We start from the raw sequence: 144,179 nt of genomic DNA, 5'->3' as shown, positions 1-144,179 counted from the left end.
CGCGCTAGGCCAGAAGGAAGCATCTCCATGGGCCATCAAACAGAGGATGTTATCGGGTTTTGTGTTGACTTCATTCCTGGCCTTAAGAAGATAGGTCTCCCTAAATCGCGGTATGAGGGGAGACTGACTGGAAAAGGCACTCTTGGAAGTGACTCAATAATATGCAGGGACGGATATTCTTGGTCTCAAGCACACTACACAGTTCTACAGAACTCTACCTTGGTGACCCCGTATGTCGATGAACACAAGAACAGTCTGCGCTCCAAACACCCGGAGCAGTGCGACGACTGGATTACATGTGAACACATCAGGACTTTCAGCAGTTGGTTGGAAACATGTCTTAGAGGTGACAACACTGTTTGTGATGAGTTGTACTTGTTGTCCAGGGGACCATCTTTGACTGTATTGACTTACAAAGGATACGAGATAAATGGGAATACATTTACACGATCGCCCAAGATCAAAAGAGCACCAACCAAAACAGCGGTGTCCGCTTTGATGCAGCAACCGAGAGCGGAAAGGACACATATTATGGTTACATAGTGGACATATGGGAACTTGACTACGGACCTGATTTTAAGGTCCCTTTGTTTAAGTGCAAATGGGTCAATCTGTTAGGCGGCGGGGTACAGGTAGACCCACAGTACGGAATGACAACAGTGGATCTGAAAAATCTTGGGTACACTGACGAACCGTTCGTCCTAGCCAATGATGTGGCACAGGTTATCTATGTGAAGGACATGTCTACCAAACCGAGAAAAAGAAAAGATAAGGAAGCGAATACATCATACGATGAGCCAAAGCGCCACATAGTTCTTTCACGAAAAAGGGACATCCTGGGAGTGGACGGCAAGACAGACATGTCTGAAGATTATGAAAAGTTTCATGAAATTCCTCCCTTCAATGTCAAGGCTGACCCAAGCATCCTGATAAACGATGAAGATTATCCATGGTTACGGCGCAATAAGCAAATGACACAAGCGAAGAAAAAGTGAAGACTTTCTCCCGCAACTATTGTGATGATACCATGCCAACTTTGTAACACACGAGTATGCTACCATTGTCCGTTTTGTACATGCACATGCTATGTGGGTGAAATTATGATACCATGCCAACTTTCAACTTTTTCAGAGTTCATTTGAAATGCTTTAATGTCTTATGGTTCGGCCCTCGTAATACCATTATTCAAATTTTAACTATTCAAATTTGAAAACTAATGGCACTAACAGAAAGTTTATAATTTTTTCTAAAACTGATGGCACTAACAGAAAGTTTATAATTTTTCTGACCTAAAAGCAAAAAGAATTAAAAAATGCAAAAAATAAAAGAAAATAAATAATGCAAAAACAAAAAAAAAACTGGAAAAAGTAAAGTTAATCACAAACTTGTGATTCAAACAAATTTCAAAGAATTCAAATTTTAATTATTCAAATTTAAAAACTAATGGCACTAACAGAAAGTTTATAATTTTCTAAAACTAATGGCACTAACAGAAAGTTTATAATTTTGCTCCTCGCCCCTGGCCCATGACCATTAGTCCTGGTTTGTGCCACAAACCGGGACTAAAGGGTTTGTCCTCGTTGCGGGCAGAGTTTAGTCCCACCTCGCCAACCGAAGGGGGCTCATACCGGTTTATAAGCCCTTCCCTCTCTGCCTTGTTGAGCTCCTCTCAAAGTGAAAATATATGCCCTAATAGAGAAAAGTTTAACCTAAATTCAGAGTGAATTTCTCTGAAAATCATAGAAATTTACTATGAATTTAGGTTGAATTTTCTCTATAAGCGCATCTATTCTCATTTTTTAGTAAGTTAATCACAAACTTGTGATTCACACAAATTTCAAAGAATTCAAATTTTAACTATTCAAATTTGAAAACTAATGGCACTAACAGAAAGTTTATAATTTTTCTAAAACTAATGGCACTAACAGAAAGTTTATAATTTTGCTAACCTAAAAGCAAACAGAATTAAAAATTAAAGCAAAAAACAAAAGAAAATAAATAATGCAAAAAACAAATAAAAAAACAGGAAAAAACTATTTTATAGTAAAGTTAATCACAAAATAAAATAAATAAAGCAACAAAAAAAACAAAAAAACTATAGAAGTGTTTTCAAATTTGATAACTAATGGCACTAACAGAAAGTTTATAATTTTTCTAAAACTAAAAGCAAAAAGAATAAAAAAATAAAGCAAAAAACAAAAGAAAATAAATAATGCAGAAAACAAAACAAAAAAACTGGAAAAAATAGCAACAATAAGTATTTTGTTGTAAGTAGAAACAAAATAAAAGAATTAAAATAAAATAAAAGAATTAAAAAGTTTATAATTTTTCTAAAACTAAAAGCATAAAGAATTAAAAAATAAAGCAAAAAACAAAAGAAAATAAAATAAATAAAGCAACAAAAAAACAAAAAAGTGCCACCTACTGGGCCCCCACGGCCTGAATACGACTAGAAACCCATCCAAGGGCCAGGATTCAGGCCCGCAGGAGGCCCAGTAGGCCCACAGACATAGAAGTGACAATTAGGCCCGTAAGCCTGCAATGGAGAGAAGCTCGAGAGGGGTGCGGCAGTGGGGCTTATAAACCACTGCGCACCCCTCTCAACTAGCGAGGTGGGACTAAACTTTCGACGCCGCAGCAGCACAAGGCCTTTGGTCCCGGTTGGTGGCACCAATTGGGACTAAAGGGGGCATTGGTCACGGTTGGTGCCACGAACCGTGACCAATGCCCCCCTTTACTCCCGGTTGGTGCTACCAACCGGGACCAAAGGCCGCCGCTTCCCACCCTTTGGGCTGCTGAAAAGAGGCCTTTGGTCCCGGTTGGTGGCACCAACCGGGACTAATGCCCACCTTTAGTCCCGGTTGCTGCCATGAACCGGGACTAAAGGCTCTGCTCTATAAGCCCACACTTAGGAAATTTTCACTCTCATCTTGCAGTTGCCGCCCCCGACGACGCCGACGCCGCCCGCCCCTGCCCGCCCCCGTCATCGCCGTTGCCCGTGCCCCTGCCCCGACGCGCGCCGCCCTGGACTGCCCCCGTCACCGTCGCCCGCATCCCTGCCCCGACGGGCACCGCTCCGACCCGCCCTCACCGTCGCCCGCGCCGGCCACTTCCCCGAAGCACACCGCCCCGGCCCGCCGTCGCCGTCGCCGTCGCCCGCGCCCCCTACCCCGAGCGCGCGCCCATTGCCCCGTCGCCATGCTCGCCGCCGAACCCGCGGTCCTCCTGGTCCGGCCGGTGCCCTCCCTAGCTAGCATTTTTTTTTCATATATATGCTTTTTCCTTATATATGCTTGTTTTTTTATATATATGTATATATGTTCTCTGTGTATATATATGTTCATGTATATATGCAAAAGATAGTTTTTTTAGAAAAATTAGGATTTTTTTTCTGTTCATAGATTTTTTTGGTGATATTAATTATTGTAAATATGCAAATGTTTGTATATTCATATGAACAATGAATTAGGCAATACTACTTCATGTATTTTTAAGAAGGAAGAAGAAGAAAAAGAATGAGAGGAAAAAGGAAATAAGAAGAGGAAGAAAGGAGAAGAAGAGGGGAGAGGAAGACGAGGAGAAATATATAAGAAGAAAAAAGAAGAAAAAGAAGAGGAGAAGAAGAGAAAAATAGAATATATATTCTATTTTCTCTTTTCTCCTCTATTCCTTTCTTCTTCTCCTCTTTTTTCTTCTTCTTCTTTTTCTTCGACACGTGGGGGGGGGGGGTCGATATACCCCCTCCCGATAACTTCAACACGAGGGGGGTCGATATACCCCCTCCCCGATAATATTATTTTTTGTTCATATTTTTTTCATAGCATTATTTCCATGTATATATGTATGTGGCTATGTATGTATAGATGGATAGCATTTTTTTCCATGTATGTATGTCATTGTTGATATACCCCCTCCCCGTTAACTTCGATAGGAGGGAGGGTCGATATAACCCTCCCTGATAACTTCGACATGAGGGGGGTCGATATACCCCGTCCCTGATAACTTCGACATGAGGGGGGTCGAGAACTAGTTTAGGGGGTCGAGGGTTGAGAACTAGTTAGGGGGTCAAGAGTCGAGAACGTTGGACATTCATGAGAGAGGCGAGGAAGAAGGGGAAGAAGAGGGAGAAGAAGAGGAGAGGAAGAAGAGGAAGTCTTCTCCTCTATTCTTTCTTCTCTTCTTTTTTCTTCTTCTTCCTATATGTATTAGTTTTTTTTATTTAGGTTGTTAATTAGTAGATATTAATTTTGTTCATATATGTATGGATGCATGTGATATGTGTGTATGCATGTATGTATCGGGTATGTCGTTGTCGATATACCCCCTACCCGATAACTTCGACATGAGGGGGTCGAGAGGGGGTCTAGGGTCGCCAAGGGGTCGAGGGTCGTCGAACATGAGAGGAAGAAGAGGATAAAAAAAGAAGAGGAAGAAGAAAAAAAAGAGGAGAAGAAAGAATAGAGGAGTTCTTCTCCTCTTTTTTTTCTTCTTCCTCTTTTTTTTATCGGAAACGAGGGTCGTCGAGGGTCGCCGAACGGTAGAGGAAACCCTAAATAGCAAGTATCGTGGGTGTGAGATACATGTGGCCCTCGGTGTCGGACACTACATACATGTGGCCCTCGGCGTCACTTGTGGGACGTGGATGTAGTGTCCGACACCGAGGGCCACATGTATCTCACACCCACGATACTTGCTATTTAGGGTTTCCTCTACCGTTCGGCGACCCTCGACGACCCTCGTTTCCGATAAAAAAAAGAGGAAGAAGAAAAAAAAAGAGGAGAAGAAAGATTTCTTCTTCTCTTTTTTTTCTTCTTCTTCTTCCTCTTTATTTTATCGGGAACGAGGGTCGTCGAGGGTCAGGGTCGCCGAGCGGTAGAGGAAACCCTAAATAGCAAGTATCGTCGATGTGAGATACATGTGGCCGTCGGTGTCGGACACTACATCCACGTCTCACAAGTGACGCGGGCTTCGACGCCCACGTCACTTGTGGGACGTGGATGTAGTGTCCGACACCGACGGCCACATGTATCTCACACCCACGATACTTGCTTTTTAGGGTTTCCTCTACCGCTCGGTGACCCTCGACTACCCTCGTTCCTGATAAAAAAAAGAGGAAGAAGAAGAAAAAAAGAGGAGAAGTTCCTCTTCTTTTTTTATCCTTGAAGCGTTGTCGAGGCCACCCCAAACCCTAGAGAAGCAGCGTCGAGGCCACTAATTAATATTAGTTCTACGTTTGCCACTAATATATCCATCTGTCATGTTTGAATAATAATTGCCATGTTGTCAATATTTGTAGAAACTATGGACACCGCCCGAGACGAAGTACAAGAAGAGTTGTTGGGGGACATAATCGCACGAGGAAGTGATGCTGTCTGCTCGTTGTTTCTCAACGACACCGACGGTCTGGAAGCATCTGGCTATGATTATGATGGCTCCGGTGACCGTATGCCGGTGCAAGAAGGAGACCATGAGGACGGCTCCGGTGACCCAATGCCGGTGCAAGAAGGAGACCGTGATGACATCTCCGGTGACCGAATCAAGTCCGGCCAGGTATATATATTAGTTAAGCTTCTGCTGACTAGCTAATTAATGCATTCATTGTTTTGGTATGTACACATATTAATTAAGTATTTGTTCTTTTTTCTAGCCCTCCGGATCGAGCACAACTTCGGTAAAGAGACGAGGCCCGAAGAAAAAGTTGAGCTCGGATGAAAAGTTTGAGATCATAGCAATCGCGCCCGACGGCCAACCGATTGAACCACTCCGGACAAAGAGCGCATTTGTTGCTCAGTGCGGGGTTTTGGTTAGGGACAAGATCCCGATCAGCATCCAGCAATGGTTAAAGCCGGCTACAGAAGACCCTGAGGTGTCTTATGTCAATGATATGCAGAAAAATGATCTTTGGACTGAGCTGAAGTCAAATTTCACCCTACCGCCAGAGGATGATCCGGAGAAGCCAGTTAAAGAGCAATTAATCAAGTCTTTTGCTCTTAAGAGGATGGCAGAACTATTCAGGAGGTGGAAGAAAGAGCTGAATAAGTTTGTCGAAAATAAACAGACACCAGAATTCAAGGGCAGATATGAGAAGATCAGAGATCACTGGCCCGCATTTGTGGCCCACAATACATTGGAAAAGAGTAAGAAGATGTCGGCGACAAACAAGCAAAATGCTGCGAAGAAGAAGCATCACCATCGCACGGGGTCAGGTGGCTACCTCGTAGCCCGGCCTAAGTGGGCCAAGACTGAGAATGATCTGGTTGATAAAGGGATCGAACCAGAGACAATTAACTGGCTAGACCGTTGCCGGACTTGGTTCTTCAGGGCTGGCGGAACCTTGGACCCTGTATCAGGGAAGTGCATTTGGACGGACGAGCAAATGGAAATACCAGTCAAGAGGCTTAAGCACTATACCGAAGCAACGCAGCAAGGGACGTTCTTTCCAGACAGAGAGAACGACGAGCTCACAATGGCCCTCAGGAATCCTGAGCACCCTGGACGGACACGAGGCACGCCAGGCTCCATTCTGTGGAAGGTTGGGTTTCCGGATGCAGGCGGTTACAAATGCCACGAGAGGAGGAAAAAAGTGCAGCAGACCCAAATGCAGGCGCTGCAAGCAAGGGTACAAGCGATAGAGGAATGAGAAGCAAATCGCAGCAAACGAACTGCCGAAGCTTCCCCCGAAGCTACCCCGCCATCTCAGCGGAGAAGCAACATTTCTTCCACCGAGCTGCTTCAGCCGGAGCATGCCTTGACGGCTCCTGCTAGCTATCCCGTGGATGCTATCACGGACTCTCAAAATTGCCACCTTATGATGCAATGGATGAATTTGAAGGTCAAGGCGGCTGTTGGCTCTGTTTATCCTACTGAACCCGGCGCAACTTTTCACTGCCGACCGATTCCAGAAGGATATGCTAGGGTGATGGTGGATGAAATAACAGAGGGATTTGAGGACCTCCAGCTTGACCACCCTACCGGTGAAGGGAAGACTAGGCTGGGTTCTGCTCTGAAGACTCCATGCCTATGGCGGAAGGAGCTCATCAACCTTCCGAACTGGACGCCTCCGCCTCCTCCTCCTCCTCTGGCAAGTCAGGGCACTCTGCCTCCTCCATCGCCTCCTCCTCCGGCGAGTGACGACAGGCACTCGGCCGGCTCCTTCTCCGGTGTGTGGTGGCACTCCGCCTCCTTCTCCGCCTGCGCCGGCGCGCCCGAGCAGCCAGGCTCCTCCTTCTCCACCTCGTCAGCAAGGGCGGAAGAGACCTGCCGCCGCTCCGGCTGCTCCGGCGCGTCGTAGTCCTTCTCCTCCGCCTCGTAAGCAAGTAAAGAAGACAACCGCTCCGTCTGCTCTGCTGGCGTCTAGCAGTATAGCCAGAGGCGGGAGGACATACAGATTCGGTCCTTCTCTGGAGACTCTAGATAAGTTACCATATGAGAGGACCCTAGAGGAGAATGCTGAGATCGCGCGAGAAGAAGTGAGGAACTTCTTTGAAGGGGTGAAAGCAAAGAAACATCCACCTCCGGAGAAGAAGGTAGATCCGGTGAAAGTGAAGCACACTCTGGCTGCCCTGACAAAACCACCCAAGTCTCCGCCGAAAGGAAACTATGAGCGCATTATTGGAAAGGAATTTATCGAAGCGGAGCGGTCGGGAAGTACTGTCAGTGATCAAAGGCTGAAAGAACGACGAGCTGGGAAACAAATTGCACAGCTCAGCGAACAAGCGAAGAAATCGTGCCCCCCGCTCAAGGTGCCTAGCGACATCGTCGCTAATGATCCAAGGATGGTGCCCGGTTATAGCAATCTTGGAGATTATCTGCCCAACAATGTACATTATGATTTCATGGAGGTGCAGATACAAAGATACAAGTACGGGAAGCCTCTCGTCAAAGATGAAAGATCTCTATCAACAATGATGCGAAGATTGCATGATTGGTACTTGAAAATCTGCAGGGAGTCTGGGGGGAGGAGTACTTTGTATATGAGAGTTAAAAAGGAGCATGACCTCATTGGAATTGATCTGTTGCCTGTTCCATTTGAGGAGTTCTTTCAGTTTTTCAATCAATTGGCCCTCGATAAAGCAATGGTCACCTGCTACTGTCTGTAAGTAGTACTACTTCTGCCATTAAGTCTCTCTATATAGCTCAACTCTTTCATTGCATGTATTTATAATTATCCTCGCTATATTATGCAGATTGAAGATCGCCGAATTGAAGAAAAGACAAGTCGGTGATATTGGGTTCATTGACACATATCTCATAGATGAAACTGAGGTTAAATTTCATCCTGCAGATACCGAGGCCAACTTGCTACGATCGTTGGTAATAAATGAAAACAAAGATATAATACTCTTTCCTTACAACTTCAAGTGAGTGTTACTGTCTTGTGCGTATTCGGTTTCCCTTATATATTAGTCAAGGTTATAGTAATGTAATTGATGAGTTATGCATGTGTGTGCAGTTTCCACTATATTCTCCTAGAGATTAAGCTTGAGCAGGGACTAGTAACCGTCTTAGACTCAAGACGAAAAGATCCCTAGGACTATGCGGACATGACTCAAATGCTCGAGAAGTAAGTTAAATCGATCATTATCCACCACATCAGCAACTTTGTTCATTTCCTGATATATCAAGTAATTGTTTTCTTTGTCTGGCAGGGTTTGGGAAAAAATCACCAAAAAAGCTCCGGGACTCCCAAAGAAGCTGCAATTTAGACACCCGAAAGTAAGTACTATAGTAGCATGTTCCGCCCATCTCCTATTGATTCAAGCGTTAGTTTCATCAATACCATTTGGCATTCTTGCTTATCAGTTTGATTGACCCCTATTTCTTGTAAAGTGGTTGTGGAAGGAACAAGGGAATAATTTCTGTGGATACTACATTTGCGAGTCCATCCGCCACACGACCTGTGAGCGGGGCTACACTGACGAACAATATGAAGTGCGTAAATAACAACATTCACAATTTTATTTTATTACCATCATTTGTGTTGAGTTTCATTCATTCATATATATATATATATACGTATGTATGTATTGACCCCCTTCTTCAAATTAGATGTTTCGGAAGCGGGATGAACTCCTAGCACCAGCTCGCATGCGAGCAATTCAAGAGGAATTGGCGGCATTCTTTCTTGACCACGTGATCGCTGAAGACGGAGAATACTATGTGGACCATGAGTCCGTATGTTAGGAGATTATATTTGTAAGAGATAATTATGTTGGGTTTCGTAGTAATTTCAAAAAATTTCCTACGCACACACAAGATCATGGTGATGCATAGCAATGAGAGGGGAGAGTGTTGTCTATGTACCCTCGTAGACCGCAACGGAAGCGTTGACGCAACATAGAGGAATTAGTCGTACGTCTTCCCGATCCGACCGATCCAAGCGCCGTTACTCCGGCACCTCCGAGTTCTTAGCACACGTACAGCTCGATGACGCTCCCCGGGCTCCGATCCAGCAAAGCTTCGGGGATGAGTTCCGTCAGCATGACGGCATGGTGAAGATGATGATGTTCTACCGATGCAGGGCTTCGCCTAAGCACTGCAACGATATGACCGAGGTGGAACATGGTGGAGGGGGGCACCGCACACGGCGAAGGAACGATCACGATGATCAACTTGTGTCCTCTAGGGTGCCCCCTGCCCCCGTATATAAAGGAGGGAGGGGAAGGTGCGGCCGGCCCCAAGGGGTGCGCCTGGAGGAGTCTTACTCCCACCGGGAGTAGGACTCCCCTCTCTCTTGCCTTGTTGGAGAAGGAAAGGGAGAGGGAGAAGAGGAAAGGGGGGCGCCGCCCCTCCCTTCCTTGTCCTATTCGGACTAGGGGGGGAGGGGGCGCCCGGCCTGCCCTGGCCGGCCCCTCTCTTCTCCCTTATAGCCCATGTAGGCCCATCAACCCCCCGGGGGGGGGGGGGTTCCGGTAACCCCCCGATACTCCGGTAAAATGCCGATTTTCACCCGGAACAATTCCGATGTCCAAATATAGACTTCCAATATATCGATCTTTATGTCTCGACCATTTCGAGACTCCTCGTCATGTCCGTGATCACATCCGGGACCACGAACTAACTTCGGTACATCAAAATGCATAAACTCATAATAACTGTCATCGTAACGTTAAGCGTGCGGACCCTACGGTTCGAGAACAATGTAGACATGACTGAGACAAATCTCCGGTCAATAACCAATAGCGGGACCTAGATGCCCATATTGGCTCCTACATATTCTACGAAGATCTTTATCGGTCAGACCGCATAACAACATACGTTGTTCCCTTTGTCATCGGTATGTTACTTGCCCGAGATTCGATCGTCGGTATCCAATACCTAGTTCAATCTCGTTACCGGCAAGTCTCTTTACTCGTTCCGTAATACATCATCTCGCAACTAACTCATTAGTTGTAATGCTTGCAAGGCTTATGTGATGTGCATTACCGAGAGGGCCCAGAGATACCTCTCCGACAATCGGAGTGACAAATCCTAATCTCGAAATACGCCAACCCAACATCTACCTTTGGAGACACCTGTAGAGCACCTTTATAATCACCCATTTACGTTGTGACGTTTGGTTGCACACAAAGTGTTCCTCCGGCAAACGGGAGTTGCATAATCTCATAGTCATAGGAAGATGTATAAGTCATGAAGAAAGCAACAACAACATACTAAACGATCGGGTGCTAAGCTAATGGAATGGGTCATGTCAATCAGATCATTCAACTAATGATGTGACCTTGTTAATCAAATAACAACTCTTTGTTCATGGTTAGGAAACATAACCATCTTTGATTAACGAGCTAGTCAAGTAGAGGCATACTAGTGACACTTTGTTTGTCTATGTATTCACACATGTATTATGTTTCCGGTTAATACAATTCTAGCATGAATAATAAACATTTATCATGATATAAGGAAATAAATAATAAATTTATTATTGCCTCTAGGGCATATTTCCTTCAAATCATTGTATATATGTAGCCGGTAGTGTCGGATAGATATACGAGAACTTGTTGTTCGACCAATCTCTCGGAGAAGGAGAGGTGGTCGATATCACTTCTCTCTGTATGCATATATGTTCATGACGATCTTCTATTTCCTTCGTTTGCTTACTAGCTAGCTAGCGTGTCTAGTCCTCTCTATACGTATGTATAGTACGTAGCGTCGACCAAGCACGAACATAAGAGAGGACACTTCTCTCTATTAATTATAGCTAGCTAACACAATATATGAAACACCTAAATTAATCCCCCAAAACCCCTCAAAATTATGCTTGGACGAATCATGCAACTTACAATACCTTCGTCCTTGGATAGATGGCTTGACATGGTGATCAAGAATTCTAATGTAATTATTTTTCAACAACAAATCAAAGATTTGATCACACATGTTTGAATCGAAGGTATACCTTTTGTTTTCTAGCCGATCTTGTTGTGAAAACGGCTTTGGGGTTAAGCAAACGAATGGTTCAGATTTGGCATCTTCCCATTCGGCTATGAATTCTCTTTCGCATACTTTTTCCAATGTCCTTAAATAAGAAACTATACTAGCATCGGTTTTCACAAAAGATTTTAACCTTGGCTTTAAATTTCTGAAATCAAAGTAATTAGAACATACATGTCTTAATTGAGACCATGCGTAAGCCAAGTCTGAAGCAAGCAAAGATACCAAATTAGATATGAACTTTAAATAAAGCAATGGGAAAAGCTCTGGCTGCAGTAATAAGTCACTATCGGTCTCTTTGAATGGTACAATATATTGACCGATATGCTTAGTAACAATTTTATTGCTAACAAGTAAATTGCCCTTCTTCATTGGTCTTTCAAAATTACTTATTAGAATTTTTCTAATAGATGCATCAACAATAAAGTTGTGACTAAACCTGAAAATACGTAAATTACTTGCTAGACATACCTCTTCAAATATGTTGGGAGAGCATGATGATTGCATATGATGAATAATATTGTGCTTTGCTTCTGGATGACTTCCCAACACCATGTCACAATTTTCTTCTTGATTTCGTGCATCATAAATTTGAAGATCTTCGTCAACCAAACTTTTTTCGGCTACTTGCTCTTGTCCTTGAAGCTTGTCAATTTCCATGGCACGAAACTCATAGGGCATGAAGTAGGTTCCATTAACTTCAGAAAAATCAAGTATGGCTGTCTTGCTATACTTTCCATGCCCTTTCTCAACAATGTTTGCCTCTTTGTATTTGATGGATTCGGAATCTTTACTACTTGATTCGGCTTTTTCAACCGAAGCACTTTTAGTTTCCGAATCATCATTGTTTTCACCGGTTATATCAATTGGCAACACTTCTTTTCTCTAAGCTAATTCCCTATGAATTCTCTCCTGAAGTACTTGCACCCTATCGCGCAAAGCTTTAACTCCCCTCTCAATCTCAGCCCGCTCTAGATTAGTTTGCCCCCCAATGCTTTTAGAATCTTTCGACAATGAAGTGTCAGTTTTGCCGAAATTTTGCAATTTTGTAGGGGTCTATAATATGCTACGGTACTAGGTGGAGGTGTATGCACTGCTGTATAACCATATGCTCTCTCGCCAATTCTATCAATTGATGAAGTTTCATCTTCTTGCAAAACTCTAGCCTTTATTGCAGCATAATCAGGATACAACCCCTTTTTATATTGTTCAAGGCAAAGAGCACTAATCCTCTTATTTTGTGTCAAGCTCTTTTTTAATGCAGCCACAACCACTTCTGGAAGAGATTGCTCCGCAATACTATCAGGTTCTTTCGGCAATGATTCGTGAGTGTTGCCGAAATTCTTGAATTGCGTAGAGTATGCATTATACGCTACAGTATTTGATGATGGCACATGTGTTCCTGTAAATTTTTAACTTATTCGGTTATGACCATGAAGATGCAGGGCCGAATTATGAACATCCACAGTTGCATACGGTGCTGAAAAATTACTAACATGAGGTGTAGCATATGATGGTTGAGAGTAACCGGCCAAATAGTGTAACACCCCGTATGTAACATGCCATATTTGTATTCCAACTCTTGCCATTTCCGGCACTAAGTTATGATATTTCCTCATTTTCGGGTTTTTGTCTTCGTGTTGTTTTGTCTTTGTCATGCATCTCATATCATGTCATCATGTGCATCGCATTTGCATACGTGTTCGTCTCATGCATCCGAGCATTTTCTCCGTTGTCTGTTTTGCATTCCGGCGCTCCTATGTCCTTCGGTGTCCCTTTCTACCTCTTTTCGTGTGCGGGTGTTAAACGTTTTCGGCTTGGACCGAGACTTGCCATGCGGCCTTGCTTTACTACCGGTAGGCCGTCTGTCAAGTTTCGTGCCATTTGGACTTCGTTTGATACTCCAATGGTTAACCGAGGGACCGATAATGCCTCGTGTGTGTTGCAGCCCAACTCCCCTCCAAAGTGGCCCAAAACCCACCTAAACCTTCTCCATCATCTAGGTCGTTCGATCACAATCGCGTGGCCGAAAACCATGCTCAATTTGGAGCCTCCTAGCTCCCTCTACCTCTATATATAGATCTCCCCCCGAAATTTTCGGGCAAACCCTAGTCCCCTCCCTCTCCTCGCGCCGTCGGAAAAAATTCCGTCCGGCCGGACACGTTCGCTTCACCCTGCCGCCGCCACATGTCGGGCTGTCATTCGCTGCCACCCGGTGCCCACTTCGCCGTGCCGCCGGGCCTGGAGATCCCGCAACCGCCCCCCAAGGCCCGTATCCGCTCCGCGCCCGCGCCACTTCTCCTCTCCTGCGCCGGCGCCGCGCTCCGCCGCCTCCACCGCGCCCCTGCCGCTCCGGCCGCTGCCCAACATCGCCGGACTCCGCCGAGCTCGCGCCATCGCCGCCCCGGCCCGAGGTCGCCGCCGACCGGTGCCCTACCTCGCCGCCGCGCCGTCCCAGCCCGGATCCGGGTTCCTCCGGTCTTCCTCGCGCCCTCACCACCTCGCCGGAGCAAAAGCTCCCTCCGGCGAACTTCGGTCTCCGTGCCGCTACAGTGCCGATCTGATCCAGATCCAGATCCACCTCGGTTGACTTTCTCCCCGAAACCCTAATTTTTTTGCATTCTTCATCAGCTCATAACTCTGCAACCATGGCTCCGATACGTGTGTGTTGCATATCGAAATGGTCGTCTCGACGAGTACTTCATTTCATCTCATTGCATCATATTTATTTGAGCTCATCTTGATGTCATAAATGATGTTCGAATAGTGCTAGTTTCTGTTAGTTTCAGTTTCATATCAGTAATAGCACTTTTGTCATTTTTGCCATGATTAATGTGTGCCTCCTATGAACTTGAGCCCTTCATGTGTTTTGAAGTATGCCATGCCATGTTTACAGGGGTGTATGCCATGTATTTTTGTGATCTCTGTGGTGACTAGCACAAGCATGCAAAGTAGCCCTCTCAGTGTTGCTGATTTCAGGGACTTATAAATATTCTAAGTCTTGGCCCTGTCATTATTTTTATGCCATGTGTTTATGTTGCTACCGAGTGATCCGTGCCTGTTTTGAGCATGATCAGTAAGGATGTTTTGTAGATATTGTGGTGCTCTATCCATCCATGTCTTTGTTTGCATTTATTGAGCACCCTAGCTTGAGTCAATCGAGCTCTACTTTTGCTATAAAATGTTCCTGGCAGGATGTTTACATGTTAAGCAATTTTGTCGAGCTTGTTGTAGTTGGTCCATGCATGCTATGTTGTTGGTCTTGCCATGTTTAGCTTCTATGCCATGTCTACTTGCTGGGAGTATGCTTAGTTTATCATGCAATGTCTTGTGGTGAGTGCATCGAGCTCGTAAACATGCCTACTTGATATCTGTTTTGCCATGTTCTAGTTTTTCACTAAGTCTGAATCTGTTAATGATAATTGCTATGTTCACATGGTTGCCATTGTATTTTCTGATCCCTTTTGGCTTATGGTCAGTAAGGGACTTTTGTTCTATGCTTTGAGTAGCTTCATGACATGCCTTGCTTTGCCATGATATGTTCATGTAGCATGTTGTTATCTTGCACTAAACATTGCTTCCTGGTGTTAAATTCCTGACATGTTGCTATTTTCACTAAGTCTGTAACCAGTAATCTTTTGCACTTTTGCCATGCTTGTTTGAACCTGCTATTGAGTGCATTAGCCGTAGCTCAGTGTTCATCTTTTGTCGAGCATCTTGAGTGGATCCCTGCCATATATTTTGTTGTCATGTTAGAGTGCGGTAGCATGTTGTTCTTGATGCATTTAGGAGGCCTCGTGCTGTTAATCGCAGATCGGTGCCATATTTGTTTTGCTTGCCATTTGCAAACCGTGCATTCGATTCCGACGATCTTTATATTAATTTCGACCGAAATCAACTCCTCTTTCCAGTGGCACTCTTGGTTTTCCAAGTTGAGGCCAGGTTCAATATTTCCTTTCTGAAACATGCATATGCATCGCATTCCACTTCCCGCATATCATGCCATGTTTTGCATCATGTTGTTTGTGCATTGCACGTGGTTGATTGTGTCTCCCTTTGCTTTTTGTTCTTGCTTGGGTAGAGCCGGGAGACGAGTACGTGATCGAGGAGCCCGTTGAGTACATTTACGAGGGTCAAGCTAACGTCAACTCGGAGAACTTTACAGGCAAGATGACCATACCCTCGAAATCACTTCTATCTTTGCTTGCTAGATGCTCGCTCTATTGCTATGCCTATGCTACGATACCTAACACTTCCTTATCATGCCTCCCATATTGCCATGTCAAACCTCTAACCCACCTTGTCCTAGCAAACCGTTGTTTGGCTATGTTACCGCTTTGCTCAGCCCCTCTTATAGCGTTGCTAGTTGCAGGTGAAGTTTGGAGTTTGTTCCTTGTTGGAACATGTTTATTGTTGGGATATCATTATTATATCTTGCCTATTTTAATGCACCTATATACTTGGTAAAGGGTGGAAGGCTCGGCCTTATGCTTGGTGTTTTGTTCCACTCTTGCCGCCCTAGTTTCCGTCATACCGGTGTTATGTTCCTTGATTTTGCATTCCTTACACGGTTGGGTTATAATGGGAACCCCTTGACAGTTTGCCTTGAATAAAACTCTTCCAGCAATGCCCAACATTGATTTTACCATTCGCCACCTAGCCTTTTTCCCTTGGGTTTCGCGGACTCAAGGGTCATCTTTATTTTAACCCCCCGGGCCAGTGCTTCTCTAAGTGTTGGTCCAAACTGAGCGATGTCCGGGGCTACCAGAGGCAACTCTGGGCTGGCCTACCCGACGTCTTACTCATCCGGTGTGCCCTGAGAACGAGATATGTGCAGCTCCTATCGGGATTTGTCGGCATATCTGGGTGGCTTTGCTGGTTTAGTTTTACCATTGTCGAGCTCGTAACCGGGATTCCGAGTCTGATCGAATTGTCTTGGGAGAAGGAATATCCTTCGTTGGCCGTGAGAGCTTGTGATGGGCTAAGTTGGGACACCCCTGCAGGGTTATGATCTTTTGAAAGCCGTGCCTACGGTTATGGGCAGATGGGAATTTGTTAATGTCTGGTTGTAGAAAACCTGAAACTTAAGCTTAATTCAAATGAATCAACTGAGTGTGTGGCCGTGATGGTCTCTTTTTGGCAGAGTCTGGGAAGAGAACACGGTCTCGTGTTATGTTTGATCGTAGGTTGTTCTAGGATCACTTCTTGATCATAGTTCATCGTCCGTGCTTTGCCTTCTCTTCTCGCTCTCATTTGCATATATTAGCCACCATATATGCTAGTCGCTCACTGCAGCTCCACCTCATACCTTTTACCCTTCCTATAAGCTTAAATAGTCTTGATCGCGAGGGTGTGAGATTGTTGAGTCCCCGTGACTCATAGATTACTTCCAAAACAAGATGCAGGGACCGATGATACCGCTCCAGGTGTTTCGACTGAGCTCAAGTGGGAGTTTGATGAGGACTCAGGATGATACTACGTGTCTTTCCCAGATGATCAGTAGTGGTGCCCAGTTGGGGCGATCGGGGACTATGTTGCATTTGGGGTTTATCTTTATTTTGGTTCCATAGTCGGACCGTGAGTGTATTTGGATGAATGTAATGATATTTATGCTATTTTGTGTGATGTGGCGAGTGTAAGCCAACTATGTATCTTTTTCCCTTATTCATTACATGGGTTGTTGTGAAGATTACCTCACTTGTGGCATTGCTTTCAATGCGCTTATGCCTCTAAGTCGTGCTTCGACACGTGGGAGATATAGCCACATCGAGGGCGTTACAAGTTGGTAATCAGAGCCTTCCCCGACCTTAGGAGCCCCTGCTTGATCGAATCGCTGGCGTTGTTGAGTCTAGAAAAATGTTTTGAGTCATTTAGGATTTTATATATCGGAGAGTAGGATTCTTTTTACTCCTCAGTCCCTTCGTCGCTCTGGTGAGGCATCCTGACATAGAGTTTTAACTCTTCTTTTCTCAAATTTCACTAAATTTTTTTTAGGATCACGCGGGTATCTTGGAATCGTTCCGATGGATTTGTGACGAGAACATTGTTCTTGGTGCCTCCTGACATTTAGGGGTTGTGGCAGTGTCCCGGGGAGTTGAGCGCCGAGGTGTTGTCGTCACAATTTTATCGTTGCAATTCTGGAATACCTGAGTTTCGCCGACATCGAAAAACTCTTTTATGCAGTTGTTGGTGAGATAACCTCGACGCCACCCAATATTGGGGCGGGAGTTCGGGAGTATCGCCATAACTCGTATAACGGATGCTTTTTCGAAGGTTGAGGTAAATGATTTCCGAAGGTTTCTTGGTTATGTGTTGAAGGATGGATACAGCTGGATGTAGGATTTGCTAGCTTTGGGTGAGATATTATGCTTCCTCTGTATCCCCAACACCTGATTGCATAACCGGAAAGGTTCAGGAGTTTCATAGGTGGGAATTCGTGTAGCTCTAGTTTTTCTTCCACGGATATTTGGTTTGTGATTGGATAATCCTCACCAAGTATTTGTTCTTGTCCGTACCTTGTTGTTTTATTCTTCTACCTCTATCTAAGTGGCTTCTCAATTTATGGAAGTGTGACCATTTCAACTGGAACGCATTCGTTCATTTTGTTCGGATGTTAAGACTATATGTTGCATTTTGATCCATTTGATTCAGCTTGGATATATGTCTGTCAAGATGCTAACGGATGTCACCCTCTTTAGGATGGCTCCTCCTACGCATTCGAATCCTGAACCGCCACCACCACCTCCACCTCCGGAGGCATGGCAAGCTGTGATGGCCGCTACCAATGGAAACACGCAGCTGATCATGCAAATTCTGCAAGAGCGCAACCAAGGGAATCATGGCCATGTCAACAATCAGAATCAGTTTGCTACACTCAACCAGTTCCTCGCAAACCAGCCAAAGACCTTCAGCAACTGTGTCGAGGCAACAGACACTGATGATTGGCTCGTGGATATCTGCAAGCATTTCGAGTGCAGCAACGTCAGGCCTGAGGACTTTGTCAAGTTTGCCTCGTTCCAACTCAAAGACCAAGCTGCAGAATGGTTTCAGCAATACAAAGATTCCAGAGGAGGTCGTGTGATTACCTGGGATGAATTCCACAAAGACTTCAAAGCTCACCACATTCCTCAGAGTGTTGTTGAGAACAAGCGTGAGGAATTCCGCAACCTGAAGCAAGGCAGCTTGTCTATTTACCAGTATAACATCATGTTCCAGAAGCTCGCTCGTTTTGCCAAGCAGGACGTCCCCAACGAGAAGAGCATGATTTATTAGTTCAGAGGTGGCCTCAGAGAAGATCTCCAACTTGCTCTCGTGCTTTTTGAGCCTCAGAAGTACAATGAGTTTTACAACATGGCACTGAAACAAGAGACTGCTCAACTCAAGTGCGATGCTTACAAGAAGCGAGTCAGAGATGCAACTCCTTCTTCCTAAACTCAAGTGGTGACTAAGCAGCAAAAGTATTGGTTGCCTCCTCCTCCTCCGTTCCGCCAGCCTTATCAGCAGAAGAGCAAAGGTGGCAATGGATCTTCCCACCCACCCAACCCAGGCTTTCAGAACAAGACTTTGTCTCATGCTCCAAGATCAAGTGCTCCATATCACCGTCCTCTCTCGGAGGTCACGTGCAACAAGTGTCAGCAGAAGGGTCACTATGCCAACAAATGCTTCAATCAGAGGCGTCTTCCTCCTCCTCCTGTGAGGTCTGCCAGCACCGCAGTGGTCAAGCATAACCCCAAGTCTGCTAAGATCAACATGATGAACGCAGCTCAGGCAGAGGACTCTTCAGAAGTGATCATGGGTAACCTTCCTGTTAATGATATTCCTGCAAGAGTTCTTTTTGATACTGGTGCATCTTTGTCATTCTTATCGAAGCCTTTTGCATCCATGCATGATGTGCATATTGTTGATTTGCCTAAGCCGATAGCGGTTTCTTCTCCGGGTTTGTTCATGAACACCAAAATGATGGCTCCGGATGTTACTATCACGTTGGGCGACTATAAGTTTCTGTCTTCTCCAATGGTCCTTGGTAACTTGGATATCGATCTTATTCTTGGAATGGACTGGCTTTCTAAGCACAAAGCTCACCTTGATTGTGCTGCCAGGCAGATTCAATTGACACATTCGTCTGAGGATGTAATCGTCTTTGCCGCTCAGGATGATACCATTCGACTGTTTTCTCTAAACGAGAAGGGCGAGCTGGATGCCATCTCTTAGATTCTAGTCGTTTGCGTATATCAAGACGTCTTTCCAGAAGAGCTTCCAGGAATGCCTTCGCACTGGCCAGTTGAATTCATCATCGATCTTGAGCCTGGCACGGACCCTGTTTGCAAACGTCCTTACAAGCTTGGACCTGAAGAGTTGAAGGAGCTGAAGAAACAACTCAATATTCAAGAGCGTATGGGTCTCATCCGACCAAGTTCTTCTCCATGGGGTTGTGGTGTTCTTTTTGTCAAGAAAAAGGATGGAACGGACCAACTTTGTGTCGACTACCGTCCATTGAACAAGAAGACCATAAAGAACAAGTACCCACTTCCCAACATCAACGAGCTGTTTGAACAACTCAAAGGTGCTCAACTATTCTCCAAGCTTGATCTCCGTATGGGCTATCATCAGATTCGCATTCGTGAAGAAGATATCCCCAAGACAACATTCAGAACAAGCTATGGTTCACATGAATACACTGTCATGTCTTCCGGCCTCGTCAACGCCCCTCCAACATTCTCTCGTATGATGAACTTCATCTTCAACGCCTATACAAATGACTTTGTCTTAGTCTACCTCGATGACATTTTGGTCTTTTCCAAGAACAAGGAGGATCATGCCAAGCATTTGAGATTGGTGCTGGATAAACTCAGAGAACATCAGTTCTATGCGAAGTTTTCAAAGTGCGAGTTTTGGATCGATGAGGTTCTCTACCTTGGGCATATCATCTCCGCCAAGGGCATAGCTGTTAATCCTGAGAAGGTGTCTGCAATTGTGAATTGGGAACCACCTCAGAATGTGAAGCAACTCCGCCGCTTCCTTGGGCTCACAAGCTATTGTCGAAGGTTCGTTGAGAACTTCTCTAAGATCGCGAAGCCTCTTTCCAACCTCCTCCAGAAGCATGTGAAGTACGTCTGGTCGCCTGAATGTGACATCGCTTTCAACACCCTGAAAGAGAAGTTAGTCACTGCTCCAGTTCTGACTCCTCCTGATGAATCCAAACCGTTTGAGGTCTTCTATGATGCTTCCCTTCAAGGTCTTGGTGCAGTGTTGATGCAAGAGAAGAAAGTTGTGGCATATACCTCTCGCCAGTTGAAGCCCAACGAAAAGAACTACCCCACTCATGACCTCGAGTTGGCGGCAGTTGTCCATGCTCTTTTAACTTGGAGACATCTCCTATTGGAAAGAAAAGTGGACATCTTCACCGATCACAAGAGTCTCAAGTACATCTTCACTCAGCCAAACCTCAACCTCAGGCAGACTCGTTGGGTCAAGATGATTCAAGAGTATAATCCGAGTATTGAATATACTCCAGGCAAGGCCAATTTAATTGCTGACGCATTGAGCAGGAAGGCTTACTACAACAGTCTGATTCTCAAGCCTTACCAACCAGAGTTTTGTGAAGCTTTCCGCAAACTCAATCTTCAAGTTGTTCTTCAAGGATTTCTGGCCAACCTCCAAGTCTCTCCTACTATGGAAGATCAGATTCGCGAGGCTCAACTTCTTGATGCTATGGTGAAGAAGGTGAAGATTGGGATTGCCAAGAGTCAACCCAAGTACAAGTTCTATCATCTTGATGACAAGGATACTCTATTCTTCGAGGATCGCATTGTTGTGCCTAAAGGTGACCTTCGTAAAGTCATTATGAACGAGGCTCACAATTCACTCCTCTCTATTCACCCTGGAAGTACAAAGATGTACCATGACCTCAAGTAGTCATATTGGTGGACTCAAATGAAGCGTTAGATTGCTTAGTTCGTGAATGAATGTGATGTCTGAAGAAGAGTGAAAGCAGAACACCAACGACCAGCTGGTCTCCTCCAACCTCTTGCCATTCCAGAATGGAAGTTTGACCACATTGAGATGGACTTCGTGACTGGATTTCCAAAGTCCAAGCGTGGCAATGATGCTATCTTTGTTGTCATCGACAAGCTCACTAAAGTGGCTCATTTCCTTCCTATCAAAGAATATATCACATCAGCTCAGTTGGCAGAGCTATATACCTCCAGGATTGTCTCTCTGCACAGCATTCCGCAGTTGATATCTTCAGATCATGGCAACATCTTCACCTCCAAGTTCAGGGATTCTTTTTAGAAGGCCATGGGCACCAGCATTCGCTTCAGCACAACATTTCATCCTCAAACTAGTGGCCAAGTCGAGCGAGTAAACCAGATTCTTGAAGATATGCTCAGGGCATGTGTCATTTCTTTCGGTATGAAGTGGGAAGATTGTCTTCCATATGCCAAGTTCTCCTACAACAACAGCTTCCAAGCGAGTTTGGGCAAGGCCCCATTCGAGATTCTGTATGGCAGGAAGTGCCGTACCCCTCTTAACTGCTAAGAGACCGGTGAACGCCAACTTCTTGGCAATGACTTGATCACAGAGGCTGGAGATATGTGCAACGTCATTCGTGATAATCTCAAAGCCGCACAATCGCATCAGAAGAGTTACTATGATAGCAAACATCGTGACTTGGCTTTCGAGATCGGAGACCATGTCTACCTCCGCGTCTCTCCAATGAAAGGTACTCGTCGCTTCGGTATCAAAGGGAAGCTTGCCCCTAGATACGTGGGTCCCTTCAAGATCATTGGCAAAAGAGGCGATCTCGCCTATCAACTTGAGCTTCCATCCAACTTTGCAAACGTGCACGACGTGTTTCACGTGTCTCAACTCCGCAAGTGTTTCAAGACTCCTGACCGCACCGTCAACTTCGAAGACATTGATCTCCAAGAAGACCTGTCTTATCGTGAGCACCCAGTTGCTATTCTTGAAGGAACTGAGCGCAAGACTCACAACAAGTCTATCAAATTCCTGAAAGTCAAGTGGTCACATCATTCCGACCGTGAAGCCACCTGGGAACGCGAGGATCACCTCCGTTCTGAGTACCCGGAGTTTTTCCAGTCCTAGATCTCGGGACGAGATCCTTTCGTAGTGGTGGAGTGTTGTAACACCCCGTATGTAACATGCCATATTTGTATTCCAACTGTTGCCATTTCTGGCACTAAGTTATGATATTTCCTCACTGTCGGGTTTTTGTCTTCGTGTTGTTTTGTCTTTGTCATGCATCTCATATCATGTCATCATGTGTATCGCATTTGCATACGTGTTCGTCTCATGCATCCGAGCATTTTCCCCGTTGTCCGTTTTGCATTCTGGCGCTCCTATGTCCTCCGGTGTCCCTTTCTACCTCTTTTCATGTGCGGGTGTTAAACGTTTTCGGCTTGGACCGAGACTTGCCATGCGGCCTTGGTTTACTACCGGTAGGCCGCCTGTCAAGTTTCGTGCCATTTGGACTTCGTTTGATATTCCAGCAGTTAACCGAGGGACCGATAAGGCCTCATGTGTATTGCAGCCCAACACCCCTCCAATATGGCTCAAAACCCACCTAAACCTCCTCCATCATCTAGGCCGTTCGATCACGATCGCGTGGCCAAAAACCGTGCTCAATTTGGAGCCTCCTAGCTCCCTCTACCTCTCTATATAGATCCCTCCCGAAATTTTCGGGCAAACCCTAGTCCCCTCCCTCTCCTCGCGCCGCCGGACAAAATTGTCGCCAAAACATAAAACAAGTAGATCACATGATATCTCATTGTCACCACAGATAAGCACTTGCAAGACATGCATCAAGTGTTCTCAAATCCTTAAAGACTCAATCCGATAAGATAACTTCAAAGGGAAAACTCAATCCATTACAAGAGAGTAGAGGGGGAGAAACATCATAAGATCCAACTATAATAGCAAAGCTCGCGATACATCAAGATCGTACCACCTCAAGAACACGAGAGAGAGAGAGAGAGAGAGAGAGAGAGAGATCAAACACATAGCTACTGGTACATACTCTCAGCCCCGAGGGTGAACTACTCCCTCCTCGTCATGGAGAGCGCAGGGATGATGTAGATGGCCACCAGAAAGGGATTCCCCCTCCGGCAGGGTGCCGGAATGGGTCTAGATTGGTTTTCGGTGGCTTGCGGCGGCGAAACTCCCGATCTAGGTTTCTTTCTGAAAGTTTGGGGTTATATAAGATGTATTGGAGTCGGGAACAACTCAGGGCGGTCCCCGAGGCGGCCACGAGGCAGGGGGGGCGCGCCCAGGGGGTAGGGCGCGCCCCCACCCTCGTGGTGGCCTCGGGACTCTTCTGGCCCATCTCTAGTACTCAGTGGGCTTCTTCTGGTCCAAAAATGATCTCCGTAAAATTTCACCTCAATTGGACTCCGTTTGGTTTTCCTTTTCTGCAAGACTCAAAAATAAGGAAAAAACTGAAACTGGCACTGGGCTCTAGGTTAATAGGTTAGGCCCAAATATCATATAAAATAGCATATAAATGCATATAAAACATCCTAGATGGATAATATAATAGCATGGAATAATAAAAAATTATAGATACGTTGGAGACGTATCACATACTCTCAATGTTGTTTGGAATTATCGTTGCACTTAACCAAACACACATGATCAAGAAAACATGATCATCATACAACACTTGAACTAGTCTTAGAGGCAAGACTAAGAATCAGGTTTTACGGTTTTATCATTCCACGTGCTTATGAGTTTTTCTCCGAATCATATTCAAGAATTATAGCAATTATAGCATAGAATATAAACTCTTAGTTATAAACATGAAAACAAATAATACAAATATGGTTGTCTCTAGGGCATATTTCCAACATGAATATTCTTAGTGTAGAATCGATTTGATTGATATGTTTAGTGTAGAATCGATCTGATTGATATGTATAGTGTAGAACCTGATGATATATGTGAATTGAAGTGTATGCTTTTTTGATAATTGTGCATGACATGCTCATTTATCACATGGATTTGTTTTTAGATCCGTATGATATGCTTGCGAGTGTGTGTGTGTGTGTGTGTGTGTGTGTGTGTGTGTGTGTGTTTTCAAAAATTGCCTAAGAGGCTAGCTCCTAGTTGTGTCATCGAGGCTGATGAAGCAGGCTATGCTGGAGTACGCCTTACATGAAGGGGATCCATCTCCACCTGTGCGTACGTAGCAGATACGGATGGTTGCATTATCTTAAGCTCGGTGGGGTGGGAGAACTTCCTAGTTGGCAAGAATCTCCAGGTTGGACAGGCCGTCATAGTCACTATCATGAACACCAGACACCATGACTTGAGGAGGAGGATCGTCATCAACACATTTGAAAGAATGTGTGTGTGTCTGGGCCTTCGAAGCTGATACCAAGTTTTAAGTAAACTCGTTATTATATACTAGCAAAACGGGTACATGTGTTGCAATAGAATTTTTTTTTCATAATCTCCAATGTCCATCACCACATTTGCTGCATCACCGAGATACACTATCACTCTCATTTTCGTGAAATCGTCAACATTTTTCTAAAATCATGAACATTTTTATAAACTCATGAACATATCTAAGATCGTGAACACTTTTCAAATTCATGACCATTTTTTATAAAATTTCGAACATTTTCTATAATCATGAACATTTATTGAATTCATGAACATTTTATACTATTTGCAAACAATTTTTAAAAAAATTGTGAAGATTTTATTAAAAATATTTCTTGAATAGGTGAACATTTCTAGAGTCGACGACATATTTTGGGAAATTGGTGGAACAAATTTTAAATTCACGAAGATTTTTTGAATCAGCGAACATTTTATGAATCAATAAACTATTTTGTAAGTCACGAACAATTTTTGAATTTTTAGGATATTTTTCAATTCATGAATATATTTTTATTTGGGCAATTTTATTCAACTTCATTAACATTTTTAATACACAAACTTTTTTGAAAAATCGTGTGCATTTTTTGATTTCCGAAACATTTGTGTTCAAAATTGTGAACATCTTTTGAATATACAAACATTTTTTTAAAATCACGAACATTTTCTAAATCCACAAACATTTATGAATTATTTAAATATTTTACTTCAGAATTCTCATTTTTTTTATTTTTCTGAACTTTTCTGAAGTCCCAAATTATTTAAAGTAGAAAACAACAAAGACGGAAAAGGAAAACGATATTTTAAAAATAGGCTGCCCCGATATGGGCCGGCCCAAACTGGCGCGCTCTGTCATCTCCCAGCACGCAGAGCGCAGTATAGAAGTTTCCTACCGTATGGGCCGGCCGAGGCTTGGATTCCCCTGTGTCAAACGTTTTCTTTTATCACTTATAGATGACATCGGTGGATAATATTTTGCAACTTTGAGGGCAATTTCAATAATGGGCCACCAGAAGCAATAACCCCTTTATTATTAGGTATACTAGTCGTCAACCCGTGCGATCGCACGGGCTAGTCTATTTATATATAGATTTTTCTGATTTGTAGTTTTGTTAACTTTTGTTAAATGCAATATGTATAAGAATTGAAAAATAATAATATAATACAATTTTAAATCCTTGCAAACATACAACATTGCATATTCTCTAGCATGTGAAAAGGAGATATATATTCTTTTTAATGAATTCATGATCATATAATCTACAAAAATCTATTGTTCACATAAATATGTCCGAGTAATGTTTGATTGTCATGTTATATTTTTTTGGGAGTTGTTCATAGATCTTTACCCACACTACATATGAATTCATCTTTAGAAAAAAGAACACTACGCATCAATGAAAAATATACTACATGACAACATGGAAATATTCACAAATATCTTCATTTGCATATTTAATAACTGAGTGTCTTCAAGCCCTGAATATTAGGTAACATGTCTTACTTTGAAAAGGATATTTTTTAAGAAAAAAAATTACTATATTTTTTCTTTTATTAAGTGTGATTTGAAGTCTTGTGTGCTTTCTTATCAATTGCGAAAACTCCAAACTCATGATATCGTGCAGAAAATCCTAATTGCTCTTTTGATCTCAGTATTTTCAAATTGCATTTTAAAATAACAGAAAAATGTACATGCATATGTGCACTACCAAACTTTACACTACATCATATAATATTTTTATTTGTATGTTACGCTAGAAGTCCAATGCATGCACTATTTGCTATTTCAGATGCACTATAAGTAATTTTGCTTCATAACCCACTAAATATTTTTAGTGAATGTTACATATATGTGGACATTTGCATGCTGGAAAAATCCAGTTATTTGTCCGATTTAACAAAGGGATGTCATTCGTTTTTTATTTCTTTGGCTATTTCCCGCTATTTGTTTTTGGCTATTTGAAGCCGGAGAGCAATACATTTGCATTGTATATGGTTAGAATTTTGTTATGAAAGATAATGAGGAAAAACATAAAAAGTACATGTAATTTTTTTCCATCAAAAACATGTCAGCACATGTTTCTCCTCCATTAATAACTCCACACTTTTATTTTATTTATGCCCAATTAACTTGTAAAAATGATAACTTCCCATCAAGCCTAAATAATTTATATGTAATATAAATTATAAGGAATACTGTTTGATGTTTATAAGAAACAAATGGAAAGACAAAGATCTAATGGACAATGTTAACATCTTTTCGGAAAAAACAGTCGAGCACAACATCCGTACAGAGAAACACATAGCCATGAGGCATGTATGTACTACGTAACACGTTGCATTCATAAACAGCTACAGAGATTAAAAAATACATATAATTAGGAACAGAGTACCTGTGGTGAGTGACAACCATATCTGATAAGAAAATAGACAGTTTTTCGATTAAATTAATCCATGAATAAATCATGAGCATGACATTAACAGCATTGATAACACACTGGTTACGATCTAACAGAGCATGTACTACGCATATAGTAGAAACATCTACGCATATCGCTAGTACTGCTACAACAGAAAGAAACACGAGAGGGATAAACGATGTATACCCTCCAATCGGCCATGCGGCGGCGGTGGCGGTAGCCGCGGCATCCTCAGCGGCCTTCTTGTCGGCCTCGGCCTTCTCAGCGGCGGCACGGTCGGCGTTGGTCGACATGGTGATGACGAAGGTGATGTGGACGTAGATGAACAGAAGCGAGCAGTCGCGTAGTCGCTACCCAAAAACCTAATCGCCCCTCTCCCGTACAGGATCCGGAGAGGCGGGGTTTCGGAGGCCTACTCTCCCGTCAACCTGTACGCGGTGAACGGGACGGAGTCGCCGGCGGAGGAACAACGTGGGCATGGAGGCGGAGATGCGTTGTGTTTCGTGGCGGCTAGGGTTGGCAGCGCCCCACATATATATGTGCGGCTGCGCGTGGAGAGACGTGGGCTGAACCCACGTCCAAGTCGGTAGCCCACGATCCGATGTCTCAGATCGTGGCCCCACCTGTCAAAGACTCTCCGTTCCTGACCGGCAAAAAGAAGCGCATGGGAGTGAGCTCGGCTCGGCTCAATCCCGCAACCCGCGGCGCGGCGCGGCACGTCGTGGCGAGGCGTGGCGTGGCGAGGCGAGCGGAGGAGGAGGAGTGCGCGAGGGCCTCATCTCTTCTCAAGCTCCAATAGCATGAGGGAGAGAATCCCTTATAAACCACTCCAACTCTCCTTCCATTTTCGGGATGGGACTAAACTTCCCACCACCTTGCCATGACACCTACATGGGCCCTTAAAGATCAAATCTGAAATTGTCATATGGGCTCTAGGCCCATCTCATATTTCAACAATCCCCCACCAGATCTCAGGGGCCCAGTTTGTCCTTTGTTCCAATCGCTGTTTTGATATACCAGCATCTCAGTGGAGATCGATTAAGGCTGAGCTCCACCTAGACCAAGTAGTTACACTCCTTCACAACTGAACAATGGACTAAGCCTTGAATTGTCAGTTTGGCGTCAAGAAGTTTCACCACAAGTCTCACTGATACGAGGCTGCCGAAGGCCGACCCCTCGGGTGGAGCATATTAGTCACACTCCTGGCCTGTTCATGAGCTTGCTAGAGATCACCCCAATCTCATAGACTGTGACCAGCAGTCGGGCTCATATAGGTGTGTTCCTCCAAAGATCGCTCTGTAGGATAGCATCTTGCTTATGCATATAAGCCTTGGAACACATTAAGACAGTAGTCATCCTTCCATACAGTTTCCGAGAGTATTGCATCTCCAACGGAGTGGGTTAGTAAAGTTACTCTCCTCAGTTCACCACTGGCTTGTTTTCCCAGGTCCTACTTCACGGGATCTCCGATCACATAGGTTGGGTTACTACCATGGCAACTCATGTGGGTCTCATACCCATCTCCCTTGATGCGTTATCTATCACAACACGTGATAGCCCTTTAGTAAAGGGATCTGCCAGATTCTTAGCCGTTTGAATATAATCCAACGCTATCACTCCGGAGTTCCTCAATTTTCTGACAGCTTTCAATCTCATTCTTATGTGTTTGTTGGACTTCATGTTGTCCTTTGAACTCTTCACCTTGACAATAACTGTTTGATTGTCACAGTTCATAAGGATGGCCGGAACCGGCTTCTCAACCACTGGCAAGTCCATCAACAGATCTCGAAGCCATTCTGCTTCGCCACCCGATGTGTCTAATGCTGTTAATTCTGCTTCCATTGTCGATCTTGTTAAGATCGTTTGCTTGCAAGACTTCCAGGAAACAGCACCACCTCCAAGAGTAAATATATACCCAGTTGTGGCCTTCATCTCATCAGCATCAGAGATCCAATTCGCATCACTATACCCTTCAAGTACCGACGGGTATCCGGTATAGTGAAGTCCATAGTTCATAGTACCTTTCAGATAGCGCATAACTCTCTCAAGAGCACGCCAATGTACATCACCCGGTTTGGAAACAAATCGGCTCAGTTTGCTAATAGCAAATGCGATGTCAGGCCTCGTTGCGCTCGCTAGATACTGTAGTGAACCAACAATCTGAGAGTATCTCAATTGATCTATAGCTGTGCCTTTAGACTTTCGAATCAGCACACTAGAATCATATGGTGTTTGAGATGGTTTGCAGTCCGAATATCCAAAACGACTCAACACCTTCTCAACATAATGGGATTGCAAAAGTGTAATCCCACCTCATCATCTCTCAATAGCTTGATGTTCAAGATAACATCAGCCACTCCAAGGTCCTTCATCTCAAAGTTCTGAGATAGGAAAGACTTAACCTCCTCGATCAACTTGAGATTAGTCCCAAATATCAGTATGTCATCAACATACAAACACAGTATAACTCCTTCGCCCCCACCATAGCGATAGTATACACATTTGTCGGCCTCATTAACAACAAAGCCAACAGATGTCAACGTTTCATTAAACTTGTCATGCCATTGCTTAGGCGCTTGTCTCAGGCCATACAAAGATTTCACCAACTTACACACCTTTCCTTCCTGACCATCCATCACAAAGCCATCAGGCTGTTGCATATAGATTTCCTCCTTTAGCTCTCCGTTCAGGAAAGCCGTCTTAACATCCATCTGATGAATGAGAAGACCATGCGAGGCCGCCAACGAGAGTAATACTCGAATGGTGGTCAGTCTGGCCACAGGTGAATAAGTGTCGAAGAAATCTTCTTCTTCTTTCTGGGCGTAGCCCTTGGCCACAAGCCTAGCCTTGTACTTTTCTATCGTACCATCGGGCCTAAGCTTCTTCTTGAACACCCACTTGCATCCCAATGGTTTGCAACCATAAGGACGTTCAGTAAGCTCCCAAGTCCCGTTAGCCATGATGGAATCCATCTCGCTACGGACCGCATCCTTCCAGTAGTCAGCTTCTGGAGATGCATACGCTTCTGAAATAGAAGTGGGATTATCCTCCACGAGGTATATGAAGAAATCATCACCAAAGGTCTTTACAGTCCTTTGTCTCTTGCCCCTACCAAGGGATTCCTCATTATCCTCCTCAGGATTTTCATCATGTGTTTGATTATAATATTCCATCGGAATGGCAGGTTCAGGAGTCTCCTCAGATTCCTGTCTAGAAGTGCTTTGTACATCTCTCATGGGAAAAATGTCCTCAAAGAATGTAGCATCTTTAGACTCCATAATTGTACCGACTTTCATGTCAGGTACCTCAGATTTCACTACTAGAAATCTATAGCCAACACTATTCATAGCGTAGCCCAAATTAACACAGTCCACAGTCTTTGGTCCAAGCTTACGCTTTTTGGGGATCGGCACATTAACTTTCGCCAAGCAGCCCCAGGTACGTAAGTACGAGAGTGTTGTCCTTCTCTTGGTCCACTTCTCGTAAGGAGTGATCTCGTTATCCTTTGTCGGAACTTTATTCAGGACATGACAGGATGTCATTATAGCCTCCCCCCACCATGCCTTGGATAAACCCGACGTATCTAACATGGCGTTAACCAAATCAGTTAGAGTACGGTTTTTCCGCTCGGCAACCCCGTTTGACTGGGGTGAGTAGGGAGGCGTCCTCTCGTGAATAATGCCGTGTTCCGCACAAAAGGCATCAAACTCTTTCGAGAAGTACTCTCCACCACGATCTGACCGGACTCGTTTAATTTTCTTTTCAAGTTGATTCTCAACTTCTGCCTTATAGATTTTGAAGTAGTGTAGAGCCTCATCTTTAGTATTTAACAGATACACATAGCAATATCTAGTGGAATCATCTATCAAAGTCATGAAATATTTCTTTCCACCTTTAGTCAACACACCATTCATCTCACAAAGATCAGAATGTATGAGTTCCAGTGGCGCCAAGTGTCTCTCCTCTGCTGCCTTGTGAGGCTTGCGAGGTTGCTTAGATTGCACACACGAATGGCACTTAGAACCTTTGGCTAAAGTGAAACTCGGGATTAAATTCGATTTTGCTAGCCGCGTCATAACACCGAAACTAATGTGACAAAGACGTGAATGCCATACTTCAGATTCATTAACACTCAAATGAATATTGTTCACGACTTTATTACATAGATCTGCAAGAGAAAGGCGGAACATGCCTCCGCATTCATAACCCTTTCCAACAAATAGTCCATATTTCGTAACAACTAATTTATTAGACTCGAATACCAACTTAAACCCTTCTCTACATAGAAGGGAGCCACTAACGAGGTTCTTCTTGATGGCGGGGACATGCTGCACGTTCTTCAGCTGCACGATCCTTCCCGAAGTAAACTTCAGATCGACCGTGCCAACACCAAGAACAGAAGCACTCGCGCCATTCCCCATCAGTACGGACCCGTGACCTGTGGCCTGGTAAGAAGAAAACAATGAAATGTCAGCACACACATGAACACCTGCACCTGTGTCGACCCACCAATCGGTGGACGGCCAAACTGAAAATACAGCAAATAAATTACCGTACCCAGATGCACCACTCTCATTGTTGCTCACAATCATATTGACAGACTTGGAGTCCTGCCCTTGCTTCTTATACTTGTTTGGGCACTTGTTGGCCCAATGTTCAAGCGAACCACAAGTAAAGCAGCCCTCATCCTTCTTGTTCTTCTTGAAGGTCTTCTTACCCTTCTTCTTAAAGTCGGCACTCTGTTGGACACCGTTCTTTCCCTTGGGCTTGTGGGAATTGGAGTTCTTCTGATGCACCATGTTGGCCACAGAAGTTCCTTCGACCCCTTTTCCGTGCGAGTCCTTTGCCCTTGAATTCTGCTCAACACTCAGATGGCCAATGACATCCTCCACAGAGAATTCACGCCTCTGATGTTTCAGAGTGGTGGCAAAGTTCCTCCAGGAATTGGGAAGCTTAGCGATTATGCAGCCCGCGACAAACTTGCCCGGTAACTCGCACTTAAGAAGCTCAAGCTCCTTAACAATGCATATTATCTCATGAGCCTGCTCCAATACAGGACGGTTTTCAACCATCTTGTAATCATGGAACTGCTCTATAATATACATCTCGCTCCCTGCATCGGCAGCTCCGAACTTAGATTCGAGCGCCTCCCACAAGTCCTTGGCAGACCGCACATGCAAATATGCGTCAACCAGCTTATCTCCAATCACGCTCAGAACTGCCCCGAGGAACACGACAGTGGCCTCCTTGAACGCCTTCTCCTGATCAGGAGCGATCGTTCCTGTGGGAGTCACACCGGCGACCCAGAACACGTTCATGGCAGTGAGCCATAAGGTGGTTTTAGTCTGCCAACGCTTAAAGTACGTCCCCGTAAATGGCGACGGTTTCAGTGCAGCAGCAAAACCAGAATTCGAAAAACTCCTACACACATTAGGTTTTTGGATTGATAAGAAAATAGACAGTTTTCCGATTAAATTAATCCATGAATAAATCATGAGCATGACATTGACAGCATTGATAACACACTGGTTACGATCTAACAAAGCATGTACTACGCATATAGTAGAAACATCTACGCATACCGCTAGTACTGCTACAACAGAAAGAAACACGAGAGGGATAAACAATGTATACCCTCCAATCGGCCATGCGGCGGTGGCTGCGGCATCCTCGGCGGCCTTCTTGTCGGCCTCGGCCTTCTTAGCGGCGGCACGGTCGGCGTCGGTCGACATGGTGATGACGAAGGTGATGTGGACGTAGATGAACAAAAGCGAGCAGATCGTGGCCCCACCTGTCAAAGACTCTCCGTTCCTGACCGGCAAAAAGAAGCGCTCGGCTCACTCCCGCAAGGCAAGGCAAGGCAAGGCGCGGCGAGCGGAGGAGGAGGAGTGCGCGAGGGCCTCATCTCTTCTCAAGCTCCAATAGCATGAGGGAGAGAATCCCTTATAAACCACCCCAACTCTCCTTCCACTTCCAGGGTGGGACTAAACTTCCCACCACCTTGTCATGCCACCTACATGAGCCCTTAGAGATCAAATCTGAAATTGTCATATGGGCTCTAGGCCCATCTCATATTTCAACAATATCAACAGACATGGATGATGTCATCGCTCGACAAAACATTGTCGTTGCTGTTGCTTCTACCGCCATAGGGCATCAGTCGTAGCAGTTGCCACGAACAAAGTACGGCTTGTCTCTGCCGGCCAGATGTGTTTGTTGTCCTCTTGTACATCCCAATACGCAGGAATTATCTCCTGCGCAACAGGTCATTGCGCGGTGGTTCAACCTGAGTGCCAACCTGGAAAAGCTATAGAAGATCATCGGGTCTAGCGACAATAGCAAAAAGAGAAGCAGCGGAACGGTCGTTGTCCAGAGAGAGAAAGAGAGGACTGTTGGCACAGTTCCTGAATCATGTCGCACGGGTCCTAGGAACTTAATTTTCATCTCCGAAGAAATGTTCACACAGCCATGCTAAATTCCTAAGCAGCACGTAATCTAGATTGATTCACTTCTACATATGCACGTATGTACGCACAGGTAATCCAGATCGATTTCTTTAATCTGCTAAGACACACACATCAGAGATATGGTTGATGGCAAAAGGAACATGGATGTACTGGCCTCCGGCGTTGACTTGTGAACGGTGATGAAGCAAGCTAGCATGATTCGTTCCTAGTGCAATCGTTCATGAAGCTTGGCCGGCGAGATAAGCACGTAGAAGGCAATCTCGATTGACCTAACTATTTGATAGAAGTCAGCGGCGTGAGATGGAGACACGATTAAGAGAGAGATCAGAAAGATTTTTTTAGCAAAGAGATTGATATTTGACATCATTACGTCCCTACAGGAATATCACGATCAAAGATTTCATCTCCACATCTAATAAAGTAATAATCCAACGGCCAAGAGCTGATTAGATATGATGCTCTTTTTTCACGTGTAGGGTTGCTCTTTTTTTCTTCACAAAAGTAACGTAAGGTTTTCTAATTACTTCACATCTGATTGATCCGTGTATGTTGACTCTTTTTTTCTCCACAAAAGTAACGTAAATCATGGGGTCAAGATAGATCAGTTAAATAGATCAACGGTTAAAATATTTTTAATGATGTGGATTACTATGATGACCCGTATGGTGCCTCCAGTTAGTAAATATAAGATATAAGATATAAGATAGATTAGTTCGCTTGTAGTGCATATTGACAATGACTAATCATTAGCTAGAACTGTTTGTGAGATCGATGATTGTTGGATATCTTATCTATATAATTACCTATGTTTGCCCATTGTGCTGCTGTTGGTCTATATAATTATCTATGTGACCGAGATGCAAAATGCTATATGGTGGCGCAAATAAATTTTTTGGCTGAGAAAACTGTTGTTGGTGTGCATGTTACATGGAATGCCACTAGGTGGGAAATAATAGTGATGGCGTGGGACACGTGGCATGCAAGAAGCACCTAAATTACTGCTGATGTGGGCACTAACACCGCAACTATTTTTTAACAGTGACATCATATTGGTGGCGTTGGGCTCCCACGCCAGCAACATCATTTTTGCAAAGCCAACACTAAGCTTTTACTGCACTAGTGCAATGTTGATACTATGCTTTAGTGTGAATAGCAAACATGCCCGTGCGTTGCAACAGGAAAAACAAATGTAATGCAAATAATGCACATATCTATCTATTAACAACAACGCACACACTGTGCCTAGCTAAAGAACACGTGCATTGCAACAGGGGATAAACAACAATTTTGTGAGATCATCCATGGCAATACATATAACTACGGAGGCTATGAATAATATTCACTGAATAGGTTAAATTATTTCCTTTACCTTTTTTAGTTTCATCACTGAGAGCACTTTCAATGCGTTTAACGACTATGTCATCTAACTGAAAATTCTAACATTGTGGAAGTAAGAGGGCATGGAGTTAGGCGTCCTGCAGCCGGCCAAAATTTGAATTGCAACTTCAAGCATTAGATAACAACAATTATACTAAATGTGACAAATCTACAAGAATTACATAAGTTGATTCATGAATTTTAAAAGGTGCTAATGTTTCCAAATATATCCTACTGAGCATCAATCCTCCAGATATAGAACTTCAACCAAATCAGATTAGAAAGCACAGGGGAAGAAATAATACAAACTTTTCAGCATTTACAATGTGAAAAAAATAAATACCAGCTTGTACAAAGCGTACAACTATGAACAACCCTAAACCTGGCCCAAAACCATGAAAGGCCAAAGTTTATGTTGTGCTTCAATTGCATAGCCATTCCCTCAAAAAAATGCATAGCCGAGGTACAATTTAATTTCATAGTTGAACAACAGTTCCTCCATCAATATTCATGTACTGAAGAATATGTATAACCACTAACATCAGTTTGCAGCAGTAATAGATAGATGTACGATCCAAAATATTTACATGTTAACACAGTGGTTGATACTTATCTCACCGAGAATAATTGCACTACAACGACAAGCTTATGCACTACAACTTGCAAAGGACAATTGCTCTGCTCTTCTATGTTATTTGCAGAAGAGTTTTTTTAGTCTAATACACACGTATATGCATCCCATTCCACCTACCTTATCCATAATTCTATATTTGTGGTGTCTCCATTGCATATCTCTCTCTCTCTCCATGAACAAGAAGCATTACCTTTAGGCACTGAAAAAACTGAAGGGCACGGAAAAGCAATGTCGTGACCATTTTAGGCATTCACTTGTTCAGAGCTTAGAGAGCATATACTAAAGAACATATAGAATTAATAAGTAGTAGTTGATGACAGATGCAAATTAGACTGTAGTATGTATACCTCAGGTCAAACGCAACTGGCGGGCGGTGTGGAGTAGAAGTCGACGGTGTACAGGCACGGCGATGTCGGAAACTTGCGGCACAGCGATGAGCCGCATAACTACATATTAACCTAGAGAGTTAGAACACACAAAATTATTTAACCTTGAAATTAGAATCCAAAGGGTTCAGTGATGTCTTTCTTCCTTGATTTTTTTTTGAAAAGGGGGGACTCCCCGGCCTCTGCATCAGAATGATGCATACGGTCATCTTATTAACCACCAAAACAGTGTCAACATGGTTCCAAGGTCTCCAAACAAAATGAAAACAAAGAAAGCTCACACAGAGCCATAAAGGCTAGAAACATCGACTAGCCAAGATAAGATGCCACAACCGGCTGGCTATAAATAGATAGATAAACTAGATGCCTATCCTATTACATGATCGCCATCCAAACCGGTTGAAGATATCCCGAACTACCATCTCCCAGCGGAAAGATCCAGTAACCAAATGCTCCCTGGCCTCCGTCTGAGTGAGTAGCGACCACGAACGGATCAGAGCCGTAGTGCGGAATATAACCTGCAAAAAATGAATACATGATATTCTGTTAAAGACCAAATCATTTCTGCAAGTCCAGATAGTCCACAGCAAAGCGCAAACCCCAATCCGAATGTGTTTCGCTAAGTCAGGCGGAATCCCATTTAGCCATGTCCCAAATAACGCGTTAACAGAATTCGGTGGTTTGATATTGAAAGCAATGTGAACCGTCTGCCAAAGGACTTTGGCCAACGGGCAATCAAAAAAGAGGTGTTTTATAGTCTCATCCCGATCACAGAAACTACACCTAGTAGGCCCTATCCAATTACGCTTTTTAAAATTGTCCTTGGTTAAAATAACTTGTTTATGGACAAACCACATAAACACTTTTATTTTCAAAGGTACTTTGACATCCCAAACATGCTTGGATGTAGGAATGGAGTTCGAATTAATAACATCAATGTACATTGATTTAACTGTGAATACTCCAGACTTAGTCAACTTCCAGCGTAATTCATCGGGTTGTTGGGAAAGTTGGACCTCCATCAGTCTCCTAACTAGACGGAGCCACCCCTCCCAACGATTGCCCGCCAGCGTCCGTCGGAACTGAATATTAAGGGGGATAGATTGAAATACCGAAGCTACGAACACCTCACGTCGTTGGACAATACGATACAAAGACGAATATTGAACGGCCAAGGTTATCTCGCCGAGCCAAGTATCCTCCCAGAAACGCGTGCTGGTGCCGTTGCCAATAACAAACTTCGTCCTATTGAACATAGATTGTTTGACTTTCATCAGTCCTTTCCAGAAAGGTGAATCAGTCGGCCTGACTGTAACCTGGGACAAACTTTTTGTTTGAAGGTACTTGCTGCGTAGGATTTGAGCCCACATAGCATCATTCTCCGAAGAGAGCTTCCACAGCCACTTGCTAAGAAGGCATCTGTTTTTAAATTCGAGGTTCTCTATACCAAGACCCCCTTGGTCTTTCGGTCTACAGATGATATCCCATTTAGCAAGTCGGTATTTTCTTTTAAGCTCATCACTCTGCCAAAAGAACCGCGATCGATAGAAGTCCAGTCTCTTTCGAACACCAACTGGGACCTCAAAGAATGATAGGAGAAACATAGGCATACTCGTGAGCACCGAATTAATCAGGATTAATCGGCCTCTGTATGACATGAGTTTACCCTTCCAGTAACTCAGTTTCTTCTCAAATCGGTTCTCGATGCACTTCCATTCTCGATTTGTTAACCTACGATGGTGGATTGGAATACCTAGGTAAGAAAAAGGTAATTCTCCCAACTCACACCCAAACAATTGCCTATACACCTCCTGTTCGTCTTTGGCTCTACCAAAATAGAACAGCTCGCTCTTATTAAAGTTAATCTTTAACCCAGTCAATTGTTCAAATAGGCATAACACCAGCTTCATGTTTCTCGCCTTGGCCAAGTCATGCTCCATAAAGATGATTGTATCATCAGCGTACTGAAGTATGGACACACCTCCATCAACAAGATGAGGTACCAATCCATCTACTTGACCATTTTCCTTAGCCCTTCCTATCAGAATTGCTAACATATCCACCACAATGTTAAACATGATAGGTGACATCGGATCTCCTTGTCGTAGGCCTTTATGTGTCTGGAAATAATGACCTATATCGTCATTCACTTTAATTCCCACACTACCTTTTTGCGTAAATGATTCAACCTGTCTGCACTAGGCTTCATCAAAACCTTTCATACGCAATGACTGTTGGAGAAATGGCCATTTGATCTTATCGTACGCTTTCTCGAAATCCACTTTAAAAATTACTCCATCTAATTTTTTTGGAATGGATTTCATGGAGCGTTTCATGCAGGACTACCACCCCTTCAAGGATATTTCTGTCCGGCATGAAAGCAGTTTGGGACTTTTGCACCAGAGAGTGCGCAATCTGTGTGAGCCTATTAGTCCCGACTTTGGTGAAGATTTTGAAACTAACATTGAGGAGGCATATCGGTCTGAATTGCTCAATCCTCACAGCATCCGTTTTCTTAGGAAGCAATGTGATAGTTCCAAAATTCAAGTGGAATAAGTGAAGCTGTCCCGAGAACAGATCATTGAACATAGGTAGCAAATCCCCCTTAATAATATGCCAGCACTTTTTATAGAACTCAGCCGGGAATCCATCCGGTCTAGGAGCCTTATTGTTTTTCATCTATGCAATAGCATCAAACACCTCCTTCTCAGAGAACGGTGCAACCAGAATATCATTTTCAGCAACCGATAACTGAGGCACATCGTCAGTCCTAGACTCGTCGAGGGACACACAATTATCCTTCGGTGGTCCAAATAACTGCTTGTAATACTCGGTAATATATGTTTTTAGGTTATCCTGACCTAAAATCGTGCCCTCATCTTGTTCAAGTTGAAAAATACGTTTCTTTCGGTGCTTGCCATTAGCTATTAGATGAAAGAATTGAGTGTTCGCGTCCCCTTGGACCACTTTGCGGACTTTAGCACGCAAAGCCCACTTCAATTCTTCTTCGCGGAGCAGTTCTTTCAACCTCGTCTCCACCTCAGTTTTAACCTGTAGCTCAGCTGGCAACAAGATCGAAGATTCGGCCTTGATGTCTAGGGCCTGTATAAGAGAAAGGAGTCTATCCTTTTCAATCTTATAGACACCACTGAGGCGCTTAGCCCAACCCCGTAAAAAGCTTCTCAAGGGCCGAATCTTATTCTGCCAACGCTCGATTGCAGTCTTACCTCCTGCGCCTCTATCCCATTCCCTGGCAATCAGGTCAAAAAAACCCTCTCGTTCGAACCAAGACATCTCGAAAGAGAAGGTGTTTTTGTTACCCACGTGGTTCGGCTCCCCAGAATCCACGAATAAGGGCGTGTAATCGGATATTCCCCTCGAGAGAGCTTACACCGTAACCAGAGGGAACTTCTGTTCCCACTCCACGCTTGCGAGAACTCGATCAAGTTTTTCATACGTTGGGTTGGGCAGAGCATTGGCCCAGGTAAACTTCCTACCAGAAAGCTCTATCTCCCTCAGATCCAAGCTTTCAACAATGGTATTGAACATAAACGACCATCTGCCGTCAAAGTTACCATTATTCTTCTCCTCTCTCCTCCTAATGATATTGAAATCACCTCCAACTAAAAGTGGAAGCTATTCCGATCCATAGATTCGAACAAGGTCCGCCAGAAACTCTGGTTTAAGCTCAGGCTGTGCGGCACCATACAATGCCACCAAAGCCCAGTTGAAACCATCTACTTTAGACCTGACTCGAAATTTCACCGCGAAGTCGCCCATCACTACACTTCGGACTTCAAGCGAATTGCATCTCACACCAAGTAAGATACCACCCGATCTTCCTCGCGGGGGGAGGCAATGCCAATCGAAATCAATACCACCCACAAGAGCAGACAGGAACTGGGGCGCAAAGTTTTCTCTACCAGTCTCCGATAGAGCAATAAAGTCCAGACGCTGCTCTAAAGCTGCCTCAGCAAGAAACCTTCTTTTAGCCAAGTCCTTTAGACCTCTGCTATTCCAAAAGATTCCTTTCATAATTCATCATGAAATTTTTTAGTAGTATGAATTCTAGCACTCCTACGGACTGCGGAATTGGGATAGATCTTCCGTTTCCACTTGCGTTTTGGTTTACTAGGTTCTGACGCCCGGTCCTCATAACCGGGTTCAACTGTAATACCAGCATCATTCTCTATGGGCACATCATCGTCCTCAGACTCATGAATGGGGGGTTCTAGACCCGCACACAGATTATGGAGCACTCGAACCCCTAACGTATCAATCTCTACATCATTCATCGGTTTAACCGCTGCGAGATTCCGAATAGTCTCTAAAACACGCTCCGCCTCCAAATCTAATAGATCATTGACCGAATTGGTAATCTCACTATAAATAGCTCCTAGTGACACTCCTAATTGGTTTGCATTATTTATAATCTCTTCATTAGAAAAATGCAATAAAGAATTAGATATGTTTACAGACATACCAGTAGAAGTTGCAGCATCCTGAAGCTTGGCCGCCCTCATAGCGCACCGCTGCTGCATATCGTCAACCTCCGGGAGCTCGTGAAGGCGGGCACTCATCCGAGTCCCCATCGAGGCGGGGTCGGGGATCCCGCCAAAAGCAATGACCTCCTCCCTAGTAAAGCCTCGCATTGAATCCCTCAAAGGATCAACCGAGGTTATGGGAAGAGGTGGCTGCTGGCTCCCAAGCCCCTCAGATACAAGGCCCACGTCGGGGTCCACGACCATGGGTATGCGCGGAAAGGGGGAGGCGGAGGCCGCCTGCCCGCGCCCTCCTCCCGTCCCACCTGCTGGTGCAGGGGAGACTGCCGTCGGTGTAGGAGAAGCGGTCCGCCTGACCACCGGAGAAGAGGGGAGAGCCATGGCCACCTGCCCCAGCTCCCCCCAGCGCAGCCACCGGCGCGGGTGCCACCGCCCCAACCGGAGAAGCAGGAACCGAGGCCTCCTGCCTCGGGCTCAGTACCCCGGCGCTGGCCAAGCCCACCGGTACCGGCGTCGCAGTAGAAGAAGAGGCTAGGCTACCTCCCCCACTGCCGACCAACACCGGCCTCACCGGTGTGACCTGCTCCAGACTACGAGAAGGATAGGCCAGGGCCACCTGCCCCAGACTCCCCTCCCCATAGAGCACCTCCTAACTTGTCGTCATATCCCAACTTGAAACCATGGTAGGAGAAAGCGGACCCACCTGAGGCTCCACCTCCGTAACCATCACCGAACCAGCCACAACATCAAGCTCCAAAGGCGGGAGCATACACTCAAAGCAATCATCAGACTCAACCCTGTCACTCCAAAGCCGGGGAGGAGCCGATGCTGGCTCAAAGGACCCAAAACGCAACGTACTCATCGGTACCGTCGGGGCCGATGCAGGTTCTACTCCAGAGCCATCACCGGGCAACTGAGCAGCCGGACTAGGCCCATTGGCCCTCTCCCGTCCTGCCTCATCAGTCGGGTCCTCACGAGCACCGGCATCACCATCCCCCTCGTGCATGTCCATAGCAGCCCCAGAACCCGCATCGGCAAACAGCTCGGCATCCTCAAACTCTATCGCAAGAGGAAACACCTCTCCCCGATAAAACCAGTTAACCACGTCCGGGATAAAATCAATGTCCAGAACACGCACTAAGAGCCGGGCCACCCCATGTGCGCGGGTGAAAGCCATGTCTACTTCCTCAGTCTTGCCCACCAGCATACCCAAACTCGCCACTACTCGTGCATCGGTCAAAGCCTCAGATGGGGCCCCTGAAAACTGCAGCCACACCTGTGTCAGCGGTTTGCCCTTAGGCTCCTCCTTTTTCCACTCGTGAAACTCCAGGATGCACTTAGTACCAGGCACCCTGCACAACCCGAAACTCAACAACTTCTGCAAGTCGTCCACCGTTGGGAAATCAACCCTAAAGACATTGTCCTCGATCCGAACAAGCTCCCACTAAAAGTCACCGGGAGCCAGTTCCTGAAGTCTCTGCACAATTTGAGCCTCAGACACCACCTCTTGGGTGGCTTCCACAATGCCAGTAGTCATACTCTGAACCTCAACAGTAATCTCCCTCGCCGTCGGAGACTCAAAGAAAGTGAGCTCGGCACAATATACTCCATACATCGTGAGCGCAGGAGCCTGATCACGCATAACCGGGCAGTCCCCCATAACATGAGCATTCTTACCACACAAGCTACATAGTTCCGCCATGCATTCTGCAATAAAGTGGCCTTTCTCACCACATCGATAGCACATCATCTTTTCTTTCTTACGTGCCCATTTGGACGCCCTCTCAGACTCAGCCCTGTCCCCTACCTCGGCATCTCCTCCAGTAGTAGGAACCTCCACATTGGCCAAGGCCGACACAACCTCCATCGCCTGGCTAGGCAACTCAGTCGACTGCATAGAATCAATAGCCATATCCGAAGAGACCTGGTCAACCACGACCGGTGTTGGGGGCGGCTTGCGAAACCGACCACGACCACCACCCCGTCCACCACCACGACCACCACGATGGCCACGGTAGCTATCTCTCTGCCGGTTGTTCGGGCCCATAGCCCCCTCGACAAAACCACCCGCCGGGCAAAGGAATGGTCTCTCATCCGAACCATCACTTTGCCAGGCGTATCCACGTCCACCTCCCGTAGACGACGAACCACGATGTTGGCCTTTTCCGTAAACATCATAACCATCATCTCCCCATTGTCCTTTCGGCGGTCCATTGGCTCCACCATCCCCTGCATCCGGCCGTACCTGCGGTGGATCCGAACGCTGTTGCGTCGGCCTCGCGACATAGTGAGGCTGTGGCGCGGCACGAGGCGCTGATGGCACAACACCCCGCCCCACGGCCGCTGGCACCGGAGGTCAAGTAGGTGCACCGCTCCCCGCAACAGCAACGACCGGTGCGGGAGGCCGCAGTCCACCTCGTTCGGCAGACGGCATCGTCCCGGACAGCCCCGCCGGCCGCGGCATTGGCGGCCGGGCACCATGAACACCGGCCCGACCCACGGCAGGCAGAGACACCGTCGCAAGCGGGCGGAAGGAACCACCCCTACCCGCGGCAGTACCATGCGCCGGAGCCGGTGGGTGGGCACCAGGAACTCCAGCTCCGCGGCCTAGGGTCGACGTATTTGCACCCACTGGTGGCACACCCCGTCCCGCCGCTGGCACGCCGCGGTTCACCCCAGGAGCGCCGGCGCCGCGACCAATACCCAGAGCCGGCTATGGCACCACGACGCCACGACCACCACCAAAGCCCGGCGGCGGCACAACTCCGGCCCGAGCCGACATGGCCGGCTCCGGCGCATTCTTTCCCGCGTTGCCCTGACCCGCCATGAGAAGCGGAGGGATGCGATGAGCACGTCCCCCGCGATTTGCAAGGCGATGAGGAACACGGCGGCAGCAAACCCTACGGCGCTCGACGGGAGGAGAAAGACCAGCCGAATCGTTGCATGCCTCTCGCACGTAAACGATCGCCCCTTCCGATGGCCCTTCAGTGTCCAGCCCAAGAGGCACCGGCCCACCTGCGACCCCTTCGTTCTGGACCTCATACCCAGCCGAAGGCGGCCCAACAGCGCCAACCAGCGCATTCAAACGAGCCGCCCTAGCCGCCGCGATCGAGATCGGCGCCGCCGGCGCCGCCTGCTGCCGGCCGGCCGCCGCACGGCCGCCCTTCTTCCTATTCACTACCACCGTCCACGCTTCCGGAGGAACCAAATCGATAAGAGTAAGTTTCGGGAGACTTACCTTGGGGATGGGTCCCTTCCATGGCCGAGGCGCCGACGCAGCCGTCCTCCGGTGTACGACTCGCCGGAGTAACTCCAAGTTCTCTCCAGGGCGCAAACCGGTCCTCGTTGGATCCTCTGGAGGAACCACCTCCTCCACAATCTTCGCCACTTCTTCTTCCTCGTAGCCGGGATTGAAAGCTTCACAAATGATATCTGAGGGAGTCGGTGAATACTCCGTCGAGCCGCCGGAGCGTCCGCCGTCTTCATCCTCATCCCCGCTGTCCTCTTCCGCAAGCGCCCAAAACCGCCCGCCGACCTCTCGGCGATTACCGGGGGTGCCCGCCGTCGACACGCCCGGCGTCATGGGTTCGCCCGTGCGGTCGCCCTAGTACACAAGTGACCTTAAAAATGGGAGCTCGACCTCTTTCTCCCTTGATGACAGATGCAAATTATCTGGATATAAATTGGTACTGTTGATTGATGAGACTGTAGCAATAACAACTGCAATCAGTAGCAAGCTACATGTTTGCTCTCCATCTAAGTGTGAATTGATCAGTAGCATCATACATTATGCAAGAAGCACCATACATCTATCTAAATGTGCAGGAATCAGCGCCCCTCTCTTTGCTCTCTATCTGACATCTCTCTGCTCTCTCTCTCTCCACCATCTCTCTTTTTCTCCATAAGACATCACTCTTTCTTTTGTGGCGCGTTCGAACCTTGTCTCTCCCTCTCGAGCAGCAGTGGCCAGCAGCAGCTCCAGCAAGCCCACACAGTCAACTATTAACAACAGGCAGCGCCCAACATGCCGTTCTTTCTCTCTTTCTTTTGAATAAGATGCATGCCATTCTTGATGCACAAGATCGGGCTAATGCGGCCGGAGAAGCAAGCACACCAGGGACGTGACGCTGGACGCGCATGCAGCTGGTCAGAATGCTTTGACGCTGGACGCAGCAGGTACACCACACTTGCTGGACAGAGCCGCTGCATGCCTCACACGCATAACCGCCGCCACCGCAAACCTAGCACGGCGGCTGCCGTCGCCAGATCCATGCAACAGAGAGGGGAAAGGCTGGAGAGTGAGCGGGAGATGGAGGCTACCTGAACTGCGGCCATCACCCTCGATCCTTCGCCAATGACCTTGACCGGTGCTGCACAGCGCACGACGTGGATCCCTGCGTCACCGCTCTCGGCGGCTCGTCTGCCTAACGTGATGGATCAGGCGATCCATCCGCGATGTTCTTTCTTTTCTCGACATAGCAACAACATCGACCTCCATTTATCTCTCGATCTTGATCTGATCTTTTCTTCTCTTTGTCTTTCTCTCGACTTGAACAACGGAGTAGCAGGCTCAAAATAAGGACGTGAGCATCTGGGCATGCATACTGGCACGTTCACCGTGCAGCCATCGCTCCATCCGCTCTCGCACCTGTTCGGAGCTGCAGGACCGAAGGGCGACGACGAACAAAGAAAAGCTTCTCAACGTGAGGAGATCGAACCCTGCTAGCGTAGTTGTTTTTATTACTCCTTCGTAGGAGTCCCATCCGGACTACACATAGGGCAGGAAGCCTACACGGGTCTCGTGGCCCATAACTTTGTTGGATATATGCAAGCAATAGACAAAATTTATGTAGATCTACTTTTAAATCTCAGCCATCAATCTTTATGATTAACATAAAATCGACGGATATAAAGAGGTGACTTATGGAGAACTATGAAAGCCCCCTCCTTTTAATATTAGGTAAAGAGTAAAGATAATAGATATGCAATGTTTGATAGATGATACCATTGTTGATACTATCTTGTTTATAAGATATGAGGCAGTGCAGCTGGACAGTGCAATCATCATTGACCAGTCAAAGTGGGATGATAGGCTAGTGATAATAGGCAATAGAGATGACGGTTATTGCCCAATAAGTGTTTACTACACTGTAGTGGTGAGTCATGTATGTATCGATTCTCCTATTGTATCATCTTTATACTTATGAAATTACTACTGATAAAGGAGGCTCTTTTTCAGGGTCACTTTATTTTTAAATGAACAACTAAAAATTCCAGCATTGAAAAAGACAATCAGAAAACTCCCTCATTAGACAAAATATATAGATACCAGCAATGCATCCATGCATGTTTTAATTAAGGTGTGTATTGTCTGAATATCATATAGGCTATAACGTGTCTAGGTCTCGCATACATACTACATATAAAATGAAATAAAAATATGAGTTTAACTAATTAAGCATGCACATTTATGTGTCAATACATGGCAAAATCATCCGTGTTTTTCATAGAGCATACTTAATTATGTCCCAGCCATTGAAACAGGGACATGCAAATAAATATTAACTGAAATCTAACACGTCGAGCCAAACATTGACAATCAATATGACGTCAACAGGTTGTAAAATTCAACCATGTAAACCAACTAATCATAAAGAAATAAACGCATAGGATTTGTTTTATGTGGGTGGCATACAATTATGTTTGGTCCTTTGGACGACCAAAAAAGACAATTATACGACAATTATTCATTTACAAGTAGTAGGTGCACATGTTGATGACTTAATTAGCTCGGAACCTTGTGTCATGTTCCAAGTGAAATGCATCATTGAGAAAAAAAAAGATTGGCTGCTGAAGGGATGCAGTGTGGCCACTTTTGCAAGGGCTACCCACCGACCCTTCTATTATGAGGTTTACTTTATTCTTAAAAGAAACGGCTAGAAATTCCACCATCCGACAAAAACAATCACAAAACTCCCTCATTAGACCGAATGTCTAGATACAAGCAATGCATCCATGCACGTGTTTAGGTTATGTATTACGTGAAACATCATATAAGCTATGATGTGTCTAGGTCTCATATACGCACTACATATACTACATATAAAATAAAATATGAAAACGAGACCAGATAATTAAGCATCCACATGTATGTGTCAATATACAAGGCAAAATCATTCGTGTTTCCAACCAAATGAGTCTAGCTATTGAAACTGCAGGGACATGCAAATAAATATTAACTGCAACCAAACACATTGAGCCAAACATTGGTAAACGATATGAAGTCGCCAGGATGTAAAATTCAAGACAGAGTTAGAAAAATATACTCTATAAAAATGCATACAATATTGGGGTCGTTGATTTTGACAACCAAGGAAAACAACTAAAGATAAATGCGGGCACATGTTGACGATTCAATTAAACTGGATAGGAAAAAACACATGTTGACGATTTAATTTAACTTGGACAGGAAAAAATCATGACGGAAACCACTCGCTCTTCCACGGCAGCAATGGCATCGACTCACGCAACAAAGGGGTGAATGACTTGTCTCTAATGTTGTACACGCCAGAGTCACCGAGAGGTGCCTCCAGCTGCTTCCACTGGTAGAGTTTGTTGAGGAAGTAGACACAGTCTCCCTGAACTCCATGACCAGCGGGCAAAGACTTGGAGCACAGCCTGCTAACAAAGAGCACTTGGCCTTGTAGGCTGCCGTCCAACTTCTTCCACCGGCGTTTGCTCAGGTCGGCTTCCCAGACCTCGAACCAGAAAGTTCTTCTACCATCCGCATCCGGGGAGCTGGGCATCCTCATCCATGGGCGGCGGAGCCATCGCTTCACCATCAGCAGCTTGCCACCGGACTCGAGCAGATACATCTCGACCAAGGGAAAACCGTCTTGGAAATGTTGGTGACGGTGGTTTTGCCATGGGTGCTTTATCATGACTTCGGTACTGTACTTGAGTTTGAAGCCTTTTTGGTGGCCATTGCTGAGGTCAAGGGTCTCGAGGACATGGCCCCTGGAGAGGGCCTAGATTTTCCCTTGAAAAAGGGCAATGTCGATGGCCTCGTGATGTAGCGCTCCCAGGAGGACTGAGTTGCTCTCGCCGGTCGGTCGGCAAGTGGACACGATGACATCGCGTCCGATCAGGACGGCGACGACGATGGGCTCATCGTCCGATGCCGAGGAGGACACCACCACGCCTTCCCTATAGCTTTCATGGGGGGCTCGGTTTGGCCCCGCCAGGAGCGGAGGATGCGCCTGAGCTCATTGTGGTTGTGGGGGCTGCAGCTGAGCTCGTTGCCTCGTTCCGCAGCATGGTTTTCAATTTCAGTTTCAGAAAAATTTCAGCATCAACCGAAATCATCGAAATTCAGTGAATTTCAGTGATTTCGGTTTCCATTTCAGCCAAATGATCGAAATATTCACTTGAATTCAATTAAAAATGTGAAAATTTTAAAAAAAAATTTGAAAAATATTGGAATTGTTGTGCTATACTGAAATTGCTGAAATATTTTGGCCGAAACGTAATATTTCAGTGTCTGCTGAAATTACTAAAATTCAATGAATTTCACCGAAATCTCACTGAAAGTGAAAACCATGTTCCGCAGTCGACGATGCCGGACGTCGTAAGTCGGCAGGAGGCCGGCTAGCTCGGGGAGACGGGTGGTGGCACCGGAGAGAGCGTTCAAGAGGGAGCAGCTACCGTCGCGCTGGTGCACGAGGAACAACATGTTCTCGCCGGCGCTGTAGCACCAGCAATCGTCGGGGAGACGCAGGCGGTGGTGCGGGTGCGGCGCGCTGTCGTTGGCCAGGTCGAAGAGGGTGCCGTTGCCGAACATGACCCACGGGAGCCGCCTCGGCGGGAGCTGGCCGGCGGCGGAGCGCCATGGTCTGCAGATGGCGCCTGCTCGGACGCGGTCCGCGAGGGACGTGAGGCGGCGGAGGACGAGGAGCAGGAGATCATCTGGCAGGTACGCCCAAGAAGAGTCTTTCGCCATCGCGATTGATTGATTGATTCACCAAAACCTAGGCTAGGCGTGACTTCCGCGCGTGCACAATTATTTTTGTTTTCGCTCGGAGCAAGTCACGCTCAACTTTGTGCGCCGCGCCACGCGTGAGTCAGCGTTAAGCACGGCGCGTTTCAGTTCCTTCCGAGCGCGGCGCGTTGCGTTGCGTTAGGCACAACCGGCGTGACGTGCTCGGAATTGGCCACAGCCGTGGCCAGCCAGGGTTCAACTAATTAAGCATGCACATGAATGTGCCAATACTACAAGGCAAAGTGATTCGTGTTTCTAACAAAATGAGTCCAGCTATCGAAACTGGAGGGACGTGCAAATAAATATTACTGAAACGAAACACATCGAACCAAACATTGGTAAACGATATGAAGTCCCTAGGATGTAAAATTCAAGATACAGTTAGAAATTATACATGTAAACCAGCTAATCTCTATCTGTTCTCTACTATTTAAAAATATTGTAAGATTCCATGTTTCATTGTTCTTCTCGTCATCCTTTCATCCAACCTTCCCCAAATGATAACCAATCATGGTAATTACTTACCTTCTGAACCAATTTCACTTTTATTTACTTAGCAAACTTCACATCAAACTATAAGATAAAATCATGGGCACGATTTGATAAAACATTCATTTATACAATCGCATTAGTATGTGCAGGTAAATCACAAGCTAACGCACTGAGTAAATATTTATACCCCATTGCAACGCATGGGCATTGTCGTAATAACCATACAAAAATGCATACAATTTGTTTTTGGACCATTGGACAAGCAATTAGGAATACAACTACTTGAACTATAAATGCTGGCACATGCATGTTGATGACTTAATTAAACTTGGCCATGAAAAAACCATGATGGAAACCGCCCGCTCTTCCACGGCAGCAATGGCATTGACTCACGCAACAAAGGGGTGAACGTCTTGTCTCTAACGTTGTACACGCCAAAGTCGCCGAGAGGTGCGTTCGGCTTCCTCGACACATAGAGGTTCTTCAGGAAGTAGATACAGTCTTCTCGAACTCCATGACCGGCGGGCAAAGACTTAGAGCAAGACCTGCTCACAAAGAGCGCCCGGCCTTCTAGGCTGCCGTCCAACTTCCTCCACTGGCCTTCGCTCATGTCTGCCTCCCACACATGCAAGCAAAACGTTCTTCTACCTTCCGGGAAGCAGGGCATCCATGGGTGGCGGAGCCATCGCTTCACCATCAAGAGCTTGCCGCCAGACTCAACTAGATATAGCTCGACCAGGGGGTCAGCGAAAACGTCTTCTTCATCTTGCTTGAAAACGTCTTCTTCATCTTGCTCATGTTGCTGCCATGACCACGGGTTCTTTATCAAATCTAAACCGCACCGCAGTTTTGGTTCGACGCCAGGCGGCGTCGGCTTGTCGAGGTGACCATTGATGAGGTTGAGGTTCTTGAGGACATGGCTCGTGGAGAGGGCGTAGATCTGCCCTTGAAACAGAGCAATGTCGACGGCCTCGTGAGCCAACACCACCAGGCACGAGTTGCTCTCTCCGGCCGGCCGGCAAGTAGAAACGAAGATTTTGTTTTTGAGCAGGACGGCGACGATGGGGTCGTCCGGCGCTGAAGATAACACCACCTTTCCTATAGCCATCGTGGGGTCGTGTGGGTCATGGGGGGTGCGCCTGAGCTCGTTTGGCTTTCGGTGCCAGAGGTTGACATACCGCAACATAGCAGCCAGCTCAGGGAGATCGGTCCTGGCACCGGAGAGAGCGTTGATGAGGGAGCAGCTGCCATCGCGCTGGTGCGCGAGAAACATCATGTTCTCGCCGGCGCTGTAGCGCCAGCAGTCATCGGGGAGACTTAGGTGGTAGTGCGGGTGCAGGGCGCTGTCGTTGGCGAGGTCGAAGAGGGTGCCGTCGCCGAACACGACCCAGGGGAGCCGCGTCGGTGGGAGCAGGCTGGAGGCGGAGCGCCACGACCTGCAGACGGCGCCTGCTCGGACGCGGTCCAAGAGTTATATTCATGGCCCACTGAGACCGCCATTGCTTTCCTTTTTAAACAAGTCTACCTGTCTTTCTATTTATCTTGTGTGCTCAAATCTATCTAACCAGTTTTTATTTCAAAATTACAGAAAACGAACTCCTATGATTGCATGATTAGGAAGGTGATTGTATGCCCAGACGTAGCTATCTAAGATCAATTTTTTTACTTTACAAAATCTTGAAGCTACATGGCAAAATTCAGAATTTGCATTTATACAACCCCTTCTGTCCGGTGTTCCCTCATGGGCCGACGGGACTTTTTCCTGGACCGAAGAGGTATATTCATGGCCCACTGAGACAAAGACATTGTCTTCATTTGCGGCCACGCCGAAGATCTAGTCTTCGTTTGTTCCCCTCACAAACAAAGAATTTTGGGATAAGATCGGGGCCTTCTTCTTTCTCCGAACGGCTGCCATTTCTGTCTATCTCACTACAAAAATCTGCGCTAATCTGTGATGAAAACCCTTGTGATGAAAAATAAACTATCACCTAAGAACTTGTTCTGTGAAGGTTTTCTGTCACAAGTTGTTTTCCCCCATATCAGCCCCCTTAGGTGCATTGGTGACGTTCTGGCCTTGTTTTAGACAATGAATTTGGCCATCATCCATATTCTGCGACGATTTGTACTGTCACGAAAAATGTTCGACGGGTTGCACTACCAGAATAACCGGCGATGCCGACGGCCAAACCTATGCCGACGGCTCCCGTCGGCATAGATGGGTGTATCCCGACGGCCCAGCTCAAGTCGTCGGCGTATATCCATCGGTATAGGTCGGCCGACGGCATTGCAAGAAATGTGCCTATGGTGGCCGTCGGCATATCATGTGGGCCTGGCTACCCAGGCGGCGACGGCCGTTTGACGGCGTCACGCGTACGCCGACGGGCTAACGGTGGTCGTCGGCATAGCTATGCCCACGTCACCGATCCGCGTCGCGCGCCACGTCATCGATCCGAGCCGCTCGCCGGTCCCTGGGGTGGCATACCTATGCCGACGGCCTTGCTGTCGGCATAGGCCTGGCCCATGGATCTTGCCACGTCATCGATCTGCGCCCTACGCCACGTCATCGATCCAGGGCTCTACCGGTCCGTGGCCGTAGCTATGCCGATGGCATTGCCGTAGGCATAGATTTCTAATAATATTTTAATATTTTATTTATTTTCTCTTATTTCCTTTTTAGTTTTTTTCCAAAACTATTAACTTAAATCTGCCTTATATACATAAAACATATCTCGATTATATATATATCTATTGCCGCCCACACGGGCCTTGCTTCACCCACAAAACAAAAAAAAACTAATTTGATTAACTTAAATGTGCCTTATGTACAGAAAACATATCCCGATTATATTTAAAACATGCAAACTTAAAGGTTTCAATGACATTTTATTGTATAAACAAATAATTACATGTTGACAACATTGACAGTTTTTGAAACATTTCTGACATTTGGTCTTGACAAATGCTACCATATAGGGGAAATTGAGTTAATAAATGCCAATGGCTATTATAATGGAATATTTTATGTAGATGTTATGTCTTTTGCACAAATAGATAAGTAAATATTATATCAATTCAGAAGAAAAAAATAACTTCAAACTTACATTAAACTACATATTTTTGGGGACGCACATAAGAATAAATAAGTTGTAATGATTCTTATATGTTTGAATTAATAAATTATCATAAAGATGCTAGTGAAGAATTCAGCTATCTCTTAAATCGTATGGGAATCCATCATGTTTAGATGGGAAAATAAGCCATGATAATTTTTTCCAAATGGTGCAATTATAATAATCAAGAAACTAAAAATTTGCAAACGCACCCACAATCCCTACTCCCTTTCCCATAGGAAGCAAACAACGGGACCCCACATTTGCAGTTGCCAAAACGGATAGTAGTTAAGGAACATCGAATTATGACATAATAAAGTGAAGCAATAACACATGAAGTCATTTGATGACATGTCTTTCTTACTAAATACACCTCAGTTGTCGGATGCTGTTCTTCTTCACAATTAAGGGCTTATAGATAGATAGATAGATAGATAGACACATAGATAGCTAAACTGGTCCCCACTAATAATTGATATTACATGCATATACTTGTCCCTGTATCATGTGGGTATAATTATTCATCACTGTTGGAGAGGTCATCACTTACTCAACATGCTGTAATTGTGATGATTAATCAGTGAAAAAGTTAAAGGGGAACAATAGGCGGTGACTTTTTGTCATGGAAGAATGATGTACTATTACCTGCTGGTGCCTGGCATTAGAATTTCTAATTCAACATATAGCCATTCAAAAACATTTATTAGATTTCAAATTCACACCTTCTGGGAGTTTCTCATTTAGCCAGTTAGTTGAATAGTCTAAAATATGCTTCGTTGGATGGTCTGATGACCTAAGTGGCTTTCAGATCACATAGTTAATCTAGTGTCTTGAAAGGAGCCGGAAACAAAATCAATGGATTTTTCTATATATCTAAGAACAAAATAAATGAAAGTAAACTAACTAAATTATATCGAGGTAGTCGTTTAATATCAATTAGTCCTACTAATTAAATGTTAAGTTAACAATAATGATGCTTAATTATATGGAAAGTTGTTTGAAAGATATCTACCTGGACTGATCCTTCCATTTAAGATGTATAACATAATTGATCGAGCATGTCAATAGTAGTTACTTAACATTGCTCGTAGGCTCTACCAAATTTGGTGATACAAATTGAAGACCAAGAATAGGCTGGTAAAAAATAATACCAAGATAGTACATGAAATTACCAATAATTATACCAAATTAGTACAATTCACACAACAAAAACTTTTAGCATTGCTCACAACTATCATAATTCTACTGTTGTGCATTGAAAGTTGGAGACTGGAGACATCCATAATTTAGCATACCGAACATTCATAGAACTGATTGAGGTGGACAGAAGGGAAAATGTAGAATTATTCTGCAAGCAAAACAATATGACACATAAACACATCGTTATTATAACCGGGACATTAATGGAAAGAAGAAAATATTTTGAAGTATTCTTCAACCAAAACAATATGACACATACAGTATCTTTATTATTTCACGCTTGTGATTACAAATATTGGCAGTCTATTATTCCACATGAAAACTATAAAATCACCATTGAACGCATCTGTAATACGATTAGTTAGTTTGATGCAAACGAAAAGTAGAAAGCGCAAAAGGCATTAATTATTTGGGCAGCTATTCAGAAGCAAGGTATCGAGAAATTTAAGTAAGCCATTGTGGCTATGGATTATTTAAACGCTATTGAGAAGTAAGGCATTAACAAATATTAGCTCCTAAGATATAACTCTATGTTGGCCATTTGATCCTAATGCACGTACACATATCAAAACTGGAGCAATCAGACCAACACATGCAGATCGAGTTAACAGATGAGTGTAAAACATGATGAATCTGCTGATGACATCCATCAAACGAAGCAAAACACAGAGCTTCAGTATAATTCGTTGAGTCACAGTGTGCTGGGTGAAATACCAGAAAATAGAACAGATGATACTTACAATCCACCATGTGCAGGGCTGCCCTGATTTGACCGGCTTTTAAGTGCATCATTCGGACAATGTCGTGTGTCCATCAATTACAGATAACACGTACTTTTACTACGTTTTCACTCTGTAAATATATGATTAGTGACCTATATACACCATATATGCATGTTAGTACCAGGAACATATTCCGCAGTTGCAAGAATTATACGAAGCCATACACCAAACAAAAATTAAAATATAGTTCATCACTCAAGTGTACATGATGCAAAAGTACTAATTATAGAGAAATATTTGTACCATATAAAGATGCAAATTGCAGATTTAGCACGTGCGTAGAACGTAATGTGTGATGCCACTAATTCACATGTGTAGGCATCGGATCTAGCAAGTGCAGTGAATTGCTTCACATCTCTGGAGGCCGTAGCAGCTGGTGCCTGGAGGCGTACAGCAGCAGTTTATCCGCAGTTGATCCTTTCGTCTCTTCTTCAGTTCCTCGATCCTCAGCGTTTCTCTTGTTGTGAGTCGGCACAACCCCATGATCGTCGGATCTCTCTTAAAAGATCCGCATGTTTCCCAAAAAAATGAGCATCATTTACTATTGATCCTGGCCAACTCTCGCCATCTCCTAGTGATCTGCGGGAAGTAAGTTCATATGTATAGATGCAAATTCCTAGTGACCAGCGGGAAATATGTACGTACATATAGATACAAATTCCTAGTGACCTGTGGGAAGCACGTAAGTATGTATAGATACAAATTCCTAGTGACCTCGATCCGCTCACTGTCAATCTAGAGGTGAGTCATCTATCATACTTCATGACTCTGAGAAGTTCCTGCGCGGAGAAACACAACACTGGTGTCGATCTGCCTGGCTGGCCTGGGTGCGATAAAATCTTGTCATCTTGAATTGATATGGTGAGAGCCTGGAGGACAGATCAGCCTAGAGCACGGCAAGCGCATCGGAGGTTCGATGGGTTGAAACATCATCATGCGATCGGAAATTGTCTCAGTTTTTTCTCTTGACGGACTGAAATTGTCTGGTTGATGACGAACGGAAGCAACAGCGAATAGGAGAAGAAAGAAGAAGAATATGGAGAACTGGCCTGGTACGATTTCTAACGTTTTTTCTTGATGGATTTCTGTGAAAGGGAGGAGTGTTGGAATATAGAGTTGAGCTCAAACACAGATTGTATTCCTCCCAATCGGGGCAGTACATAATATAGGAGTACAGAGGGAGGAAGAGAGGTACACACCTACGCACACGCTAACTAATCCTAACTACCGATCCTGCTTTCACGTAGTGGATTAGGCCGGTGCTGCATGGTGAGGTGGGTCGGTGCTGCATGGCGCATGCATAGGCGGCAGCGCACATGGCTCCTGAAGAGTAGCTCCAAGCTGGTATGCAACGTGTAGTCTAACAGGCCCCCGCAGTGTCAACGTGGGCTTGCCTAATGTTGAGACTGGACCGGAACTGACTGAAAGTAGCAGTAGGCAGCCCTTTCGTGAAGATGTCCGCATATTGGGAAGTTGTAGGAACATGAAGGACACGAACTTCGCCCAAGGAAACTTTGTCACGAACGAAATGGATGTCGATCTCAATGTGTTTCGTCCGTTGATGCTGCACGGGGTTAGCAGACATATAGACAGCAGAAACATTGTCACAATAAACCACCGTAGACTTGGCGATGGGCTGATGAAGCTCCTGCAATAACTGACGCAACCAAGCCGTCTCGGCAACGACATGGGCAACGGCCCGGTACTCCGCCTTAGCGCTAGACCTGGAAACAGTAAGTTGTCGCTTCGACGACCAAGATATCAAATTATCCCCAAGAAAAACACAAAAACCGGAGGTAGAGCGTCGCGTGTCGGGGCAACCGGCCCAGTCGGCGTCGGAATATGCTAGGAGTGTGGAAGGCGAAGATGGGTAAATGTGGAGGCCAAAATCTAGGGTGCCTTTGAGATAACGAAGTATTCGTTTGACAAGGTTGTAGTGAGAAGTACGTGGAGCATGCATGAAGAGACAGGCTTGCTGAATGGTGTACGACAAGTCAGGACGGCGTGATAGTAATGTACTGCAGGGCACCGGTCAGGCTGCGATAGAGAGTGGGATTATCGAGGAGTTCCCCATCAGAGATGGAGAGCTTGGCACCCGAGTCGATAGGAGTGCGAATAGGATGACAGTCGTACATACCGGCGCGCTCAATAATGTCTAAAGCATACGGGCGCTGAGAGAGATGGAGGCCGGCGTGCGAGTGAGTGACAGCGATGCCAAGGAAGTGAGACAGAGTGCCTAGATCGGTCATGGAGAATTCACGACTAAGAAAGGAAATGATATAAGTAAGAAAAGAAGAGGACGAAGCGGTGAGAATAATATCGTCGACATAGAGAAGGAGATAGGCAGTGTGGTTTGTTGACTTGTAAATGAATAGCGAGGTATCACATTTAGAAGCAAAAAATCCAATGGAGGTAGCATAGGCCGCGAAGCGAGTGAACCACGCGCGTGGGGCTTGTTTAAGGCCGTAGAGAGACTTTTTAAGAAGGCAGACATGGGACGGAGTGGCGGGATCTTCAAAACCGAGCGGCCGCTGGCAGTAAATGGTTTCGGTAAGATGCCCGTGAAGGAAAGCATTCTTAACGTCGAGCTGATGAATGGGCCATGAGTGAGATGTAGCTAGAGAGAGAACGACCCGAATGGTGCTAGGTTTGACGACCGGCGAGAAGGTCTCATCGTAGTCAATACCCTCGGTCTGAGAGAAACCGCGAACAACCCAACGTGCCTTGTAACGGGCGAGGGTGCCGTCAGAGTTGTATTTGTGTTCAAAAACCCACTTCCCACTAATAACTGGAGCCGTGGAGGGTCGAGGGACAAGTGACCAAGTCTCATTTTGGAGGAGAGCTTGGTACTTGTCACTCATGGCACTGGCCCAACAAGGATCGGCAAGAGCAGCGCGATAGCTGCGGGGAAGGGGAGAGACACGCGAGAGATCAGCTAGGAAATTGAGCCGACGAGACGGCAGCTAGAAGCCCGACTTAGCACGAGTACGCATGTTATGAGGGTTAGCAGGGGGCGCGACGGCAATGGCATGGCGCGGGAGAGGCTGAGGGGTGGTGGGGCTATTGGAGGAAGTAGAGGCCGAGGGAGTAGAGGTCGAGCTGCTGGAGGTGGTGTGTGGGGATGCCGGGGTGATGGAGGCGGGCTGGCCGGGCGAAACGACTGATGTGCAAGCGTTTCGTTCCGGCTGAACGTCTGCTATGGGAACGGGGCTCCCAGGCGAAACAGCCCGTAGGGCAGAAGTGTGGTCTGGCGAAGCGGCTGCTGGGGCAGTGTGGGTGCCGACCGGGGGTGCGAACACGGCTGGGCTGGTGAGCGGGAAAGCAGGCGTGAAGATGGGGTCAGCAGCTATGGACGGATGCGAAATATCAAGCGCTGAGGTGGCCTCCGGAGTGCGAGAGAAAGGGAAGATGAATTCGTCGAAGGTGATGTGGCGCAAGGTGTAGACGCGTTGGGTGGAGAGGTCTAGGCATCGCTAACCTTTGTGATCCGCGGGATAACGAATGAAGACGCAAGGAAGAGAGCGAGCAGCAAGCTTATTCGACGCAGTGGCCTCCGTGTTAGGATAGCATAGGCATCCGAAGACGCGGAGGTGGGAGTAAGTGGGGGGTGCCTGGTGGAGTGTTTCGTGTGGTGTGGCGAGGGAGAGGGTTTTAGTAGGGCGGAGGTTGAGGAGCAAGGTGGCAGTGGCAAGAGCGTCGACCCAATAGCGTGGCGGCATGGATGCTTGGAGCAAGAGGGTGCGCACGACGTCGTTAGTCGAACGAATGGCACGTTCAGCTTTTCCATTCTGAGAAGAAGTGTATGGGCAGGAAAAACGCATCACCGTACCGAAGGGAAGGAGGAAATCCCTGTTTTGAGCACTATCAAACTCACGTCCGTTGTCGCACTGGAGGGTCCGGATGGTCCGACCAAAATGCGTGCGAACGTAGGCATGAAAGTGACAAAAAATGGCAGGTACATCAGATTTTTGTCTGAGAGGAAAAGTCCATCGATAACATGTAAAATCATCAATTATCAAGAGATAGTACTTGGCTCCGGAAACACTAGACAAAGGTGCTGTCCAAAGATCACAATGTAAGAGATCAAAAGCAGCAGTAGTGTGACTAGTCGAGGAGGTAAATGGTAGACGAACATGTTTTCCGGTTTGACAAGCATGGCATAAGCGCCCAGCCACTACAGGTTTATTACAATGTTCTAAAGATTTATTGGAACGGAAAGTAGCATCGCCGGGATGACCCAAACGCCGGTGCCAGAGGTCGGTGAGGTGTGAGACGGTGACGGCGAGAGCAGCGGGTGCGGCTGGAGGGAGGACGTCGTACAACTCGCCTTCACTGTTGCACCGAAGAAGTCCCACCTTGGTTGCAAAGTCCTTCACAGAAAGGCCATACGGGTCAAATTCCACGGAACAATTGTTGTCAGTGGTTAAGCGACGTACAGATAGAAGATCTTTGACTAGATCGGGAGCAACCAGAACATTATTTAGATAGAGAGGCCGGTTAGGGTTAGGAAGATAAGCAGAACCGACATGGCTAATACGCATGGGACTACCATTGCCAACAAAAACCGGGGGATAATGAGATACAGGGGCGACGGAGGACAACTTACCGGATCGATCACGAGGTGAGTGGAGGCACCGGAGTCCGCAACCCAGCCGCCACTAGGCGACTGCAGCGAGAGGTTGTGCAGGGCTCCCATCAGCGCCGCGTGATCAATGCCATGAGCATCGGAGCTGGACGCCGCTGGAGGGTGGTACTGTTGCTGCTGGGGAGGCGCCGGCAAGAACGACTGCTGGTGGAAGGCTGCCGGCTGATGCATGAAGGGCGGCGGCTGGTGCAGCTGCATCGGAAGCCCCGGGTAGAACGAGTATGGCTGCTGCTGCGGGGGGCCGCCGAAGGCGGCATGGGCCTGTGGCGGTCGTGCGCCGAGGATGCCGGTCGCCGAGCGGGGTGGAGGAGGCAGGGCCATGGGGTAGGCATAGACCTACCCCGTCCATGGCGGGGGTGAAGTGGCGGCGCCTTGATATCCGCCGTTGTTGGTGTAGCGACGGCGTTTGTTGTGCCCTTGGTTGGGTGATGGAGAAGACGGTTTGCCGCCGCCAAGACCGGGGGCGGGCGGCCGAGCCTGACCGCCGGGGGCCACACCCGAGGGCGCGGGCGACGAGCCCCGCTGCTGGACAGCGAGGGCGCTGTGATGGGTGGAGCCGGCGAAGTTGTTGCCGATCTCATCATGCAAAAGCATGCCGACGGCGACGTCAAAAGGAACGGGAGTTGGGGACTTCTCGATAATCTTGGCGGTGGTCTCCCGGTCGAGCATGAAGGCGGCGAGCTCCATCACCATCGCGCTGAGGAACCACCTCTTCACCGCCTTGTTGACGATGCTCCAGCACGCGTCACCGGCGTGGTCGGCGAAGTTGGGCGCGATCCAAGAGGCGACATCGTACTGATCGATGACGTCCAGCATCATCCCCCGCCAGACAGTGTAATTGGCGCCGTTCATGGCGAGGTGGACGGGGAGATTGATGTGAGCGTTCTCGACACGCATGGCATGCATGTACGCGGGCGTCGTGTAGAAGGCGGGTGGTGGCGCCGTCTGGAGAGGGAGAGGCGCGGTAGTGACACTCAGAGATGGGTTTGGCAGGGGAGAGGTAGCGGGAGGAGAGAGAGGGGAGGAGGTAGCCGGAGAGGAGACCGCGGCGGCGGCGTCGACCTCGGTGGCCATGGCAGAAGCGTAGATTTGATCAAACTGATACCATGTTGGAATATAGAGTTGAGCTCAAACACAGATTGTATTCCTCCCAATCGGGGCAGTACATAATATAGAAGTACAGAGGGAGGAAGAGAGGTACACACCTACGCACACGCTAACTAATCCTAACTACTGATCCTGCTTTCACGTAGTGGATTAGGCCGGTGCTGCATGGTGAGGTGGGTCGGTGCTGCATGGCGCATGCATAGGCGGCAGCGCACATGGCTCCTGAAGAGTAGCTCCAAGCTGGTATGCAACGTGTAGTCTAACAAGGAGCACAGGAGGTCCATGATAGGAGATGGCAAGAAGCAACGATCTAATCGATTGAAGGTAATTAATCTGACAGTTGTGATTTGGTTACCTCTAGGATTAACGGGACTCTGATTTTATTATTATTATGGGAGATGGACTCACTTTTTTATTGGAGATGGACCCTCACTATGGATATATGCGTCGACTACAAACATTGGTGGGCCTTTGTTACGTGTAGATTGAGTCTGTTTTTCAGATTTTATTTCCTTTTTCTGGACATTGGGAGGAGAGGACGTGAGATATTTGGACCTTTAGGAAGGAGAGAATCCTGAGAGCTTGGGAAAGAGGCAGAGCGCATGTTCAGGTCTCCTCCTCATCGGACGGCTCTAATAATTTCTTAGGATTTTTTACTAATCTGGTATTTTTAGGGAGTTATCGGAAGATCTACACCATAATAATTCGGTCCCACCTGATTAACGGCTCCTAATTACTAATTAATGTGGGAATTTCTTGGGAGTCTATAATTAGTATATATATTGCCCACCCACACGGGCCTTGCTTCCGTCATGTCACGGAGAGGGGAGACGCGACGGGGTACCTTGGGTGGGGGGGTAGCAATGCCGCCAAGTGTTGTGGTGGGCCCTCCTACGGTTGTGGAAGCGTGGTGGCAGGCGCAGGCACCCGGCAGGCGGCTCCGGGGTGTGCCCCCCTCATGGGTGTCGCTGCCGCCGTGTCTCGGAGGCGGGAAATGACCACGTCGGGCCGACACGGAGGGAATCTTGGAGTGGTTGGGCCGGGACGGTGTTGGGGGGTGTAGCTATGGGCTGGGCTATGAAAACCAGGTGAAAAGGTCCACCGGTCAAACCCCGTCCGGCGAAGGTCAAAGGGCTAGACCCGGGGGTCGTCTGTGTCAGGGTTAGACGGGACGGGGTACCTGGGGGGGGGTAGCAATGCCGCCAGGTGGTGCGGTGGGCCCTCCTATGGTTGTGGAAGCATGGTGGCAGGTGCAGGCACCCGGCACATGGCTCCGGGGTGTGCCCCCCTCACGGGCCTCGCTGCCACTGTGTTCCGGAGGGGGGAAACGGCCATGTCGGGCCGACACGGAGGGAATCTTTGGGTGGGTTGGGCCGGGACGTTGTTGGGGGCTGTAGCTATGGGCTGGGCGATGGCAACCATGTGAAAAGGTCCACCGGTCAAACCCCGTCCGATGAAAGTCAAAGGGCTAGACCCGTCGGTCGTTTGTGTCAGGGTTAGACGAGACAGGGTATCTTGGGGGGGGGGGGTAGCAATGCTGCCAGGTGTTGCGGTGGCCTCTCCTACGATTGTGGAAGCGTGGTGACAGGTGCAGGCACCCGGCACGCGGCTCCGGGGTGTGCCCCCCTCACGGGCGTCGCTGCCGCCGTGTCCCGAAGGAGCGAAATGGCTACATCGGGCCGACACGGAGGGAATCTTGGGGTGGGTTGGGCCGGGCCGGTGTTGGGGGTGTAGCTATGGGCTGGGCTATGACAACCAGGTGAAAAGGTCCACCGGTAAAACCCCGTCCGGTGAAAGTCAAAGGGCTAGGTCCAGCGGTCATCTGTGTCAGGGTTAGACGGGACGGGGTACTTGGGGGGGGGGTGGAGTAGCAATGCCGCCAGGTGTTGCAGTGGGCCCTCCTACGGTTGTGGAAGCGTGGTGGCAGCCGCAGGCACCCGACACGCGGCTCCGGGGCGTGCCCCCCCTCACGGGCGTCGCTGCCGCCGTGTCATGGAGGGGGGAAACGACCACATCGGGAAGACACAGAGGGAATCTTGGGGTGGGTTGGGCCGGGACGGTGTTGGAGGGTGTAGCTATGGGCAAGGCTATGACAACCAGGTGAAAAGGTCCATCGGTCAAACCCCATCCGGCGAAAGTCAAAGGGCTAGACCCGGCGGTCGTCTGTGTCAGGGTTAGACTGGACGGGGTACCTGGGGGGGGGGGGTAGCAATGCCGCGAGGTGTTGCGGTGGGCCCTCCTATGGTTGTGGAAGCGTGGTGGCAGGCGCAGGCACTCGGCACGTGGCTCCGGGGTGTGCCCCGCCGTGTCCCGGAGGGGGGAAACGGCCACGTCGGGCCGACATGGAGGGAATCTTTGGGTGGGTTGGGCCGGGACGGTGTTGGGGGGGTGTAGCTATAGGCTGGGCTATGGCAACCATGTAAAAAGGTCCACCGGTCAAACCCCGTCCAGCGAAAGTAAAAGGGCTAGACCCGGGGGTCGTTTGTGTCAGGGTTAGACAGGACGGGGTACCTCGGGGGGGGGGGGGGTAGCAATGCCGCCAGGTGTTGCGGTGGGCTCTCCTATGGTTGTGGAAGCGTGGTGGCAGGTGCAGGCACCCGACACACGGCTCCGGGGTGTGCCCCCCTCACGGGCATCGCTGCCGCCGTGTCCCGAAGGAGGGAAACGACCACGTCGGGCCGACACGAAGGGAATCTCGGGGTGGGTTGGGCAGGGACGGTGTTGGGGGGTGTAGCTATGGGCTGGGCTATGACAACCAGGTGAAAAGGTCCACCGGTCAAACCCCGTCCGGTGAAAGTCAAAGGGCTAGACCCAGCAGTCGTGTGTGTCGGGGTTAGACGGGACGGGGTACCTGGGGGGTAGCAATGCCGCCAGGTGTTGCGGTGGGCCCTCCTATGGTTGTGGAAGCGTGGTGGCAGGCGCAGGCACCCGACACGCGGCTCCGAGGTGTGCCGCCCCTCACGGGTGTCGCTGCCGCCGTGTCCCGGAGGGGGGAAATGGCCACGTCGGGCCGACGCGGAGGGAATATTGGGGTGGGTTGGGCCGAGACGGTGTTGGGGGGTGTAGCTATGGGCTAGGCTATGACAACCAGGTGAAAAGGTCGACTGGTCAAACCCCGTCCGGCGAAAGTCAACGGGCTAGACCCCGCGGTCGTTTGTGTCAAGGTTAGATGGGACGGGGTACCTAGGGGGGTAGCAATGCCGCTAGGTGTTGCAGTGGGCCCTCCTATAGCTGTCGAAGCATGGTGGCAGGTGCAGGCACCTGACGTGCGGCTCCGGGGTGTTCACCCCTCATGGGCATCGCTGCCGCCGTGTCCCGTAGGGGGGAACGGCCACGTCGGGCCGACATGTAGGGAATCTAGTGGTTGGTTGGGTCCATACCGTGTTTCGGGGTGTAGCTATGGGCTAGGCTATGACAATGACCCGTCGGGCGAAAGTCAAAGGGCTAGACCCGGTGGACTTCTATGTGAGGGTTAGACAGGACGGGGTACCTCGGGGGGGTGTAGCTATGCCGCCAGGTGTGGCGGTGGGCCATCCTACGGTTGCGGAAGCATGGTGGCAGGCGCAGGCACCCGGCACGCGGCTCCGGGGTGTGCCCCCCTCACGGGCGTCGCTGCCGTCGTGTCCCGGAGGGGGGAAACGGCCACGTCAGGCCGACACGGAGGGAATATTTGGGTGGGTTGGGCCGGGACGGTTGAGGGAGTCCTGGATTACGGGGTGTTCGGATAGCCGGACTATACCTTCGACCGGACTCCTGGACTATGAAGATACAAGATTGAAGACTTCGTCCCGTGTCCGGAAGGGACTTTCCTTGGCGTGGAAGGCAAGCTTGGCGATACGGATACGTAGATCTCCTACCATTGTAACCGACTCTGTGTAACCCTAACCCCCTCCGGTGTCTATATAAACCGGAGGATTTAGTCCGTAGAACAACACAACAATCATACCATAGGCTAGCTTCTAGGGTTTAGCCTCCTTGATCTCGTGGTAGATCTACTCTTGTACTACCCATATCATCAATATTAATCAAGCAGGACGTAGGGTTTTACCTCCATCAAGAGGGCCCGAACTTGGGTAAAACATCATGTCCCTTGTCTGCTGTTACCATCCGCCTAGACGCATAGTTCGGGACCCCCTACCCGAGATCCGCCAGTTTTGACACCGACATTGGTGCTTTCATTGAGAGTTCCTCTATGTTGTCGCCATCAGGAAGGATGCCTCATCCCGTCTTTAAAGACGGCACCGTTGCTAAGGGAGCTTTGGCTGTCGGCCAAACTCTCCGGCTAGGCGGCTTTCTTATGACCGCCTGTTCGGCTACTGCGCCGACGATGACCTCTCGGGTCATCAAAAGCAATCTTCATGTCAGCTCGGAACTCGCCGAGCAGTTAGATCCAATGGAGCTCTCCTCCATAAACGAGCTCTTGGATCGCATCGCTGCCCTGGGAGTCACTACAGATTACGGCCAGATTGGGCCTAAACTCGATCTGAGAGAGATTAACTCTCCCCAGATCACCCATCACGTTGCCGTGGTAGAAGGACAGTGCGCCGACCCTTCATCTATCTTAAGGACTAGTTACGTCCGGATTCCCGATCCCTCCAAGCCAGATATCCTCGGAGGGGAGGACATCACTCAAGACCTGAACTTAGAGTCAGGCGACGGGCTAGATTCATTGGACAACATCCAAGAATCCAAACTTTCGAGTTCGGAAACTCCTTGGTCTCTGAGTCTCAGATTGGGCGAGGCTTCGGATTTAATTCCACCCACCCACCCGAACATACGCGATCTATCCTAAATTAGGCAGAAGCCCGAAGAAACAGTACATCATTACTGGGCTAGATTCCTCCTGGTTATGAACAGGATCAAGGACTGCCGCGAGGAAGACACAATCTCATTCTTTTGCAATAATTGCACGGACAAGGGAATCCTCAACGCCATAAGTCGCCGTGATATTACACGCTTCGCTGACTTGGCGTCCATAGTACGAAAGTATTGTGCGATGGAAAGCGCCTGGAAAACCGAAACAAAATTTTGGGACAATCCGGCCCTGAATACAATCCCAGTCCGAAATAAAAGGGTGCATCTTCGCCAGACACCCGGTTTAAACAACAAAAAGAAAAAACCCTCTATAGGGCATGGAACCGTACTGGAAGGATGGCTTAATGGACCCTGTAAAATTCACAGTACATAGGGCGCCACACCAACTCACAGCCTTAGAGCATGTTGGATACTCCGGCAGGTAGCCAAAATTGGCGACGATCTTCTAATTTCGGAGGCCACAGAAAGCCACCCCAGGGATGCCAGTACGGTATTAACAGTCTTCGAGACTTTCGCATCAAATAATATGCAAAAAAGAACACTCCGCAGCCTTGCCGAAGTCTACCAAGTAGCAACAATAAACCCATGGAGTGACACGGCTATTACTTTTAACGCCAGTGATGAACCTAAATTCCGAACAGCCCGAGCACCAGCCGCATTGGTCCTCAGTCCAATAGTGGACGACTTTCGCCTTACCAAGGTACTCATGGATGGAGGCAGCGGATTGAACCTCATTTATGAGGAAACCCTTCACAAAATAGAAATAGACTGGAGCCGCATTGAGCGAAGCAGCACAACCTTTAGAGGAATAATCCCCAGTTGGGAAGCGCGCTGTACAGGAAAAATCACACTAGATGTGGTGTTCGGCACGCCGGATAATTACAGGTCTGAAGAGGTCACGTTCCAAGTGGCCCCGTTCAGTAGCGGATACCACGCTCTGCTAGGGCGGGAAGCGTTTACAATCTTCCAAGCAATACCCCATTACGGGTACATGAAGCTCAAGATGCCCGGGCCGAACGGAATCATCACTCTCGCTAGTGATGCGGACATAGCACTCCGCGCCGAAAATAAAACAGCCGCACTGGCCCTTGAGGCACTATCCGAAGCCCTAGCGGCTGAGGAGCTGACTGCGCTGCGCTCCACGGTAAATAGGGATGATGTGATACTCGACAAAAGATCCAAGTCCACCTCCTTTAAACCAGCGGACGAAATAGTCAAATTCCAGGTCCATCCAACGGACCCCAATAAAACAGCTTCCATCGGGGCACGATTAAACCCGGATGTAGACGCCGCACTGCGAGAGTTCCTACGTGAGAACTGGGACATTTTTGCCTGGCACCCTTCGGACATGCCAGGAATCCCACGCAGGCTGGCCGAACACAGCTTAAATATCCTAAAAGGATTCAAACCTGTCAAACAAGCTCTTCGGCATTTTTCCGAACCCAAGAGACAGGCCATGGGAGAGGAGCTAGCCAAGCTATTGGAGGCCGGATTCATCAGAGATATAAAACATCCGGACTGGCTAGCAAACCTGGTGATGGTACCAAAGAAGGACAAATCCTGGCGCCTGTGCGTTGATTTTAAAGACCTTAACAAGGCTTGCCCAAAGGATCCCTTCCCCCTCCCCCGCATCGATCAAATTATCGATGCTACTGCAGGACACAATTCATTGTGTTTCCTCGACGCATACTCCGGCTACCATCAAATCAAGATGGCAGAGTCAGACCAAGCCGCAATGGCATTCATCACACCATACGGCCTCGGGCTCAAAAACACCGGCGCAACATATCAGCGCATGATTCAGACATGTCTGGCAAACCAGATCGGCAAAACAGTGGAGGCATACCTAGACGACGTGGTCGTTAAAACAAGACATGTCAAATCTCTAGTAGACGACTTGAGGCTCACATTTGATAACCTCCAAACATATGACATCAAGCTCAACCCGGAAAAATGCGTCTTCGGCGTTCCAGCCGGAAAGCTCTTGGGCTTCATTGTATCCGGTAGAGGAATTGAAGCAAATCTAGCCAAGATCCGAGCTCTATCACAATTGGATACCCCAAAGGACCTCAAACAAATACAAAAATTAACCGGATGCGTAGCATCTCTAAGCCGCTTTATCTCCCGCTTGGGAGAAAAGGCACTACCCCTTTACCGCCTCCTTCGGCGCACCGAACACTTCGAGTGGACAGATGCAGCCATGGCCGGACTCGACGAAATAAAAGCCATATTGGCAACAAACCCGGTCCTGGCCGTGCCAAACATTGGTGAACCAATGCTATTATACATTGCAGCAACCCATCAGGTTGTGAGCGCAGTACTCGTCGTCGAACGAGAAACGGACGGACACAAATTCCCCCTTCAAAAGCCGGTCTATTATGTGTCCACTGTCCTCACTCTGTGCAAATCAAGGTACCCTCATTATCAAAAGATTGCGTACGCGGTATTCATGACATCCCGGAAGCTGCGACACTACGGTCCGGATTGCGAAATGGGCCATCGAGCTCCTCCCGTTCGACATAACTTATAAGCCACGGCGAGCTATCAAGTCGCAAGTTTTGGCTGACTTCATCGCAGAATGGACGGAGGCCGAACTCCCTAAAGAGTACGACACATATTCAAACTGGATCATGCACTCCAACGCCTCCAAAATGTTGGCTGGTCTAGGGGCTGGCGTCGTTCTGACGTCCCCCACAGAAGACACGGTTCAATACGTACTCCAGATTATGTACACAGACTCCAACAATGTAGCCGAATATGAGGCCCTTTTACATGGTCTCCGGATGGCAGTATCCATGGGCATTCAACGCCTGGAGGTACGCGGGGATTCGAACCTCGCGATATCCCAAATAAATGGAGACTTCGATGCCAAGGATCCAAAAATGGCAGCTTATCGCAACGCCGTCTTAAAAATGTCAGCTCGGTTCGAAGGGCTCGAATTTCACCATATAGCCCGGGAAAATAATCAGGCGGCGGATGTCCTGGCACGCATCAGCGTAAAACGCGATGCAATCCCCCCAACATCTTCTTGGAAAGGCTATTCAAGCCATCCGTAGTATGGGAAGGGGAACCCGCAAATAACAGCCCGGACCCAAGCGCACTGCCCGACACCAAACAATCTGACATAATTGGAGGCTCTGCCAATGAAATTACACCTTCAGCCCACGTAATAATGGTGGTCATCGCCTCGTGGACAGAGCCATTCCTAGCCTACCTTACTAGGCAGGAGCTCCCAAAGGACCAAAACAAGGCACGCTGCATAGTGCGGCGATCCAAAGCCTATAAAGTCCATGAGGGAGAGCTTTATAAGAAAAGCACTACCGGAGTCCTTCAAAGGTGCATCTCCGAAGAGGAAGGGTGGAACCTTCTGGCTGAAATTCATGCCGGACTCCGTGGTCATCACGCTGCAGCTCGGTCCCTTGTAAGCAAGGCTTTCCGTACAGGCTTTTATTGGCTGACGGCCCGGGCAGACGCTAAGGACTTAGTCCAACAATGCGTTGGGTGCCAGCTTTTTGCAAACCAAAGCCACATGCCACCCATCGCCCTCCAAAGTATCCCCATCACCTGGCCCTTCGCGGTCTGGGGGCTTGACATGGTTGGACCCCTTAAAGGCGGAACCCACAAGAAAAAATACTTACTGGTCATGGTGGACAAGTTGACCAAATGAATAGAAGCCAAGCCTGTTAAGACGGCCGAATCCGGACCGGTGATAGACTTTATATCCGGGGTCGTACACCGTTACGGCGTCCCCCACAGCATCATCACTGATAACGGCACGAACTTTACGGCTGATGAGGTAAAACTCTGGTGCAAAAACATGGGCATCAAGCTCGATTATGCTTCCGTCTATCACCCACAAACTAACGGTCAGGTCGAACGTGCAAATGGTCTTATCATGAGCGGCATCAAACCCAGATTAGTGCGGTCCCTTAAGGAATCTAATACACACTGGGTAGAGGAGCTAGACTCCATACTCTGGGGGCTGCGGACCACGCCGAACCATACCACCGGATACACACCATTCTTCATGGTGTACGGCGCAGAGGCAGTTTTGCCCTGCGACATAATTCATGACTCACCTCGAGTGCACATGTACGAAGAAAGAGAAGCCGAGCTCAATCGGCAGGACAGTTTGGACGCTTTGGAGGAGGAGCATGACGTGGCAAAAGCCCGTTCCGCATTCTATCAATAGCAAGCTTGAAGATATCAAGCAGAGAAGTACGGGCCAAAAATTACAACATTGGCGAATTAGTTCTACGCCTGCCGGACAAGAAAAAGGACAAACTCAAGCCCAAGTGGGAAGGTCCCTTCATAATCGACAAAGTCCTGACTGGTGGAGCGTACCGCCTGGGAGATGCATCGGATAACCGACTCAAGCCGAACCCATGGAACACAGCCCGTCTCCGAAGATTCTATGCCTAGCGCCGGACTCCGTGTTCGTCTCCTTCCTCTGTCCATTTTTTATACTTTATGTCTTACATTTCTCCCGTTCTACCCCTCCTATCTCTTATAGCCCTTAAAGGATCATCAAGTGACGCGCTATCCGCACTCATTAAAGCTGGGGGCTTCTTTAAACAGAAGCTTATTTATACGGGCTTCATGCCCAACACATGTGTCAAACTTCCGCATGTGCCTTTTATTCACCATTATATGCATCGATATGACTTAAGTTTTGGCCAAGCTGGGTTGCCTGGCTCCAGTGCTTAACCCTACGTTCCTGATTGTTCGGCTAGGCGGTAAAGGGAGCACCTCTACGATTGTTACTGCCGGGTCAGCCGGATGTGTACCTCAGACTAGGTGAAGCCGAAAGCTAGCATTCTTAAGGGAATATTCGGTCGGTGAACTAAAGATGATCTTTTTAATTATTTATTTATATGCCCCCAGATGTATTTTCGTCTCTTTTCGCAGTCCGGACATGCACTTTAGGGCATGCCTCCCAGGGAAAGGAACCCCTAGCGGAACTATTCTCCCTGGAAGATGTTTCTTACTAACCATGTAATATAACATAACTAGTTGGGCACTTGTCTGTTCAAGCACTAATGACCCCTACGCCTGGTCTCCATGCATACCCCGGTTCTTATATAACCGCAAGGGTATTCGGACACACTCCGGACTGTCAGGTCCCGAGGTCAAAGCGAAAAGGTCGACCATGACAAACGATCTACAATCCGGCTAGAAGGCATTACACATGTCAATTAAAATTACATAGTCATTATGACTGATTGTATTCCTCTTCAATACCATCTCACAGGCTGTCTAGCTTACAGTCCTGCTGGGAATACTTTGCGGCCAATTCTACTTGGCCGTATACTAAGCTTACTGGGATCTCCTTCCCATTAGGCCCCACAGGTCCGACCTCGGCCATGTGGTTTGGGTCAGCCCTCGTGTACCGCGTCTTCACCATGGCCCAGGCCTCCCTAGCGCCTTGACGGCAGGCCGATATCTTCCACAATCGGAAGCACCGCCGCGCTCCCTTCAGCTGCTCTGCAAGCTCTTCGAGTCCTTCAGGCATGGAGATTGATGGCCACAAGGCCTGGGCGACGCCCTGCATCACCTGCCGAACTCGCTCGTGCAGTTGTGAGAGCTTGGGAAGGAGGTCACCCGTAGAACCGGGCATCTCCTCAGCAGGATGACCTGTTAGCATACCTACAGACATTACTCTGTTAGTCGACTTCCTCGCCGAACCTTTTTTCAAAGGTTCGTTCAAGCACTTACTAAATATGCCGCGTCGAAGCTACTGGTTCTCCTTAACGGAGTCTGACAGGTGGGCACGAACATCTTTCAGTTCAACGCCCAGCTTGGTGTTGGCATCTTGGAGGTCATTCTTCTCCCGCCTCACCTTTGTCAGCACGCTCTCACCCGCCTTTAACTGGCGTAGGAGTTGTTGCTGTTCCGGATCTAATCCGGCGTCATCTGCAATTTTCTTTGTCAGATTTGCACACACGCCGCACTTCATAAAATACTTATCTTTTTGAAGCAGATGATTACCAGAGGGGGTCTCCTTGGCCTCCCCTGCCGCGGCCAGTGCGGCCTCATGTTTGGCTCGGCACTCTCCTAGCTCCTGGGACAGTTGGGTATTCTTTTCCGCAAGAACCTGCATTATAAATGATCCTTAAATCAGTTCTTCTAACTGTTTCAAGTCTCGGAGGCTACTGACATATATAACAATTAAATTTTCTCACCCGTATGTCTTTTACATATTGCTCCGTGGCTCTGGCTAGACCATCTTGAGCGGCACAGAGATACGCATCTCCTGAATTGAAGGCATCCAATGCCTCTCGGGAGAAACAAGCGTCGCGAAGAACTGTCCGGCGACGCCTGTGGTTCATGGCACTCTCCACCTCGGAATTGGTGGCGGACAGCCTGTCCACGTCCTCTGTCAGAGGAGCGTCCGGTGCGCGCCCCGTGTTCACCTCCGCCTCCGGACCAGGCTTTGGGGCCTGGCTGGTGGAGGCGCGATTAGCAGCCTCTCCGGATATAGTCCGGCGAGGTCTCTTTGTCCTGACAATAGCACGAGTGTTAATATGCCTTGAAGGGATAACGCTTGGAATAAGGGGGCGCGATGTACCTTTGCGCCGGCGCCTCAGTCCGGACTGCACTTCTTTTCATCCCATGGGGCCCTGCAGCCCCTCGTTGGCTAGCCGCTGCAGGCTCGGCCTCCCGTCTCAAGAACCTCCCCTGCAAAACGCGGTTGTTGTCAGGAAACTGAAAACACGCGAGGGTGGATCCCTTTTTAAGGTGCTGGGACTCCGGTTTCAGTTACCTGGGAGGCCGCGATTAGCCCTTGGTAATCGGCCGTGATGGCCACCAAGGCATCGTCCTTACTCAGTTGATGGAACACCCCATCAATCAGCTCCATAGACAAGTCTGGATCCTCTTCGAAGGCCGGATCGAGGGACCATTCTGGATCCTCAGGCTGTGGAGGTGGGCAGTTTATGTCCTTTACTTCCTAATGCAGTTCCTGCGTTGAAGTTGTTAGACTATATATTTAATCATGGGAATATAAAACAGATGGGCAAGTGAAATTGTCCGCTTACCCAACTTGGAGGATTGTACATAGTAAATCCACCCTGTGGGTTGACGCAGAGGAATTCCTCCTCTTCTCCCTTGTACAAAGTGGACAAGATCTTTACTAGAGCGGCAGCCGAGTCCGGCCCTTTACGGCCATGACGGGTGGCATCATCCTCCCCGTTGAAGTCCCACATGGGGTGACCTCTATACTGTAGCAGTTGCACCCCCCGCATGATGCATGCGGCCATAACTCTAATCATGGTTAGTCCGAAATGAGCTAATAATCTTATTCGGCCCATCAGGTAAAGGACGTCCTTGTCACTTTCTCTCCGAGGGCTCCGTGGGCGCTAGCTTAGGCGTTTCTTCAGGGGAGCACTATTGAACTCAGGGAGGCCGATCCGAACAGGATCCGGCCACGGGACATCCTCCATATAAAACCATTCCGAAGGCCAGTCCTCGGACGCCTTCTTTGGGGTTCCGGATAGATATCCGGTCCCGGCGATGCGCCACACTTTGGCTCCGCCCACTTGATATATTAACCCCTCCTGAGAACGGGGCACAAGGCAGAATAGCCTCTTCCACAGCGTGAAATGAGCTTCAACACCCAAAAACAGCTCGCAAAGGGCCACGAAGCCCGCGATATGCAATATGGAGGCAGGCGTGAGGTTGTGCAGCTGGAAGCCATAGAACTCCAGGAGCCCCCGGAGAAACGGGTGAATTGGAAATCCGAGCCCTCTTATTAGATAAGGGACAAGGCATACCCGCTCTCCTTTGGAGGGATTGGGGGCACTCTCCGCTTGCTCTCCGCCATTATAGGTGGCAAGTCCGGCTCGTACCAGAACAATATAGGCCGGGGGGAGAAATCCTTTGGTCTGAAGCGACACTAGCTCACTGTGCGGGATGGAACATCTCTCCCAATCTGCAGGCTGAGGGCTAGAAGGGCGAGAGGAAGAGCTGCGACGGCTGGCCATGGTGGAATGGACCTTTGTCGAATGCGCTCTGATGAATACTCGCGGAGGGGAGAAGGTGTGGATTGGATCTGAATCCTCGTCCCTTTAAATAGGCGGCTCATTTACGCGGCTAGGGGTGTGAATGTAAAAATGTCCCGACTTTTCATATTCGTTTGACACGTGGAAGACAGCCATTATTGGGCGTGGAAGCCAAGGAGCGCCACATTTACAAGAAACTGGACATTATTCAATAGGTACACGGAATTCGGAGGAGAACCCGCCTTGCAATGCCGAAGACAAATTTGCACGCCGGACTCGTCGTCATTGAAGCCTGGTTCGGGGGCTACTGAGGGAGTCCTGGATTAGGGGGTGTTTGGATAGCCGGACTATACCTTCGACCGGACTCCTGGACTATGAAGATACAAGATTGAAGACTTCGTCCGGTGTCCGGAAGGGACTTTCCTTGGCGTGGAAGGCAAGCTTGGCGATACGGATACATAGATCTCCTACCATTGTAACCGACTCTGTGTAACCCTAACCCCCTCCGGTGTCTATATAAACCGGAGGATTTAGTCCGTAGAACAACACAACAATCATACCATAGGCTAGCTTCTAGGGTTTAGCCTCCTTGATCTCGTGGTAGATCTACTCTTGTACTACCCATATCATCAATATTAATCAAGCAGGACGTAGGGTTTTACCTCCATCAAGAGGGCCCGAACCTGGGTAAAACATCGTGTCCCTTGTCTCCTGTTACCATTCGCCTAGACGCACAGTTCGGGACCCCCTACCCGAGATCCGCCGGTTTTGACACCGACAACGGTGTTGGCAGGTGTAGCTATGGGCTGGGCTATGACAACCAGGTGAAAAGGTCCACCGGTCAAACCCCGTCCCGCGAAAGTCAAAGGGCTAGACTAGGCGCTCGTGTGTGTCAGTGTTAGACGGGACGGGGTACCTGGTGGGGGGGGGCACTACAAAAAAATACACTTCCGTGATGATACGTGTTTGTCATAGTAGGTCGCATTTTTTGTCATGCATGTACATCCATGACAAATTTATGACAGAATCAAGGTAGTCATACCTGTGCTGTCGTAGAAGTGTTCCATGACATTACCAAAATTATCATCACGGAAGTGTCCACTTCCATGACGATAAATCGCGCATCACAGAAGTGCTTTCGTCAAGGGTGACCAACACATGGCATCCACCGTAACGGAACGCCGTTAAGCTATCGGGTCGGGTTTTGGATCCGATAACCCGTTAACAGCCCCGACCAATGGGGATTCTCCACGTGTAAAATCATCATTGGCTGGAGGAGACACGTGTCAGGTCCGCGTTGGCACAGGTGTCACTCATCCAATGGGCGAGACGCGCCTATGATATGTTGACACGTGGACCGGCCCATCAAGTTTAAATGGGCCGGCCCAACTGAAGGCCCACAAGATTTTGCGGACCATAATGGGCTGGCCTAGCTAAAGGCCCATCAGATTTTGCAGACCATAATGGGCAGGCCCAGCTAAAGGCCCACAAGATTTTGCGGGCCATAATGGGCCAGCCCAGGTAAAGGCCCACAAGATTTTTGTGTGCCATAATGGGCCGGCCCAGGTAAAGGCCCACAAGATTCTTGCGGATCATAATGGGTCGGCCCAGCTAAAGGCCCATGAGATTCCGCTGACATTAATGGGACGACCCAGCTGTAGGCCCACAAGATTTTGAGAACCCTAGTAGGCCGGCCCATTAACTGGCTGCCATGTTTTGGGCCAAATGCCGGCCCATATTTGATCCGGTCCATTAATGGCCTGCCACGCTCCGGGCCTAATATGGCCCATATGAGATCCGGCCCGTTAAAAGCCTACCACGTTCTGGGCCAAATTATGGCCCAGATCAGGTCCGACCCTTTAAGAGGCTTTAGGCTCAATTATGGCCCATATCAGATTTGACCCGTCAACTAGACACTATGCTTTTGGGCCCACTTGCTAAAGGCCCACTTAGTAATTCGGCTTGATAATAGTTTTGGCCTATTAAGGGCCCATTTAACATTCGGCCCTATATTAATTTCGGCCTGTTAAAAGCCTGTCATATAGTTGGGCCTAACTACGGCCCGGTTTGCATCCGGCCTGCTCACAGCCGATATCCGATTGGGCCAAACAAGGACCGAGACAATTTTGGCCTGTTAAAAGCCCATGATTTGATTCGCACAATCATGGGTCAGGGTTCATTTCGGGCTGCTGCCGGCCCGTGAGCTGTTTGGCACGTTTCAGGCTCAACCTACATCGTGATTGCATGACGGCCCGATTATGTACCGTAATTTTACGGTTTGGCCGGTTTACTGCGAAGACAGGATATATATACAGTAAAATAACTGCAGCATCGTGAATAAGAAAAAACCTAGACTATACAATAAAGAAATTACGACATATTACATCCACTGGGCATCAAAGTTCGCCACTATGATAATAAAGCACAAGTAGACAGCAGATTACATACACTGGGCATCAAAGGTAGCCACGAGCGCAATTGAACACGCCAACAAAATAATATACAAAACCGACAGCACTTCCATAGAGTTCAAGAAAGATTAGCCCTGCTGGGGAGCTGCAGCGCAAGCAGCTGAGCAAGATGATGAGACTGCGCTTGTTCAACACTTATATCTTCCTCACTCTGAAAGATAAACAAGCAGACAGATGACATGTTTTGCACATAAAAGTATCAGTGCTGACAATTCATCACATTTCTTACTGACGAATAAAGTGACACAGTTAAAATTACATTAACACAAATATGGTATTGTTCAGGTCAAGACATGGCAGGAAATGACATTGTGAAGGAGTTGGCAGCTTCACGACACCACTGGATTACAGATCAAGAACTCATTAGTATCAATGGTTAGTGTGCTGTCAATTTATACCATTTCAGATTGGTAAATAAAGGGACGGTTTAAATAATAGTAGAATGATATGACATTGTTCATAGTTAAGACATTGCAGAATATGACATTGTGCTGTAGTGGGTAGGTTCACCACACCACTGGATTACGGATGAAGAACAGAAGCATACATGCAGTGCAAAAGAAGATCACTTGCTCTGTATAGTTTAGTTTACATGGAATGAAGAAGGAACTTGGTTGTACAACTAAAAACTTAAATTGTGAAAGGACAAACTTTTGTTTATGAACTACATAATAAACTTTAAACAAGCAATTTGATGCAAACACCAAAAATAAACAGCTGTTGCAGTCATGCCTAACCAAATATATACAACAAAGTTTGAAGGCTTGAGATGGACAAACTTACATTATTGGTGAAGATAGCCTCTATAAAGGCCTTGTCCATGATGATGGGGGGGGGGCAATTCAAGAAGTTTACCACATAATCTTCTTCAAAAGCATTGCATTTATTCTACAGTTTGTTAAGAGTAAATATAGATGTGATAATATACGAAAAAATGGAGAATATTTAAGATAAGATGAAGAGTGATGCTACATAACCAAGTAGCTATAAATGTAAGTGCAGCGATACAGGCAAAAGATACAACCAAGAGCAATGCACAGCTAAACTTCTTCAGTACCAACCTTATGGTAAGAGTAAATATAGATCTGATGTGTAGAAAATGGAGGGCAAAGGAAAATAAGCTACAGAGTGATGGTACATGAACAACTACCTGTCATTATAAGTACACTGATAAAGGAAAGCATGTACTTACAAGAACAATGAAGAGCTAAAAAAACATTGGCATTGGATATATTCTACACTAATGTAACCATTCATACAGATCAGATAATTTGGAGCGAACAATTGATAAGCAAGCTATCATGCATACTGCTGTCACATAATGAACCAGGTATGTATGCAAGTACAGTGATACAGGACAACAGGTACTAACAAGAGCAAAGCAGCGGGCAGCATATTTGCGATATCCTGTTGTTCTTGTCAAACCGGAATTCTTCTTTGAGTAGATTTCCTGCAAAAAAGATCCGTAAGGCACATGCGGAAAAGTAGAAGTTCAAATTGTCATGTGATTTCATAGACAGTACCTCATCCTGGGAACGAGACCAGTGCATAACAAGGTTTTTCCATTCAATGTCTTCTAAATTTAGCATAGGAGACTTCACTGGAAATTCGTTTATAGACTTGCCATCAAAGTGTGATTTCTTCAGGTAACACCGATACTGCTGCAATGCTTCCTTGAAAAGCACAAGCAAGCTTTGCTCGTCATGACTATCCAGATTGACCCTCGCCTAGTTACAACAATGTAATGTAAATCATTGATGTGTTCAATCAGCAGAAAACAGGAAAATAATAACCATGAATAATAGCACTTACACGTAAGTCGGACAGGAAGATGTGAAAATGGTGTTTGTCTTCACAATAATCTTCCCATGATGGGAATATATGCACGTAGTCCCTAACAACATTGAAAGCATTGTCTTTTAAACCGGGAATAAATGGAATGGGGTTCCAATCTGCAGGAATTGGCCTTCTTTGCAGTTGGGATAGGTCTTCGACCGGTGGACTTGCTGTACTTTTTGCTCGAGTGTGATTTTTCTGTGGTACGGCTGGTGCTATGGCAACTGAAATCGGCATACCTTTTGCTGGAGTGCAGGTCCTGTGTGGTGGGGCTAGTGGTGTGGCCAGTGAAGTATGGGTACAGTCTGCTGGAGTCGGTCCTACGTTTTGTGTCACTGGTTGTACAACCAATATAGGTGGGTTGTTGTCTGATTTCTCCGGCACAACCATGTTTTTCAAGGACTTTGCTGGTGCTCCTTCAGGTTCGGCAATCACCCTCTTCCTTTTTGATGTCTGATGCACAAGAACAACATTTGAGTGAAAAAACATGGTATGATGACAGATGGAATATGTATTGATAATGGATGTGCATGGCATCTCGACATATATGATGAGTAAACTAAGCAGATGGCGGTGCAACAAAGTAGAAGAAATGCAAGACAACATATGCAAGATACGCGCAATCAATAAAACCTTGCCAAAGTAGAAGAGACACCTTTATGGGTGAACATGACAGGCCATCTGCCTTTGACTCCTCGAGGTTAGAATAGTCATTAGGATCATATTCTGAACAAGAATCTACAGGTGGGGAGCGTATGAGTTTCATTGCATCCAGAATGGCACTCAATGCCTTGGTGCCAATTTTGTAAGTCATTGCAGTGTTCCACAATATTCTTCTGATGCGCGAATTCCGATATTCACTGTAATTATGTATAATATCTAAGAACCATGAAAACATAAATAGTTGTGAGATTATCTTTGTAATGCAGAGGATATTCTAATATAGGTGCGCCCCTGTAAACACTTGTGTGCTATCACTGGATTCTGATGAGAGAGCTCATGTGTGCTGTAATATGGTGCGTGCATTTATATAATCTGGCACAAGTACACAAAAAAATAGGCTCCAGAAGTAAGGATAGTTGGCAGATGATAGGTTTAAAATATACTGTATAGAGAGTTTATTGCCAAACCATGATAACAAGAGCACACAACAACTAGGCAGATCACAGTGAACATAAAAGGGGTACACCATAACGACGATATATAAATCGGGAAAGTGGAACTGGCTTGAAAATACGGTGTTGTATTGCCGCTAGTAATTGAAAGCATATCGATCACGTACAAGCCAGCTCTATGAGCTGTTGACTGCAGATGTCCCTGCTCCCCTTCCTGACAAGGAACATACTGTATGTATTAAATACAGAATAACAAAAGAGGAACATGTTAAAGAACAGAAAATGAAGCATATTCTTGAGGTTCCGCTTAATTGCATACAATGTTGGTTTCCCACCCATGATGAATCACAGTGCCCAAAGAAATGCAATTCAATGTTGTCTCTCTATATGTGGGAATTTTGAACAAGAGTCATTAGGATCATATTCTGAACAAGAGTCAACAGGTAGGGAGCGTATGAGTTTCATTGCATCCAGAATGGCACTCAATGCCTTGGTGCCAATTTCGTAAGTCATTGCAGTGTTTAGCTTCAAGAGTGGACTGCCGCTAGTGCGACACAAAGCAGCTACATAGATCATAGTGTAGATATAACAGGAAAACCGTAAGCATCAGAGTAAAATCAGCAAAGTGGAACTTGCCGGAATATATGTGCTAGTATTGCCGGTACGGCTAGAAAGGCTTCAGATACCAGCTCTCTTCAAAAGGTGCGGTACTGTTAATATCAGTGTAACTCTCAAAGGAGACACAGCTCCCCGCATTTCCTTGCTATTCTTATAGGATTCAAGTTGGCAGGCCACTACAAATCCTATTCCTATGTTTACAAGATCCTACGAATCAAAGAGGCTCAAAGTGTCCATCACAACCGACCGTATAGACCTCTACACTGCAAATGTCCTTGCTCATCTTCAGTACAAGGAACATACTGTACTACTATCATACTCCCTCCGTTCCAAAATATAAGTCTTGGTAGAGATTTCCACTATGGATCACATACAGATGTATCCAGATACATTTTAGAGTGTAGATTCACTCATTTTGCTCCATATGTAGTCCATGGTGGAATCTATACAAAGACTTGTATTTAGGAACGGAGAGAGTACATATTAAAGAAGAACGGAAGAGGAACATGGTAAAGAAGAGCAAGCAGATTTTGGATAATAAAATGTTGGTTGCACAGTGCCCACACATGATGAACCAGAGCGCATTAAGAATGCAACTCCCAGCTATCTCTCTACCATTTCAGGCGGTTGGATGAAGATCCTACGTCTCCTAACCCTTCTTCTTCCCCGTCTCTGATTCTTCCCGTATAGAACACCGCACGGGCCGCCGGCCGGACCACCGGCCCCCACCGCATGTGTTCCTCCGCCACCTCCACCCCCACCCCCGCCCCAACCCCCACCCACGTCGAGTTTTCTTCGTTCGGCGAGGCCCCACAACCACCCGAGCCCCTTTGATCGCACCGGCGAACTCCGGCGAGCTCTGAAAAATCGACTGACCCAATTTTGAAATTTAGTCTACTGTGACTTAACTAGTGTGGAATATAAAAGGGGAAAACCATAAGCATTGGGAGTATAGTGTTGAGCGTGCCATGGCAGATCTGAAGGTGCAAACCGGACAAAGGCAACTTCGCAACCAAGACAAGAAATCAGAGTAAAGCAGTGCGATCTATTTTCTTGCTGCGATAAATAAGTTGAGCAGATACGAAAGAGTACCGCCTCTGGTGCAGTGCTGTGTACGCATCTGCTCAGAATTTGATGGTGCTGCGGTAGCGATGGCTGTCGGCGGCGTGGAAGCAGATCTAGGAGGGTAGACGGTGGCGGCGGGGCGCGGTGGACGAGACGGTCGTAGGAGCGGCGCCGGCAAGGTGGACGACGGCGGGGATGAACCGAGAGGACGGGATGCAAGGATCCCGGTCTGAAGCCATGAATGAGAGAGGTCGATCTCTTGTAATGGATGGCGGTGGCGGGGTATCAGCTCCGGCATGGTGGAGGAGGACGGCGGTGGATGGGGTGGCGGACAGCGGCGGACGGAGGAGGGTGGGTGGAGAGGGTGTTTTGGCGCCCACGGAGTACGAATGGGGAAAAGGGAGGTAGAGAGGAAGGGGGAACCATGTATTCAGGGTGCGCTTGTCTCAAATGCGAGGAAATTTACAAACTTAGCCCCCTGTTTCAAATTTCTACTATATCACAACAAAATTAGTCGGTTGGGTATAGGACGCTAATCTCGCATACACCGAATATTTGCCGGTGAGAGTTTGTTTTTGGCGCCCACCGTGTATGAATATGAATCGGGGAGGGAGTCGATTTTGGCTGGGGACACACTGTGTTTTGGCGCCCACCGTGTATGAATCCGGGTGAGAGGCGGTTACGTCACATTTGGGTGAAATTACGAACCTACCCCTATCGAAACCTATAGAAATCCAGCAGATAGGTTTTGCGTGACAGGGATAGGCAGTAGTGATTTCCATCTCGTAGATTTTGGTTTCAGGCGGCTACTGTGACTTTCCCCGCTTCATTCAAATTTTGCAGAGTGCACGTTTACCGTGCCAACTCAATTCGAATCCTGTTTGTATTCTATTTTTTTTCGGGCGGGATCCATTTTCAATTGGAATTACATTCTATATACATCATTTTTTAATATATAGTTTCAAAAGCACAACAAAGAATTCTGCTCCTTTATATGTATAATATGATTTAAAAATACAACGATCTCGAAATCTTAAGGTTGAATTCGAAAAAATTTAACCAAATTATGTTCTACTAAAATGTATGGATCAGTAATATCTACATATTAAATAACATAGATGTGCGTGAATTCATATGAGTATGCATGTTTGATAGATCAATTTTGGTTCGAGTATGGATTACATGTATCATCATGTCGAATTCAAATATTTGAATCCCTTTGTTGTTCACTCCTTTCACGCCCATCTCTCTCGCATGCATGCTCCTTCAGGTAGCTATCACTCTCTTTTCTCCAGCTCACCCGCACGCTCACTTCATGTTTCTCCTATCCTCGCAAACATGGTCTCTTGACGTCTCCCTTGAGAAGTGTCACACTCTCCCTATCATTATACATTACACGGTTTTCATTATCTCTCACATTTCTACTGTTCTCTGGTATCACTCGGTACCTAAGCTTTTTTTCACCGCCACACACACAGTCTCCACTCGTCTTTCACTTTGTCTTTCTCTCTATGGAATCTCTCACACACCCTATATGTCTCTACATATGACTCATACCACTAAAATTACTCTCTCTCTCTCTCTCTCTCTCTCTCCTGTAGACACAACATTTGTTGCAGTCTCCTTTTCGTCTCCATCCCAGACTGACATTATTCATTTGTTTACCGATCAGACAACCCCGACTACCGTCTCCTCTCTCTCTCTCTCTCACAGACACACACACGCAACTCCTGCTTCCACTCCCCTTCCCGACTACCGTCTCTCTCTCTCTCTCTCACACACACACACACAACTCTCGCTTTCGCACCCCGACTCATATTTCTCTCACAAACATTTATCGACTAGCTAGCCTCTAGATAGGTTTATACACCCCCACACTCATGCTTCCACAATCGCATACATGTCTCTCTCCCGCTCCTTGTATCTATGTAGATTTTGAAGAAAATATGCCCTAGAGGCAATAATAAAGTTATTATTTATTTCCTTATATCATGATAAATGTTTATTATTCATGCTAGAATTGTATTAACCGGAAACATAATACATGTGTGAATACATAGACAAACAGAGTGTCACTAGTATGCCTCTACTTGACTAGCTCGTTAATCAAAGATGGTTATGTTTCCTAACCATAGACAAAGAGTTGTTATTTGATTAACGGGATCACATCATAAGTTGTATGATCTGATTGACATGACCCATTCCATTAGCTTAGCACCCGATCGTTTAGTATGTTGCTATTGCTTTCTTCATGACTTATACATGTTCCTATGACTATGAGATTATGCAACTCCCGTGTACCGGAGGAACACTTTGTGTGCAACCAAACATCACAACGTAAATGGGTGATTATAAAGGTGCTCTACAGGTATCTCCAAAGGTAGATGTTGGGTTGGCGTATTTCGAGATTAGGATTTGTCACTCCGATTGTCGGAGAGGTATCTCTGGGCCCTCTCGGTAATGCACATCACATAAGCCTTGCAAGCATTACAACTAATGAGTTAGTTGCGAGATGATGTATTACGGAACGAGTAAAGAGACTTGCCGGTAACAAGATTAAACTAGGTATTGGATATCGACGATCGAATCTCGGACAAGTAACATACCGATGACAAAGGGAACAACGTATGTTGTTATGCGGTCTGACCGATAAAGATCTTCGTAGAATATGTAGGAGCCAATATGGGCATCTAGGTCCCGCTATTGGTTATTGACCGGAGATTTGTCTCAGTCATGTCTACATTGTTCTCGAACCGTAGGGTCCGCACGCTTAACGTTACGATGACAGTTATTATGAGTTTATGCATTTTGATGTACCGAAGTTAGTTCAGAGTCCCGGATGTAATCACGGACATGACGAGGAGTCTCAAAATGGTCGAGACATAAAGATTGATATATTGGACGACTATATTCGGACACCGGAAGTGTTCCGGGTGATTTCGGATAAAACCGGAGTGCTAGAGGGGTTACCGGAACCCCCCGGGGAAGTAATGGGCCTTATTGGGCCTGAGGGGAGAGAGAGGGCAGCAGCCCAGGAGGTGGCGCGCCCCCCCATGGGGAGTCCGAATTGGACTAGGGAAGGGGGGCGCGACCCCTCTTTCCCTCTCTCTCTCCCTCTCTTTCCTTCCCCCTCTTTTCCTAATTGGACTAGGAAAGGGGAGTCCTACTCCCAATAGGAGAAGGACTCCCCCCTCTCCTTGGCGCACCAAGGACCGGCCGGCCTCCCCCTTGCTCCTTTATATACGGGGGCAGGGGGGCACCCTAGAACACACAATTGATCCTCGTGATCGTTCCTTAGCCGTGTGCGGTGCCCCCCTCCACCATATTCCACCTCGGTCATATCGTTGCAGTGCTTAGGCGAAGCCCTGCGTCGGTAGAACATCATCATCGTCACCATGCCGTCGTGCTGATGGAACTCATCCCCGAAGCTTTGCTGGATCGGAGCCCGGGGAGCATCATCGAGCTGTACGTGTGCTAAGAACTCGGAGGTACCGGAGTAATGGTACTTGGATCGGTCAGATCGGGAAGATGTACGACTACTTCCTCTATGTTGCGTCAACGCTTCCGCAGTCGGTCTACGAGGGTACGTAGACAACACTCTCCCCTCTCATTGATATGCATCACCATGATCTTGCGTGTGCGTAGGAAATTTTGAAATTACTACGTTCCCCAACAGTGGTATCAGAGCCAGGTTTTATGTGTTGATGTTATTTGCACGAGTAGAACACAAGTGAGTTGTGTGCGATATAAGTCATACTATTACCAGCATATCATACTTTGGTTCGGGGGTATTGTTGGACGAAGCGGCCCAGACCAACATTACGCGTACGCTTACGCGAGACCGGTTCTCCTGACGTGCTTTGCACAGAGGTGGCTTGCGGGTGACAGTTTCTCCAACTTTAGTTGAACCGAGTGTGGCTACGCCCGGTCCTTGCGAAGGTTAAAACAGCACCAACTTGACAAACTATCGTTGTGGTTTTGATGCGTAGGTGAGATTGGTTCTTGCTTAAACCCGTAGCAGCCACATAAAACTTGCAACAACAAAGTAGAGGACGTCTAACTTGTTTTTGCAAGGCATGTTGTGATGTGATATGGTCAAGACATGATGCTAAATTTTATTGTATGAGATGATCATGTTTTGTAACCGAGTTATCGGCAACTGGCAGGAGCCATATGGTTGTCGCTTTATTGTATGCAATGCATCTTATCTTGCTTTGATTGACGATAGCATTATAAGATGATCTCTCACTAAATTATCAAGAAGTTTTCTCCCTGAGTATGCACCGTTGCCAAAGTTCGTCGTGCCCAGACACCACGTGATGATCGGGTGTGATAAGCTCTACGTCCATCTACAACGGGTGCAAGCCAGTTTTGCACACGCAGAATACCCGGGTTATACTTGACGAGCCTAGCATATGCAGATATGGCACGGAGACCGAAAGGTCGAGCGTGAATCATATAGTAGATATGGTCAACATAACGATGTTCACCATTGAAAACTACTCCATCTCACGTGATGATCGGTTATGGTTTACTTGATTTCGATCACGTGATCACTTAGAGGATTAGAGGGATGTCTATCTAAGTGGGAGTTCTTTAAGTAATTTGATTAAAAAAAAGGGCAACCTGGTGCATGTAGCTCCCGCTTGCGCAGGGTCCAGGGAAGGGTCCGACCACTTTGGGTCTATAGTACGCAGCCTTTCCCTACATTTCTGTAAGAGGCTGTTTCCAGGACTTGAACCCATGACCTCATGGTCACAAGGCAGCAGCTTTACCACTGCGCCAAGGCTCCCCTTCTCTTTAAGTAATTTGATTAATTGAACTTAAATTTATCATGAACTTAGTACCTGATAGTATCTTGCTTATGTATGTTTGATTGTAGATAGATGGCCCGTGCTGTTGTTCCGTTGAATTTTAATGCGTTCCTTGAGAAAGCAAAGTTGAAAGATGATGGTAGCAATTACATGGACTGGGTCCGTAACTTGAGGATTATCCTCATTGCTGCACAGAAGAATTACGTCCTAGAAGCACCGCTGGGTGCCATGCCTGCTGCTGGAGCAACACCAGATGTTATGAACGTCTGGCAGAGCAAAGCTAATGACTACTCGATAGTTCAGTGTGCCATGCTTTACGGCTTAGAATCGGGACTTCAATGACGTTTTGAACGTCATGGAGCATATGAGATGTTCCAGGAGTTGAAGTTAATATTTCAAGCAAATGCCCGGATTGAGAGATATGATGTCTCCAATAAGTTCTATAGCTGCAAGATGGAGGAGAACAGTTCTGTCAGTGAGCATATACTCAAAATGTCTGGGTATAATAATCACTTGATTCAATTGGGAGTTAATTTTCCAGATGATTGCGTCATTGACAGAATTCTCCAATCACTGCCACCAAGCTACAAGAGCTTCGTGATGAACTATAATATGCAAGGGATGAATAAGACTATTCCCTAGCTCTTCGCAATGCTGAAAGCTGCGGAGGTAGAAATCAAGAAGGAGCATCAAGTGTTGATGGTCAACAAGACCACTAGTTTCAAGAAAAAGGGCAAAGGGAAGAAGAAGGGGAACTTCAAAAAGAACGGCAAGCAAGTTGCTAATCAAGAGAAGAAACCCAAATCTGGACCTAAGCCTGAAACTGAGTGCTTCTACTGCAAGCAGACTGGACACTGGAAGCGGAACTGCCCCAAGTATTTGGTGGATAAGAAGGATGGCAAGGTGAACAAAGGTATATGTGATATACATGTTATTGATGTGTACCTTACTAGAGCTCACAGTAGCACCTGGGTATTTGATACTGGTTCTGTTGCTAATATTTGCAACTCGAAACAGGGACTACGGATTAAGCGAACACTGGCAAAGGACAAGGTGACGATGCGCGTGGGAAATGGTTCCAAAGTCGATGTGATCGCGGTCGGCACACTACCTCTACATCTACCTTTGGGATTAGTATTAGACCTAAATAATTGTTATTTGGTGCCAGCGTTGAGCATGAACATTATATCTGGATCTTGTTTGATGCGAGAGGGTTATTCATTTAAATCAGAGAATAATGGTTGTTCTATTTATATGAGTAATATCTTTTATGGTCATGCACCTTTGAAGAGTGGTCTATTTTTGATGAATCTCGATAGTAGTAACACACATATTCATAATGTTGAAGCCAAAAGATGCGGAGTTGATAATCATAGTGCAACTTATTTGTGGCACTGCCGTTTAGGTCATATCGGTATAAAGCGCATGAAGAAACTCCATACTGATGGACTTTTGGAACCACTTGATTATGAATCACTTGGTACTTGCGAACCGTGCCTCATGGGCAAGATGACTAAAACACCGTTCTCCAGTACTATGGAGAGAGCAACAGATTTGTTGGAAATCATACATACAGATGTATGTGGTCCGATGAATATTGAGGCTCGTGACGGATATCGTTATTTTCTCACCTTCACAGATGACTTAAGCAGATATGGGTATATCTACTTAATGAAACACAAGTCTGAAACATTTGAAAAGTTCAAAGAATTTCAGAGTGAAGTTGAAAATCATCGTAACAAGAAAATAAAGTTTCTACGATCTGATCGTGGAGGAGAATATTTGAGTTACGAGTTTGGTGTACGTTTGAAACAATGCGGAATAGTTTCGCAACTCACGCCACCCGGAACACCACAGCGTAATGGTGTGTCCGAACGTCGTAATCGTACTTTACTAGATATGGTGCGATCTATGATGTCTCTTACTGATTTACCGCTATCGTTTTGGGGTTATGCTTTAGAGACGGCCGCATTCACGTTAAATAGGGCACCATCAAAATCCGTTGAGACGACGCCTTATGAACTATGGTTTGGCAAGAAACCAAAGTTGTCGTTTCTTAAAGTTTGGGGCTGCAATGCTTATGTGAAAAGGCTTCAACCTGATAAGCTCGAACCCAAATCGGAGAAATGTGTCTTCATAGGATACCCAAAGGAGACTGTTGGGTACACCTTCTATCACAGATCCGAAGGCAAGACATTCTTTGCTAAGAATGGATCCTTTCTAGAGAAGTAGTTTCTCTCGAAAGAAGTGAGTGGGAGAAAAGTAGAACTTGACGAGGTAACTGTACCTGCTCCCTTATTGGAAAGTAGTACATCACAGAAACCTGTTTCTGCGACACCTACACCGATTAGTGAGGAAGCTAATGATAATGATCATGAAACTTCAGAACAAGATACTACTGAACCTCGTAGATCAACCAGAGTAAGATCCGCGCCAGAGTGGTACGGTAATCCTGTTCTAGAAGTCATGCTACTAGATCATGATGAACCTACGAAATATGAAGAAGCGATCGTGAGCCCAGATTCCGCAAAATGGCTTGAAGCCATGAAATCTGAGATGGGATCCATGTATGAGAACAAAGTCTGGACTTTGGTTGACTTGCCCGATGGTCGGCAAGCAATTGAGAATAAATGGATCTTCAAGAAGAAGACTGACGCTGACGGTAATGTTACTGTCTACAAAGCTCGACTTGTCGCAAAAGGTTTTCGACAAGTTCAAGGGATTGACTACGATGAGACCTTCTCACCCGTAGCGATGCTTAAGTCTGTATGAATCATGTTAGCAATTGCTGCATTTTATGATTATGAAATTTGGCAGATGGATGTCAAAACTGCATTCCTGAATGGATTTCTGGAAGAAGAGTTGTATATGATGCAACCGGAAGGTTTTGTCGATCCAAAGGGAGCTAACAAAGTGTGCAAGCTCCAGCGATCCATTTATGGACTGGTGCAAGCCTCTCGGAGTTGGAATAAACGCTTTGATAGTGTGATCAAAGCATTTGGTTTTATACAGACTTTCGGAGAAGCCTGTATTTACAAGAAAGTGAGTGGGAGCTCTGTAGCATTTCTGATATTATATGTGGATGACATATTACTGATGGGAAATGATATAGAATTTCTGGATAGCATAAAGGGATACTTGAATAAGAGTTTTTCAATGAAAGACCTCGGTGAAGCTTCTTACATATTAGGAATAAAGATCTATAGAGATAGATCAAGACGCTTAATTGGACTTTCACAAAGCACATACCTTGACAAGATTTTGAAGAAGTTCAAAATGGATCAAGCAAAGAAAGGGTTCTTGCCTGTGTTACAAGGTGTGAAGTTGAGTCAGACTCAATGCCTGACCACTGCAGAAGATAGAGAGAAAATAAAAGATATTCCCTATGCTTCAGCCATAGGATCTATCATGTATGCAATGCTGTGTACCAGACCTGATGTGTGCCTTGCTATAAGTCTGGCAGGGAGGTACCAAAGTAATCCAGGAGTGGATCACTGGACAGTGGTCAAGAACATCCTGAAGTACCTGAAAAGGACTAAGGATATGTTTCTCGTATATGGAGGTGACAAAGAGCTCATCGTAAATGGTTACGTTGATGCAAGCTTTGACACTGATCCGGACGATTCTAAATCGCAAACCGGATACGTGTTTACATTAAATGGTGGAGCTGTCAGTTGGTGCAGTTCTAAACAAAGCGTTGTGGCGGGATCTACATGTGAAGCAGAGTACCTAGCTGCTTCGGAAGCAGCAAACGAAGGAGTCTGGATGAAGGAGTTCATATCCGATCTAGGTGTCATACCTAGTGCATCGGGTCCAATGAAAATCTTTTGTGACAATACTGGTGCAATTGCCTTGGCAAAGGAATCCAGATTTCACAAGAGAACCAAACACATCAAGAGACGCTTCAATTCCATCCGGGATCTAGTCCAGGTGGGAGACATAGAGATTTGCAAGATACATACGGATCTGAATGTTGCAGACCCATTGACTAAGCCTCTTCCACGAGCAAAACATGATCAGCACCAAGACTCCATGGGTGTTAGAATCATTACTGTGTAATCTAGATTATTGACTCTAGTGCAAGTGGGAGACTGAAGGAAATATGCCCTAGAGGCAATAATAAAGTTATTATTTATTTCCTTATATCATGATAAATGTTTATTATTCATGCTAGAATTGTATGAATCGGAAACGTAATACATGTGTGAATACATAGACAAACAGAGTGTCACTAGTATGCCTCTACTTGACTAGCTCGTTAATCAAAGATGGTTATGTTTCCTAACCATAGACAAAGAGTTGTTATTTGATTAACGGGATCACATCATAAGTTGTATGATCTGATTGACATGACCCATTCCATTAGCTTAGCACCTGATCGTTTAGTATGTTGCTATTGCTTTCTTCATGACTTATACATGTTCCTATGACTATGAGATTATGTAACTCCCGTGTACTGGAGGAACACTTTGTGTGCAACCAAACGTCACAACGTAAATGGGTGATTATAAAGGTGCTCTACAGGTATCTCCAAAGGTAGATGTTGGGTTGGCGTATTTCGAGATTAGGATTTGTCACTTCGATTGTCGGAGAGGTATCTCTGGGCCCTCTCGGTAATGCACATCACATAAGCCTTGCAAGCATTACAACTAATGAGTTAGTTGCGAGATGATGTATTACGGAACGAGTAAAGAGACTTGCCGGTAACGAGATTAAACTAGGTATTGGATACTGACGATCGAATCTCGGACAAGTAACATACCGATGACAAAGGGAACAACGTATGTTGTTATGCGGTCTGACTAATAAAGATCTTCGTAGAATATGTAGGAGCCAATATGGGCATCCAGGCCCCGCTATTGGTTATTGACCGGAGATTTGTCTCAGTCATGTCTACATTGTTCTCGAACCATAGGGTCCGCACGCTTAATGTTACGATGACAGTTATTATGAGTTTATGCATTTTGATGTACCGAAGTTAGTTCGGAGTCCCGGATGTGATCACGGACATGACGAGGAGTCTCGAAATGGTCGAGACATAAAGATTGATATATTGGACGACTATATTTGGACGCCGGAAGTGTTCCGGGTGATTTCGGATAAAACCGGAGTGCCGGAGGGGTTACCGGAACCCCCCGGGGAAGTAATGGGCCTTATTGGGCCTGAGGGGAGAGAGAGGGCAGCAGCCCAGGAGGTGGCGCCCCCCCATGGGGGGAATTGGACTAGGGAAGGGGGGCACGCCCCCTCTTTCCCTCTCTCTCTCCCTCTCTTTCCTTCCCCCTCTTTTCCTAATTGGACTAGGAAAGGGGTGTCCTACTCCCAATAGGAGAAGGACTCCCCCCTCTCCTTGGCGCACCAAGGACCGGCCGGCCTCCCCCTTGCTCCTTTATATATGAGGGCAGGGGGGCACCCTAGAACACACAATTGATCCTCGTGATCGTCCCTTAGCCGTGTGCAGTGCCCCCCTCCACCATATTCCACCTCGGTCATATCGTTGCAGTGCTTAGCCGAAGCCCTGCGTCGGTAGAACATCATCATCGTCACCATGCCGTCGTGCTGACGAAACTCATCCCCGAAGCTTTGCTGGATCGGAGCCCGGGGAGCGTCATCGAGCTGTACGTGTGCTAAGAACTCGGAGGTACCAGAGTAACGGTACTTGGATCGGCCGGATCGGGAAGACATACGACTACTTCCTCTACATTGCGTCAACGCTTCTGCAGTCGGTCTACGAGGGTACGTAGACAACACTCTCCCATCTCGTTGCTATGCATCACCATGATCTTGCGTGTGCGTAGGAAATTTTGAAATTACTACGTTCCCCAACATATTTTTCTTCCCTTCTTGAGACACGCCCTCTCGATCGTGCACACACACACACACACACTATCGCCCCATTTTAAGCTGATAGCTATCGCACACACACTCCTTGTGTCTTTGTCACACATGCGCTCCATCCTCCTCCACTCTCCCTCTCTCTCACACACACATGGGCTTTTTGCAACAACTACCAAGATGCCCATGCGTTGCACGGAACATCAAGATGCATTTGTATGGGTTGTTTATCTTGTGGGGGGAAAAGGATGAATGAGGGAAGGCCTTATTTGCAAATGTGGAGAGGGGTGTGGGTATCTTTTTGCAAAATTACCATAGTTTCCTTCCTATCCGTCAGATATAGATCGGACGGCCTATATTGCAGGATGGCAGGCACACGATCATCACCGACAATGCTTTTATAAGAGTAGGGATAAAAAATAGAGTTGGTGATGATGGTGGGCCTGCCATCCTGCAATGTAGGTCGTCCGATTTCTATCTGACGGATAGGAAGGAAAATATGGCAATTTACCCGCACTCTTCACCACATTTGCAGATAAGGCCTTCCCTCGTTCATCCTTTTCTCCCACAAGATCTTGATATTCCATGCAACGCACGGGCATCTTGCTAGTAAGAGTAGAAATTAGACATATACCAGTTCTCGAATCTTGAAACCAACAACATTCCTCTATTATCTCATCAAAACCGCCAAAGGAATATATTTTGAGTGAAACATAACATATTTTTAGTGATATACGTATTTCAAAACTAGACTTTTTCCTATCAAATCGGTGAATATGTATTAATCTACTTTGATCGTGTGGCAACGCATTGGCACATTGCTAGTAGTTATTATAATGTTTTGGACACCAGAGAAACGGTGGAGTACATATACGAAGAGAACAGGCGCATGCACGCAGTCGGCCTCTCGCTGTCTCGCACACATGAGTGTTACATAAAGGCAATGTTAACAAATAAACCCTAAAACCCTAGGTGCACGATTGCTGCATTCGCGGGTACTGGGTACGTGGTGGAGCACCTTTGTAGGAATAGTCAGCTCGCGTGATAATTTGATCCGTAGGAGTTGATGGTCGGAACCACAGGTGAATGACTTGGAGCGCGGTGGCTCACCAGTTGCCACAGATCGAGTAGCCACGTTTAAAATATCGTTTTTAGCGGGGTTAAGAGTTCCGATTTTCAATGGCGCGTTATAAGTAGTAAGTAGTTTTTAGAACGATTGGTATGGAGCGAAAATGGAATTCATAGTACTACGTACCTCCTTGGCGTATGGTTGTATGGTTTTTTTTTGCGATGGAGGTTGTATGGGTTTATGTTGCGAGATGTTGAACCTGGTAGTTCTAGGGCAAATACTATGATTTAGATTTAGATGCTGGTTTTCAGTAATGAAAATCAGAAGGGGAAACCCTTCTTTGATTAAAAAAACTACTACCTCCATTCTGGTTCACTAGTCCCCATCGTACTTTGGGTCAAAGTTTCTCCACGAATTTTACTTGTAAAATGTGAATGGAAAACGGGATTTTGTTATACCCAAACAAAAAAGGACTAGAGGGAGTGATTGCTCTGACGCGGACGCGACCTCTCATAGCGCAGGCATTGAACCGGCGCGCCGGCCAAGAGGGCCGCACTCGCTGCAGGCCCGGCTGAGCACGCCTCCTCGCCGCGTGCAACCAGCTTAAGACTGCCCCGCCTGCCTTCATTGAATCCACACGTGTGCCGGCAACACGTCCTTCCGTGAGCCGGCATGCACTTTAGAACACAAAAAATGACTAAAATATAATTAATTTACGCATGGTCTTGACTTGTTGTGCTCGCACTAGTAGCAGGAACTAGTAGAGGATTTTCTTTATTTATAACTCTCCTCACATTTTTTTGGCTTTGAAGTGAATCATGGTTGTGGACATTATGTATGAATGTGTAGATATCTGTGAGCATGAGTTTGATGTGGAAGTTGAACTTGGAATGTCGTGCTTGCGCGTGAACTATACCATGTCCAATGCTTCGTCTGTTATTGTTTGGAAAGTAATTGCTATTATTACATGACCTGAAAAAGAACATTTTGTGCCACATCAGTACATGCACGGACATCACAACAGGCATGCTGACTGGATAAACATTTGAACCTAGCTATTATGAAGGAAATTTTGTATTGACAACAGTTTTACATAGCAGGAGACGTCTAGCCTGCCCTGCCTCTGCTAGCTTATTTCTGGCTTCTTCCATCTCTTCTTTGGCTTGGGTGAAGAGAGCATATGATCGCTCTTTTCTCTTCTTCAGGAACTCAGCTACATTCTCAAGGGCTGCTGCACGCTTTCTTTCAGCCTTTACTAATGCCACGAGGACACGAACAGCTGACGACTCCACCTGGCTTGTGTGTAATCCGGCATCATATGGGAATTTGCACCTTGTGTCCAATCCAACATCATTAGGGAACTGGCACCTAGTGTGTAATCCAGCCTCATTTTGGAAACATGATCTCGAGGTTGACCATACTTCCCTCCTCACAGGAACTGCATCCTGACATGAACTTACTTCTTTTTTAGATCAATACCCAGAGAAACCTAGATCCATTTAGTAGAAGCCAGATAAACAGAACTTGGAGAAGTGAATTCAAAAGGAAAAAAATAAAAACAGACTACAAGGTGAGAACACCCACTTCCTACATCAAGCTAAAAACGAAAGCATTAGGACGATTAAGACTCTTCTTATTACACATCGAAGAACACCACGCTTAAGAGAAACAGAAACTACAACATATACACATCGAAGAACACGAGGCTACACGAAAGTAATTGAAAGGGTGTTACTTACCAAAGCTCGTTTTACAGGTTCGGTGCAGCTCCTCTTTAACTTGCCACGCTCCTTGAAGATGTCCCGAATATCCCGTGTTTGGTCTTCATTTCTCCTCTGCATGTTCGCACTCACGGTTTTAAAATCTCAACATGGCAAGAAAAATATACTACTAGTAATACTCGCGCATCTTGTGGGCAACATTAAAGCACTCGTCTGCCATGTTAGAGCATCTCCACCAGAATCACAACGCGCAGCGCTTTAAAAAAGTGTTTACAGTGCTGAGATCGAGAAGTAGATACTAGAGAGTAGAGGATAGTTCTCAGCATAGATAGATAAAAAAAATATAATTCAACTACTCCTCGTCGTCTGACTCCTCCTCGGTGATGTCCTCCTCCGACGTCTGACTGTAGGTGTGAAGATACCGATCGTCGTCGGATTCCCAGGGCGACGCTGCTCCTAGCCTCATGTTGAATTGAGCGTCCGCTTTTCGCCTACGCTTGTCCTCGCGATAGGCGGCTCGCTCCGCCCTCCTCTTATCCCTCTCTGCCCTCCTTTGCGCGTAGAACTCGCGCTCATTGATGATGTCATGCGGGAAGTGTTGGCGCCACAGCACCAAGGCTTCCTCGTCCATCTCGGCGATGCCGAGACTGTGCTCCCGCCTCCGGTTGTCGCACACGATCCTCGTTGGTGCTAAGCCGCGGCAGAGGCGCGAGCTCCTGCACCCGCTCCCGCGTCGGCACGTTGGGGAAGTTCAATGTTCTATGAGTCCACCGGAGGCGCCACACCACCACGTCGTACGCGCGGGCGGCCTCGTTGGCGGTGTTGAAATTGCCGAGGCCGAGGCGCATCCCGCAGAACCGGATCTCGGCAGAGAAGCCACCGGAGGGGCGCGCGCGGATGCCGCGGTATCCCCAAGTTTCCCGGCGACGCGGCGGCATGGTGGCGCGGCGGCGGCGAGGCGAAAAAGAGCGGGGAGAGAGCGGTGGCGAGGCAAAGAGCGGGGAGAGAGCGGTGGCAAGGCACAAAGCGATGGGAGGGCGTTGGATTTTATAAAGAGCGCCGGACGCCGCGCGCCAAAACTAGCGCACGCCCGGCCGCTTTTTCCCCCGCGCGCGCGATCCTTTCCTGACGTCTCTGCTATCTCTACTCTCTTCTCTACTGTTACATTTATTTAATATTTAATATTTAATATTTATCTCTACTTCCTTTACTGTCTACTTTTTTTTCTCTATACTTTTTTTCTTGCAATATAGGCCATCCGATTTATATCTGATAGATAGGAAGGAAACAAATGGGAATTTTGCAAAACGATACCCATACCCCTCTCCAGATTTGCAAATAAGGCCTTCCCTCATTCATCCTTTTCTCCCACAAGATAAACTACTCATACAAATGCATCTTGATGCGTGCAACGCATGGGCATCTTGCTAGTTCTAAAAACATTTCCATCATTTGCCACACTACTGGTTGCAGATGAAAAACCTACCCAAGCACAGCGTGATACAGGAGCGACGCACAATTACAAGTTGATATTCTGTTGGACAATGGAGGCTATAACCAATTACTTTTACGGGAACAATAGCACCCAGGAAATTTGAAGGGTAGGTATGAACAAAATTGGAACTGCACATGTACTGCTAAGTGATTCAATACACACATTACAAATCGAGGAGGAGAACGATGGTCGCAGCGGCCTCTGTGAGTCATGGTCGGCAACGGGAGTCAGTTCATTGTCCAAGACGGTGGTACTTCTGCGCTTGGCACCGGCTTCCGAGAAGCAGATCCAAGACCGTGGAAGACGATGCCGGGGAAGAGGCTCCATGTACGATGACGACGGTGGACCGGCTCTAGTGCGGCGTACGAGGTCGTCGATGAGGCAGATGCGCTGCGGTGGACAAGTGCGCCGATGTAAAGGGGAGGAGCACGAAGGCTGCGGTGCCGTGCAGAAGTCTATTTTGCGGTGGGGATAGAAAATGGGGAGTATTCAGGTGTACTACTCTGGGTGCCAGGGTGGGGTTGGCTGGGTAGGGTGAACCTTAAGTTACGAAAACAACCCCCTACCAAGCGTCATCCGTAGGCCTGTTCCGAAGGCTATGATGGTAACTTCCCACTGCTCGAATCAGGGTCGCGGGAGATTTTCCCGCCGACCTCAAAATTTTGTGACACTGGACTCCCCGTATGGCGTGTTGAGTGATTCGGCTAAGCAACTAGCGAGTAGTAGTAGTAAACTCTGCATATTAGGTTTGACCGAAGTCTAACTTCCTAAAGGTTGACCAAGTTTATAGAAAAATATAAACATTTACCATAACAAATATGTATGATGTGAAAGTACATTCAATAATGAATCTAATGGTATTCATTTGTTGATGTATATGTTAATATTTTTTGTTACTCCCTCCTTTCCGGTTTATTGGGCTTATCTCAAAATTTTAGTTTTCCTATTTTATAAGGCTGAATTTGGTTGTTCCCCATCACATGTTCAGATTTCAAGGTGCATTAAATCATTGCATGCAAGTATTAAGAGAAAATTGACCAATGCATGTGCTTTATGCATGCATGCATTGCAATTAATGCATTGATAAACATAATTTTTTGAGGAAAACAAGAGCATTAATTAGGTGCTTTTGCAAACTACAAAAAGTATTCCACCACTAACCATCTATTTTGATTGGTGAGATTTTTGAATTGATCCCTATAAACCAGAAAGGAGGGAGTATAAGCTTTCTGAGAGTTTACAAAACTTGACTTTGACCAATGCTAATACGCGGACTTAAATAAAAATGGAGGGAGTACACATTTGTTTTCTTAGTTTGTAGTGAACTAATCATTTGTTGAAATTGTGAAATAAATATATTAGGCTATTGACTTCGAATGTAATGATCTATACAATTCAATAGTTACAATCATTGTCGAATCCCAAGATGTATACAAGGTCTATAGTACTTCACAACATGCTCAAACTCACATAATCCCAGTCAAATGAGAATCTAAATGCATTTCATAGTTATTACTTTGTAGGATGCAACAAAAACAACCATAACTCTACATCAGCCATTATAGAAGCAACATTTTGACATATCCCAACGTGTGAATGAAACGTGCAGAGAGAGCTTTTGAAGATGGAGCAGATAGGGCGGGAAAGATTGTATGTATGTGGACGAGAGAGTAGGAGACAAACCTAACGAGACAGAGAGAGAGATAGAGAGAGAAAGAGAGAGGAAGAAGTTAGGTCTGTGAGAAAGATGGATACATGTAATATACACGAGATGCGTGTGCATCTGGATTCTGTATATGTGGAAGGAGAAGAGACAACATGTTTGATGAGAGAGGTGAAAAACATGGACGAGAGGGGAAGGATCTCGTGGGTTGAGGGATTGACAATTTTGTGCGGGGGGAGAGAGGGATTGGTAATTTTGTGCAAGAGAGAGAGAGAGAGAGGATGGGGGGAGGAGTCAGTCAGCCGTCGTCACATCACCCTGCTTCCAAATGACCCCGCATTCTCTAGCGCGGTGTGGTCGCCATCTTTGATCTGCTCGATGCCCTCTTTGAAGATTGAGGTGTTGTGCATGTTGGGGTGCAAAGAAGCACAAGCGAGAGTGGTCGCCGTATAACCATGGATGGGGATGAATTGTGTGCTCGGGGGAGTGTGTGTGTGTGTGTGTGTGTGTTGTTCTGCTTGTGTCTGTGTGTGTGTGTGTGTGTCAGATATTGAGAGAAAACAAACCTAAGGAGAGAAATGGGTATTCATGAAGAGATTGTGCGGGCCTTGAGGTGGGTAGGGGCCGGGTGAGGGTGTCAAAATGTGCGCGTTGATGCATGTGTTGCATGAGACCGTGCGAGGGATGGACGAATCGAGAGAGATGGTTGTTATGTTACGGATGATCCTCTCTCTCTCCCTCTCCCTCTCTCCCTATCTCTCTCTCTCTCACACACACACAAGTAAACTAGAAGACCGTTCTCTCATGTATACACAACGTATCGGCATCTGTCTATGTCTCACTCATGCATGATCATTTGCACATTCACACCTCTCTATGTCTGTATCACACGCACACCGTCTCCACATTGCCCTTCCGCCACAACACACATATGGACACATACGCATGTTCTCTCTCAGTCACACACACAAAATTAGTATTAAAAAAACTAGGGCGCACCTAAAACGTCCAAATCCAAATAAACACGAACTGGAGCTAAATTCAAGTATATGGAAATATTGCAACATCAAGAACTTTCACAGGAAAAAAGAGTTGAGTAATATTCGAGGATTGTTTTCACACACACAAAAAGGTTCGGTGGATGTCCTTCGAGCGCGACACGGTGACGCACCGTTCGATCGACTGCGCGGCCGCGGTTCACGCGCTTGCACAGGATTCCGTATCGTGGCTGTGGTACTAACTAATAAAAGCGCTGCCTAAGTCTAATGTTTACGTGTACTAGTACGGTTTTCTTTTAAGTTTGACCAACCTTATATATAAAACTAAAGTAAGCTCCCACACGCGCACTCATCAATATGCCGCCGCCGCCGTTGCGCATGTCGGCGCCCGCCTGCTCCGGCCAGCAATTTCTCGCCCATCACCGCTGTGTTGTCGCCATCCCTGTGCCATGAAGCCAAAGGCTCGCCCGCTCACGTCGTCTGCAGTACCTCCTCGTGATACCACCGCGCTGCCAAGCACACAAGCAGCTGGAGGAGCCGCGTCTATGCATGCAGCGTACAAATAGGAGAACGAGCGCGTGCTCCAGCACGCCGGCGAGGAGGAACTAGCGTGTCATTGTCGTCTCCGCCCGCGCGGAGGAGGCGCGCATGGTGGCTGTCGCGGCGGAAGCCGATCGCACGCGCGTCGAGCCCGCAAACCGGGTGCAGACACGGAATCTACCTTCGAGACCTTGAATGCCACGTGGATCCTGCAATCTGAAGGAGCAATTTGGGTCAGTCGACTCATGTGAGCCGTTTGATGGAACATGGATGGCTAGAAGGGCTTCTTCCACCTCTTCTGTCATCTTCTTCCTTTGCTCCGCCGAACTTCTTTCACAAATCGACTGACCCAAATTATACTTCTAGTACGAACGTATTAAGTACAGTAGGAACACGAAGATACGAGCAGTAGTACCAACTGCAAGAAGAACAGTAGTAAGACATAGTACTAGTACTACTGTACGTACTAAAGAGTTCAAATAACGAGAAAGAACATAAACAAAGTTCTGCTGGGGCCTCAGCACAACACACCCTTGAAAATAAACTAAGCAACTAGTCCGCTTGACACTACAGTAGAACCAGCATGAGCGACGGCACTGCCACCTACTCGGAGTCTGAGTCCAGGTCCTCGACTTCGTCCTCGTCCCTCTTCCTCTTCCTCTTCGCCAACGCTTCTTTTCTTGAACCGGACACTGGGCTCTGCTTCTTCATCCAACCCTTGTACATATTTAAACAAAGGTAGGCATCCATTGCTGCGTACATGATGTGATCTTCATCTAATGTCTTCGACTCCCATGCATGATGAAACTCGTGATGAGGTTTCTTCAGTTTAGCGTACGAAGGATCAATCATGGCTGCTGCTAGGGTCAGCATTGAAGGTTGAGAGGAGGACACCAGGCTTGCCTTCTGGAGATCGAAGGGCTGGCCTACAACAAGACCTGTCCGACGCAGGACATCCATGTCGTTCTTAAAGCCTACAGTAACGAATTTCACTCTTTTGTCCTTGAGGAAGTTCTTAAAATCCGGGCACTCAACATCGGCATGGCATATGTGGTAGACCAAGCAAACGTTATGTACGCAAACCTGGATCACGACGGGCTTCTTCCTCTCTTCGTCCTTTAGATCCTTCTCTCGTCCCAGGACTGTGGTGTACTCAACATCTAGCCCAGCGACCCACTCATCCGTTGAACTGTTGAACATGCGTAGGAAGCGAGCAAGCCATGCTTTCACCGTCTCGGATCCACGTGTGTAGATGACGATGAACTGATCGCCGGTGATGGCTCTAACCTGGTACCCAGCGGCGACCATGGAGATTTGGGAGGCCATGGATTTTAGAGGAGGGTTAGGAGAAGTTGAACTGTTGTACCCCGCAAAAAAAAACTGGGAGCGCACTAATGTGAAAGGACGGGACGACTGGGAGGGAACTGTTGTAAGGTAGAAGACAGGGACGAGTAGGGCGTGTGAATGGCATGGGGTTGCTGGCTTGCCCAGTGGATAAATGGCTGCAAGCCCCCAAAGAGTTCTCGAGAACTATGCGGGACCCACTAGATGTCATGTCTACTAGTCCCATATCGTAGGCCTGACGGTATAGCTTCTGCATGTTCGCATGCCATGCCGGCGCGTGGATGTAACTTCACTTAATTCTGTCAAATGTCACGCCTCCCACGACCTTCTCCTCCCTCGCGCGGTCGCACCCTTTGAAACTTCGACCGGCTATAAATGAGCAATTTTTTTGCCTTTTTTAGACAAGCAATTTTTTTGCCTACTCCGCATGCATGATACTCCCTCTGGTCGTTTTTACTCCCATCAACCGTTTGCAAAGTGTTTGACCAAATTTATACTTTTTTTGAACACCACCTTATATTAATTAACCAGCCACACCAGTACACTCATTCGATACAATATTCACCACACAGGGAGGTACGTTATTTACAAGAATACCATATAATCTATTGTCAAAGCTATACTTGGCGATTAAGTGTGCCACCTTATTGGCCGAATGGCTAATCTTTGACAATTGAAGATGGTTGATCAACTTCGACATGCTCATCGCTTTCATCTTCAGGTCACGCATAGCAGACCTGTCATAGTCCCCTGATGCAAGAGACGCTACCACAAAAGCGCAACCAGTCTCTAAAATTACAGGATTATGAAGAGAAATACCTATGTAGAGACCGGCAATGCAAGCCCTAAGCTCCACTTCCTCCACACTTTGACAGGCATCAATGAAATCCCATGACCAAATTTATACTAAAAATATCAATATCTACAATACTGAATATAGTGAGTATAAGAACTACGTTTTATAAGGAGTGTAAAAATATTAATTTGACATTGTGAATGTTGACACCTTTTTCTATAAGTCTGGTGAAAGTAGAGGTACATTGACTTCAAACAAAACTTAAATGCACAATGCAGACTAGTTCCTCCGTCCAGGTGCGTGCCATGTCCTATCTTGTCATCACAACAAGGTTAGCTATTAGAGTACCACTACCTCCCTTCTAGTTTAAAGGGCTCGATTCAAAATTTCACCTACTCTTACCAAGATAGTAGAGGCGGTGGAAAAGTTTTTGAAGTCAGCAAAAGTACTCAACTAGTGCTGTCATTCTTCACAAAAAAATGTGTTTACCAATGCATGCATGAACACTAGTTACTCTAACCCCCCTCTCTTCTTTAATTCTTTGCCACATCAGCATGTTTGTTATTCCCGTGTGCATGATACCAGCTAAGATACCACCATTACGGCCAGCCTTAATCATCGCATGCAATAATTTAGTGCACCTTGAGTATGAACATGTGTGGAGCGTGTATGTTTTTAATGACTTGAGACTATACCTAGCCCGGCATGCAAGATGACTTATTATGCACCATTCCCCATACCTGCAGGAAGCCCGTTCGTCTACAAATCTTTTCCTCTCCATGTGTGGAAACAATTGCTACCTCTTAAGCTTGCGTCGGATTTCCCCGAAGAGGAAAGGATGATGCAGCAGAGTAGCGTAAGTATTTCCCTCAGTTTTTGAGAACCAAGGTATCAATCCAGTAGGAGGCCACGCGCAAGTCCCTCGTACCTACACAACACAAAGAGCTCAACGCAACCAACGCGATTAGGGGTTGTCAGTCCCTTCATGGTCACTTACGGAAGTGAGATCTGATAGATAATATTTTTGGTATTTTTGGTATAAAGATGCAAAGTAAAAAGTAAAAGGCAAAGTAAAAGAAAAGCAAGATTAAAGTGATGAAGATTGATATGATGAGAATAGACCCGGGGGCCATAGGTTTCACTAGTGGCTTCACTCAAGAGCATAAGTATTCTACGGTGGGTGAACAAATTACTGTTGAGCAATTGACAGAATTGAGCATAGTTATGAGAATATCTTGGCATGATCATGTATATAGGCATCACGTCCGTGACAAGTAGATCGAAACGATTCTGCATCTACTACTATTACTCCACTCATCGACCGCTATCCAGCATGCATCTAGAGTATTAAGTTGAAAACAGAGTAACGCTTTAAGCAAGATGACATGATGTAGAGAGATAAACTCATGCAATATGAAATAAACCCCATCTTTTTATCCTTGATGGCAACGATACAATACGTGTCTTGCTGCCCCTTCTGTCATTGGGAAAGAACACCGCAAGATCGAACCCAAAGCTAAGCACTTCTCCCATGGCAAGAACTACCGATCTAGTTGGCCAAACCAAACGGATAATTCGAAGAGACTTGCAAAGATAACCAATCATACATAAAAGAATTCAGAGAAGATTCAAATATTGTTCATAGATAGACTTGATCATAAACCCACAATTCATCGGTCTCAACAAACACACCGCAAAAAGAAGAAGATTACATCGAATAGATCTCCACAAGAGAGGGGGAGATCATTGTATTGAGTTCCAAAAAGAGAGAATAAGCCATCTAGCTAATAACTATGGACCCGAAGGTCTGAGGTAAACTACTCACACTTCATCGGAGAGGCTATGATGATGTAGAAGCCTTCCGTGATGACAGCCCTCTCCGGCGGAGCTCCGGAACATGCCCCAAGATTGGATCTCGTGGATACAGAAAGTTGCGGCGGTGGAATTAGGTTTTTGGCTCCTGTTCTATTCGTTTGGGGGTACGTGGATATATATAGGAGGAAGAAGTATGTCGGTGGAGCTTCGGTGGGCCCACAAGGGTGGGGGCGCGCCTGGGGGTGTAGGGCGCGCCCCCCTACCTCGTGCCCTCCTCAGAGCTTTCTTGACGTAGGGTCCAAGTCTCCTGTGTCTTATTCGACAAGAAAATCACGTTCCAAAAAGGTTTTTTCTGTTTGGACTCCGTTTGATATTCCGTTTCTTAGAAACACTAAAATAGGCAAAAAACAGCAATTCTGGGCTAGGCCTCCGGTTAATAGGTTAGTCCCAAAAATAATATAGAAGTGGAAAATAAAGCCCAATATAGTCCAAAACAGTAGATAATATAGCATGGAGCACTCAAAAATTATTGATATTTTGGAGACGTATCAACAATATGCCTGGCAAACTCTCCTTCTCCCTCTGGCGATCCCACCACTCCACCCCGTGTGAAAAAATCTGCATGCATGACTCTCCCCCCCCCCCCCGCTCGTCCAATCCATTGTGACCAGCAATATTTCCACCCCTTCGCTCCCCCGTAATTTACTCCAACAAATATGCCCACGTAGCTGTTACTTAACTGCAGGTGCATTGGGTCACTGACATATGGGCCCAACAGGGGTCTGGCCCACATGTCAGTGACGCAACTGGACCTGCAGTTAAGTCAGTGCAGCTCAGTCTATATCTTACATAGGTGTGCCATTGCTCGCTATAAATACTGCGCCTCCCACGACATCGCTATCTCCTCCCCCTCACGTTCACGTTCATCGCTATCTCCTCCCCCTCCCTCTCACGTCAACCACCATGGCATCGCCCCTCCCAAGCCCTAGGAGCCCCTCGCTGCACCGCGCGGACGGTCACGCGTTGCCGTTCCGTTCCTCGCTGCTACTAGTCGAGGAGGACGCATCGGTGTTCTGCTCCTCGCCGCTACGCGACACGTCGCCATTCCATTCCTCGCCGCCACTAGTCGAGGAGGACACGTCGGCATTCCGCTCCTCGACACGACGCGACGCGTCGCCGTTCCTTTCCTCGCCGCCAGTAGTCGAGGAGGACGCGTCGGTGTTCCACTCCTCGCCGCGACACGTCGAGGTGGACGTGTCGGCGTTCCCAATCTCACCAGCATGCGCGCCGGAGGACACATCGGCTCCTCGCTACGAGGAGAACGCCGCGTCGCTCGCCGAGCCCCCCCCGGCCTTGAGGAGATTTGGAAAGAAAAGGATGTCGCCTTGTGGGAGGCTTTGCCTCCAGGAGAGCGCGCCAAAATAGAGGCGGAGAAGAAGGCCGAGGAAGAGAAGCGCACCGCGGAACAAGCTGCCTGGGAGGCCTATGTCGCGTCCGAGAGAGTCAAGCAATTGGCTCTTTGGCAGAAGGCTCGTGCGAGGGCCGTGAGGGTGGTGCAGGACGCCCGTGCCCACGCCCTGAGTTCAGTTGGGCCCAAGCGCCTCATCTATGCTTGGGGGTACGTGGACCGGGTGCACGCTTCCAGCAAGGAGGAGTACCTGTTGGCGCCGGATCACCACACCGGTGAGATCGCGCTCGCCCGCCGGCAAGCCGCCAATCAGCACCTCGCGAGTTGCGAGGCTGAGGAAGAGGCGTTGTGTCGGCGTGCTGGAAATGGCCGTGCACCAGGGCACTCGTGGCGTGCCACAGGCGCTCCTGCGAGCACCGTGGCTTTTAGGAGGAGTATAATTTTTGTTTCGTAAGGCGCTCTCATTAGTTTTGGGACGCAAATGATAAATCCCGAACGTTCGGGAATTTTTAGCGTCCTTAATTAAGTATGTAAAAGGGAAAGTTTGGAAACCTTGTGTATTCGTACGCATTTTGCATGTACGTGCATATAGCACAAACTTTACTATATACTATCGCACTACACGTCTCTCACGATATATGCTTGCAGACTGTGGTACTCCCTCCGTCCAGGTCAATAAGTCATCTTTGGTTGTGCACCGTGACCAAGAAGGAGGGAAGTCTTATACACCTAGAAGGAGGGAGTACTACTATTACTTATGTATGTGCAAATGCACATTTTAACATTACGATGCAGTTTTTGTAAAAGTAGAAAAACAGCACTAGTCAAGCTTGTGAAACGATTCAATGCAAAACAAATGCAAAAATGTTCGTTTGATTGTTTACTTTTAGCTTCCTTATCTGTGGTTATTTCTCTGTCGTACTTTGTACGGAGTATCTCACTGGTTGGAAAGGCATGCAAATTCCCAAACCCCTTCCTACACCATGTATCGAATTTTTTGCCTAACAAGTTGTGCCGTTGCAATTGGAATTCCAACTTGAGTACTACTACTAGTAGGAGTACCAGGGGCCAGTTCTTTTAGGCTTCTAGATTGGTAATCCCATAACTACTACCTCCATCCTGGCTTATTGGTCCCCATTGTAATATGTGTCAAATTTTCATCATAAATTTAACTAATGAAATGTTAGTGCATGTCACATGCACTACTCCATCCGTCTAGGTGAGTAAGTCATCTTAGGCTGTGCACCGTGACCAAGGAGGAGGAGAAAACGAGAAACATTAATGTTTATTTGATAATTAATTGTATTGCCTGCAATGAACTAACCACTGCATGTCGTGTTTGATATCTCAAGTCATTAAAAGCATGCACACTCTTTATCTCTTATTGGTTGATATGTCAAGAAACAAGAAACGAGGTAGAAGTTAATGCACCGCGCCTAAGTGTTTTGGGATTATTTGGTTTTCGTAAGATGACTTACACACCTAGACGGAGGGATTACAATGGTGAGGAATAAACCAGTTAAATCTTTGGTCAAATTTTAGCACAAATGACAATGGTGAGGAATAAACCAGGACGGAATAGTAGTTTAGAAGCCCAAATAAATGAGTGAGGCGCCTTATTGTTACTCTCCACTGTGACTAGTCTTGTGGGAAAAGCTGGGGAAGCCGCCAAAAGAAGTGGCCCTAGGAGTAGTAGCTAGGGATCGAGTGTGCGAGATGAACCAAAGAAAGTAAATGCAAAGAGATGAAATGCAAAAAAGACGGAGGGATGTGATGGTTGCTTGTCCGTTTATTTTACCAGGCCACTTATTACTGGGAGTGGTTGGTTTTGTGATATGATGGCTTTACTGCCGCGCCACGAGCGGGGTGAGAGGTGAGACTCCTGTGCAGCGCTGCCCTCTACACTAGTACTACTAGATCGGTCGTGGTTTATCCCCATTGAATTTGACTGAAGATTTAACTGACAAAATGTTAGTGCATGTCAACAAAAACAATATCGTTGGATTTGTATTTGAACATAGTTTTCAATGATATAATTTTAGGTGACATGCATCATCATTTATCGTACTATATATAATGTTAGTTAAATTTTTGGTCGTACTAATCTATAGTAAGGTGCCTGTGCGTTGCACAGAAGAGTGAAATGCATTGATCGCGGAGTTGTTTATTTTGACAAAGGATGTGGGGGTCATTCATGTGTAACGAGTATCGATAGGTTTGTTTGGATATTATTTCATCCCTAGAGCTCACAAACATCCGGGTGGCATAGATAAAAAGTATCTTTTGCAAACAAAAGCGTTCAACTGTTCAACCTGCATCCAAAACTTGTGAAGAAATAACTCTTATTGTGCTTTGCAAGAAATGTTCTTCAAGAATTAGTTTTTAAGTATCCATTGTTATACATGTTGGCTACAGATGACATGGCACTTTCTTATAGCCAACAGTTGGCTATACTATTTAAGTATTAACCATGCCCTTATACACCTAGACGGAGGGATTAAATCAGTATGACTTGTAAGGGGGCAGAGGATATGTAAGAAATGGTTCATCATAACTCTTTCACCAATACTGTAGTAAAAAATCATACATGGAAGATTCTAGACTAAACCATAAATGGATACACTTTTATTCATGCGCGATACTCCAATAGAGCAAGATCATGCATGGAAGTCTCCACATGCTTAGATAGCGCATTACATTGAGCAAAGACTAATGATCAACATTTAGCTTGAATAGGCAGATGTCCAGGTGAACCTCCTTGGAGTCCCCGTGCACATTGTTGGGGGTCAAATAACACCGTGCGTCTTCCATGTCCACATCGATGGGAAAGTCCCAGCTCGTCAGAATCCAAGTATGCTTGGCATAGCCAGTGTCGCCGCCCACGGACCTCCGAGGGGTAGTAATAGTGAGCACGCACAAGTACATCGGCCTCGTGTCAGTGTCAGCGTCAGCGGCGTCGCCCCTGACGCACACTACAGAGATGTGGCGGCGGCCTGCGCGGGCCTCGCCGGTGGCCACGATCAAGAGGAAGACGCTGATGTCCTCCTCCGAGACTAGCAGGTCGCGCTGATCCTCCAGCGACTCTGACACGGTGAACAGATAGCACATCTCGTACTTGATGTTCTTCGCCAAGGGCCAGTAGTGATTGCCGCACACCTGCGTCAGGTGATGCACCATATCCGCCGGCGAGCCCCAAAACGGCATCGGACACTCATAACAGTAGATGAAGGGCTCCTTGGAGGCATCGACCAGGCCGCCCATGAATCGGAAGTGGCTGTAGGGGACGTTCCGCCAGTTGAATATATGAGCAAGTTACTACGATATTTAGTCCGAATAAGCACAAAATAAATCATGATGGCTATAACAGAGATTAAACTAATCATGTGGACTAGCATAGTAGATGAACAGATCGAATCTAGGACACAGATTAGAAACATGAATTCTACCACGATTTGGAACAGGAAGGACAGAAACACATACGGTGCAATGGGAGCGGCACCATTGGCATTGAGGTTGTCGCCCATGTCGTTGAGGAAGAGGTTGCCGAGGTAGGGGAAGAAGTCGTCGTCGGTGAAGGCATCGCTGCTAGCAGTCGCAAGAGTGTGCTCCCCAAATTTCAACAGTGCCCGCCGAATGGAGCGCGGGAGGGAGTGGCTGTAGGGGACGTTGCGGCCGCCAAATGGAGTGCAAGAGTAGCCCACGAAGCAGTAGATGGTGCTCCTCCCTAGTCTCTATTCTTATCTCTATCTCTACTACTCTTCTTTGTTTTTTATAATATACTGGTTGTAGTTGTCAAATCGAATAGTACTGCGCCGTCCACTGCACGCCCGGCTGAACACGCCTCCTCGCCTCCATCAAACCCCTCCATTAAACCCGCATGCAAACCGAGAAACCTACTCCGGACCGCGGGAGGAAATTTTCCGGTTGCCGTTGGAGAATAATAGAGTCATGTCCAATCCATTTGATTTAATTGCGTGTAGGATTCTCCCTCTATAAAAGTTAATTGCATCCTTAATCTTGTATTCTAAGTACTCTGTGGGTTCCACTGTCAGTACAGTGTACATGACTTGCAGGCTGGCTACAGATTCGTACAGAAATTTAAAAAGAAACAAATCCATGACTTGCAGGATTGGAGTTAGCAACGATGGCAGTTCGTAGTCGTTCCACGCTCGGGCATTGAAGTTTGTAACTATTTTAGATTAGAACATACTACTCCTCCGGTGCTAGTAGTAGAGCAGAGTCCTACTCCACTACTACTCTACTCAAGCAAGTTAGGGCATAGTAGCAGGTACTGTAGGGAGTACCAGTACTGTGATCACTCAAGCAAGTTGTCTGACTTTGATATGACCCTACGCTGCTGGTATGTGTCTCGTAAGTCAAGCGGTGTGCTGTAGTCATCATCACCTGTCCACTTCCCACAGCACATATTCGCTTCTCCATCTTTGTCCGCTCTTCCATCTCCGCTAAGGCGCCTCCCCCCTCATCCGAAACCCAAGCACTAACAATGGCAGAACCGAGCAGCGTCCACCGATAGAGTGGCTGGAATTCGCTCCCCACAGAGGTAATCAAGCTCATTGTTTCACGTGTGGACAATCTCAGTACCACGCCGCTCGCCGCATGCTCGTCGGGGCTGTACTGTTTACTCAAAGCCCTCAGGCTGGAGCTTTTTAAGCCAGCTCCTTGCTTGCTGATGCCGCCTGATCTTCAGAAATGGCGTGTCACCCAGCATAACGATCGTAGGGTGGCGAGCATCAACACCCTTGACTGTGATCCGATCCCCGTCAGCCTCAACTACATTAACAGTATGTACTGGGTCGGCATGAACACATCTTGGATGGTGCTCATTGATGGTCACGGCAGCTGGATGCTCGTGGAGGTGTACACCCGGCGATTGATCCCCTTCCTTCGATTAACATTGCACTGCTTTGGCACCGCGGCGCAGAATACTTAGAATCTTACAGTAGCCAACATGATACCAAGTTTGATTTGCTCAAGGTTGCACTACTAGGAAAAGGCCTACTAATGGCGCACCGATTTTGCCTACTAATGGCGCACTACCGGTGCGCCATTAGTATCACGCCACTAGAATTTTTTACTAATGGCGCACCACTGGTGCGCCATTAGTATCTGGTATGCTAATGGCGCACCAGGAAGTGCGCCATTAGTATGTAACACCATGCGCCATTAGTATGCCTCCCGGGGGCCATACGTAACCATCTGCTTTGTCATACTAATGGCGCACTATGTCTTGATGCGCCATTAGTATCCATTAGTATGAATATTTGTTTTTTTACTTTTCTGATTTTTGCACAGGTTACAAAATATATTATTGGACAGAATATAGACAGCAGCACACAGCAATAGCAGATTCATCGAATACAATAGAAGATTAGTCTCCGAATACAATTCATCATATTAGTCTCCGAATTCAAAAGATCGAACAAAGATAAAACATTACAAGTCTCAAGACTGCGAGTATCGAGTTTGTTTTCACATTACAAGTCGATATCGATCATCTAAACTACCATCACATAGAAGAGAGCTGCGGTCATCACGATGAGTATCATCGCGATCAAAATGGTCTTCATCCGGTTCCTCCAACGCTCCCTCCTCTGTCCCGTTAGATAGCGGGCGTATCTAGATTCGGCCTCCGCCCTAGTGGTGTACCCTTTGTAACTGTTACCGCTAAAATGGTGAACCTGTCTCCGACACTCCTCCTAGTCGTCGTAGACTCCGGGAACCTTACCCTTGTACACAACATACGACGGCATCTCTATGCACAAGCCAAACAACAGACAATACATAAGCAATATGTAAGTATGCAACAAAAGGATCGGAAGAGAAAAGCAAGACATTAATAGCACGATTCATGGTCCTACTAATAAATAGCATCGATTACATCTAAGTTGAACAACTGTCCAAACAAAAGAGACATACGAATTCATTAAAGTTTAATTACAACATGAGCCAATCAATGTTTCAGAACTACACATCACTACTTTCGACTCGACTCATCGGATAGGAGCGTGGGTGAAGCCGCCATCTGTCGTGATGGTCATGAAATTGTGGGCGTTGTCACCCTGCATTTGTAGCGTTTCATCTATCTCACTGTTGGACGGTTGATATCTGAGGAAGAACTACCCCGAGGTATGAAGGACATCTTGATGGATGATGTCCGCAAACTCCGATTGGATGCGAAAGAATTCTTGTCTGAGGTTCACGTCCTGGATTGCCAACAAGCTCGCGGCCCAATCTTTGAGATTATCTGGTAGCAGAAGGTGATGATGGTCCCTTACGATTGCCCGCATGTGATGGAGGGCGTAGTAGGCATCCTTCTGACCGCCAGGCGGCTGCTTGACGCAGCAGAACTTCGTATTGTGTGAGAACATGTGCTTGCCGTACTTACGAACTGCCCTGGTGAAGGTGCCTCCAGATTTGGCGTAGCCAGGGAGAACATCATCAAGAACTTTCTTGATTTTTGTGTAGTCTATCTTGGAGTTACGGTTCGGGTCTAAATACGTGGCCATGGAATATTTCGGGCTTAAGAGGATGAGTGTGCAATGTGTGTCACTGCACAGAACACGGAATGTTAGAAAAAAAAGAACGAATGAAATCTAAGAAATCATATGTTACGGGGTGGTTAAGGGATGACTTACTCGGGAAAGTAAGGCACAAGGAAGTTAGCCTTATCTGCGTTTGCCAGAATGACGCCTTCGAGGTGTGAACTTGCAACTTGGCGGTCCCCAGCGCTGCTCAAGTGCTTGGCACGCATGTAGAAGGGGTCGACTATCAAGATGTCCGGGGTCTTCTCTCTAATGATCCGCATCTCCATACTCAGCGAAAACAACCGAACGAAGGTGTAGTGCAGTGGATGAAGGTTAAACATAGCAAAGATGTCATCAAACCACAGGATGATCGTACCCCCAATGTCGCCATCCACAAAGCCCTTGCCCTCTGGCACCTTGGCCACGAAAACCGGGTATGCCACATCCTTCTCTCTGAGACGCCGCTTCTCCAAAGAAAGAACAATGTCGTGCAGACTCCGCATAGCACCGGTTGCAGCATTGAGCATATTTGGCGGTAGCATCGCCCTACCCGCCACATGCACACTCCTCGAGATATCCTTAGGTGAAGGTGGCCCGTCTTGAGCATGGATCGAACTCGGTGCCGGCCGGCTCGCACCGGCGCCCTTGTTAGTATTTCGTTTCCGTCCCTTCTTCTTGATCTCCTGTAATGGGACCGAGTTCTGCTCACAGACCGCCTTCTTGAGCGTGTTGGGGCTGATAATATTTCGCACCTCAGCTATCTGAGGCTCGGTGAAGGCGGGAGCTGGAGGCGTGTCTTGAGAACTGAACGCCAGACGACGCCTGTTGCAATTGGATTTCTCCGTCGTACCAGCTAGATCGCGGTCGTCTTGGTTGGGTTCTTGAGAAAGAGGCCCGCAGAACTCGTCAACATACCCATGTTCGGCAAAGTACTTATCAACTTTGGTCAATGTACCATCATCGTTGTCGTCGCCGTCCGGATCCTCTACCATAGGGCTGTCCGGATCCTGTGCCATAGGGATGTCCGGTAGGTCCGATAGCGTTGCGGCGTTCTTGCCATGGCTTGGCGCCGGCACGACTGGCGTTCTTGTCCGTGGGGTGGTGTCCCCCGCCCCCAAACGAATCTGGCTCTTCGGCCAAAGCAGGGGCCAGTTTACGCAGTCGCTGAGGGTCATCTCATCTTCTTCGTCGGCCCCAGCGGGTCGAATCGGAGGTAACAGCTCGTTGCAGCCTGGCAGCACCCGAACCACTTCAACCCTATATACTGTGGGTGGCATCGGATTACCGTGGAACATGGGGTTGCCCGGTTGAACGATTCTGCCCTTGGTGACATCGACGAACTCACCGCCCACGAAGTGCAGAAGAGTGCAAGGAACGTCGGCGGCGACCTGCGAAAACATGTAGGGTGTCAGGGATGCCCAGTCAAAGGCAAGGATATGAAGTCATCGGCCGAGAGGCTTAGTTACCGTGATGTCGTCGAGCTCGGCTAATGTCGAGGCACCGCCAACGGCGGGCGTGCAATTGACGGAGGGGCCGCTTGCTGGCGAGGTGCCGGCCGACGAACACCCGGGTGCATTAAGCTCCAATGTCCGTGCCGGCGCCGGAGACACGAATACCGCCTCTGCCGGAGACACCAATGGCGCCGCCTGCGCGCTGTGCGAGTTGCTAGCCGTGAAGCTGGGAACCGGGGGAGGCCCCTGTTGGCCGCTCGCAATACACGTCGTCAGCCCATGAATCAACGTAGGCACCATGGCGTTGAGCGTCATTCCAAGTTGTTGTTGCACTTGCTCTTGGACAAGCTCCGGAATCCGTGCCACTTGTGCCTTGAGTGCTTCAACCTCGCGCGACTGGCTTTTCGAGCTGGTCTTTTTCTCCTTTCGCCCACCAGCGGTATAGTATGACGACCATTTTGTGGACAAGCCTTTGTCGGCCACACGACCAGCTGACGTCGGCTTATCAAGCTTATCCCTGTTTTTCATTACGTTCAGCGCCCTATTCAAAGGGGTGTCGAAAGGTGAGCTCTGACATGACCCCGCGCTACTGCTTTCTTTGTCCTGCGGAAGGAACGTGAACCATTTAGAAATATTGGGGATTAATTAGAGTGCAACCATATGGAGCTAATTACGCGGGGGTGTATTCCTTACCAGAACAAGCTCAAGCTCCTTGGTCTTCGGATCCATGGTAAGCTCCTTTGTTACCGGGTCCTCCTTGTACCGGGCCCTGAGAAAGTTCCTGGTCTGCTTGTCACTGTATTTCTCGAAGCGGGGTGGTAGGCCTTGCTCGGGACGCTCCGCGTCCTCCTTGTCCCATACAGGCTCCGCCACTCTGTAACCGCCGGGACCGAGTTGGTGGACCCCTGAGTTCAACTGCCGCATTTCTTTCCCCCACTAACTTGATTTGGAGGTTGCGGGGCTCTTGCACTTGATCTTGAACTCCTTGTAGTCATCTTCGCTCATCAAAGGATATTTCGCCTTGATCTTGTCATAACTATCACCTTTATGAATCATTGCCTTCACCGTGCTTCTCCAAGTAGACAGGGTCATGCTCATCTTCGTGAGGGCGGCATTGTTCAATTTATTCCCTAAGAGACGTGTGTTTGCAAACTCAGCGGAGAACTTGTATCGTTCGTGCAGCTTCGTGAAGAGGAGTCTGCGCAAATTCCCTCGGTCCTTATGCTTTAGGTTCTTGGTGTTGATTGAGGCGGTGCTCCGGAGAATGCACCCGAGCTGAACTGAGTACCCCTCGACTACATGTTTGGGCGCCGTCGGTTACCCGTCGGAGTTCACTTCAGTAAATTCCTCCTTGACGGTGCGGAGCGCGTTTGGGCGTTGGTCCTTCCGTTGCTTCTTCGGTTGGCTGCCATCTGTGCATGCGCCGCCATCATCAGTGGTGGCATCCTCAGCGGCACCATCAGTGGTGGCATCCTCGGCGGCACCATCAGTGGTGTCATCCCCGACGCCACTAGGGGTTGTGTAGTCAGGATCGGTGTCTTCCACGGTGTCCTCATAGTGGTGAGGTTGTTCCTCCAACTCCTGGGACAGCTCCCAGAATTGCTTGCCGCCCGAACCGCCGGCCTCATCGTTGTGGGCCATGTTTCGCTCTAAATAGGAAAAAAGTTTGGTCAAAAAGTTGGTTATTGTCAAGGAACAAGATCATGGTCTCATCATTTAGGGTTTGTCGACACCAAGGCATCCTAAAAGCTAAGCTTTTATCATTTAGGGTTTGTTGACGCCGAGGCACCCTAAAAGCCTAAGCGTACATCATTTAGGTTCTCATCGACACCGGGGCACCCTAAAAGCCAAGGTTTCATCATTTAGGGTTTGTCGACGCCGAGGCACCCTAAATGCTAAGTTTTCATCATTTAGGGTTTATCGATGCCGAGGCACCCTAGGTTGGGCCTAATCACTTGGCACTAATCAGTTGGCTCTATTGCCACCTATGTTGGGTTTATCATCTAGGGTTTATCGATGCTGAGGAGAATTTCTAAGTTGGGCCTAATCACTTGGCTCTATTGCCACCTATGGTTTAATGCAGCAAGAATAAAGGGGCAGTTGATCCTACTTAATTAAGTACTAAGATACCCTGGCCCATGCATTAGTAGCAAGTACCTCATATGTCCGATTTTTAGCAAAGTCATGCTAAAATTCACGGAAAATTTTAGCATGACCTTTGGTGAAAATAGGACATATGGAGTACCCGAATTTGCCGGAACGGAAGTTAATCGACATTCCGGCAAACTCAAGGGCCTCTCAGGGTACCTGCAAAATCATCACGACACGAAGGGCCTCTCAAGGGCCTCAAGCAGCAGCGGCGTCTCCCAGGACCCCATTTTTTTGCTAAATTTCTTTGAGCAACAATCAGAGCAGAAAATTCAGCATATTTCTATACAATTTTTTTGGTATATATCAGGTTTTGGCTGCATTTGCAAATGCATTCCATGTACTGTAACCCTCGAGAATTCCTAGCATGAGGTTTGTCCATCACTTTTGGCTCACTTATTAATCTACTCATCCTATGTCAACATCCACATGCTATGTCATCTGATGTTCCTGAATCATTGTAGTTTAGGCACCATACAAGATTTTTAGTTCAATGTGCTTTATATCCTAGTTATACTACTGCAGGAAAGGAGGATCATCATACACATATATATGTATAGCAATTGACAGGAGCTTCATCATTTTTAGTAACAACAATACATATATAGCAATTGGAAGCAAACAGATGTACACATAAGATACAAATGTAGTGCTGAAAGTTTAATGCTTACAAAAGACTTGCTGAAATAGTGAAAAATATGGAGTCACCAAGCTGGCTAAGAAACTCCCAAAATCCACTAGCAAATCCAAGATCTAATCCTGTTACACACATCATAACAATTTAAGATAATTAGGATAAGGATAGTAGGAAATGAAAAAGAAAGAGCTCAAAAAACAATCACAACAGAAAAATAATAAAAACCAAGTCCTAGAAGAAAATAAATCCTAAAAGAAAAGAAATCCTAAAATCTGGAGCAAGTCCTAGCAGTAGTAGTCCAACTAGATGGCCACCACTACTACTCCTATCTCTTTTTAGCATCATCCACATGATAGTCCTAACTTTGTGAATTTCAAAAATAAAATAGAAGTCATGTATATAGTTCAAAGTTTGAAACATAAGGCAAGCTAGTCCCAATCTTTGAGACTTCTCTTATTGTATATATATATATTGATTAATTACTGAATTTGAGCATGTTTTATCACTCGCGGACTATTACGCGGTCGCGATGACGGAGCTTGGAGTGCATGGAAAGCAAAGAGGAGAAGGTGATGTGAGATAAATAATAATAATGAGCAAATTTTAGGGCATATGAGTTGGCCATTGGAATTTTGTTTGACACAGCTGAACAACAAAGAAGGTGCCGTAGAAGCAGCTGCTACTGCTAGCTCCAGTACATACATACTAGCCACTCTGAAACTACATCAAAATCAATGGGAGATGTATTCATAAGCAAGTTAAGCCCTAGAAGGGCGCAAATGTACAGGCAAGAACATGGCATAACACATCAAAATCTTCATAAACAAGTCATATATCATAGGAGATCTATTAAGCCCTGGAACGGCAGAGACAGGGGCATGGAGAAACGCACCTTAGTGGAGAAGAACCGGGAGGGCCAAGGGGAGGCCGCGGTGGCCGGAGGTGGAAGAAGGCGCAGACGCCGTAGACGGTGGAGGCGTCGGTGTCGTAGAGGCGCCGGAGACCTTGCCCTGCGAGACAGAGAAGGGGTCGTCAGCTGCGCAGGCGGGGGGCAAGGGGAGGAGGAGGAGGGGCAAGGGGAGGAGGAGTGTCGGGGGGCGTACGGTGTTGCGTCGCTGCTCGGCGCCGACGGTGAGGAGGAGTCCGGCGAGGGTCGGGGCGGCGGGGGTGGGGGCGCGGGGGCGCGGGGGCGGCAGGGGTGGTGAGTCCGACGAGGGTCGGGGCGGCGGGGGTGGGGGTGCGAGGGCAGCGGGGGTGGAGTCCGGTGAGGGTCGGGGTGGCGGCATCGTGGGTCGTCGCAGCGCGCGGATGGATCTGGTGGCGTGGGAGAGAGGGTCGAAGGGGATCTAGCGAGGGAGAGGGAGGATAGCTAGGGGGAAGCTTACTAATGGCCCACCACACCTCAGTGCGCCATTAGAAATCTTTTTTTAGATAGCAATGGCGCACCCCGCAGCGGTGCACCATTAGAATGTTTTCTATTACAGTTCGAGCACAGGTTATATTGCACCTAACCCAATCCACATCAGAACCCGCCCACTAGCTCGACTAGTCAGCACGCAACACACACACCAGGAGGTCCTGGGTTCGATTCCTAGGCTCCGCAATATTTTTTTGCATTTTAAATGTTGTTTGATATTTATTTGTGTTTAAATATGTTCAAACTTGTTTAAATCATAACAGTAATATTTTTTTATAAAAACAGTAATAATTTTTTAAAAAATATGTTCAAATTTGTTACTTGAAAATATCATCGGCGGCGGCGGTTGAGCGGGGGAGGGTGCGGGGGGTGCCCGTTGGCGGCGGTGGAGCAGGGGAGGGTGCGGGGGGCCGGGTGCTCGTCGGCGGCGGTGGAGGGGGATCGAGATCGAGTGTCCTCCTGAATTCAAAAAGTGCCCGTGAAATTTAAAAATATTCATGATATCAAAAAGTGCCCATGAAATACAATCGAGAAATGAAGACTATGATTTAAATACAATCGATCTTAGCTAGCTATCTGTTCACAATCTTCTTGCCCTTCTTTTTCGCAAATGGAGTTCTTCTGTGTAACGGATGTCCTTTAGGTAGGGTGGTCCTGCTTCTTCTTGTGGTGTGTGCTGCTACTTCGTCGTCGTCATGTTCGATCTTCGGGTCGCCGTACTTGTCGAAGTCTTGCTCATTGGCTACTCCATCCATTCCGATGATCTTCCTTTTGCCTCTCCACACGACAACACAACTGGGCTTTGACGGGTCGGTAATGAAGAAGCATTGGTCCACTTGGGAAGCCAGTACCCATGGCTCATTTTTCGCGGTGACGTTTGCGCCCGCGGTCTTGGATTTGGCTTCGGGTATAACCATGGTGGTGAAATACTGGTCTTCTTTTAGGACGCTCTTGGCCCATCTGACACGGAACATCGGGACCTTCTCTCCAGCATAGCTCAGCTCCCAGATCTCCTCGATCCTTCCGTAGTATCTGTCCTTGTCGTTACCGGTGTAGGATTCCATCGTTACCCCGGAATTCTGATAACCATCGCTCTTCATGTCCTTGTTCTCGGTGTAGAATGTGTAGTCGTTGATATCATACGCCTCATAGGTCATCAGGTTGTGCTCGGCACCCTGTGACAAGGTGAATATGAGTTGTTCTTCCGCGGAAGAATCCTCATGTAAAGGGTACGACAGAAGCTTCTGCTTGAACCAACGCGTGAAGCATGAGTTGTGCTCTTTGATTATATCTCCATCCGTCCTCTGTTGGCCTCGGTCATTGTACGTCTTCTTAATAAAGGTTTTGTGCTCTACCACCCAAGGATCGACCACGTCTATGTGTTGTAGCGCGACTAGGTTTGCTCTTTCAAAGTCGGCGAGTCGACCCTCGAAGTCGACATGCATTTTGCGGCGACCCTCACGGTGACCCCATCCAGCAAGCCTGCCGAGGTGCCTGTTGACGGGCAGACCAACGGGGTTCTCGATGCCTAGATAATTCGTGCAGTAGGAGATGCACTCTTCGGTCAGAAAGCCCCTGGTTATACTTCCCTCTGGACGTGACATGTTGTGAACGTATCCTTTGATGACACCATTCATCCTTTCGAACGGCATCATGCTATGCAAGAACGTCGGCCCGAGTTGGATGATATCCTCCACGATATGGACCAGCAGATGCACCATAACATCAAAGAATGCGGGCCGAAAGTACATCTCAAGCTCGCATAGTATCACCATGATCTCTTCCTGTAGCCTTCTGAGTTGCCTCATGCCAATCACTTCCGAGAGATGGCGTCGAAAAAGTTGCATAGGCCAAATAGCATTTCACGGCGTGCGCGTCCATGATCCCACGGATTGCAACTGGAAGTATCTGCGTCATCAACACGTGACAGTCGTGAGACTTCATCCCGCTGAACTTCTGCTTCGCTGGGTCTAGGTATCTGCTTATCTTCCCCGCGTAATCGTAAGGAAGTTTTACTCCTATGAGGCAGGTGAAAAACTGCTCGATCTCCTCCTGACTTAGAGTGAAGCACGCGGGAGGGTAGTCACTTCTGGTCTTCTTGGCCTTTTTGCCTTTGCGACGAGTTTATGTGTCCCGCTTCGCCTCATCATCATCATCATCATCATTAGCGTGAAGCTCCTGCCTGATGCCCATTGATTTCAAGTCTGCCCTTGCTTTCGGCTCATCTTTGGTCCTCTCTGGCATGTTGAGCAGGGTACCAAGCAGACTCCCGCACACGTTCTTCGTGATATGCATGGCATCAAGGCTGTGAGGCACACAGTGGATCTTCCAGCACGGCAAGTCCCAGAAAACAGACCTCGTTTTCCATACCTTCAGCAGCGGCTCTGGCGCCTTTCGCTTCTTTCCCGGCTCTGGCGCCTTTTGCTTCTTTCCCGGCAGTGGGCAATCTTTCCAATTTTTCAACAGCTCGTCTATTTCCTCGCTGCTCCTTGTACGCGGGCGTTTTCGGGGTTCGGTTTCACCATCGAACAGATCCTTGTGTTTCCTCCACGGGTCATCATCGCGAAGCCACCTTCGATGTCCCATGAACATGGTTTTCGAAGACCCGGGATCTCTATCTAGCTGGTGATACGTTGTGTCATCCATGCACCTTACGCATCCAGAAAATCCGTGGACTACCTGCCCCGCGAGATATCCGTAGCCGAGATAGTCGTGCACCGTCGTGAGCAGTGCGGCTCTCATAGGGCAATATTCTTTCTCTGTGGCATCCCACATATTGGCTGGCGTTTTCCACAGCGTGTCTAGCTCCTCTTTCAGCAGCCCCAGATATAGATTGATGTCGTTCCCTGGTTTTTTCGGCCCTTCAATTAGCATACTCATGTGAATGTACTTCCTCTTCATGCACAACCAGGGGGGAAGGTTGTACATCCACACAAACACAGGCCAGGTGCTATGTGTGCTGCTCTGGCTGCCAAACGGATTGACTCCATCAGTGCTCGCGCCCAGCACGATGTTCCTTGGATCCTTCCCAAGTTCTGGGTATTCGAAGTTCAACGCTTGCTACTGGCTCGCATCCTTAGGGTGACTCAGCATCTTGTCTTTTTTATTTATCTCCGGATCATTTCCGTCATCTTCCCGCTTCTTCTCCTCCCTATCCGCATGCCAACACAGGAGCTTTGCTACCTTAGGGTCCGTGAAATACCGCTGCAGACGAGGAGTGACGCCGCACACCGGATATATGGTAGACTCCGCGTGCTCGTCTCGATAAATGATGCAATTTTTCATGCACACATGGTATTTCACGTGCGGTAAATCCAGAGGACACACGATTTTCTTCGCCTCCTCGAAACTGGTCGGGCACTTGTTCCCTTTGGGAAGACGTTCGTGCTAGAATGACATGTTCTCGTCGAAGCATGCGTCGGTCATTTTGTGTTTTACCTTCATCTCCAAAGCCATGGGCGTTACTTTAAGGCGGGTATCCTCGGGCCTGCGTCCTTCATACAATGGAGTAACCGCGTCTATCTCCAGTTGATCCAGCTTGGCTTTCTCTCGGGCGGCAGCTATTGCGTTATCCATCTGGTTGAGAAGCAGCTCTTGAATATGAGGGTCCTGCACCCAGCCTCCATCGTCGTCTGCTCCGGCATCTTCATCTTCATGATCATGCCCTTCGTCTTGATCTTCCTCATCATCATGTATGACATCTTCTACATGATGACTGTGTACAGCATCACCGTCGTGATCATGTCCTGGAGATTCTACGTCTTCTCGCCCGCCCTCGCCGTGGTGGTACTTGTCTTGTTGCCCTTCCTCATTTCTTGCCCGACCCCCATGGATGACTTCATAGTCATCTTCATCACCTTGCCACCGATAGCCATCCATGAAACCACGCAAGAGCAGGTGGTCCCGCACCTACCCGGAATCCGGGTCCGCCATAAGGCTCTTCAGCTTGGATCTTCGACACGGACATCTTATCTCCGTCTCGTTCTTTTGAAGCATCTCGGCCTTCGCGGAGATCAAAAACCTATTCACAATGCCTTCGGTCATCGTGCGGACCATGGTCACCTGCGGGGTAGAGCAAAACAATATTTTATAACCAAGAAAAAATTTGGCATGACCTTCCCTAAAAATAGGACCAAAAAGAATGCATAGTGCCAAAATTCTCGCCGAAACGGAAATGAATCAACATTCCGGCAAAATATTGGCAACTATCGCATTTCATATGCCGGTACCTGCAAACACAAACATGTATGCAACACCACAAACACATGCAACACCACAAACATACATAGATCTATCTAGGCCACAAAAAGTGCATGTGCACGTTGTTGGAGCGAGCTAGGGAGAAAAAGAGTAGATCTACAACATGAAGATAGCTTTCCCCTTACTTACCTATCAAAAAAAGGTAATTTCACCACTTAATTTTGATGAATCTATGGTGCAAATGAGGTGAGGAGGAGGAGGCAGCCGACAAGCTTAGAGAAGGAGGTGGGGGGAATGAAGTGGGGAAAGTGAGTGTGTAGGTGTGGCTGTCCAAAACTATCTAGCTGGTCCCAGGTTACTAATGGCGCACCACTAAGCCATGCGCCATTAGTAACCCAACATACTAATGGCGCACCACAGAGACATGCGCCATTAGTAGTTTTGCAAAAAAAGTAAAAAAAAAAAATTTATACTAATGACGCACCGTTGCACAGTGCGCCATTACTAGTTAGTAGTTTTGCCAAAAAGTAAAAAATAAAATTACTGGCGCACTTTGTCGCCGGTGCGCCATTAGTAGTTCTAACTACCAATGGCGCACTTTGCCCGGATGCGCCATTAGTATGTTTGAAAAAATGAAAAAAAAAATTACTAGTGGCGCACCTTTTCCCTGGTGCGCCATTAGTGTCTTCCAGACTAATGGCGTATCTCCACCTGGTGCGCCATTAGTATATAGTGGTGGCGCACCACTTCTCTGGTGCGCCGTTAGTGTCAATCCTATCTATAGCCCTTTTCCTAGTAGTGTTGTAATCTGCCAAGTGCCCACAAGATCTGTGAATTATAAAGACTTCAGGCTAATTGCGTTCTTCAACCGCGGTCTCGCCTATCTGACAGGTCACTGCGGTAAATGGATAAATCTGCACGTCGATCGCAGGATCATACATCCTCCATGGTTCTCTGATGCCATTGAACACAAGGGCTTCATTTACGCTATCGACTCCTTCTATGGCTGGACGTATTGCTGGCCTACTCCAGTCATTGCTTCAAACGGCTGTTACAGCAGTATGTTACTTTCCTATGATATCATGATCGCTTGATTATATTACTGTCAACATTTGCTAAAAAAATATTCATGCTCATAACATGTTGTTCTTAATATTGACTAAATCAAGAGCCCTTTTTTATTTGACTCCAACTTGATATGATGTTGTAGGCCGCCTGGTGTCCCTACCCTTCCTAATCCCAGAACCTTTCAAAGAAAAGCGGCATGGCAGTTGCAGGTGGTTCCTGGCTCGATCAGACGACGGCGAAAGATTGATGATCGTTCGTACGTATCGGACGTGTTGTTCCGCGGAATACAATCACAGTCACTGCAAGGTCTTTGAGCAGGATCCCAGCTTCTCTGGGCCTTCAGGAATTTTTGACTGGAGGATGGTAAGTAGCCTTGGTACACGCTCTCTGTTTGTCGGACTGAATTATCCAATTAACCAGGAGATAACCGACGACAAGGATCATGATGGCAGCGCGGTTTCGTTCATCGGGCAAAACTGTGTGTACACAGCGTACCATTCGTCTCTGCATGCACCATACCCTGATACGTGCCGCCACGCTCTGCAGCCCAAAGTAGGAGAGAGGGTCGCAAGTATCAGACTTCGACCTGCTGGCTGGAGTTTCCCCCGTCAGGCACCCATCTGGTTCAAGCCGTCAGCCAATCTTCACAGCTTAATAAATAGTAACGTCCAACTGAACCAGTTAGTTAGATGCGTACACTTGGTGTAGTAGGATCTTTATTTAGTTTGATGCATACACTTGTTCTTTTTTGGTAGCCCTTTTGTAATGATGGTTGATGTTTGGTTTGGAAGAGAGAGCTGCGTCTTCACTCTTCTGGCCTGCTTATTGCTTCTGTTACACCGCCAGCCCTGGTTGCTGCTAATGTTGTTTTCAATGTACAGTCAGTAGTATATTTCGTCTGTTGGTTGAATAAATGTGTTGTTAGAATGACAAACACAATGTTTTGGAAGTCGTTGCACGGTTCGATCCTTTAGTGCCCAGTACCGTACGTAGCGCATACTATTTTTCGTACGGAACACGTTTTCCACTTGTTGATAACATGCATCCCACTGATGAAGGCCCAATAGAGAAGCCCATAATTAACTGGAAGGGAGGCTCTCACATGAATCCGGCCCAGGTAGATGCTCATGGTCCCCTAAACATAAATAAGTAAATAAATAAATAAATAAATAAATAAAGCTAAATGCTCATGCACCAGTTCTTTGGGAAAATAGGTAGCCCGGTATTTCTTTTTGAAGAATACCCAAGCTAGGCCTATTTGTTTTCTCCGAATTACTGGGCTGCAAATCTTTCAAGACGAGGAGGGATGCATTCCGGCCTGCCTTAAGAGTATGGTCAATGTCTGTTAAAAGTAATATCAAAAGGGGTTGAAAATTCCAAAAAATTTATAGCAAATGGGATATAAGTTTCTATTTTTGTTTTTGTTCTTCACTGATATCTTATACGTATTTCATTGGATTTAACATGACATAGTACTAATTTATATTTAAATTTTTTTTAGTATGGCTATTAAATTTTGGATTAAGAATATTTTGTTCCCTGGCAAAAATTTGCGAAATTTCAAAATTTCCCACATATTTAGTTAATTTTTTTACCCTGGTACTGACCAGAAAATATCCAGCAATTCTAAAAGTGGAAAACGGGATGCAATAAATTCCATATGAATTAGAAAATGAGTAAAAATTATAAAAATAATAGCAAATGGGCTATACACGCCACAGATTTCGAGGCTGACTTGTTTACGCAAGGCTTTGTCAGTGAACACACGATTCTAGCAGCAGTGAGTGTTGGATGTCCATCCAACGGCCGACGTGCTTCTTCAATCTTTGATCTTCCTGGTCCAGCTGCCTAAACTAGCGCCAGCGGGACTGCCTGCTCCCTCCTCTTGTGGCCCACTGTGATGCCGCGCAGGCTTCCCCGGCCCACCCTACTCCCTCCGCTGGCCTGGCCGCACGCAATCAACTACCTCCTTATTACGCGAAAAAAATGATTCCTCCCACTGACATCTGGGGCGCACCGGTTGGGAGGCTGACCTATGGGCCTACTAAGTTGATGCGTATGCAGGGCTCGTCAACTTAGTTAACAAACGATTCTAGCAGCAGTAACCATTGGATTTGAATCGAACGGTCCTGCTGCTTCTTCAATTGCTGCTCTTCTTGCACCAGCCGCCCAAACCAGCGCCGGGTAGACCGCCTGCTCCTGCCTCCAGTGGCCAGCTATGCTGTCGATGAGGCCTCATCGCCCCCTACTACTCCCACTGCTAGCCAGGCCCTGCGGCGACGGCAGCCTCACATCGCAGCCGAACCAGTGAACCCTCGTACTCCTCTCCGCGTGGGCATCCACTACTGCGTCTTCCCCGGCTCCGCGTCGTCCCCTTCCTAGGCCTCGATGTTGTCCACCGCCTTGGTGCTCTCGGCGCGGCGTGGTCAACGTGGTCAACGACATTCCATCGGAAGAGTACTATACGTGGAGAGGTTGACAGCTGGGTCCACGGCCACAACCTAGTTTTTTTTGTGATTTGCCAAGTAAGTCGCTTTGTCAGGCGTGTTGGGCTGCAAATCTTTCAAGACGAGGAGAGCTTTCATTCGGCTGGCCGAGAAAATGGCCCATCAGTAATGAGAAATGGGTTGTACATTTTTAAAACACATCAAACCGGCAATTAGTTTCAAATATCTTTTTTTTCGAGATTTTAAATTACATTAATTTTTATGCGTGGATAATTTGTTGGATTTTATATTGATATACATTTATTTTTAAAATCAGTTTGAAGGTGAGTCGAAATTTCGGGATAAAAAACAGTACGGACCGCACCGAAATATGCAAAATTTCGTATAATTTTTTAACCGTGGCCACAATATGGGCTGTAATGCTAACAAAAAGAATATGGGCTCCAAAAAATCTTAATAATTAGCAAATGGGCTGTAAATTATTAGAAATAATGGCAGATGGATTGTATGCTGTTTTCCACATATTTGAGGCTTTCCTAAAAAAAGGTTGACGCACAAGCAGTGACTGTTGGATGGCCATCCAACGGCCGTCGTGCTTCTTCAATCTCTGCTCTTCCTGCTCCAGCCGCTCAAACAAGTGCCGGCGGGACTGCCTGTTCCAACCTCCCCGCGGCCGGCTCTGCTGCTGCGCAGGCCTCACTGCCCCACCGTACTCCGATCGCTGGCCTAGCCATCCCTCTACTCACCCACACCTGCTGTTATTCTTCGGCGATGGCAGACGAACCAGTAGACCCTTGTACAATCGTACTCCCCTCCGCGTGGGAAACAACTGCCGAGTCTTGCCTGACTCCGTGTCGTTCCCTTCCTAGGCCTCGCCGTCGTCCACCACCCTGGTGCTCTCGGCGCGGCCTGGTCAACGTGGTCAACGACCGACATGCATCTGAAGTGGACTGTACGTGGAGAGGCCGACAGCTGGGTCCACGGCCGCACGCAAGGAAATGCCTCCTTATTACGCGCAAAATAATGATTCCTCCTCCTCACATTAGGGATCCACCGAAAGGGCCTCTGTATTTCGTGAAAAAACATTACCGCCGCTGACAGCTCGGACCCACCAGCTATATCTTCGCACACAAGGAAGTGCCTCCTTATTACGCACAAAAAATGAATACTCCCCTGTTAGCTGGGACCCAGTATAGTGGCAGGCTGACTTGTGGGCCTACTAAGTTGACAGGGACGGAGGGCTTTGTCAACTTAGTCAATATGCACGATGCTAGCTCCAGTGACCGTACGATGTCCATCCAACGGCCGTAGTGCTTCTTCAACCTCTGGTCTTCTTGCTCCAGCCGCCCAAACCTGCGCCGGTCGTGCCTCGTGCTCCTGCCTCCCATGGCCGGCTGCGATGCGGCGGAGGCCTCACATCCCCCTACTACTCCCACCGCTTTCCAGGCCATCCCTCTACTCACCCACACCCCCTGTTACTCTGCGGTGAACCCTTGTACTCCTCTACGCGTGGGCATCCACTACCGCATCTTCCCCGGCTCCGCGTCGTCCCTTTCCTAGGCCTCGTCGTCGTCCACCGCCCTGGTACTCTCGGCGCGGCATCGTCAACATGGTCAAGGAATGGCTTCCATCGGATGTGGACTATACGTGGAGAGGCTGACAGCTGGGTCCACGGCCGTAGCAAGGAAGTGCCTCCTTATTACGCGAAAAATAATTATTCCTCCACCTAACAGCGGGGACCCACCGGACGGGCCACCATATTTCGCGAAAAAAATGTTTCCCCCTGACTGCTGGGACCCACCATCTACATCTTCGCACGCAAGGAAGTGCCAGACAGTCGGGACCCACCTGGTCGAAGCGTACGTAGCGTTGTCATTCTGGTCGCGAACGTGTACGTACATATATACTGGTGGATGTAGAGGCGCGCACGTAGCATGCACACGTACGTACAGCGCTAGGGTGCAAGAAAGAAAATACGGCCACGTATGTGTACATACGGGGGCGGTCTCGAACGCCTACTCGTGCATACGTACGGCCAGTGCTCATGTACATGGCTGGGTCGGAATGGAGAAACAGCATCGTCGCCGTGTTCATGGGGAGGCAACGGAATGCGTCGTGTTCATGGGGAGGCAACGGAATGCGTCGTGTTCATGGAGAGGCAATGGAATGCATCGTGTTCATCGGGAGGCAACGGAACGCGTGGGAGCCAACTGGCTGGGTCAGAACGGAATGCATGGTCGTGTTCATCGGGAGGGATTGGACGGAACAAGCGATGGAAACGAGGCCTGGCATACCGTAAAATGGACGAAACGGACCTCCTACGTTCGGAACGGGGTCCTGTTGATCGGGAGGGGTGTGGCGTACCGCAAAACGGAGGAAACGGACCTCCTACGGTCGAAATGGGGGTCCTGTTGATCGGGAGGGGTGTGGCGTATCGCAAAATGGACGAAACGGACCTCCTACGGTCAAAACGGGGGTCCTGTTGATCGGCAGGGGTGTGGCGTACCGCAAAACGGATGAAACGGGCCTCCTACGGTCGAAACTGGGGTCCTGTTCATCGGCAGGGGTGTGGCGTACCGCAAAATAGGACTCCGCAGGTTACTGTTCATCTCCACCGTCGACCTCCTCCAGCCTCCATGGGCTACCGTCGACCTCCTCCAGCCTCCACGGGCTCCTGTTCATCCAGCCTTCACCACGCGCTACTCCACCGGCTACTGTTCTACCCCCCCCTCCATCGTCTACTGTTCATCCAGCCCTCCAGCCCTCCACACCACGGGGTCCTGTTCAACCACCCCTCCACGGGCACCCCTCCACCGTCTACTGTTCATCCAGGCCTCCACACCACGGGGTCCTGTTCATCCAGAGGCAACGCCACCGCTCACTGTTCATCCAACCCCCCCCCCCCAACCCCCCGCAATGCTCACTGTTCATCCAATCGATCGGCTTCAGTTAGCAGCAGTAGCGAAGGAATCGCTCGATCGGGTTTAGTTAACAGCCGTCGATCGATTGCTCGGGTTCAGTAACGTGTAGCCTGCAGTGCAATCGCTCGTGTTCAGTTAGAGCCCAGCCAATGCCTCGCACACACGCGCATACATGTACGAGAGAAACGCGCATCGCTCGACCCGACCTCCCACCATAACCGGGAACTCCCCGAAATTTTCCTCCCCGTCGCTTCTACCACGGTTTTTCCGTCATGGACGGCCCAAAGAATGTCATGCAGCTGCGTCTCCGACCCACCCAGGACGAAAAGCCCATTTTCTGTCATGATTTTTTGTCATAGAAGTAGGAGCCCACCACATCTATGATGATACCGGGTTTTGTCACAATTATCGTCATAGAAGTGTCATATGTATGACAGAAAAAAATTCATTTGGCCCAAAATGTCACGGATGTGTCTTTTTTTGTAATGGGGGTAGCAATGCCGCCAGGTGTTGTGGTGGGCCCTCCTACGGTTGTGGAAGAGTGGTGGCAGGCGCAAGCACCCGACACGCGGCTCCGAGGTGTGCCTCCCTCACGGGCGTCGTTGCCGCCGTGTCCCGGAGGGGTGAAAAGTCCACGTCGGGCCGACACGGAGGGAATCTTTGGGTGGGTTGGGCCGGGACAGTGTTGGGGGTGTAGCTATGGACTACGCTATGACAACCAGGTGAAAAGGTCCACCGATCAAACCCCGTCCAACGAAAGTCAAAGGGCTATACCCGACGGTCGTTTGTGTCAGGGTTAGACGGGTCGGGGTACCTGGCGGGGTGGGGGTAGCAATGCCGCCAGGTGTTGCGGTGGGCCCTCCTACGGTTGTGGAAGCATGGTGGGAGGCGCAGGCACCCGGTACGCGGCTCCGGGGTGTGCCCCCCTCATGGGCGTCGCTGCCGCCATGTCCCGGAGGGGGGAAACGGCCACGCCGGGCCAACATAGAGGGAATCTTGGGGTGGGTTGGGCCGGGATAGTGTTGGGAGTGTAGCTATGGGCTGGGCTATGACAACCAGGTGAAAAGGTCCACCGGTCAAACACAGTCCGATGAAAGTCAAAGGGCTAGACCCGGCGGTCGTCTGTGTCAGGGTTAGACTCGACGGGGTACCTGGGGGGTAGCAATGCCGCGAGGTGTTGCGGTGGGCCCTCCTACGATTCTGGAAGCGTGGTGGCAGGTGCAGGAACTCGACACGTGGCTCCGGGGTGTGCCTCGCCGTGTCCCGGAGGGGGGAAACGGCCACGTCGGGCCGACACGGAGGGAATCTTTGGGTGGGTTGGGCCGGGATGGTGTTGGGGAGGGTGTAGCTATAGGCTGGGCTATGGCAGCCATGTAAAAAGGTCCACCGATCAAACCCCATCCAGCGAAAGTCGAAGGGCTAGACCGGCGGTCGTCTGTGTCAGGGTTAGACGGGACGGGGTACCACGAGGGGGGTAGCAATGCTGCCAGGTGTTGCGGTGGGCTCTCCTACGGTTATGGAAGCGTGGTGGCAGGTGCAGGCACCTGACACGCGGCTCCGGGGTGTGCCCCCCACACGGGCATCGCTGCCACCATGTCCCGAAGGAGGGAAACGACCACGTCGGGCCGACACAGAGGGAATCTTTGGGTGGGTTGGGCCGGGACGGTGTTGGCGGTGTAGCTATGGACTGGGCTATGACAACCAGGTGAAAAGGTCCACCGATCAAACCCTGTTCGGTGAAAGTCAAAGGGCTAGACCCGATGGTCGTCTGTGTCAGGGTTAGACGGGACGGGGTACCTGGCGGGGTGGGGGTAGCAATGCTGCCAGGTGTTGCGGTGGGCCCTCCTACGGTTGTGGAAGCATGGTGGCAGGCGCAGGCACCCGGTACGCGGCTCCGGGGTTGCTACCTCTTGAGCACTGCATTGGATTTCCTTGAAGAGAAAAGGGTGATGCAGCAAAGTAGCGTAAGTATTTCCTTCATTTTTTGAGAACCAAGGTATCAATCCAGTAGGAGGCTACGCGCGAGTCCCTCGTACCTACACAAAGCAAATAACTCCTCGCAACCAACGCGATAAGGGGTTGTCAATCCCTTCACGGTCACTTACGAGAGTGAGATCTGATAGAGATGATAAGATAATATTTTTGGTATTTTTGTGATAAAGCTGCAAAGTAAAATAAAAGCAAAGTAAAATAAAAGAAAAGTAAAATAAAAGCAAAGGAAATAACTAAGTATTGGAAGATTAATATGATGAAGATAGACCCGGGGGCCATAGATTTCACTAGTGGCTTCTCTCAAGAGCATAAGTATTTTACGGTGGGTGAATGAATTACTGTTGAGAAATTGACAGAATTGAGCATAGTTATGAGAGTATCTAGGTATGATCATGTATATAGGCATCACGTCTGAGACAAGTAGACTGACTCCTGCCTGCATCTACTACTATTACTCCACTCACCGACCGCTATCCAGCATACATCTAGAGTATTAAGTTCATGGAAACAGAGTAACGCCTTAAGCAAGATGACATGATGTAGAGGGATAAATTCATGCAATATGATAAAAACGCCATCTTGTTATCCTCGATGGCAACAATACAATATGTGCCTTGCTGCCCCTACTGTCACTGGGAAAGGACACCGCAAGCACTACAAAAAAATACACTTCCGTGATGATACGTGTTTGTCACAGTAGGTCGCTTTTTTTGTCATGCATGTACATCCATGACAAATTTATGACAGAATCAAGATAGTCATACCTGTGCTATCGTAGAAGTGTTCCATAACATTACCAAAATTATCATCACGGAAGTGTCCACTTCCATGATGATAAATCGCGCGTCACAGAAGTGCTTTCGTCAAGGGTGACCGACACGTGGCATCCACCGTAACGGAACACTGTTAAGCTATCGGGTCGGGTTTTGGATCTGATAACCCGTTAACAGCCCCAACCAATGGGGATTTTCCACGTGTAAAATCATCATTGGCTAGAGGAAACACGTGTCGGCTCATCGTCAGGACAGATGTCATCCACTCACTGGACAGAAGGCGCGTATGATACGTCGACACGTGGCACGGCCCAACAAGTTTAAATGGGCCGGCCCAACTAAAGGCCCACAAGATTTTGCGGACCATAATGGGCCGGCCCAGCTAAAGGCCCACGAGATTTTGCGGACCATAATGGGCACGCCCAGCTAAAGGCCCACAAGATTTTGTGGGCCATAATGGGCCGGCCTAGGTAAAGGCCCACACGATTTTTGTGTGCCATAATGGGCCAGCCTAGGTAAAGGCCCACAAGATTCTTGCGGGTCATAATGGGCCAGCCCAGCTAAAGGCCCACGAGATTTCAACGACATTAATGGGCCGGCCCAGCTATAGGCCCACAAGATTTTGAGGACCCTAGTAGGCCGGCCCATTAAATGGCTGCCATGTTTGGGCCAAATGCCGGCCCGTATTTGATCCGGTCCATTAATGGCCTGCCACGCTCCGGGCCTAATTGTGGCCTATATGAGATCCGGCCTGTTAAAAGCCTACCATGTTCTGGGCCCAATTACGGCCCATATCAGATTCGGCCCGTCAACTGGACACTATGCTTTAGGGCCAACTTGCTAAAGGCCCACTTAGTAATTCGGCCTGATATTAGTTTTGGCCTGTTAAGGGCCCGTTTAACATTTCGGCCCTATATTAATTTCGGCCTGTTAAAAGCCCGTCATATAGTTGGGCCTAACTACGGCCTGGTTTGCATCCGGCCTGCTCACAGCCGATATTTGATTGGGCCAAACAAGGACCCAGACAATTTTGGCCTGTTAAAAGCCCGTGATTTGATTCGCACAATCATGGGTCGGGGTTCATTTCGGGCTGCTGCGTAACTAGTAGGAATTAAGAACAAACCTACTCTATACAATAAAGAAATTATGGCATAGTAACTAAGAATAAACCTACACTACAGAATAAAGGATTTAAGGTATATTACATCCACTGGGCATCAAAGTTCGCCACCAGTGATCATAAAGCGCAACAAAGAAGCAGATTAAAAAAATGGGCACCATTGCAGCATAACAAAATAATACTGAACCGAGACCACTTGCAAGACAGTTCAAGAAAGGTTAGCCTTGCGGGGGAATTGCTGCGCAAGCTGCTGAGCAAGGCTGTGAGACCGGCCTAGCATGTCGGCCATAGCTTCCAGGTGTAGCTGTTTAGCAATGAGGTTCTCATTGGTGTTCTCCGCAATCTTTCTTAGAGATAGGACTTCAAGTCGAAGTTGAGTTGCAGAATGCCTTTTTGCTAGAACTTGGGACTGAAGAAGTCGAACTGATTCAGACAACGAATTCTGTGAGCTTGTCTGACTGTTAGTCTCAAGTAACATGAACACTGCATCAAGACAAGACTTTGGGGTTGTGTCGCTATCTTCAAGATGTTTTGCCTTGTTTGCTGCAATATATGTTGGGTTTGTCTCACAGCCTTTAGCAGACTTGTGCATGCCATCAGACATATCACCCTGAAACAAAGCAGAGAGATGACAGGTTTTGCACGTGTATAAACAAAGATGATAACTATTCTGTCAATTCTATCCAATTTTAAATTAGAAAATAAAGAGTATGTTCAAAATATCAATAGCATAATTTGGCATTATTCATAATGCGGGGAGCTTCACCACACTACTGGATTACCATGTCAACATAACAAGCATAGATGAAGGGCAAAGAAAATCATTGTATCTATTTTGTATAATGTGGATGGCATGTTGTTCATATCATCAGCCACATCAGTAAGATAAAACAGGAGATGACAAGGTGCAAACGTGGGCTACTTCACCACACACTAGATTATAGATCCACAAAAACAAGCATACGTATAGGGAGTATTAAGTAATGTGCATGGTATGAATAAGGAATTTGGTTTTACAAGTAAAACTTAGAACTTACGGTTCTTACGAACATGCATTTTGGTAGAAACAACAAACTAAACAGTAGTAAACGATAGGGAGTATGAGCAAATTAAACAGCAGTTGAGGATAAAGGCTTTAGAAGGACTGACTTACATTAACAGTTAACACCGGCTCTATAATGCCCTTTTCCATGGCAAGGGAAGGATAACTCAATAATTTCAGCACAGAATCTTCTTCATAAGCATTGCCTGTACTCTACATTTTGTAGAGAGTAATTATAGATATGATAATACTGGAAGGGATAGAGGATAATGAATATAAGATGCAGATTGATGCTACATAATCAACTACCAATCCCTAGAAGTACAAGCGTTACAGGACAAAATGTACTGACAAGAGCAATGGGCTACACTTCTGCACTGGCATTGTCTGTGTATTCTACTTGTTGGTAAGATTAAATATAGATCTGATCTTTTTTAGTAAATGGTGGGCGAGGGAGATAAGATGCAGAATGCTACAAAATGAACCAATCCCTCTTCCTATAATACAAGAGTGTTTTGAACACTGGTGTGCTGTACAAAATGTTCTTATATTATGGGACGGAGGGAGTAGCTGTTAATGTAAGTACAGTGATAGACCACGTTCAGTCCTTACAAGAGGACTGCAGAGCTAAACCTCTTCAAAAGCATTGGGTTGATTCTAAATTTATGTAAGAGTCCATACGGATCTTATAATGTCCACCAAATGGACGATTACGAGGCTAACATGTGTAGTGATGCTACATAATCAAACAGCTATGAAAGTAAGTATGGTCATACTGGGCAAGAGGTACTCACAAGAGCAATGCAGTGTGCAGTATAGTTGCGAGATTCTGTGGTCCCTTGAGAACGAATGCTCTTCTGTTAACAGTTTTCGTACAAGTGAGACATTAAGGAAAATGCAGAAATGTAGTTCAAATTTTGATGTGATATCATAGACAGTACCTTACGCTGCAGCCGAGACCAATGTGTAACAAGATTATTCCAGTCACCGTCAGATAAATGTAGCACCGAAGACTTTACAGAAATTTCGTTCAGAGGCTTGCCATCGAAGTGCGCTTGCCTCAGGTAGAAACAATACTTCATCAACGAGTTCTTGAAAAGCGCAACCAACCCTTGCTCGTCATCACAATCCAGTTTGCGCCTCGCCTATTTAAAAGAATGAAATCTTGTGTCTTCTGTCAGCAGAAACATATGCAGTAATGACCATGAATAACATTAGTACATTACTTACGCGTAAGTCGCGGAGGAAGACTGGAAATTGTTCTGTGTTTGCGGTATAATCTTTCCATGAAGGAAAGATGCGCACAAAGTTCCTGACAACAACATAAGCTTTGTCTTCTAAACTGGGAAGAAATGGAACAAGGGTCCTATTTGCTGCAATTAGGGCTCTCTCTGGTTCGAAAAGGGATTTGGCAACTGGATTTGGTGTGCTCTTTGCTGGAATGGGGGTTTTGCGTCATACAGCTGGTGCTATGTCAACTAGCATAATCATATTGTTTGCTGCAGTTGGGGTCTGCTGAGTTGGGGCATCAGAAATGACCAGTGTAGTAGGGCCAGAGTCTGCTAGAGTTGGGGTATTTTGTGGGTCAGGTGATATTGCAACTACACCTAATGGGCTATTTGATTTATCAGGTGCCACTACCTTTTCCAAATACTTTGCTTGTGCTCCTCCATGATCAGCAATCGCCCTCTTCCTTTTGAACGTCTGATACACAAGAACAGCATTTGAATGGATAAATATGGTATGATGACAGATGGAATATGTACTGAAAATGGATAGGCAGGGCGTATTAACATACACGATGTGTAAACTAAGCTAATGGCAGTTCAACAAAGTAGAAGCAATGCAAAGCTTCAGTTGCAAGATATGTGCGAGCAATGTAACCTTGGAAAGTTAGAGCAAGTACCTTGATGGGTGAATAAGGTAGGGCATCTTCCTCCGACTCCTCCACTAGGGAGCTACATTGACTTAGGTCTCCCTCTAGCACAGAATCACTGTTAGGATCATATTCTGAGCATGAATCTGTAGGTGGAGAGTGTTTGCATTGCATTGCATCTAGACTTGATTTCAGTCCCTTAATGCCAAGTTTGACAGCCATGGCATTGTTCTGCTTTATTCTTTTCATGCGCGCAAGCTCATAATCATTATGATGCTGTTCAGAATCTGAAATTCATGAAAACATAAAAAGTAGTCAGATTATCTATGGAATGCATTGCGGTTTCACCTCGGAGAGTGTCTCCCTATAAACCCCTACATATGCAAAGTTCACCTCCCCAACTGTGCTGACCAGACCACACACAGAGATACACACCTGAGCAGCGAACATGCATTTTCAAAATTATTTAGGAACATTTAGCTGACCAATTAAACAACTCTGTTTTAATAATATCAGATTCGTATTTGAACAACTAAGCTTGTTTAGCTTGATGGGTGGAGCAGTGTTATTATGACACAAAGCACGTATTCTGATCGTATAGTGATCATAAAAGAGGGAAACTCTAAGCATATATTTTTTAGCAAAAGAGGGTTTCCCCTCTGATTTCTATTAAGGAAACCACCACAGAACCAACATGATCAATTAAACCCTAAGCATGATCAATTAAACCGTATTATGGTTGTGCCATGGCAGATTTGAAGCTGCAAATCGGAGAAATGATATTTAGCATCCATTGTTTGCTTCGAACTAAGAACTACATTCTAAGAGCAGAAAAGAAAGTAGAGTAACCAAGTTGAGATCTATTTTCTGGTTGAGATCAAAAAGTTGAGGAGATATGAAGTACCACCTCTCTTGCGGCGCCGTGTAGGCATCAGGGGTGCGATGGCTGTCAGTGGCGTTGAAGCAGATCTGCGACGGTAGACGGGTGCATCGGGGGATAAGTCCCGTTGCGGTGAAGAGAAGGTCGCGTGAGCGGCCCCAGCAAAGAGGACGACGACGCCGATGAAGCGAGAGGACGCGATGCAAGGCTATTGGTCCGTCGCCGTGGATGAGAAACGTCCATCTCTAGCAGTGGGCGACACGGTCTTGGTAGGCACTCCGGCATGGTGGAGGACGGTGGCGATGGATGTGGTGGAGGATGGCGGCAATGGATGGGGTGGCGGACGGAGGCTGGTGTGGGAATGGGGTGTTCTAGCGTGGACGGTGTATGAATGGGAAAATGGAGGGAGAGGTACGGGGAACCATGTTTTTGGGACGCGCCTGTCTGAAATATGGGAAAGTTACGAACTTATCCCCCGTTTCAAATTTGGACGTCTCGTCGGTTGGGGATAGGACGGTAATATCGCACCTCCCAAATATTTGTCGGTAACTATTTCGGGCGAGGAGATGGTGTTTTGCCACCCACGGTTGGCGCCCACGGTGTATGAACAGGGCTGACAGGTAGGGCGGTTGTGTCATGTCTGATGGAAGTTACACATCTGCCCCTATTTAAAATATTAGCCTACATCTATTTCGGACGAGGAGAGTTTGTTTTGCCGCCCACCGTGTATGAATGGGGAATGGAGGGAGAAACAGAGGTCTTTTGGACGAGCTTGAATCAAATTAGTTTTGCCGCCCATGTTTGACGCCCACCGTGTCAGAATGGGCTCAGAGGCGCTCGTTGTCGGTGTCAAAACCGGCAGATCTCGGGTAGGGGGTCCCGAACTATGCGTCTAGGCCGGATGGTAACAGGAGACAGGGGACACTTTGTTTTACCCAGGTTCAGGCCCTCTCGATGGAGGTAAAACCCTACTCCTGCTTGATTAATATTGATGATATGGGTAGTACAAGAGTAGATCTACCACGAGATCAAGGAGGCTAAACCCTAGAAGCTATCCTATGGTATGATTGTTGTGTATGGAGTTGATTCCCTACGGACTACAACCCTCCGGTTTATATAGACACTGGATAGGGTTAGGGTTACACAGAGTCGACTACAATGGTAGGAGATCTTGAATATAGCATCGCCAAGCTTGTCTTCCACGCCAAGGAAAGTCCCATCCGGACACGGGACGAAGTCTTCAATCTTGTATCTTCATAGTCCTGGAATCCGGCTGAAGGTATAGTCCGGCTACCCGAACACCCCCTAATCCAGGAATCCCTCAGTAGCCCCCGAACCAGACTTCAATGATGACGAGTCCGGCGCGCAGATTGTTCGGCATTGCAAGGCGGGTTCTTCTCCAAATCTTGTGTACCTGTAGGAATAATGTCTGATTTTTGTAATGTAGTGCTTCTTGGCTTCCACGCCCTATAATGGCCGTCTTCCACGTGTCAAACGAATGCAAAAAGCCAGGGCGTTTTTTACACCCACACCCCTAGCCGTATAAATGAGCCGCCTATTTAACGGGATGGGGATTTAGGTCCAAACCACATCTTCTCCTTTCCGCGAGTTATCATCAGAGCGCTTCCAGCAAAGGTCCATTCCAACATGGCCAGCCGTCCCAGCTCCTCCTCTCGCCCTTCCAGCCCTAAACCTGGAGACTGGGAGAGGTGCTCCATCCCGCACAGCGAGCTAGTGTCGCTTCAGGCCAAGGGATTTCTCCCTCGGGCCTATATGGTACCGGTCCGAGCCGGACTCGCCACCTATAACGGAGGAGAGCAAGCAGAGAGCACCCCCAACCCTTCTAAAGAAGAGCGGGTGTGCCTCGTCCCCTATCTAATAAGAGGACTGGGGTTCCCAATTCATCCATTTCTCTGCGGGCTTCTAGAGTTCTACGGCCTCCAGCTACACAATCTCACGCCCGCCTCCGTATTGCATATTGCGGGTTTCGTCGCCCTTTGCGAGCTATTTTTAGGCGTTGAGGCTCATTTCGCGCTGTGGAAGAGGTTATTCTGCCTGGTGCCCCGTTCTCAAAAGGGGTCCATATACCAAGTGGGCGGAGCCGAAGTATGGCGCATCGCTGGGACCGGATACCTATCCGGAACCCCAAAGGAAGCATCCGAGGACTGGACCTCGGAATGGTTTTATATAGATGACGTCCCGCTACCGGACCCTATCCGGGTCGGTCTCCCTAAGTTCGACAGTGCTCCATTGAAGAAATGCTTGAGCTGGCGTGCGTGGAGCTCTCAGAGAGAAAGCGACAGAGACGTCCTTTACCTGATGGGCCGGATAAGATTGTTGGCTCATTCCGGACTAACCATGATTGGAGTCATGACCGCATGCATTATGCGGGGGGTGCAGCTGCTTCAATATAGAGGCCACCCAATGTGGGAATTCAACGGGGAGGATGACGCCACCCATTATGGTCGTAAAGGGCCGGACTCAGCCGCTGCTCTAGAAAAGATCTTATCCTCTCTGTACAAGGGAGAAAAGGAGGAATTCCTCCGCGTCAACCCGCAGGCCGGATTTAGTATGTACGATCCTCCAAGTTGGGTAAGTGAACAATTGCGCTTGCCCGTTTATTTGATACTCCCGTGGTTAGATAGGTAGTCTAACAACTTCACTGCAGGAACTGCGATAGGAGGTAAAGAATATAAGCAGCCGCCCTCCACAGCCCGAGGACCCAGAACGGTCCCTCGATCCGGACTTCGAAGAGGATCCGGACATATCGGTGGAGCTTATCGACGAGGTGTTTTATTAGCTAAGCAAGGACAATACCTTGGTAGCCATCACGGCTGATTACCCAGGGTTAATCCCGGCCTCCCAGGTGACGGAAACCGGAGTCTCATTCCCTTGAGAGGGATTCCACTCTCGCGTATTTCGGTGTTTCTGACGTCAACCGTGTTTTGCAGGGGATATTTCCGAGGCAGGAGGCCGAACCTACGGCGACCAGCCAACGAGGGGCCGCAGAGCCCCGTAGGGCAAAAAGGAATGAGGTCCGGACTGAAATGCCGGCGCAAAGGTATAGTGCAGCCTCTGTTTCCCTGGAGTTATTCTATCAGGGCATATTAACGCCCGTGCTATCTTCAGGACGAAGAGACCTCGCCGGACTACATCCGGAGAGGTTGCCAATCGCGCCTCCACCAGCCAGGCTCCAATGTCTGGCCAGGAAGCGGAGGCGAGTACAAGGCGCGCACCGGATGTTCCTCCGATAGAGGATGCGAACAGGCTGTCCGCCACAAATTCAGAAGTGGAGAGTGCCATGAACCATAGGCGTCGACGGACAATTCTACGTGACGCTTGTTTCTCCCAAGAGGCTTTAGATGCCTTTAATTCGGGACATGCATACCTCCGTGCCGCTCAAAATGGTTTAGCCAGAGCCACGGAGCAGTATGTGAAAGACATACGGGTAAGAAAATTTTGGTTAATTATATATATATTCCAGTAGCCCACGAGACTTGAAACAGTTAGAGCAACTGATTTAAGGATCATTTAATATGCAAGTTCTTACAAAGAAGAATACTGTACTGTCCCAGGAGCTGGAAAAGTGCAAGGCCCAACTAGAGGCCGCACTAGCCGCAGCAGGGGAGCCCAAAGGGACCCCCTCAGGTAAAATACACTTCGAAAGATTAGTATTGTGTGGTGTGGGTGTAAATCTGACAAATCAAATTGCAGATTGCGCCGGACTCGATCCAGACAAGCAACAAATCTTACGCCAACTAAAGGCCGGTGAGAGTATGTTGATGAGGGTGAGGCGAGAGAGGAATGATCTTCAGGATGCCAACACCAAGCTGGACGTCGAACTTAAAGATGTTCGTGGCCAGCTTTTGGACTCCTTGAAGGAGAATCAGCGGCTTCGACACGGCATTTTTAGTAAGTGCTTGAACGAACTTTGAAAAAAGAGTTCGGCGAGGAAGTCAACTAACAGAGTAATGTCTGTAGGTATGCTCACAGGTCGTCCTGCAGAGGAGATGCCGGTTCTACGGGTGACCTTCTTCCCGAACTCATGCAACTGCACGAGCGAGTTCGGCAGGCGATGCGAGGCGTTGTCCGAGCCTTATGGCCTGCCCACTCCGTGCCTGAGGGCCTTGGAGAGCTTGCGGAGAAGCTGAAGGGAGCTCGGCGGCACTTCCGTTTGTGGAAGATATCGGCCTGCCGACAAGGCACTAGGGAAGCCTGGGCCATGGTGAAGACTCGTTTTACGAAGTCTGACCCGAACCACATGGCCGAGGTCAGACCAGTGGGGCCTGATGGGAAGGAGATCCCTGTGAGCTTAGTATACGGTCAAGTAGAGTTGGCCGCAAAGTATTCCCAACAGGGCTGTAAATTAGACAGCCTGTTAGATGGTATAGAAGAGGAATACAATCAGTCAGAATGACTATGTAATTTTGAATTGACATGTGTAATGCCTTCTAGCCGGATTGTAGATCGTTTGTCGTTGCCGACCTTTCCGCTTCAACCTCGGGACCTGACGGTCCGGAGTGTGTCCGAATACCATAGCGGTTATATAAGAACCATGGTATGCGTGGAGACCAGGCGTAGGGGTCATTAGTGCTTTATCTGACAAGTGCCCAACTAGTTATGTTATATTACATGGTTAGTAAGAAACATCTTCCAGAGAGAATAGTTCCGTTAGGGGTTCCTTTCACTGGGAGGCATGCCCTAAAGTGCATGTCCGAACTGCATAAAAAGACGCAGAAAAAAGCATCTGGGGGCTCATAAAATGGGTAAAAAGATCATCTTTTGTCTCACTGACCGAATATTCCCTTAAGAACGCTAGCTTTCGGCTTCACCCAGTCTGAGGTACACATCCGGCTGACCCGGCAGTAACAATCGCAGAGGTGCTCCCTTTACCTCCTAGCCGAACAATCGGAAATGTAGGGGTAAGCATAGGAGCCAGGCAACCCAGCTTGGCCAAAACTTAAGTCATATCGATGCATATAATGGTGAAGAAAAAGGTATATGCGGAAGTTTGACGCATGTGTTGGGCATGAAGCCCGTATAAATAAGCTTCTGTTAAAGAAGCCCCTAGGTTTAATGAGCGGGAGTGGCGCGTCACTAGATAAGCCTTTAAGGGCTATAAAAGAAAAGAGGGGAAGGAGAGAAATGTAAGACAGAAAAAATGTAAAAAATGGACAGAGGAAGGAGACGAACACAGAGTCCGGCGCTAGGCATAGAATCTTCGGAGACGGGTGGCATTCCACGGGTTCGGCTCGAGTCGGTTATCCGACGCATCTCGTAGGCGGTACGCCCCGCCAGTCAGGACTTGGTCGATTATGAATGGACCTTCCCACTTGGGCTTGAGTTTGTCCTTTTTCTTATCCCGCAGGCGTAGAACTAGTTCGCCAACATTGTAATTTTTGGCCCGTACTTCTCTGCTTTGATATCTTCGGGCCTGCTGTTGATAAAATGTGGAACGGGCTTTTGCCACATCACGCTCCTCCTCCAAGGCGTCCAAGTTGTCATGCCGATCGAGCTCGGCTTCTCTTTCTTCGTACATGCGCACTCTACGTGAGTTGTGAATTATATCGCAGGGCAGGACTGCCTCTGCGCCGTACACCATAAAAAATGGTGTGTATCCGGTGGTGCGATTTGGCATGGTCCGCAGCCCCCAGAGTACAGAGTCGAGCTCCTCTACCCAATGCGTATTAGATTCCTTAAGGGACCGCACTAATCTGGGTTTGATGCCGCTCATAATAAGACCATTTGCACGTTCGACCTGGCCGTTGGTTTGTGGGTGATAGACGGAAGCATAATCGAGCTTTATGCCCATGTTTTTGCACCAGAGTTTTACCTCGTCTGCGGTAAAGTTTGTACCGTTGTCAGTTATGATGTTGTGGGGGACGCCATAATGGTGTACAACCCCGGATATGAAGTCTATCACAGGTCCGGATTCGGCCGTTTTAACAGGCTTGGCTTCTATCCATTTGGTGAATTTATCCACCATGACCAGTAAGTATTTCTTTCTATCGGTCCCGCCTTTAAGGGGTCCGACCATGTCAAGCCCCCAGACCGCAAAAGGCCAGGTGATTGGTATAGTTTGGAGTGCGGTGGGTGGCATATGGCTTTGGTTGGCAAAAAGTTGGCAACCAGCGCATCGTTGGACTAAGTCCTGAGCGTCTGCCCGGGCCGTCGGCCAATAAAAGCCTGTACGGAAAGCCTTGCTAACAAGGGACCGAGCAGCGGCGTGGTGACCACCGAGTCCGGCATGAATTTCAGCCAGAAGGTTCTGCCCTTCCTCTTCGGAGATGCACCTTTGAAGGACTCCGGTAGTGCTTTTCTTATAAAGCTCTCCCTCATGGACTCTGTAGGCTTTAGATCGCCGCAATATGCAGCGGGCCTCGTTTTGATCCTCCGGGAGTTCCTGCCTAGTAAGCTAGGCTAGGAATGGTTCTATCCACAGGGCGATGACCGCCATTATTACGTGGGCTGAAGGTGTAATTTTGTTGGCAGAGCCTCCAATTGTGTCTGATTGTTCGGTGTCGAGTTGCGTGGCTGGGTCCGGGCTGTTATTTGCGGGTTCTCCCTCCCATGCTACAGATGGCTTGAACAATCTTTCCAAAAAGATGTTGGGGGGACTACATCGCGTTTTGCTCCGATGCGTGCCAGGACGTCCGCTGCTTGATTGTTTTCTAGGGCTATATGGTGAAACTCTAGCCCTTCGAACCGAGCTGACATTTTTAGGACGGTGTTGCGGTAAGCTGCCATTTTTGGGTCCTTGGCGTCGAAGTCGCCATTTATTTGGGATATCGCGAGGTTCGAATCCCCGCGTACCTCTAGGCGTTGAATGCCCATGGATACTGCCATCCGGAGGCCATGTAGAAGGGCCTCGTATTCGCCTGCGTTGTTGGAGTCCGTGTACATAATTTGGAGTACATACTAGACTGTGTCTCCTGTTGGGGACGTCAAAACGACGCCAGCCCCCAGTCCGGCCAACATTTTGGAGCCGTCGAAATGCATGATCCAGTTTGAGTATGTGTCGTACTCTTTAGGGAGTTCAGCCTCCGTCCATTCTGCGACGAAGTCGGCCAAAACTTGCGATTTGATAGCTCGCTGTGGCTTATAGGTTATATCGAACGGGAGGAGCTCGATGGCCCATTTTGCGATCCGGCCCATTGCATCGCGGTTGTTGATAATATCGTTAAGTGGTACTTCCTAGGCTACTGTTATGGAACACTCTTGAAAGTAGTGTCGTAGCTTTCGGGATGCCATGAATACCGCGTATGCAATTTTTTGATAATGCGGGTACCGTGATTTGCATGGAGTGAGGACGGTGGACACGTAGTAGACCGGCCTTTGAAGGGGGAATTTGTGTCCGTCCGTTTCCCGCTCGACAACGAGCACTGCGTTGACAACTTGATGTGTTGCTGCAATGTACAATAGCATTGGTTCGCCGGTGTTAGGCGCGGCCAGGACTGGGTTTGTTGCCAATATGGCTTTTATTTCATCGAGTCTGGCCGTGGCGGCATCCGTCCACTCGAAGTGTTCGGTGCGCCGGAGTAGGCGATAAAGGGGCAGTGCCTTTTCTCCCAGGTGGGAGATGAAGCGGCTTAGAGCCGCCACGCATCCGGTTAATTTTTGTATTTGTTTGAGGTCCTTTGGGATATCCAATTGTGACAAAGCTCGGATTTTGGCCGGATTCGCTTCAATTCCTCTACCGGATACAATGAAGCCCAAGAGCTTTTCGGCTGGAACGCCGAAGACACATTTTTCCAGGTTGAGCTTGATGTCGTATTTTCAGAGGTTATCGAATGTGAGCCTCAAGTTGTCTACTAGAGATTCGACATGTCTTGATTTGATGACCACATCATCCACGTATGCCTCCACTGTTTTGCCGATCTGATTTGCCAGACATGTCTGGATCATGCGCTGATATGTTGCGCCGGCGTTTTTTAGCCGGAAGGGCATTGTGTTGAAGCAGAATGGGCCGTATGGTGTGATGAATGCGGTTGCCGCTTGGTCTGATTCTGCCATCTTGATTTGATGGTAACCGGAGTATGCGTCGAGGAAACACAACGAGTCGTGTCCTGCGGTGGCATCGATAATTTGATCGATAAGGGGGAGGGGAAGGGATCCTTTGGGCAAGCCTTGTTAAGGTCCTTAAAGTCGACACACAGGCGCCAGGATTTGTCCTTCTTTGGTACCATCACCAGGTTTGCTAGCCAGTCCGGATGTTTTATGTCTCTAATGAATCCGGCCTCTAATAGCTTGGCTAGCTCTTCTCCCATAGCCTGTCTCTTGGGTTCGGAAAAACGCCGAAGGGCTTGTTTGATAGGTTTGAATCCTTTTAGGATATTTAAGTTGTGTTCGGCCAGCCTGCGTGGGATCCCTGGCATGTCTGAAGGGTGCCAGGCGAAAATGTCCCAATTCTCTCATAGGAATTCTCACAGTGCGGCGTCTACATCGGGGTTCAGTCGTGCCCTGATGGAAGCTGTTTTATTGGGGTCCGTTGGATGGACCTGGAATTTGACTATTTTGTCGGCTGGCTTGAAGGATGTGGATTTAGATCTTTTGTCGAGTATCACATCATCCCTGTTAACCGTGGAGCGCAGCGCCGTCAGTTCCTCGGCCGCTAAGGCTTCGGATAGTGCCTCAAGGGCTAATGCGGCCGTCTTGTTTTCGGCGCGGAGTGCTATGTCAGGATCACTAGCTAGAGTGATAATTCCATTCGGCCCGGGCATCTTGAGCTTCATGTACCCGTAATGGGGTATCGCTTGGAAGATTGTGAATGCTTCCCGCCCTAGTAAGGCATGATGTCCGCTCTTAAACGGGGCCACCTGAAACGTGACTTCTTCGAACCTGTAATTATCCGGCGTGCCGAACACCACATCTAGTGTGATTTTTCCTATGCAGCGCGCTTCCCGACTGGGGATTATTCCTCTAAAGGTTATGCTGCTTTGCTCGGCGCGGTTCCAGTCTATTTCCATTTTTTGAAGGGTCTCCTCATAAATGAGGTTCAATCCGCTGCCTCCGTCCATGAGCATCTTGGTGAGGCAAAAGCTGTCCACTATGGGACTGAGGACCAATGCGGCTGGTGCTCGGGCTGTTCGGAATCTAGGTTCATCACTTGCGTTGAAGGTAATGGCAGTGTCGCTCCATGGATTTATTGTTGCAACTTGATAGATTTCGGCGAGGTTGCGGAGTGTTCTTTTTCGCATATTGTTTGATGTGAAAGTCTCAAAGACTGTGAGAACGGTACTGGTGTCCTCGGGCTGGCTTTTGGCAGCCTCCTGATTTAAGAGGTCCTCGCCAATTTTGGCTACCTGCCGGAGTATCCAACATGCTCTAAGGCTGTGAGTTGGTGTGGCGTCCTCTGTACTGTGAATTCTACAGGGTCCATCAAGCCACCTTTCCAGTACGGTTCCATGCCCTGTAAAGGGTTTTGGCTTTTTGTTGTTTATCCTGGGTGTTTTATGATGATGCACCCTCTTAGTTCGGACGGGATTACTATTCAAGGCCGGATTATCCCAAAATTTTGTTTCGGTTTTCCAGGCACTTTCCATCGCACAGTACTTTTGTACTATGGACGCCAAGTCAGCGAAGCGTGTAATATCACGACGACTTACGGCGTTAAGGATTCCCTCGTCCGTGCAATTACTGCAGAAGATTGATATTGCGTCTCCCTCGCGGTAATCCTTTATCCTGTTCATAACCAGGAGGAATCTGGCCCAGTAATGATGTACTGTTTCATCGGGCCTCTGCCTGACTTGGGAGAGATCGCTTATGTTCGGGTGGGTGGGTGTCGTTGAATCTGAAACCTCACCCAATCCAAGATTCGGAGGCCGAAGAGTTTCTGAATTCTTAAGTTCAGATTCCTGGACGTTATCCAACAAATCCGGCCCGTTGCCTGATTCTAAGCTCAGGTCTTGAGTTACATCCTCCCGTCCGCGGGTATCCGGCTTGGAGGGATCGGGAATTCGGACGTAACTAGTCCTTAAAATAGATGAAGGGTTGCCGCATTGCGCCTCTACCATGGCAATGTGGTGGGTGACTTGGGGAGAGTTAATTTCTCTTAGATCGGGTTTAAGCCCAACCTGGTCGTAATCCATAGCGACCCCTAGGGCGGCGATGCGATCCAAGAGCTCGTTTACGGAAGAGAGCTCCATTGGATCTAACTGCTCGATGAGCTCCGAGCTGACGTGTAGATTACTTTTGATGACCCGAGAGGTCACCGTCAGCGCAACAGTCGAACAGGCGGTCATGAGGAAACCACCTAGACG

General features: G+C 47.4%; 1 protein-coding gene across 1 annotated transcript; it reads right to left on the bottom strand.

The window, feature by feature from the left end:
• Positions 1–58,229: 58,229 nt before the first annotated feature.
• On the bottom strand, positions 58,230–60,079 carry LOC123151577 (uncharacterized). Its single transcript, XM_044571259.1, has 2 exons — positions 58,843–60,079; positions 58,230–58,606 (listed from the first exon to the last, which is right to left on the bottom strand). The coding sequence occupies exon 1, from the start codon at positions 59,953–59,955 to the stop codon at positions 59,218–59,220; it is 738 nt and encodes a 245-aa protein (XP_044427194.1). The 5' UTR covers positions 59,956–60,079; the 3' UTR covers positions 58,230–58,606; positions 58,843–59,217.
• Positions 60,080–144,179: the final 84,100 nt, after the last annotated feature.

This window comes from Triticum aestivum, chromosome 7A (genome assembly GCF_018294505.1).
Source record: "Triticum aestivum cultivar Chinese Spring chromosome 7A, IWGSC CS RefSeq v2.1, whole genome shotgun sequence".
Lineage (NCBI taxonomy): Eukaryota > Viridiplantae > Streptophyta > Magnoliopsida > Poales > Poaceae > Triticum > Triticum aestivum.
The sequence above is the reverse complement of the archived record's forward strand: the minus strand, read 5'-3'. Positions and strand labels throughout refer to the sequence as shown.

What these genes read in the sequence shown, in the direction of transcription:
- LOC123151577 (XM_044571259.1), bottom strand. Translation starts at nt 59,955, where the DNA reads ATGGCCACCGAGGTCGACGCCGCCGCCGCGGTCTCCTCTCCGGCTACC.